General features: G+C 38.2%; 6 protein-coding genes, 2 non-coding genes and 1 pseudogene across 12 annotated transcripts; 6 read left to right on the top strand and 3 right to left on the bottom strand.

The window, feature by feature from the left end:
- Window positions 1-1,113: 1,113 nt before the first annotated feature.
- DFB (DHFS-FPGS homolog B) lies at window positions 1,114-15,319 on the bottom strand. 2 transcript variants are annotated; one of them, XM_077382782.1, is made up of 16 exons: window positions 15,160-15,319; window positions 14,664-14,785; window positions 14,473-14,538; window positions 13,963-14,072; window positions 11,693-11,753; window positions 9,885-9,968; window positions 8,453-8,509; window positions 8,195-8,255; window positions 5,880-5,926; window positions 5,686-5,763; window positions 5,345-5,509; window positions 4,958-5,257; window positions 4,391-4,469; window positions 2,599-2,754; window positions 1,871-1,995; window positions 1,114-1,430 (listed from the first exon to the last, which is right to left on the bottom strand). In XM_077382782.1, the coding sequence occupies exons 1-16, from the start codon at window positions 15,167-15,169 to the stop codon at window positions 1,371-1,373; spliced, it is 1,581 nt and encodes a 526-aa protein (XP_077238897.1). In that variant the 5' UTR covers window positions 15,170-15,319; the 3' UTR covers window positions 1,114-1,370. The 2 variants fall into 2 exon arrangements, with proteins under 2 accessions (XP_077238897.1, XP_077238898.1); XM_077382783.1 differs by lacking the exons at window positions 14,664-14,785; window positions 15,160-15,319 and having other exon boundaries at window positions 13,963-14,080; window positions 14,473-14,526.
- Window positions 15,320-18,754: 3,435 nt separating this feature from the next.
- On the top strand, window positions 18,755-19,989 carry LOC143878465 (putative glycosyltransferase At5g03795). Its single transcript, XM_077380752.1, has one exon. The coding sequence runs from the start codon at window positions 18,831-18,833 to the stop codon at window positions 19,890-19,892; it is 1,062 nt and encodes a 353-aa protein (XP_077236867.1). The 5' UTR covers window positions 18,755-18,830; the 3' UTR covers window positions 19,893-19,989.
- A 7,038-nt stretch (window positions 19,990-27,027) lies between these two features.
- Window positions 27,028-27,101, top strand: TRNAV-CAC (transfer RNA valine (anticodon CAC)). Its single transcript has one exon. It is a non-coding gene; the product is annotated as a tRNA-Val (tRNA).
- Window positions 27,102-27,265: 164 nt separating this feature from the next.
- LOC143880025 (PRA1 family protein A1-like) lies at window positions 27,266-53,131 on the top strand. Of its 2 annotated transcripts, none has more exons than XM_077382785.1 (8): window positions 27,266-27,634; window positions 28,783-28,823; window positions 28,957-29,035; window positions 43,175-43,261; window positions 43,364-43,452; window positions 43,579-43,650; window positions 43,757-43,893; window positions 52,674-53,131. In XM_077382785.1, exons 1-7 carry the CDS (start codon window positions 27,477-27,479, stop codon window positions 43,858-43,860), a joined length of 630 nt encoding a protein of 209 aa, XP_077238900.1. In that variant the 5' UTR covers window positions 27,266-27,476; the 3' UTR covers window positions 43,861-43,893; window positions 52,674-53,131. The 2 variants fall into 2 exon arrangements, with proteins under 2 accessions (XP_077238900.1, XP_077238899.1); XM_077382784.1 differs by having other exon boundaries at window positions 27,267-27,634; window positions 52,700-53,131.
- Window positions 53,132-56,228: 3,097 nt separating this feature from the next.
- On the top strand, window positions 56,229-87,121 carry LOC143880026 (uncharacterized). 2 transcript variants are annotated; one of them, XM_077382787.1, is made up of 6 exons: window positions 56,229-56,529; window positions 66,667-66,706; window positions 67,292-67,369; window positions 81,877-82,039; window positions 86,196-86,475; window positions 86,647-87,121. In XM_077382787.1, the coding sequence occupies exons 1-6, from the start codon at window positions 56,476-56,478 to the stop codon at window positions 86,836-86,838; spliced, it is 807 nt and encodes a 268-aa protein (XP_077238902.1). In that variant the 5' UTR covers window positions 56,229-56,475; the 3' UTR covers window positions 86,839-87,121. The 2 variants fall into 2 exon arrangements, with proteins under 2 accessions (XP_077238902.1, XP_077238901.1); XM_077382786.1 differs by having other exon boundaries at window positions 56,232-56,529; window positions 67,286-67,369.
- Window positions 87,122-94,369: 7,248 nt separating this feature from the next.
- Window positions 94,370-126,204, top strand: LOC143880027 (delta-1-pyrroline-5-carboxylate synthase-like). The gene is made up of 20 exons (XM_077382788.1): window positions 94,370-94,633; window positions 97,966-98,037; window positions 98,156-98,259; window positions 99,186-99,288; window positions 99,359-99,520; window positions 106,281-106,558; window positions 106,924-107,074; window positions 107,302-107,466; window positions 107,716-107,793; window positions 108,001-108,090; window positions 112,228-112,314; window positions 112,403-112,489; window positions 112,569-112,665; window positions 113,093-113,196; window positions 113,356-113,431; window positions 119,134-119,284; window positions 119,639-119,707; window positions 120,989-121,055; window positions 121,154-121,224; window positions 125,920-126,204. Exons 1-20 carry the CDS (start codon window positions 94,583-94,585, stop codon window positions 125,999-126,001), a joined length of 2,145 nt encoding a protein of 714 aa, XP_077238903.1. The 5' UTR covers window positions 94,370-94,582; the 3' UTR covers window positions 126,002-126,204.
- On the top strand, window positions 96,488-96,573 carry LOC143880531 (small nucleolar RNA snoR109). Its single transcript, XR_013251751.1, has one exon. It is a non-coding gene; the product is annotated as a small nucleolar RNA snoR109 (small nucleolar RNA).
- Window positions 126,205-127,176: 972 nt separating the features above from the next.
- LOC143878466 (NADPH-dependent aldo-keto reductase, chloroplastic-like) lies at window positions 127,177-133,006 on the bottom strand. Of its 2 annotated transcripts, none has more exons than XM_077380753.1 (8): window positions 132,955-133,006; window positions 132,722-132,867; window positions 131,968-132,018; window positions 130,074-130,150; window positions 129,517-129,604; window positions 128,973-129,248; window positions 128,364-128,609; window positions 127,177-127,671 (listed from the first exon to the last, which is right to left on the bottom strand). In XM_077380753.1, the coding sequence occupies exons 2-8, from the start codon at window positions 132,857-132,859 to the stop codon at window positions 127,585-127,587; spliced, it is 963 nt and encodes a 320-aa protein (XP_077236868.1). In that variant the 5' UTR covers window positions 132,860-132,867; window positions 132,955-133,006; the 3' UTR covers window positions 127,177-127,584. The 2 variants fall into 2 exon arrangements, with proteins under 2 accessions (XP_077236868.1, XP_077236869.1); XM_077380754.1 differs by having other exon boundaries at window positions 132,722-132,859; window positions 132,955-132,996.
- Window positions 133,007-135,114: 2,108 nt separating this feature from the next.
- On the bottom strand, window positions 135,115-141,416 carry LOC143878467 (uncharacterized protein At2g39795, mitochondrial-like; annotated as a pseudogene).
- Window positions 141,417-144,179: the final 2,763 nt, after the last annotated feature.

A 144,179-nucleotide genomic window follows, 5' to 3' on the forward strand; every position in this document is an offset into this window, starting at 1 on the left:
ACAAGAGTGGGATTAAAAAAATTCACCACACAAGTAATTATTCCAAGAGTGGGATTAAAAAATTCTAGTGCTAAAAAGCAACCAAACATGGGATGGGACGAAAATTTTACTAAAACTTCCTAGGACCAAAGGACCAAAATTTTACTGGCAACCAAACAGAGAAGGGACGTTGAATTCTATTATTTTTGTAGAAAAACTCAACCACATACCACATAGTTTTATATCTTAAATGGAGGGCTGAATATAAATTTCGTGGCTTTTGGGGAACCGTTGATTTGGTAGGCCTATATTTAACCGTGCTAGATCTCTTTGATCAAACGGTTAGGATCATCCAATTGCCACGATTTTTTGAGATAGAACAAACATGTAGATGTAGTGAGCCACAAGATCAAAGGCACATTAAGCACTGTAAACCGAAGAAGTATTGTCTTCTGCTTCGGTAATGGTCAAAGAACTTTATTTATACCCTCGATTTCGTGTCTTCGAGGTCGGCCGCAGAGTTGGACAGAAGAGGGTGCATAGAATAATTACTAGCATTTGTGACCCATGCTGTGTAAAATAGTAGGCTTTATAAAAATGAGGTTTTAAATGATAGGCTCCACCCTATGCATGATTTGGGTGTAGATTGTGGGTCCCACCCACCCACCCAATCAAAACAAAATGTGTAAAAGGTGGGACCCTCTAGCATGAGTTTGGGTAAAAATGGTGGATCAACCATAGGTGTAAATTGATGTGCCCCCCACAATCAAAATACGAAAATATCCCTCTAAATTAACCGTAATCATATAATTTCCCACGAAATCATGGAAAGGAAAAAAAAATCCACCAGAAATGTTTTTCTTGCAAACCAAACACGGCCTAAAAGTCAGCCTAATATGATTAACAGGAAAAGTTCCTCAAAAGCCTTATCAACCTTGGGAGTCCCTTGTTGGCACACCCATCTTGGCCAACGGCCCTATTTAGAAGGCCCCCAGGATCCAAGTTCCAATTTCCACATGGAGATGATAATCCACCCCCACATTTACTAGGGACACCCCTTCAATTGTTTTATAACTTGAGAAAATAATCATTGAAACACTACATTGGGGAGGCCATGGTTACAAAGAGGGTAGATTTATCAACACCCTTCCCATATTTATCAAAAGAAGAAATAAATTAACCTTTGCCCATGTCATCTATATCACAACTGAATGGGGAAGGATATTCACTTCTATGAAACTCAAGATTTCAAAGGAATGTTCAGCAATTAGCAGAAAGCAATATAAAATTTAATTACCAAAAAAATATGATTGTACAGTGATATGAGTGGTGCCACAGGATTTCGATAGACGGAATCTGCCCAAGGAAAAGCTTCCCAATTGGTTCAAGAATCACTTTTTAATTAATCTCAACACGTCCCCCACGAGGTGTAACGAACCAGTTACGAGGACCTAGTAAACCAGAGAATAGCTAGATTATGTACAAAACCTCAAATCAGTGGAAGAGAAAACCAATTGATATCTAAAAAATCTAAACAAGCAAGTAGCAAAAGATTTCTAGAGTTCATAGATTTATGTATACACAGTAGGAAAGCAAAGTTGCAACATTCGCTTAGGAAACGAAGGCCTTTTAACATAAAATTACCATAAGCAACTATTAATATATCAGAACACTGCCATCTCATTAAAGAAAATCCAAACTTGTGCTGCCTGTAGTGGTTTGAAATTTTGTAAAAATTTTCAGAAGTGTCAAATTTTAGAAGATGATTTAGATCATGAAATAAAAAGAATGTTTTACTTATCTATTTAATTGATCAGTTTCTAAAAAAGAAAACAAATTCCACGGCAGAAAAAAAATTGACTTTCACTTTTATTTGAAAGCTGGCACGTACCTGAAAGCGAACTGATCGATTCTGTTGAACATTATCCCTGAGCCATTTAATAGCTAGTGGCAGGGAAGGAAACACTGAACTGCTCTCACAACTTGTGATATCGGAAGGTTCTGTGCCTTTTCCACCTTCACAGAGACAAAACACAGGGTTAGTGTCCATGCCTCCCATGAAGTGAATGTAACCAACAAAGTATATAAGACAAGCTAAATAATATGGCCGTATTGTAAATAACAATCACTCCAGCATGATAAAAGGACAAGAGGCCAGAATTTTACATAATAAGAACAATCGTGCCCAAATATCTGAAATCTTTTGAAAGCTTTGGTGCTATGTCAATGTCAAATACATGAGGGCTCAACTTCTTACATAGAAAATGACCCAAAATTGCCAAGATATAGCTTGGGTTTAATGAATTAATGACAGCATCCCCAGTTACAATGAGATGAACCAAAAATAGTTTGGGATTTAGTAAAAAACAGGAAGATTTTTGTATCATTGCATATGTTATAGATCATCCATGAATAAAAGAGAATGGTTGTATTCCTGTCAAACTGTGCAACGAACAGCGAAAACTAGAAATTGTAGTTGATGTAATAATAACATTCAAGAAATTTGATCATTCCTGGACAAAAGATTCAATGTCCATTATCATAGCACATAAAAGTAAACGGCATCTCTATTTATGCTCCATGAGCTAGAAAACATGCGCATATTGCATATGGTACTACCTTTTTCACCATGGATGAGGCTTTCCCACACTCTTTGAAGTGTCAACTGCCAGGATACGTCAGCCTGAGGAGGATCAGTTGATGGTAAAGCATGAGATCCAACCTTGTTAAACAACGACTGGTTTGGAACAAAAAGGGCCTCGTGGAAGTAGACTCCTGAAATATCAAATTAACCTTGAATTAATCCCGTGGACATGGCTACCATAACATGCAGCTCACATTGTAATCTCAAAACATCAAAAGAACAAATATTAACACAGATTTTTCATCATTACCACCTATAATGTACCTATAATGTATTGGTGCAATCAACTACATATTGATCACTACTTTCTAACATGGTTGAGAATTGCACATCACTAACTAGTCATGAGAGTTCCATTAGTCTCATTAAAAACTGACATTTCCTATAATGGAAACTGTCTTAGTCCCAGATTATCTAATTAAATAAGACAGGGATTTTTTTTCGAAAATGATTTATCAAAAATTAGGGCAATGCTCAATGACTGAGGTGGTTAAAAACAGCCCAAACCTAAAAAAGTAGGAAAAAGGTTACATTAAAGGTGCCAAATGCTAGCCTATCCACTCCCAAACGGACCAAATGATTGGTGTCACTTTTAGCCGAAACCCGGGCATGCTGAAAAGACAGAGTGCCCCTCGACCCTGTTCAAAACTTTCCCAATTTCATCGGAAAAACTCCACAGATAACTCGCCCGTTTTCATCCAACGAATCACATTAAGCAAGTCTCTTTCCACAGTACGAGAATCAAGGATGAGTGATTAAAAAACCAAACACCGGCCAACAAGGCCTGGACGTCCGCTTCATTAGCTTCCGTCTAACCAATAGGGCCAGAGAAGACCCACCAAACCTCACTCTCAGAACTGCGGAGAAGGCCCCAATACTTACTGGACCAGAATTCCTCGCACTGGAACCATCGAAGTTCAGCTAAAAGAACCCAAGAGGGAGAGGAGACCACATAGGCGAAGGTTTATCCACCACAATCCTACTCACTGGGACCTGGCCACAAGATCTCCAGATAGAAGACTATGAAAAACCCAGAAAATCAGGAAAAGCAGCTGCCCAGTGCATGATAGGGGATAAAGCGTTCCTCGAAGATCTTTTGCAGACTCTTATTTCTATCCTTCAAGATAAGACAAGGATGTTCTCATGGACGTGGCATTTGGTTACTATGGAGTTTTCATTACCATGCCAGGAAGTCATGTATCTCTAAATGAGAGGCATGCATATAATTTTGGGCACATGCATCACACACATTCTGTATAGAAAGTCTCAACTGCAAAAAATTACAAAATGTACTATAAGAATTGCAGAAGAGACTATAAAATGCAAATAAATCTGGGAGTTCCAATTTATCTGAGTTCCCACAACTAACTCACATAAACTCATGTCAAACCAGTAGCATGAGCCAAGAAACCATATGTTTCTGAAGTTTATGATATTTTCAGAGTCCCATAGTGGTCTTTGGATTATCCTGCCAACTCTGGCACACTGTTCATTCAAGTTGCACTAAAATCAAACCAAATTTTTTGTATGCAAAAAAATTACAAGCACAAGCTATACATTTCTGCAACTTCTAGAAATCTACACACAAGGCATTGATCTTCCATCACATGAGTAAATTCAGGAAAACCACAATTGTATCCTGTGGCTAAATGTATTGTGCCAGATAATGACCGGTTTCTACTAGCATAACTCAACTCGAACAAAAAAATTAAATGACAAGATGATATCTGTAAATAATAATAGGGATTAATTCTTCCGAGAAATTACCATGATTAGCACAAGTATTTAATAGGCGTGGAAGAAGTAGCTGAGGGTCTCGCACTGACATGCAATTGAACAACAGTATCTGCAGTATATGTTCAAATACTCTCAGTATGACCTTCTATTAGAGTAATAATGCATGAAACAAACAATCTCATTAAATACTGATGAAAGAAAGTAATAATTTCATTAACTATTGATGGAAGAAAGTTAATATGAAGTGTTAGTTGATAACTGTGTCACAAATATGTCTGATATTTTCAAAATATAGCGTTTTTTCATCACAACATTTTGATAAAACAATAAAATCCTGAAAGAATCCCGAGATTTTAAAGATATTTCATTTTTATCGTAAAATATCATGATATTATCCTGACATTTTTACGATATTTTTATTTCATATTTTTTTCTGGAATTTTAATTTTTATATATTTTTAAAATAATTTTATTTTTATCGTTTTTTCCCCATATAAGCCCGAAAAAAATAATAATAATATATCCCGAGATTTTCCCTCACCGAGAAATTCCCGAGAATGATATTTGTGACATAGGTTGATAGAACTGTCCTCATACCTGTTTGGACTTTCCTCCAGAGGAGTCTGATTGCATCAAACTATGTTTAGGGCTTTTATTGTTATGTTGTTCCTCCAAGGAATTCTGCTGTTGGATATCTTGTTTGACAGCATGAGAAAACCATCTTGCACACATATCCAAGCTTTCAGGACTATGAGCTCCATCCAAAAAGAAGACAAGCCCACCAAAATTAGGATTGCACTGGTTTTGCATGTTAAAATGCAGATCAGGGACAACCTGTGCTCTTCCTTGCAAATTGGCAGTTGCAAGCCCTTTCACAAACTGCACGGGTAAAGTGTTCTACATTTTGTGCACAAAGAAATGATTTATTTGGAATTATTTCACACAAAGGAATGGAAATAAACCTCCCCAAAACATAGAACTTACAGTCTGGTCCAGGTACATGCCTTCACTATGTCCCGTCCTTTGAAGCCAAGTATTACACAAGGCAATTGCCAGTCCTGCATTTAGATATTGATGCTCACCATCAAGTCCAAGTTCCAAAGCATTCAGCGAACTAACATCCAAAGGGGGTGCCACTTGGAGAGGTATCTGTAACAAATATAAAATATATTGGTTTGTCTAAGAGCTCTAAAATACACTGTTATAGATTTTGTCACTCATAAAGAGGGGACTACACTTTGTTTTTAACAGAACACGATCTACGCTTTAATTATACAAATCCACCCTTAACCCAAGAAAAATTTGGTATTTGACACCCAACTTACACCTAACTGAGAAGCCTTGTTTTCGAGCACAGCCATTGCTTCTTCTGGTTGAGGAACAGTGAAGGCCGGAACCTCATGCTGTATCAATCAATAGAAAAATAACAAAATGGAAATGGACGGATTGAGATAAAAAGTAAAAGTATTAATAGTAAGAAATCAATTTTTCACGGAGGTAAAATTGTAGCAGTAAACACCTTGAAGATACCAGCCTTCTCTCCAGCAATTTCTCCAAGGGTATTTCCTGTTTAGAGCGCTCAACCATGAATAAAACATGTATCCTAATTAGACATCCTTCATAAAGGCATCAAGATATGCAGATTAAAATTTCATACCTTGAATTTTTGCAATTATAATTAGAATTCTAAATTCCAAAGGATTGAATGCGAACTTCAGAAGCAATGCAAAAAGCTCCATAGTTGAACATTCTAGATCAAATGAACAGGGATCATTCTGTAATATTTTTTCAGATCAAATGTGTTATGACTCAATGTTAGGCTTTGTTTTACAGCCTTAAGCCCGCATAATTCATATTCTGCTCAAGTGCAAATATTGCACCATACGAATTTAACATTTGTATATTTTGCAGTGCAGTGTGATATTCATGATGTCCATACGATAGTGCAAATATTGCACCATGACATAATCGACACAGATGTGGAGAAGTAAGATTCTCTCATGGAATAAGATGAAGAGAAATGAAAAGATGTACCTCAAAAACATTAATTTGTTTAGAAACTAACAAATGTCATACTGTAACATGAGTCATTTACTTCGAGACAAATGACATTCAACACAAAGATATTAGTTAATATCATAATAAGAGTGAATTTAACATTTGTATACCTTGCAGTGCAGATTGCTATGCATAATGCCCATAGGATAATTTACAGACAACATATTTATTTTGAAAAGAAATTTAAATATTACGTAATATTCATCTATGGTTTAACAAGATTCACATAATTATAACTATGTTCGATCAAATTTTAGTCTCCGTAATATATAGCTATGTCAAATAATATAGTCTCATATAAAGTTTTTGTTTGATAGCTTTCAAAATACAGCACTGGATTATAATCATATCAATGTAATTTCATTTAAATATATAATTTAATAAAAATAAATAAACTATGTCGATTTAATAACATCGTATCAGTATATTGTAGCAAAAATTATTGTATGCCTGGATCATATCCTATGATACCTGGATACTACAAAAATGGTGCCTAATCTGTCAACTACACATGTTTGATACTTCAATATTAAGTGCAAAAGTTGTAGTGATGGTGTAGCAATATATCATGTGTCGTCTGTTATACAATACATAAACATTTTAAAATATTTCTCAATTTTGCTAAGTTTATCCGTAGCAAGGCCAAATCATGAGCAAAATGATGCAAGTAATTTTATTTTTCCAGCAATAAACTTTATCCTGGAATCAAATTGCCCCTTTCTCTAGTAACTTCCCCTGCTCAAACCCCAATGGAAAAAATCATCAGAAAATTGAAACAAAAATAACAGAAAATTACAGCGGATGAGGAGAAATAGTCAAAAATGAATCTCAGGCATTAGTTCCCAAAAATAACTCTCGAGAAGCAAATCAGCATCTAAATCTTATAATAAAATAATCAATCTCCTTATGCTTAATCAAGTAACAAATTGGTATTCAGGAATATAAATGATGATGATTGTGAACAGCATCTTGTTCACCTTTGTGAAATCACTTCACAATAGTGATCTCTTCTTATTTTATTTGGGTTTTGAGGTAAGGTAGGTATGTCCTCCTCCTGTATTTTGATCATATACTATAATAATATTTAGAGGTCCTGCCTGGGTCCATAGTCAAGTTCTGGTTTAAAAAAAACAGACTGCCTATACTCAATCTTTGTGAAAACTTGGTTTTGAGTGGATCTAAGGCTAGCCTGTGGAATTAAGCCAGATTGGATCAGAATTATACCAATTTGATGCAGAAATTTTTATTTCTCCAGCAACATAACTTCACCACTAAGATCCTCAACCAAGATTGACATGTTTTAAGCCAAGAATGCATATAAAATTTCACCGATTAGATGGTAGAGAAGCAAATGGGTCAATGATATAGACAGTTGTAACTTGATTCCACTTAACTTCGATAGGGAAAATCCAAGTCATCAGTCCAAATATCATCATGTGAAAAACAACAGCAAGTAGACCATCATTCTAACCCAGAAAAGTTCATTGGAACATTTTGAGTCTCTAAACTTTGATCCCAAAAAACCAATTCAGAAGTACAAATCCCATCTTGAGTGAAACAAAATCAAATGGAAGGAAATTCTAGCTCAATAAAGCACATTGGTACTTTTATATCCAACAAGAGATCATTTATTAAAACAAATAGAAAATAGAATATGTTGATGTCAATCTGAAATCTAACTAGAACTCACTAAGATTTAGAAGACCGAGGAATCGAGCTGCAATTATATGTCAGCAATATATGTAGAGACAAAATATCTAGGAGGGAGAAACTAACCAAGAATTTCCATGTGGTCATACCCTAGGGAAGATATTCCACACACAATAGGTGCCTGCACCTGAAAAGTAGTGGGCAGATCAGGAGTCATGTCTGGCTTGTTCCGATATGACAAACTTGCTCATTTAATTGATGTGAATCACGTTCATATACTTTTTATCTCGAGGAATCATCGCCATCTTGCACACCTCATTAATTATAAATTTATAATAATTCCAAATGTCAATGTATGGGAATTTCAAAATACTGTATATATACCACATTTGTTGCATCAAACTTCCCTCCTAAACCAACCTCCAAAATTGCAACATCAACCTGCTTAAGAAAAAATATATCATTAGTATGGATGTAATGGCGTTCATTCCAACTGCAGCTGTAATTTAATGAGATCCATGAATGAAGATTACAGAACTCGACATTAACAAAAATGAAGTTTCATTACCAGTGTGATCATAACTCAGTTCATTTATAATTATAAGAAAATCTTTAGTGAATTCATAAAACAGTTTCTGTGGAAAGTGAACACTTGCACAAGAAAGTATGAGGGATCCACAAGTGTGACACTATTGAATGATATATTCTGGTAATCTGAATTCTGAAGTTCTTTAGTCTAGAATTTTTGGTTCACATTACGGTTGCAACACCACTAAAAATAAACTGTCACTAAAATTCGGCAGTAAAACATACATAACCAAAGACCATTGTAGTATTCAATTGAAGGAAATAGTTTAGAAAAAAAATCAGATTCAAATGCCATATGCTGAAGCTGCATGATGATGGAAGGAGGACAATCATTTATACCATCAGGAAACAACTTAGAAACAAAATATAGCACTTCAACTATTAAGTTGATACCATATGACACGGTCCACTGTACCAAATGTCACGTGAGAAAGTAGGAACAGCAAAAATGCATAAAAAGACCCAAAATAGGACCTGATTGATGATTTAATAATGATGTCATCATGAAAAATGATGGCATTAGCAGTGCGTGGGTGTGGCGGTGGCAGTGGTGGTGTTATAACAAAAGAATTCTCAATATTCTTTTACTAAATATTGGCATTTTTATTGTAATTTAGGCACTATTTTGCATGTGGTTTAGAAAGTCCTAGTTTATTTCTATTTTTATTTATTTTTTATTATTTATTTATTGGGTTTTTGTTTTTTTTGTTGTTGGGGGGGGGGGGGGGGGGGGGGGCTGGTTAGAGATTTCGGTGCCTTCTAATTTGTATTGGTAGACTTTAACGAGTTCATAGAATTTTAGTAGTTATAATTAAGGGCTGAGATCAGCTTGAATGAAGGTTTAATGTCAACAGATTGAGTAAGATTGGCTCTCTTTCTATATATATTGACAAGTTTCTCCGTTTGAGCAAGCACCTATTGATGTCTTTTCTTCTTCATTTGAGCAATCACCTTTTGATGTCATTTCTTCTATGTTCAAATTTTGGAATTTGATTGCATTAAACTTTGAAGTAAGAAATAGATATAACTCATGAAGCAACTAAAAAAAAACTCATGAAGCAACTAGTATTTTTTGCATCTAATATCTCAAGGATAAAGTTGTTACTTCTATGTAACAAGGCACCATAAAATGAATTACAAAAACTAACACAGAATTAACAAAGGTGTTTGAAATGTAAAGACCATGCTAAATGGATAGGAAAATGAAAGAAAAAGGCCATAAATCTACCTGCTCTGCTGAGAAAATCTTGAACGCAAGCAAAGCGAGGAAGCGGAAGTAGGTAGGCATCGGCACATCTTCATTAGTTTTTTCCTGCAAACCAACAAAAAAAATTACAGGAAACTAACCCATCAGGGAGCCATTGTTACCAAAAATATGATAAGTATTAAGAAAAGATGATCAAATATCAATAGCTTCAAATTTCAAACTTACAAAGCACAGCCAAAAAATATGCAGCTAACAATAGGAATCTCGGAAGAGGGAAACATCCAAAATATATAGAAATAATTGGATTTTACTGGGAATTTGGCCAAATCACTATTCATACTACCTACGGAAAAGAAATAGACTATTCATCCTAACATCCGTAAGACTTCCTAACATTAAAATACAAAGCCAGTCAGTGTGTGTGTAGAGAGCTTTCAAGGAGGGTGTAGTGTGTAATTATGATTGATTGGGGATCTGGGTGGTGTCAGTTTTTGGCAGTGCCAGCTCCCATGGGGGTGGAGTCCGGCCGGCCAGGGCATCCGTCCGCTCAGACTCCCCTTGAGGTTTTGCTCTGGTAATTTCGAGGGTTTCAGAAGTGGTTTTTAGTTCCTGGAAAGGCTTGTTTCAGGAGTATTTCAGAGATCAGGTTGTGGCTTTGGTTCGAGAAGCTCAGGTTCATCATCGAAGTGCTCGATTGCATTCGGTTGTAGTCTGAACAAAATGAGGTGTCTACAAATTGCTCTCGCAATAATATTGGAAGTTTTAGAAGTACCTTCCATATGCCACTTGCATTTCTCATTCCAAATCTCCGAGCCGATAAAGGATTGATAATCTTTAGTAAGAAGTCGGTCGTTGATTTTTTTTTCTCATTTTTAATAGCTCAAACCATTGAAGGAGCCTTGCAATGATTGGTTGATTTTGAATAAGAGGGACATCTAACATATTAGCAAAATGATTCCATACATCTCTTGCTAAATCACTCTCAACGAACAAATGATCAAAGCCTTCTTCATACACCTCACAATAATTATATTTGGCCGTAATAAGAATAAGCAAATCTTTAATCCTACTATCCATAGGAATTGCACTTACAAAGATTCTCCAGTGAAAGCAATTTACGTCCGTTGGCAAGTCCTTCCATATAAAGTACAGCCAGATTTGTGTGACAGCTCACTACAAACCACATTACTACGAACCACATGCTTCTTTCATAGAAATAATAAATATATATTCTCAATGAAACCTACCCCTAACATCTCATGTGACGAGCCAGGGCTTTCCAACCATTTGCTCTATTTATCTTGACATAAAGCACTGTATACCTTCAATTTCATGTTCTTACCAATCTGGACATATCGTCTCCAAGGTTACTTGACAAACCCTTTCTGAAAATTGCCCCATTTGATGGCCAGAATTTGGAATCCCCATCAAATATAAGTGTGCGAAGTCTGTATCCCACAAAATGCACCACATGCACACAGCCATTTGCATAGAGCATGCAGAAATGTATATCCATGCGCCATATGTATATAAGAATGCATTGTAAGTCAGCACGTAGATACCTATGTCTGAAAGCATCTATGTGCTAATATGAACATGTACAATTGTAACTGCCATGAGTTTTTGCATTTATGTCTGAAAGAATGAGATTCTTCTTTCTCAGGAATAGTCGACAATCTACATTGATTACATTTTTCTTGTGTGTGAAAATTACTAATAAACAGATTGTGACAATGGATGTTTAATCAACAACTAGAATAACAAAATAAATGCAATAACTTCGCATTGATGGATCGAGAACAGATATGTTAGCTTTTAAATGCATATACCTTCAGTCTATTCCAACACCACCAGAAGTATGCCAAAAACTTCTCTTCGCATATTTCCACTCTACAACAGCCAACGAGAAAATTAAAAAATGATTGGCCAGTCTAAAATAAGATGCATGCGAAAATAAAATATATATCCTAAGATAAACTACACACAAGTATTTTATGTGAAGCTGATTTATGATTAACAGGGCAGTATAGCATGTCCTGGATAGTATAATGTTGACTCATAGTGAGAGATCTCTATTTCTGAATCTCACAATTGAATCCTATTGTCAAAGCAATTGAATCCTATATGGCATGTTTGGTTGCAAAAAGAATGGAAGACGGCTGGGCTTTTGAGGTATTCCGAAATGCCGGAAGATGTTTGGTTGCCAAATTTGGGCTCAAATTCCATTTGACTACCAACATCAAGGGGACATCATTATTACTCTTTTGCTTAGGTGGCGCTGATGTGGCGGGAATTGTCCCCTCCACTAAAATTCAAATTGCAAACCTCCTTTTTAGAGTTTTATATGAGAAAAAGAGTGGAAGTTGTTTGTCTTTTATAATCATTGCTTTTTTCCTTCCTTTCTCTCTCTTCCCTTTCTCTCTCTTCCACCTAATGACACCCCAAATATTCCCACACATATTCTAGCAACCAAACGCCTTTACCGTTTTTTTCCTTTTGACTACCACTCTTCTCCCCAAGACAAGCCTACAAAACTTCCATGCTTGTCACCTCCCCCTTTGACTTCTTCTTCCATTAAAATCCCATAAACCAAACAGGGCATTAGGCAAAGGCATTGAGTAAGCCTCTCAGCCTGATCTTAGGACCTGACTCACCCCCCCGTGGATGAACCTTGTGGAGGAACCCTTAGGTTTCCATCCTCATGCAATCTCAGAGCGTGACATACAATAAGAATCAGAGGAGAAATACATGAACAACTGCTGCCCATCATATGAATAGTTGCTACCTTGATTTGGAAAACTATGGAGAAGACAAACAAAACATAAGTAGTGAATTCTAACTTGACTCATCAGATAGGCAATTGGAAGAAAGACATTTGTTGGAAGTCTTTCACCCTGCCTATAGATCAATTTTCTACTGCACTTAATAGTATATGGCTAAACGCAACATGGCTTCGCAATTACCAAGCAAAATTACCAATAGGGATGGAAGTGCTGGATTACAAAGAAGGCCAATAACACCACACGAAGATCAAGAGGCTTCTATGAAAGAACGAATAGTGGATACCCAATTTCTAATAATAGTTCTTAAAATTGATTTCTAATACTATATTTAAACCAGAATCAGTTATTGGTAATTAATGCAGGCACAAAGTACTTGTCATTGGCTCCCACAAAAACCATCAAGGTTCAATGGTCTGGTGATCAGTGGTCTGGACCATTCACCTGGAGGGATTCACCATGGATGAATGCCATAGACTAAAAACTTCACCAATCAGTCAGTGACCTGCACATGGACTGTTATACAGAATATTGGTAACGGTACCTACCAAAAAAAAAGAATATTGGTAACGGTCCATATCAAAAAAGAAAATTCCAGTACCAGGATGGCTAGGATTTCTCTCGTGTAACCTTTTACCATGTTGCAATCATGGTGGGTTCAACAAGATGACCTGTAATACCAGACTGTTTTGACATGTGACCGATTTTTTTTAGGCCACTTTTTTGGGGTGGCAGAAGATGGTAAGCAGTATGTGTGCTCAGTCCATGCATTAGATTACAATCAGATGATTCTGAACGATGTAATAAATGTTCGGCATTTTTACCTATAAACCCCGAATCTGTAAAATATATAACGATTAGTTATCAAGAATCATGATATAGCCAAAAAGTTTTTTAACTTCCAAAAAATATTTACAGTTAGTACCTAAATGCTACTTATGTTAACAGATATTAGAAACTACTTTTTTGACAAAAATGTCCTTCCACTGACAAAAAATAAGTGCCTCTTTTTTCCAAAAAGCTTTTTCAGATCCCTCTGAAACTGGAATAATTTTTACTACAAGAAACACTGCATGATTTTAGAAGTGATTGAAGGGATTTTTGGTCAAAAAAGTTTCATGTAGTATTTAGGGACCTTTTGAAAGATATTTCGAGAAGTTAAACTTTTTGGCCATTTCATAATTTTCATTGACTAATTGGGAATAATTTGGAGAATAGAAATGTATATGTAAAAATTCCTAAATTTTAAATATGAAACCTAATTGAAAGATATCACCAGAACAATAGGAGCAAACTACATAGTGATTATGAAACCTCACCCATCTAATCGAAACCTTTCCCGGACATCAATTAAGTGAGGAGAAGTGAACAGCCCAGTGTGGAATCCACAGTTGCGTAGGATAGATTCCGAAAATGTGCATGTCGATCCCTGCAACACTAGCATAAGATTTTGACTAAACATATTGAACTTCGACTTACTTTCAGACTATTAAAAGAAACCAAGCTACTGATAGAAGTTGGACTTCCACCATTATTTACACAAAAAGCTTGCTAATTGTGAAACAACCAATTACTCCAAAAGCTTAAGCTGTTAGAGTTGGTGTCAATCATTTATACTTCAAGACGTGTGGCCCATTCTTTTTTTGGTTGGCCGTACGCATGGATTTCTAATATCAAGGAGTTCTTGGGTTTTGAATCCAATACCTGCCGTGAGGCAATAGCTCTGATACCATGTGAAACAACCAATTACTCCAAAAGCTTAAGCTTTTATAGTTCTTGTTATTACACTAATCACATGTCTTCTCAAAAGCAGAAGTAGAAAAGAGTACCTTCCCTTTAGTGCCGGCGACATGGATAACCTTCATTTCAGAAACAGGAACATCCAATTCCAGTATCTATGACACCAATTCAACACAATGCACCCAAAATTTACAAAATAACCATTTCAATTCAGCAAACAATAATTGAATTGAGAGAAAACAAAAACAAGCATTCTATTACAAAAAACTACAAAATTTACCTTCAAATAATCAAACATGAGATCAAACTGATCCCCCTTGTTATTGCCATCTGCCCTAGTACGTCGTGCAATCAACGACGATAGTGTATCTAATGCCTCTTCATATGGCGATCCGACGTCATCTAGTAGGCAATAAAAGAAGAACATGATAATTTTTGGATTTTCCATTAATCTTGAGTGAATTACAATGAGCCTAATGAGTGTTTAATATCATGGTTTTAAATTTCGACCCAAACCCGAAATTTCAGATTTCGGTGGGACCGAAACCGAAATTTGGCGAAATTTCAAGAAAATGCCATTTTTAGGTAAGGCGAGATTTGTGGGAAAATAAATAAATTAAAAGTGAAAACAGATCTGGCCAAATCGAGCTCTGATAGAAACATGATTGAATCGATTTCGTGAATTCAATAAGAAGATGATTATTAGTATAAGAAAGTGTCTAGGGTTTCGATTTGAATGTTCTGGAAATTTTTGTTAATAGGGCGTAAGAGAATACCTGAAGTCATGTCGCTGAGAAGGCTGGAGAATGATCTCAAACAAAAGGAGGAAGAAAATGAGTGGAAAGTAGATAGAGAAAATGAGAAAAAAAAATGGCGGCTAAGATGCGCAGCGTGCGTACTTTAGATAGGGTCGTTTGTATATGTGTGAATGAAAAAGAGAGATTTGTGTGAACGACAGAATGTTGTGTGCCAACCGCACACACTGATGGGGTGGGACCGTTATAGTACGATAAAGATCTTAACACTTCCGTGGTGCGTACCTGTTCATCGTTACAAAATCAGTGCGTGGGCGTACGGTAGCAGATACTCATAATGAGAGATTTTATAGCCAATAATGGCCAATAGTCCAGTATTTTTCAAGTAGTAATGTAAGGCTTACACCTTAAGATGATCCAAACCGTACATTTGATGGGCCACAATGTAAAAAGGTTGTGGATGATCCTAGCCCTTGTCAAAGTATTAAAGAATAAATAACACCTACTCCAACAACTTAAGCTTTCGGAATAAACGGTCGTTTCACATGCTATTAGAGCAAGACCTACTTGATGTCAAAAATCCACATGCAATGGTCAACCCAAAAAATACGGCCACATGTGTCACGTGTAAGCCAACCCAAAGAAAGAAGGGCCACACGTTAGGGGCAGTGTTAAAATATTAAAGAATAAATAATGCCTTCTCCAACAGCTTAAGCTTTTGGAGTAATTGGTCATTTTGCAGCCCTCCATAGGTGGACGTACAAGCAAGTTTTGTTTTTTGTTTTTTTAAACATTGTGTGTCCCGCATTTTTATATTACCCAAACAATTTATTTGGTGGGCCTTGACTTATATAAGTTGTGCCCCAAAAATTATCTCCATATATAGGATGATTCTAACCCTCCAATCTAGGGGTTATTTTTATTTTTTTTGAAATGTTTGTGGGTTATTAATGTGTCATCCCTTTATTTTAGACTTGGTGTATTTAAGTCGGGACACAACAAACGAATTGCTTGGATCATCAAATAATGTGAGCCCTACTATATTTTTAAAGGGAATTGATATATTCGTTGGTGCACCCCAAAATATCAAGATCAAACAAAACTAAGAAAGAACAAATAACAAGAAGAACTCGTACGAAATCTCAAATATGCCGTGAAGATAAACATTTATTCAATCTCAGAATCTCTCACAACTCCAATCGTCCATCTCTTTTATTACATTTCTAAAAGATGTCCAAAATCTAAAAATTAGCTAGAAATGATATTGGCACATCTATCTAAAATATTAAAGTTTTCTTAGCTAAAAACTAGATACAAATAAGAAAAGTAACTAGAGCCTATTAAATCTAGTAAATAGCTAAATTAGAAAATGATAACATTCTTAGGAAACAAAATACTTCAGAGAATGGGACATTATATTTTTCAAATCTTGAAAGTTGTTAAATCTCAAAGCTTATAATCTTGCAAGCTTTCCAAGAATATAAGTTTCCCATATCTTAAAATCATATAAGCTTAGCAAGTTTCCATTCCGCCAAAACACTTTCTTATTTACGAAAACTTTTCGCATTTTCCACTTGTGAATCTTCTTAAAATAGCCATCCTTAAAATTTATTGCTAATTTTTTGATTGCAATAGTCACCCCCTATTGAGAAGAATTCGCCCTCGAATTCGATACAACGTCCTTCGACGAATCATCCTTGCTTCCTCGTTTCAACCATACAAGCTTGTAGGGCTTTGAATAGTTTGTTATGTTGATCTGCAACTTGGACACAAGAGACTTTGATAGGGTGCTCTCATAGCTCCAACTATCAACAACAAACGAGCTAATTTTTCTGGACACTGTACATGTAGAATGAAAAATATTGTTTCTAAAGTAGTCGACAAAATTGTCTTGAAGTGAAATAATTTCTTTTCGAATGACCGAGACTTCCCCAACAACACCTTGTAATTCTACTATTTCATCCGCGTCCTCATACACATCATAAATGGGTTGTAGTTCCACTATTTCATCTTCATCCCCGTACTCATCATAGAATGATCTCAAACAAGAGGAGGAAGAAAATGAGTGGAAAGTAGATAGAAAAAATGGGGGCTAAGTTGCAATTTTTTTTTATTTTTTTTTGATGACATAGGATATCCAATCTTATGTTTATTGAATAATACATTGGCTATAAAAAAGCACATCAAATAAAATTTGTTGCCGTGAATGCCCTTTGTAATCTATTACAGTAGATTGGCATCACTAACATGGAATGTTTCTAAAGCCCTATTTGTTTTGGATTTTGAGATCCGCTTGTGAGTCCAAAACTGATTATTGGACTCAATTTAAACGTAAATTTGAGTCCAATAATAAGTTTGAGACTGACAACCAGTTCTCAAAATCCAAAACATACTAATTTGTAACTGTTAGTTATAGTATTGTTTAAAATCTTAACAATTGATTTTGGATGTTGAGGATCTAGGCAGAGAAAAAAAAGATAGAGGATTGGAGTATGTGGTCAAAAGGGAAATGATACCAGCACTTCAATGTTTTGATATCCACGCCCTCCTTGCTTGTCTTTTAGTATTTAATGGGCTTGTGAGAGCTTTTTGGGAACTGTAATAACCTGTTGACAGCCTTTTAAATACTAAAAGACAAGCTAGTAGAGCGTGATATCAAAACATTGGAGTGTTGATATCATTTCTCAAAAAAAAAAAATACTCTCATTTGATTTTTATTGGTTCCTTGTTGCATAAAGCCCTCTTTATATATTAAATATGTTGTTTTACCTCTGTCGCGACTAAGTGAGTCTTCTTAAAATCACCCTTTCACTGTTTCTCAGCCCTTCCCCTCAAAAAAAAAAAAAAAACACTCTGAAAGAAAGGCTGATTCTCATTGTATATCTTTGTCATTGTAATTGGATGAGAAAAATCTTACGGGCAAGCATAAAAGAAGAGGTTAATTAGTAAAATGCATTTTTGCCGTTGTGCTGGCCTGCATTTAAAAACGACAAAAGAACAAGTTATTTATTAATAAATTGCTAAAATGACGGATTATCCTTAGCCATTTTTCCATTAAGCCTTGGCCTTTTTCCATTGACTCCACCTTGATCGGATTATCCTTAGCCACTTATCCATTAAGCCTTGTTCCCCATAAAAGATGAACCATTGATTTCCATGAGCCAGTATCTTACGTTTGAAATTTCAATTGGGGTCACCTTGATGGTCTACAAGATCAAGATCAACAATTTCAATTACATCCCCATGTGGGACCCAATCCAAAGTTGGGCCCACATTTGTAGGATTCCATCAACCAAAAGCAGCAACGAAGCCCTTCTTACAATGTGATGCCTCTCTCTCTCTCTCTCTCTCTCTGTCAAAGCTTGTTTGGTTGCACAATAAGCCATAGCCAAATAAAAACTACACTCTAACAGTCTAACCCACCCATATACATCATAAGAAACTAGAAAATGCACATAACACTCTTCTAGTCTTCTTCTTCTATATTGGTAAGTTGGTAACGACACCCCCTACGACTTCTCTACGAGGCTGGCAACCAAACACTACTTATATCAATATTCTACGAGATAGAGTCTAGGTAAATCAAATGTTTGTCTCCTCCCCATTAACTACTTATTCACTGATCTACAAGCTTAACTACCTACAGCCAAACAAAGACTTAGATTTTCAGATTATGGTGCTGAAGTTTTTCCATGGCAACCTTTCTCCCCCCTCTCTTCCTCTTCCTCCTCCTCTCTTCATTCTCTCACTCAAAACCCCTCCCCAATCTCACCTCTCCTTACCTCTCTCCCTTAACATTCCTCCCTAACTACCACCAAATGCTCACAACCTTCAAAATCTTCATCTATTCACCTCCCTCAAACCTCTCCTTCCAAACCCCTACTGAATCCCTCTTCCATTCCTCTCTTCTCAAATCCCCTTTCCTAACCTCAAACCCTAACCTCGCTCACCTCTTCTACCTCTCTCTCCCTTCCCAAAACCCTCGCTCCATCTCTCGATCCATTCGCGATCTCAGATCTCAATTCCCTTTCTGGAACCAAACCCTAGGCGCCGATCACTTCTACCTCTCCTCCACCGGAATCTCCTTCGAATCCGATCGGAATCTCGTCGAATTGAAAAAAAATTCCATCCAAATCTCTTGTTTTCCGACCTCCGAAGGAAAATTCATTCCTCATAAAGACCTAACCCTACCTCCTCTCTCTAGAAATCTCCATTCTCCTCTTTTTTCCGAGAAAAAAAAATTTCTCGGATTTTTCCATGGCGGAGAGAAGGAGAGTAAAGTCTTGGATAAGTTGCGTGGAGATCGGGATTTTGTGATTGAATCTGGACCGTTGGATTCTGTGTCTTATGTGGAGAATCTATCTTCGAGTAGGTTTTGTTTGTTTTTGTATGGGATTGAAGGAGATCTTTCTTTTGGAGAGGCTTTGAGATTCGGTTGTGTTCCGGTAGTGATTACTGACCGTCCGATTATTGATCTTCCGTTTAATGACGTGTTGAGATGGGCGGAGATTGCGGTGTTTGTCGGAGGGAGGGAGGTGAAGAGCGTGTTGGAGCGCACGTGCGGGGAGAGATACGAGAAAATGAGAGATTTGGGAATAATCGCGAGCCGACATTTTGCGTGGAATTTAGATTTAGATTTCAATTTCTCGCAGGAGTACGAATACGATGCGTTCCATACGGTGCTGTATCAGCTTTGGAAGAGACGACATACGATCAGATACGCACGAAGGGACAGTGTTCTGGCCTCCGGGTAGAATTGGCGCACGTTAGAGAAGATCCTTGTATTTCTAAATACTCATTCCTTTTGTTCTCTTCTTGAGGAAATGATATCACCACACCCTCTTTTTTCTCGATGGCACTCTATTATTTATTTATTTGCAATATTAAAAGGCTAATGATATGATATTGGCACGACCATGGGCAAACTAACCGGCCAATTATAAATTGTTAAACAAGGTGAGTTTTGTCCATTATCAAAATACAGTAGCGTATTTAAATTTGCTGTCGTGAGTATTTTGGGAAGGAAAGTGATATATCTGCCCCTTTTCTTTACTTGGGACAGCCACCTCTACTGTAGCTACGACTGTAGAGGGGCTGATCTACTTACTTCATGGGAGATTCAACGGGCCTGATTGCCAAGTACATTGCATGTGGCTGTCCTCTGTTAAAAAAAGGGGGCGAATTTATCATTTGCCTTTTGGGAATTGTATCAACCTTTATGCTTTGTTTGGTTGCCTTTCATTAAGAAAAATAGCAAGGAATGTAATTCTACTGATTCGTTGAAGGGTGTTTGATAGGAAATTTAGCAAAATTGGGGAGTCTGACCACCGGGGATGTCGGGCGCTTGTCGGTGACGTGAAATCCTCAAAATTCGCTTGATGAATTTCTCCAAATCGAAGAAATTCTCGGACAAATCTTATCTTTTGAGTTTTGTTAGGAAGTGGCAAGTCTTTGGAAAATCTTGGCCAAACCAAACAACATCTTTCTAGATTTGCTCTCAATCTCCCCGTTTACTGATTTCCTTTTGATTTGCTTTTATGACTTCTTCTTCTCCAAATCCTCCCAACATCTATCAGCATCTAAACAGAGCATTAAGAGAGCTTATTGTTAAATTAATATTACTTAAACTGATCCCTTGGATCTTGGGCATTCGAATCAAAGAAAAACTTTATTTCTTACTATGGGTTAGGAATACTTTGCGCCATTGCTGATTCTCCCAATCTTCAAATCTGACGAAGTGCCTACGCCTTTCTAAGCACCGACTCGACTCAGAAATGCCCCTTGTTCTTCTCTTCCTTCTCCTCTCTATTTGGATCAATGGAAACCTTCCTTTTGATGTGATTTCACTATCACAAGAGATGAAAAGCAAAAGAGATCGAGAGGAAGTGGAGCCAAAGGCCTTATTTATATTGAAGAAAAGGGTCCCACAAGTGGATGTCACTTTTCTTCAATCTAAATGAAGGGCCTTCAGCTTTCACCAAGCATGGCTACATTGCATACACATACTACAAATGAAAACACTCTCATTTACCACACTATAGATACAATACCACAATACAAGAAGTAGATGACAGATGGGCGATCTCACTCTAATCTCCTCGATAGCAATTCATTCACATACAAAAAGAGGGGACATTACATAGAGGGATGTTGTGGAGAAAATGTGGGAAGAAAAAAAAATGATAGTTGTTGGATCCAAGGATACACTACTCTTAGAATTGATGGTGGATTGAGGCAGAGGATGCTCACCTCATCTTCTTCCAAGAGTTGGATGGATGGAAGGGTGCCTAATGTAGGAGATGGACTATCTCACTACCATGGTCGGCTACATTAGCCAAGTTCACTTCAATACATAGAGATAACAAGCAAGCATAATGCCCTTTCCTTACCTATCCAACCTACTTATAACCAAAACAAGGTGTCCATATCAAATCAATGCCCAAGCAGAAATGTCCAAGAGAGTGCACACACAAGGGGTTCCCCTATCATTTCAGTGGTACTGTAAAACAATCAAAAGTGTCATATCATATCCTCTTTGAATGTTATATGGCCCTCGGCCCCACACCCTATAGAGGGACTCCAACTCCATTTGCCTCACAAGTAGGCTACCTCCACATGATCCGACCCCATGAACGATGTCCAATCACACAAGAGATGCCCCACACAGCCTAATCCTTGAATTTCCATCCGATCCATGATACTCTATCAATGTTCTGAAAACAGAACATTACATAATCGACTTTCTTCACCTAAAGTGCATATTCCACCGATCATTGTTTGCCTATGTTCGTGTTGGTGCGATAGAACACGTGCCAATTATTGTTTTTCTTGTATTTATGGATGTAATGCTCGATCGAGTTTGTGCTCATTATGTTCATTTCCAAGTAATTTGGGTTATTTCCGTGCATCATGAACCTAATAGAACTATTTAAATCCAACAATTTGATGATCAAGTTTTGTAGTATCATTGGTAACCGTCATGGCACAATTAGCATGACGCTAATTAAATAATATATCTTGATACTAATTCAACAACATTGCAACCAGGTTGATTTATGGGAGATTCAAAGTTCCAATTCAAGTGTTTGCAAAACTTCTATGGTGGAGCCATCAATACTGAGTATTTGGCATTGGTGAACAGTAGGACTGCCTGGTTTTTTCTATACGCAAACAAAGAAAAACAAGGGTTCTTTGCAAAAGAAGTCCTACACTACTACTGTGCTTTATTTGCAAAAAAAACATTCGAGTTTGACCATTTGGAAAGGGCAATGATATTTTCACTCCCTGCAGTATGCATGCATCCCACTTTTTACCTGGTTTGACGTCAAAAAGCATTAAAGTTACCCACTGTTCATGTCAAACACTTTATAAGAGTGGGCGCATACGTAGGGGGTGAAAATATCATCGCTCTTTGTGAATTTTGCAAATCAGGCCATGCCGCTCGTGATAGATTTTTGGAAAAATTGCCAATGGGGAAACCAAATACAGAATTGTGAACTGGGGACACCCTTTTCAAAAATTGTTAGAGAGGGTTGATAACCCCCTTTTGAGAGTTTGATAACCCCTTTTTAGAGACTTGATAGCCCATGTTTCGTCCCTCTCTAACAATTTTTCAAAAGTGTGTCCCCCGTTCGCAATTCTTGTAATTTGGTGTCCCCCATTGGCAATATTTCCTAGATTTTATTTGCTCCTAAAAGACCAACTCCTTATCTGTGAAAATATGAAAATTACCTCGTAAGAAAACCAAAATACCCTTGAAGCTCAGTGATGTTTTTTTATAGGGTGGCCGGGTCCCACCAGCTTACTTCAAACCAATGCATTAGGTGACCTTTGATGGGGTAGGTCCCACGATTTCAACCCGAACCCATGTATATGGTGCGCACAATTTTACACATCATATTTTATTTTGATGGAGTGGGCCCATTTTTTTACACTATTGCATAAGAATGCTATTATATATAGAAATGGGCCTATTTTTTACACTCATGCATAAGAATGCTAGTATACATGTATAGAAATGATATTCCCACACACCTGATTCAGAAATCATCTTTGACTTTCATGGGTATTTTAATCTTTTTACAAAGTAATCTTTCTTTTTGCGTGTAAGGATATTTTGGTCTTTTTCTACAAGTAAAAAATAAAAAATAAAAATCTACCATGGGTATGAGTAAGAGATTGATGGGATTTGCAAAATTCATTCAAACAATATGACTCTATTTGCAAATTCCAAAAGTATACTCCTTTTGGAAATAAAGCTTTCTTTTGCAAGACCCACTAAAAAACAACCAAAACCCAAACGAAAAAAGCATTGCCATAAGCTAATCGGAAAAGTAGCCAGAAGAGAAGAGAAAAATTAAAGAATCCAAGTCAACCTGAGCATCCTTTCCAAGGGAGGATGAGGGAGAGATAAACAAACAACATTGCCATAAACCAATCCCAAAAGTAGCCAAAAAAGAGAACATTAACAGAGATCAATCAACCTGAGCATCCTCTCTGAGAAAGAACAAGGGAGAGATAAACAAAAGGCATTTCCACAGGAGAATCCCAAAACTAGCCAAAAAGAGAAACATTAACAGAGCTCAATCAACCCGATCGAGCATCCTTTCGAGCGAGGATGAGGTTGTTGCATGTGAGAGCAGCCACCTCAGGTGAATTAAATGAATAAGACAAAATCTGAGGATGTGTCGCTGCTCTCACATGCAACAGTCCATCCGCGAAATGCCTTATGCTATAGTCCCTAGAATCCCCCCTAGTAGATCTCTGTAAATCTTCCTAATCTTAAATACAAGTCTGTAATATCCTTTTTTTAATAATGATATGGTAACTGAGAGTGGAACCCAACAAATAACATTTTCCCACTTTAGAAATCTTCTCCATTTCTTTTCCCTCCTATATTATATGTGGAGTTTAAATAAACTGCATGGTATAGAAACCTCCACATATCATAGAGTTGATCATCCCATGGAAAATACAAATATGAAAAGATTTATGTTTGATCAAAAGATATGGTCCATCACACATCTCTAAAATATGTGCAACACTTTGCACATTATAAAATATTATCCAACAGCTCGTAGAACAAAGCGAATTTAAAAACCCAACATGGATCTTCCTACTTCCGAAAGAGAGGGTGGCAACACTATTGAAAAGGAAGATTCATGATATCTTCCTCAAAAGTAAACCAAAGTTCACAAAATCACTTTTTATGGATCTCAAACAATGGTACGATCCTATTAGAAATGATCATATTCATCTATCAATAATATGAGACATCTAAATATATACTTTTTTAGCCTGAATTTTTGCAGTAAGGAACCATGACGGGATGATTTTATCAGACAGATTCAAAGGAGAAGGCCCAAACAAGCTTACAAGAAAATGAGGACATGTACTGTACAAAGCGTACACAAAAGCAAGAAACACATCTCATAGCTCCTTTTGCCTCTTTAGAGAGGCCAAGATCATAATTTGATTGCCCTCTTGATATACATGAGAGATTGTGTGAGTGAGTAACGCAGGAGACGAATAGCGGATTGCTTTTCCAAATGGCTTGGTCAGCAATGGAGGGACTTCGGTGGCACAACAGCAGGTGGCTATCGCTCTTCTCAACAAGCAACTATTTCCGAGGGACAATCTCGAGGGGCCAAAATAAATTTTATTCATAAAACGTGAAGAAAAGTTACAAGTTGCCTGTATTTATAGGCTTGTATGGACGTTCCTACTTCTACTATAAATTCTCTACAATTCGTCCACCCATAAAATTCCTATAAAAGTCGTCTACACAAATTTCTGAAAGATATAATAATCCACTTTCCTAATTTACTGGCTCAATAAATAAGATTCCTAATAAAACTCAACTCCCTAAAAACTCTCTCTCTCTCTCTACTTTTCCTAAAATTTCTCAACTCAAAGTTAATTGAACGACCATTGGAATTCGTCCAAGATTCCTAATAAAGCAAAATTCTAAGATAAAAATAAAAATAAAAAACTCTATTTAATCCTTTGAGCAACGAGGGCTGTTGATCTTGTGATACAGCGAGATGCACCTCATCAGTGAGCTCTTGCATAAAGGCAGGAAATATCCGACAAGTAGTATTGGATGAAACAAGGAGATCTCGATTTATTTAGGATTATGTCTACTATATATAAAGATCTTCACAAATTGAAATATTTTCTTATAATAAAAACTCATTTATATATAGATGTTTATTTGTTCATAACTCATTTAATTATATGGTCCGTTATATGTGGTTTTATTGCTAAGTTAAAGGACCCATAAAGTCCTTTAACTGAAAGATATGCATAGAGTCCACATAACTAAAGGAATGTAGCCTTTGACCACCAATACATGGTTGGAATTGATCTCTAGTGCCACCTAGTGATCCTATCCTATTGAACAATAGATTTTTTTACTCATTGAATGTGAAACAATGGCAACCTCATTTCAATTGCCTGCATTGTGTGCCACTGAACACATGGTTAAGAGCCTGAGAGCCTCTTTGGATACCTTCAAAAGTTATCTATCTCTAATTTTATATGCAAATGGTTTTGAACTTAAATATTTGACCAGCAAGATGAGCATATCTTGCCATTCAGAAAAAAAGAAGATGATCTCATCTTGATGATCAGGAATCATGATTTGATGGACCATCATAGGATGATCCAATGTGTATAGGCATGTCTCGGGGTTCCACACAAAAGCAAAAGATCTCACATCAGTAAAGTGAGTTGATGAGGATGGGCTTATAAGGGAATGGGCACCCTCCCCTTAACGGCTAGCTTTGAAGGTTGAGTTCTACCCATGTCCCAACTGCTTGATGCTGAAACAAGATCTCATTCATGCAAAATCAATGATCGGATAGGCCAAATTTGACATCTGAGATGGTGAACAATATTAATGGACCCTATCACCATAACATCGTAGTGGATTCATGGGTCTACTATGATCGTTTTACCTACAAAAAATGATGCTTGTTGTTAATGCTCTGTTTGGTTGCTTGTAGATGGGTGGGAGATCTAGAGAAGAAGAAGTCAGAGAGGAAATTAAAAGCAAATAAGTCAACAGACGTTCTTTGGTTGCGTAGGGAGATGTGAAGGAGGTTGTTGGTAAAAGGCAAAAGAATTTGCCCCGAGAATTTCTCCCATTTTTTCTTCGTTTTGGAGAAATTTATTGAAGGGGTTTAGAGGGTTCCACGTCAGCAAACAAGGGCTCGACAACTCCGGTGGTCAAACTCCCTATTTTAGCTAAATTCCAAACCAAACAACCTTAAGCAACTCAGTAGAATTACATTCTTTGGTATTTTTCTCAAAAAAAGGTAACCAAACAGAGCATAAATGTTCTCCTCGATTACTTACAAATAATAGTTATACTAATTTCAGGGAAATGATATTAGCACAACCATATTTTAATAATAGCACCAACTAATCTTGTCCTTTATTCTACAAAAAGATGTCAAAGGTTATTACAGTCCCCAAAAAGCTCTTACAACCCAATTAAAAAAGAAAGACAAGCTTAGTTAGTGCAGTTATTAAAACATGGTTATGCTGATAAAATTTCCCTAATTTTATGTAGGGTAATGCTAAATTGGCACCCCCTATATGATAATTCGAACCCCTTTAGCGTGAATTGATTTGAAAGACTTTATGTTTTCTTACAGTAAAGGGGTGTGAATTTATCATTTCCCTTTTATATATATAAATGATACAGTCAATGGCTTCTGGAGAGGCCTTAATGTTCAATTTGCGAATGAGAATAACTTCAAATAAATTTTTTTACAAACAAGGACTGATTCTTGTGGCATCCAATATCAGTCTATGTCTTTCCGAGGAATTAGGTATGATCGTAATATAGTCAATATATATAAATTTGAGAATCCGTCCAGCAAGGTCTGGGTGGTGTAGTTGGTTATCACGCTAGTCTCACACACTAGAGGTCCCCGGTTCGAACCCGGGCTCAGACATATTGTACCGAAAACTTTTCTTTTTCTTAATCTAGATTCAAGAGGGGTATTTGCGTAATTATCCCTTCAAGGACGCATAAAAACTAACTGGAGATGGTATTTTCACCCCCTTCATTACGTGCACACCCCCCTTTAACCTGATTTGACGTGAAAAGTGGGCAACTTTATGTCTCTTCCTCTCTTTCGCTTCCGTAAGAAAGTCATCTTCCTCTCTCTTCTCCTTTCTTCTCGTCCTTTCTCTTCTCTATCTCTCTTCTTCGACCCTACATAAATAAATAATAATCACAGAATCGGAAATCACTTTCTGTGATTACGTTTTCTAGGCCATCATTTCTCCTTTTTTTTGTTTGCTAGGGTTTTGCAGATACTGATAGAATGGATTGGGGAAACGTAACAGCCGAAGATCTGATCGACGCCCTTAGAGAGGTGGATTGGTCTTCTCCTCCTCGTCCTCTCACCGAATTCTTCTCCAGATTCACGATCCCAAGATCCTCCTCTAAATGGAATAGCCGCCTCAAATGCAATCTCTACTAGTAAGTTTTTTATTTTTTTTATTTATAGCTTTGGTTGACGATTCGAAACCCTAATTCTCAGGTTTTAATGGTTGATCTTCTCTGTTTCTTTTTGGTTCGTTTTAGGTTTTTGAAAAAAATTGTAGCATTTGTGTGAGATGGTCATTTTCTAGTTTTGTTTGACGATTAGAAACCCTAATTCTCTCGTTTTAATTGTTGATCTTCTCTGTCTTTTTTGGTTCGTTTTAGGTTTTTGAAAAAAATTGTAGCATTTGTGTGAGATGGTCATTTTCTAGTTTTGTTTGACGATTAGAAACCCTAATTCTCTCGTTTTAATTGTTGATCTTCTCTGTCTTTTTTGGTTCGTTTTAGGTTTTTGAAAAAAATTGTAGCATTTGTGTGAGATGGTCATTTTCTAGTTTTGTTTGACGATTAGAAACCCTAATTCTCTCGTTTTAATTGTTGATCTTCTCTGTCTTTTTTGGTTCGTTTTAGGTTTTTGAAAAAAATTGTAGCATTTGTGTGAGATGGTCATTTTCTAGTTTTGTTTGACGATTAGAAACCCTAATTCTCTCGTTTTAATTGTTGATCTTCTCTGTCTTTTTTGGGTTCGTTTTAGGTTTTTGAAAAAAATTGTAGCATTTGTGTGAGATGGTCATTTTCTAGGTTTTTTGACGATTAGAAACCCTAATTCTCGCGTTTTAATTGTTGATCTTTTTTTTTTTTTTTTTTTTTGTTTTGGGTTCGTTTTAGTTTTTTGAAAAGAATTTTAAGCATTTGTGTGAGATGGTCATTTTCTAGGTTTGTTTGACGATTAGAAACCCTCATTGGCACGTTTTAGTTGTTGATCTTCGCCTTTTTTTGGGGCTTGTTTTAGGTTTTTTGAAAAGAATTTTAAGCATTTGTGTGAGATGGTCATTTTCTAGGTTTGTTTGATGATTAGAAACCCTAATTCTCACGTTTTAATCCTTTATCTTTTCTCTCTTTTTGGTTCGTTTTAGGGTTTTCGAAAAGAATTGTAGCATCTGTGTGAAATTTTGATGAGTTTTGTTGGATTTTCCCTTCTCGATTTCGTCTAGATTGGTTTCACTTGTCCTATCTTTTTGTTTGTTGGGGTTTTAATTTCCATATGTTGATTTTAATTTCTCTGCTTCGTTGTGTGTTTGCAGCTATCGGACGAATTATTTCATCATGATTGTCTTTATTCTCGGTAAGTGCTCAAAGAGGCTGTTGTTTCTTCTTCCTCTCTCTCTCTCTCTCTCTGGTTCCTTCCGTTTTGTTTAGCAAATGTTATCTAGATGGATTGGGAATCTCACTTTTTTGTTGGGTTTTCTGTACTGTAGGAATGGTATTTCTTCGGAAGCCACTTGCTATTGTGGCTGCTCTTCTAACAGCTCTGAGTATTGCTTTCCTCAACGATAGGTAAACCGTCTTATCCTTTATAGATGGGTCTCTTTGTGAAATTATTTTTGACTGAAGAAACCATAGGGATGTGTTGTATTGTTAGTTGAATTAGTCCCTAATGCATCGGACAAAGTTATATCTTCTCTGGTCTATATATTATAATTGGATGCTTCTTATTAAAAAGGAAATGTTCAGTTCAAATCAAATTTTGTGTCAATTTGAGTTATTTATCATTTTATGATCCATGTAGACAAACCCAACTAGTGTCAGGATTCGACTTAGTCAATTTGAACGGAGTAGATCCTTTCTCCTTCTTCATGAAATTTTTCTAAAGGATTCATTAGCCGACCCCAACGAGTTTGGGACAAAGGCTTAGTTGAGTTGAGTTGAGTATCATTTTATGATCCTCCGAGAAGAAGCATTATCAGTCAACATTGGTTAATGAGAATTAATGGATGATGATATTGATTATTTCTGAAAGAAACTGTTTCTTTTGAAATCGAGTATCAAAATGTAACTAGTTGTCTACGATATGCCCCACATTGAAAAATCAGAATGAAAAAATCCAACAGTTTCTCAATTTTGCATTATTTAATTTCCTTTCTATACTTTTGTATGTCACATTAATGCCTGAGAGCGAGAGTAACTGGGAAAGGAAATGGGGGCAAGGCCGTATCGTTTCTACTGGTGGGCACGAGGTGATAGAGTGAAGAGTTGGATTGAAGCGATTGTGGTTATTGGAACTATCGGTGGAGATAGTTTTGTGGTTTCTGCAGACCTCATATTAAAGATGATGGAAGAGACAAACAGTAGTGGAAGGAAGGAAGCCAGAAATGTATTGATTGTGGCTACATGAACTTCAGGTGGAGAAGGTTTCGCGGAAGGTGCAGACCCCATATGGAAGAGGAGTATAAACGAGATGAAGGAAGCAAAGAAGATATGCCATAGACAGAGTGGGGGTTTGAAGGCTTCACTATCAACCGAAGTAAGAAGAGGCGGAACATGGTTCGTGGGGGTATTATGAATGATAGGAGGCAAAAGGGTCAAGAATGGAGATGTAGCTCCTTCAATATTTGAAGTTTTGAACTTCAAATGGAGAAGGTTCTATAGCAAAGATTTTCCATAAAAAAAAAGAGTATGATAGACAGATAGAGCAATCACCCTTTAGGAAATGTCCCACAGAGAAGAAAGGGAATACATGAAGAGGGAAGGGTAGATGAAAGGGGAAGCAAAACGAACCCAAGATTACATCTGGTTACCTCTGGAGATGGAGATCATCACCCTACTTTTTCTCATGTGACGACCAACCGAATAAAGTGGCCTAGTAGGAGCAAGCGTTTGATTGGGAAAAGGAAGGAGGAGGTCAGGAGGGAAAGAATCATTATGATGATAAGAGCCAATGGGTTACTAGAGATTAAAGAGTATGATGAAGATCTATACTCTTTAGTACAAAAGGGAGGCAATGAATGCTCTCTAACAAAAGGAGGGAGGTGGTTATGGGTTATTCTGGGGCCTGATAAGATGGGGTTAAAATTTTTAGGATATGAAGGAAGAAGATTGGGCGAAATTAAAAAAAAAAATAAAAATAAAAATCCACTACATGCGTGGGGGATAGAAACTTTTACGCCATTGGGACACCTCCTAAGGGATGTGATGGAAGTTGATTGCAAAACGGAGGAGGAAGGTTCGAAAGGGTGAAGGTAAGAATCAACAAAGACCAAGAGGTAACGTGGTTCCTAGAGTTGGTGGTTGAGGATATGTTCTTTGAAGTAGAAGTGGAGATGGGAAAAGTGAAGAAAATAGTTGAAGGTGATGGACGGCGTCGCAAGACAGTGATAACCACCGTCGTCGAGAGAATTACAGAAGTTAAGGATCGACTTAAATTTTTCGAAAGAAGCGGCCGTGACGGGAGACTCGGTGGTCACGTCGAGAAGAACTCCTAGTGGTAGGAGGGGGAAGCGAGCAGCAATATCCAGTGGGTGATGAAAATCCTTTCATGGAATGTTAATGGCCTGAATCATCAGGAGAAGCGACGTCACGTGAAGGCGTTGGTTCGAAAGATAAAACCAGATCTAATTTGCTTACAAGAAACTAAAATGGAGGTTGTAAATAGAAGTGTCGTGCTAGGCTTCGGAGTACAAGAGGGCTGGGATTTTTCTTTTGTGGGCTCTTCTGGCGCCTCGGGTGGGATTCTAGTAACATGGAATGAAAATGTCTGGCGACTCCAGGATGTATGGAGGGGTAGGTTCTCTCTGTCGGTGGTTTTAAAAAAGGAGGATAATTCAATGTGGTTGTTCTCAGGGGTTTATGGTCCGGTGCGTAGAGTTGAAAAAGTCAATTTTGGGGGGAATTGGAAAAGGTCAGGGAGTTTTGGTCCATTCCTTGGTGTATTGGGGGGGACTTCAATGAGGTGAAAGAAGTGGGTGAAAGATTGGGTTGTGAGAGGTCTACTGTCAATATAAAAGCTTTTGTTGAGTTCATTGCAAAATTTGAGCTTATTGATATATCTATGTTGGGAGCCTTTTTTACTTGGTCCAGGGGTCCCCGAAAAAGTAGGCTGGATCGATTCCTTGTCAGTGCTGAGTGGCTGGCTTTGGTCCCTGAGAGTTTTTCTCGAGCATTAGTGCATTCGGTCTCAGATCACTGCCCTCTTCTTCTTGACCCTCGTCTAGAGTCTTGGGGTTATCCTCCCTTCAGGTTTGAAATGGCTTGGCTTCAATTCCCAAACATGGAGGATCTGTTGGGAAATTGGTGGTCTTCGTGTCATGTGGAGGGTCCGGCAGATGTGGTGATTGGAAAAAAACTTAGATTTGTTAAGCAAAATCTGAAAGTTTGGTCTAATAATCAAAATCATCTGAACCAAGCTAGGAAGTTTTGGTTGGAAAACCGTCTTAAAGAACTGTCAGCTCTGGAGGAATGTGGACTTAGTTCTGAGGTCGAATGGGAAGAGTTGGGAAAAGTCAAGGAGGAACACAAAGGGCTGCTGCTGCGGGAAGAAATTTCTTGGAGACAAAAATCTAGAGTGAAATGGCTGAAGGAAGGCGATAAAAATTCGGCTTACTTCCATGCGATGGCCAGCGCTAGAAGAAGATCGAATAAAATTGAGTCTATATCAGTCAATGGAATTATGTTGAATTCTAAGGAAGAGGTTTCCTCGGCTATTGTTGATTTTTATACCAATTTATATGCTTCAGAAGGAAGTTTATGTCCTATTCCTGAGGGAGTGGATTTCTCCAGCTTAAACCTGGCCGAAAGTGCAAGTTTGGAACGGCCGTTTGCGGAAGAGGAGGTGGGGAAAGGGCTGTTTGCGCTTCCCAAAGACAAAGCTCCAGGTCCGGATGGTTTTTGCTTAGCTTTTTTCCAATCTTGTTGGCCGGTTGTCAAAGGTGATATCCTTCGGTTCTTCAAGGAGTTCTTTGATGGAATGAGTCTTGATAAAAGTACAGGGGCCACCTTTATCACCTTGATCCCCAAAGTAAAAGGGGCATCCAGGGTGTCTGAATTTCGGCCAATCAGTCTGGTTGGATGCTTGTACAAGGTGTTGGCCAAGGTGTTAGCAGACAGGCTTAAAGTAGTACTCCCATTACTAATTCCAGATAGTCAGAGTACTTTTGTGAGTAGGAGACAAATATTGGACTGTTCTTTAATTGCGAATGAAGTCATTGAATCATATTCCAGAAGTGGATCCGGGGGAGTATTATGCAAGCTCGATATGGAGAAGGCCTATGACAGAGTGGACTGGGAGTGTTTGGACTATCTTCTCGGGAGGATGGGTTTCGGCAACCGCTGGAGGGGGTGGATGAAGCAATGCATTTCATCGGCATGGTTTTCGATTCTGGTAAATGGATCGCCAAAAGGTTTCTTTCAGTCATCCAGAGGGTTAAGGCAAGGTGATCCACTTTCTCCCTTTCTGTTTGTAATTATAGTAGAGACCCTTAACCGGTTGATGGTAAGAGGAAGCAGTAGGGGGCTGTTGCAGGGCTTTAGCATCGGTCGAAACAAAGTTGAAGTGTCGCTTTTGCAATTTGCTGACGATACCCTTTTGTTCTGTACCTCTGATAGGGTCAAGATTTTAAATCTGAAGGCTGTGCTAAGATGCTATGAGTTGATCACCGGTCAACCATCAAATTTTCAGAAATCCAGTTTGTTTGCTATAAATACTCCTTTAGCAGAAGCTATCGATTTTGCAGATGTGATGGGATGCAGGCTGGAGTCTTTACCGTCATCGTATCTTGGGCTCCCTTTGGGAGTTGGAAATCCGAGAAAAGAGCTATGGAATCCTATTGTAGAGAGAATCAAAAGAAGGTTGGAAACATGGAAGAGAAAACTTCTGTCGAAAGGTGGAAGGTTGGTGTTAGTCAAGGCAGTTTTGGCTAACATTCCGGTATATTACCTATCCCTATTTACCTGCCCGGTGAGTGTCATCTTGAAAATTGAAAGGATTCAAAGAAGATTCTTGTGGGGTGGGTCAAATTCGAAAGGCGGAATTCCTTTAGTAAAGTGGGAAAAGGTTTGTGTTCCTTTAAAAAATGGAGGGCTGGGGATAAGGAGGTTGAAAACTTTCAATCGTGCTCTTTTGGGAAAATGGTTATGGCGTTTTGGTGTAGAACAATCCTCGCTATGGGTCAAAGTTATAGGGAGCAAGTATGGGTTCTTACAAGGTAATTGGTGTTCGGATGATAAGTATGGTAAAAAAGGAGGATCAATTTGGCGCAATATTTTGAGACTCAAGCAAAATTTTGAGGCGGGCATTCGGTTTAAAGTCTACATAGGAGATCGTATCAAATTTTGGTTGGACCCTTGGTGTGCCGCTGAAACTTTGGCGGTGCTTTTTCCGGGGCTGTTTTCAGTGGCCTCGGTCAAAGAAGTGACGGTTTCTGATTGCTTCCAGAGAATTCACAATCAGGTGGTTTGGACTCCTTGCTTCCGACGGAACTTTTTTGACCGAGAATTACCGGAAATCTCTCACCTGCTTACTTTTATTGAGGGGTGTTATATAAAAAGGAGTGGGGTGGACAAACGGATCTGGAGTTGGACTGCTTCTGGAATTTTTTCAGTGAAATCCTTTTATCATCATCTTCTACCTGGGACTGGATCCCCTAGCTGTGCTGGTATTTGGAAGTTTCTGGGCCCCCCATCGGTCTCCTTTTTCAGTTGGGCAGTGTGCAATGGGAGGATTCAGACCATTGATTTTCTTAGAAAACGGGGCTTGTGCCTGGTGGATCATTGTTCGCTCTGTATGGAGGATGGGGAATCGATTGATCACCTTTTTATTTACTGTAAGTTTTCAAGGGCGATTTGGGCCCTCATTCTGGTTAGATTTGGCATTTGTTGGGTTTTCCCCAAGTCGCTCGCAGATTTATTTTTGAGTTGGGATCTTGTGCCCTGGAGGAAAAAAGGTAAGGTGCTCTGTAGGTTATGTTTGATAGCATTGTGGTGGGTAATTTGGAAGGAACGAAACTCGAGAGTATTCGAAGGGGTGGCAAAGTCAGCTTATTGGTTATATACTAAAATTATAGCGTTAGTTATTTTCTGGGTCCAAATTATCCCTTTGTTTAAGTTTGTCTCAGCCTTCGATCTTTGGGAGGGGTGGCACATTGTGTGCTTTGAAGGTCTGCAAAGAGAGAAGCCAAGCCTAAAGTGGGAAGCCCCTCCTGATGGTCATATTAAATTGAATTTTGATGGGTCCTGTCTTGGAAATCCGGGTCCAGCGGGGGTCGGAGGCCTTTGTAGGGACTCCCGAGGGGTAGTGTCGTGGGCTTTCGCAGGACCAATTGGAATATCTGATTTGACTGAAGCGGAAGTAAGGGCAGCATATCAGGGGATTAAGAGTCTCAGTTTGGATTCTTATGATAGGACAATTGTGGAAGGAGACTCTTCAAATGTCATCGGTTGGTTATCGGGGCAAGTGGTTCCTCCGTGGCGATTTTTAAACTACTTTGAGGAAATTCACGATCTTATTGAGGAATCCTCCATTGTTTGTAAGCATGTTCGTCGCAAAGCAAATGGGGAAGCGGACTCCCTCGCTCAATCTGGAGTTTTTAAGGAAGGGTTGGAGTGGTTCGATTTCCTTCCTCCGTGAGAAGTGTGCGATTTGTTGATGCATTTTTGCTGTTTTGTTTTATTATTTCTTGAATCTCTGTTTATCTCGTGTGGTCCATCTCGGCCCCTTTTAATATATTATCATTTAAAAAAAAAAAAAAAAAAACCACCGTCGTCGAGAGGTTGAAGACGACCCTTGGGCCCACAAGAAGAGGAGTTGACGTGCAGGGCAAAGACAATCAAGTGATGGACCACCTCATTAATGGTGATTTTAGTGGAAGACAAGCAAGATGGGCTCGGTCAGAAGAGATAAGGGATGCTAGGTAGTCGTCAAATCAAGGTGGTAACCAAGGAAGAGTGGACTTGCAAGGGTTTGACAAAAGATAGACAGTCGTCGGTCGAGTGGGAAAAAACATGTGATGATGTCGGGCACAACCATGATTTTAAATTTCCACCGAAATTGATATGAAACGACTGAAATGTTTCTGTTTCTATCCCCACAGAAACTACTGAAATGCACAAACCAAAATCTCAACTGTAATATCGGTATACTATATTAGTATGTATTACATAATTTTATTTACACGAATTGTATGCAAAATGTGGTGTATGTATTATGTATAAATATTTATATGAATTGCATGTGAAATTTGGTATGTACTAAATTATCAAACATGTGCGAAAGTGCATGTTAGTAGGTGTTCGGTATTTTTAAACAATTATGGATGATTTTCTTGCTTATGTGATAGTTTTTTGAGTATGTATTTGTGCGTATTCTAGCATTTCCTGAAGTTTTATCTTTATATTCTATCATTTGCACACATTTCAATATGTTTTCCCGATTTTAAGATTTCCACCGAAATTTCCTATCGAAACCGCAACACTTCCATTTCTGTGGCGATCGAAAACGAAACAAAAATCAAAATTAAAAACCTGTGGCACAACTAACAAGGGAGTAAATTTGAACAGCGTTGGATTTACCGTCAGCTGGTAACTAGTTGCCAAGGAAGACATTGTTGGGTGAAATTTTTGAAATGAAAAAGATAGGTGGATTACTGCATTGCTTCCCAGAAATTGGGGAAGCGCATTTCTGAAACGTGCGTGAAGCACGTTTCCTCAGTTTGGTGAGCGTGTTTCCGAACTGCGGGAATCATGTTTCCCCAATTTGCTTTGTTTTTTTGCTCTTGTATGATTCTGTGCCTCTTGTTTGATTCTTGCTCAAAATATCTGAACTTTGGAAGACACTAAAGCCATGTTTGGCAACCATTCTTAGAATGGGTTTTTGCTATTTTCTACTTAAAAGATCTGAAAAAATAAAAAAAATGCTGTTCGGTATACCCGAGAAAAAATGAGTTTGTTTATTATTGGGCTTTTAAACTGCGATTCTCTGTAGCGACAATTTATCCCTTTGAAAAATCTACTTAATGAGTTTTTCGAGGTGAAGTCTCTCCCTCCTCGCCTCACCTCTCCTTCCAACCCTCCTACCTACTGACTGCATAAGACTCTGAACGATTCAAAAATAGGTGTCATCTCCCTCCCTCCCTCTTTCTCTCTCTCCCCCTCTCTCTATTCGATTTGAATCAGAGGGAAGCAGAGATTTGAAAGGGGGAGGATTGATCAGAGATGATGTATTTCTTGGAGAAGAAAGCAGGAGAACCCTAAAAAGTAAGGGAAATTTGGGGCTCGATTGATCGGAGATGATATGCAATCCCTTACCAGTTCTTCTCAATCCCTCTCTCACTCTCCTCTTCCTCGCCAACACGAGGACAGCAATATAGTGCTTAACAGAAATTCCTCAACCAACCTGAACAATCTCTGTGGATCTTTCCGGCTTATTCGATCCTGCTGTTACTCCATTCCCCTCGCCCCCACCCTAAAAAAATCCAGAATCATTTTGTTTTGCCACGCCCGAACGTCATTCCGCCACAAAAAATAAAAAAAATGATTCTTACACCTAAGTTTGCCGAACGGGATTTTATTGCCAGAAGTAACCAAAATAATGTATTCTGATTCTTCATCATAGAATGAGAATAAGGAGAATGGTTGTCGAACGCAGCCTAAGTTTTCCAAGTGATGAGAAAGGGGTAGAAATAGTGGGAGAATGAGAGAGTTAAGAGGGCAGGAGTGAGGAGATGATGCTAATTAGCTGAAAATAGGTAGACAAAAAACTATATTCAAAATTGATTTTTTTATTTTCCCTATTTTCGGCTATCTGCCCCCCCTCTCCTCAGTCCTCGCTCACGCCTTCTCAATTCTCTCCCTCTCCCATCCTCCTTGCCCTTCTCCCAAGACTGGATAAACTAATATTTTATGGAAATTTTTTTATGTCTGCCAAACATGGTCTAACTGTATTCTTGGATTTGCATGTAATTTATGATTGGTGGATTCAAATTGCTTATGTTGGCTGGAAACTGGAATTTTCTTGTTTTTAAATTTTGTCATTTTTTCTAATTATTTCACTCTTCGCATTGATTCAATTATTTCACTATTCCCCGTCGCTTCCTCTCATGTTTCCCCATCGCTTCCCTTCAAGCTTCTCTGGCGCTTCCCACCTTCCCGAGGGCCTTTGCTTCCCACATTGGCCACTATGTTCAAAAGGTGCTGGATGAAGACAGAGAAAGCGAAGAAATAGGAAAAGAGACAGCGATGGACACCGACAACTCCTACTCACACTTGCCCAACTCGACGTAAGGTAACTCACCCAAATCCGATTCTCCGATTCTCTTAGTCCATTACCTCAAGGCTGCAATATTAAGAAATGTAGACATACTGATTAGAAGTAGCAAAGTGGGCATAAAGTGAGGAAGGCGATAAGAAAATGGTGGATGGTTGGTTTACAAAGAGAGACAATGAGGTAATTGAGGGGAAATTCTTTGATGAGGAGAAGGACGACCACGGACAAGACCTGACCTCAAGCACGAATTACTCAGTTGAGGATTTAATGAAGTCTTTAAAATTGGAAGGAAGATAGGTGTTGAGATTGAAGAGAGTAAAAGCTCTGGAAACGATCAATAAATGAGAGAGGCATGATAAGGCGTGGGAAAGGAAAGCTAAGTCAAAATCTAAGTTAGCAAGGGAGGTGAAGAGGCTTTGTTCATCTGTGAACTATGATACGAAAGGTTGTAGGAAACCGGGGGAGGAATGGGGGGATGGAGCAAATGTGGTTTAATGATGAACATAATTAGGTGGAATATTACCATTAAAAAAAAAAATTAACTGGAATATAAAGGGTATGGGGGCTGAAAAAAGTAAGAATGTGATTATGGAAATAATAGGCTGCTGAAAATGTTTACATGATGAACACAATTAGTTGGAATATAAGCGGGCCGGGGGATGAATACAAGAAGAATGTGATTTGGGAAATAGTAGGCTGCAATGGTATCTTGATGATTAAGGAAACAGAGATGGAAGATGTAAATAGGAGAGTAGTTTGTCAGTTATGGGGAAATGGAAATGTTAAATAGGCTTTTAAGAAATAAGAATAAGTTTGAAGGGATACTCATAATTTGAGATAATGAAATTTACAGATTAGACGATCGCAAGGTAAAAAATTACATTGTATCAGTTAAAATCTCTTTTAGAGGTATCGGCTTCAAATGGACAGTGCCAGTGGCCTATGGACCTAATAATACTAGGCTGAGGAAGGATTAATGAGGAGATGATCGAGGTGGGGAGTTGGACTGCTGGGTTGTGGTGCATAGGCGGGGATTTCAATACCATCACATTCACCAATGAGAAAATAGGAAGAAGGAAAGATACTACAGGCATGAGAAAATTTAGTGAGGTTATAAACATGTTGAATCTAGTTGATTTGCCATTGGATAGGTTGAATTATACTTGGACAAATAGAAGTCGTGAAAGTATAATGGCTTGATTCAAAGGGTTGTGAGAGGACCCATTTAAGATCATGTACGTCCGAGTCTATTCTGGCATGATGAAAGAACGGAAGCTCCCACCCTTTTAGATTCGGTAATGTGTAGCCAAGAGTTCTGAGGTTTGTGGAGAAACTAAAGTCTTCCTAGGAAGAGGCAAAGATAAAAGGTTGGGAAGATTTCAGGTTCACCAAAAAACTACAGATTGTAAATAAAAGAAAAATTAAGGAATGGAGGATAAACAACTTCGGTTCTATTGATGCAAGGAAGGTAGATATTGTAAGGCGGGTGGAAATATTTGATAAGGAGTCAAAAGAGGTAAGACGAAATGTTGAATATGAAACCCAAAGAGAATTTGTGCCAAGAATATGCTTCTCCTATGGGAAGAGATGGAGGCAAGGTCTAAAGACTTATGGCTCCAGAATTTAAGAGGAAATTATCTGCAACAAGTAGGAGAGAGAGTGTCCAAAAATTGAAGGAATTGTCTTCAGACAAATGTCAAGAGAATCTAAAGTCTAGTTGGAGGCTAAATTTGAGGAAGCAGAGGCAAGACCAGCAGTGTGTGCCTTGGCCCCGAGGGTGGGTGGGGTGGTGGTGTGATAAAGCCCTGAGCCCATATGGTTTTACACTTTCTTTTTACTAGAGGATGTAAGGAGACCTTTTGAAAGCTAGATGAGTTTTACGAGAGGTACACTCTCAATTCGAGCATATGGGCTACATTTATCACCTGTGTTGCACGGATACTTAGGCCACCCCCCCCCCCCCCCCCCTCTCCACACCCACCCACCACCACCACGCACTGCCGAATCCGTGTCGACACGTTTTGACACCCGAATTGGACATGGTTTTGTATGGGACACATCTAGATTCTTTTTTTTAGCCTTGTCCCGCACGAATCCTGTTTCTCAGCCGAATCTGACATTGTTATCTAACTATTAACATGCGAGTCCTATATATTTTCACTTTAAATACATTTTCTGCTTAACTTTTTTTTAAAAAAATTAAAAGCACAGCCCGTACTTAATAAAAACCCTAGCGCCACCACCCTTGAAAATCGACCCTCTTCCCACTTCTTTGAATCTCTTAATAAAACTCCTAACGTCTCAACCCTCCACCCTCAAATTTTCCATGAATACAGACACACACATGCACACACACACACACACACACACGCGCGCGCGCGCACACACACACACTCACATATATTAATTTAATTTAATTTATTTAATAAAAATTACGGAATCCACGAATCCTACTTTTTTGGGTTTGCGAATTTGACACCTCGAATCCGTGCCGGATCCCAACACACTAATCTGAATCCATGCAACACACTTTATCATGTTGACTCCTAAAATGGAGGTACAAAGAGAGGTAAAGGGCTGTAGACCAATCAGTTTAGCGGGGAATGTTTATAAGATGATTGCAAAAATCTTAGCACGCAGATTTAGGAAGATAATGGTGAAGATCATATATCTATTCGAAGGAGCATGTGGAAGGCTGGCAGATCTTATATGGAGTTTTAGTAGTCAGTGGTTAAAGCTGTAGACCAATCAGTTTAGTGGGTAATGTTTATAAGATAATTGCAAAAACCTTAGCACGAAGATTTAGGAAGGTAACGGTGGAGGTCATATCTCTATTCCAAGGAGCGTGTGGCACGCAGGCAGATCTTAGATGGAGTTGTAGTAGTCAATGAGTGCCTAGAGACGTGGAAGAAAGAAAAATACATAGAATTTCATAGGACGGGGTTCCAAAGTAGTAGCGATCGAAGGAATTGTTGGCCCCTCACGTTTAATGGTATGAATCGTTGTAGAATGGATCGTGGTGTAGTCTTATTGGCACATACAACGGTGGGGTGAAGTTGTAACAAGGTAGCCGTAGGGGAACCTGTGGCTGGATTGAATCCTTCGCGATGGAAATGGCCTCTTCCATGGACCTATTGAAGGAGTAGTACACAAAACTGACGTGGAAAAGGCCTATGATCACCTCAATTGGGAGTTAGTTGATTATGTTCGATGGAAGATGGGTTTGGAGAAAAGTGGAGAGGATGAATGAGAGCTCTATCCTCAATCATTATCAACACGTCGCCTAAAGTCTTTTGCCCTAGTCCGAGAGGGTTACAACCGGGATATCCACTTTCTCCGTTCATTTTTCACAATTGTTGGAGAAGCTCCCGATAGAATGATTTCTTTGACAGATGCTAGGGGTGTGATTGTGGGGGTTAGAATCAGAAATGTTGGATCAGTTGGTCATCTACAATTCACAGATGATACGCTCATCTTTGTAAGTGCATCACTTGTGCATGTGATGTAAGGAAGCTAAAAGTCATCCCCGGCGCGCGGGGGTGGGGGGGGGGGGGGGTTGGGGGCGCTCAAGCTACAATAAGACTGAAAATTAATTTGCATAAAAGTGTGGTGGTAGGGAGTAATGTGGAAGAAAGGAAAATGGAGCAGTTGGGAGGAGATTTTGGATGTTATGTTGGAGATTTTGGATGCATGGTTGGAAACTATCTGATGTCTTACTTAGGATTCCCTTTTGGCATTCCACGGGGGCTCTATGGTCTCCGGTCATAGAAAGAGTGGAGAAAAATCATTCGGGGTGGGAAAAAAACCTACTCTCTCTAGATGGCCACATCATTCTCATTAAGCAAGCACTCAAATGTCAAATCTTTTGATTTACTACATATTTGTATTTAAGATGCCTCTTGGTGTAGCAAAGAAAATAGAAAATTCAAAGGAACTTTTCATGGAAATGAAAAGAAAAGGGAAGAGGCTACTAGCATTTACTCAATTTGGAAGAGGTCCAAAAAAGAAGAAGGGTGGAGGTTTGGTGATGGGAAATCTAATCAATAAGAATAAAGTAGTATTTGGAAAGTGGCATTGGAGGTTTGGAGAGGATAATGAAGCTCTTAAGTGAAAGTCATAGTGGGAGCGTGCACACAATATGCAAGGTTTTAAATTTTGAATTTAATCCTCCTAGAGGTTCTATTTGAGTAGGAGAATATTCTGGAAGAGTCCCAATCGAAAGTAAACACTCCAGAGGCAGTTTAGGTGCCTTTTTACCACATTGTACCCTGTTTTACCCGGTTCAGCTTGTTAGAGTGTCAAATGACTAGTTTTACTGCCTATCTACGTAAGAGTTTGTCGATCGACCAGTTCTACCACTTATCGAAGTAAAACCCCGTCGAAATTTTTTTTTTCTACCAAATAATCAGTTTTACTACTGAACAACGAAAAGCCCTGTCAAAGGGCATAAAACCCTGTGAAAATGTCAATTTCACCCGTAATAAGCCAGATTTTGTTTTAAGCTCGGCCTTTTTGCAATTGTATGAAACCACACCCGAGTGGGATTTACATCATTTAAAAAGGTTTGATGGTATTTTTAAATGATGGATTTCTTCTTCTTTTTTATGACAAAATGATGGGATATCTTTTGCTTCAACTTATATGTTAAGTAAAACATCCTTTATCTCTCAAGTTATTTTCCATATTTTTGAAAACAGGCAGAGTTTTGAAAATGATAAAACTGCTTCGGAACATTCAAGAGAGAAAAACTAATTATAATTGGAACACACAACCTGGGGGTGCTTAATGTCATGTTAAACATGATCATAGTGTGCTGTCTACACCTGTGTTATTTTATTTTTTTTGGTTTTGTTTGAATTACTGCCCTTTCTTCCTGTGTCAACTGTCTTTATCCTTGCACAGACTAATATCTTGTAATAATGTTTCTTCAATATTATCATATAATTGTACAGATGTGTTGACCTTTCGTTCTTTTTATAGGTTTTCCATGTCCGACGTATTGTCTGTCTATGGTACATAAATTGTCATTGGTAAACATAAAAATATAATAGGAACACACTTTCTCTTTCCGTTTCCTGCATGTCACAATTTTATGATGCTTTCCTATTTTATTTTTTTTGAAATGGTTGCTTTCCTATTTTTCTTTTCATCAGTATTGGTAGTACCGAGCTTTAACCTTTCTTTCTCTCTACCTTCTTTTTGTTGTTGCTTGAGTCTGAGTGACTTAAATCTATAAATCTACTTTCTAGCAGCCATTGGTTGTTTTGGCATTAAATATCATTTCTGAGTATTTGAGTTACAGCTTTGCAGTTGCTTTTAACTCCAGAATGTGTTTTATCTTTGTTGTTGCTTGAGACTGAGTGACTTAATTCTGTAAGTCTACTTTCTAGCAGCCATTGGTTGTTTTTGCATTATATATCATTTCTGAGTATTTGTTACAGCTTTGCAGTTGCTTTTAACGAGAAGATAACACGGACTGTAAGACAGTTTTCTCCACATTTAGCTGCGAAGATGCGTGCCCCTATAACGTAAGAGCTCTTACCTCTCCTTGTATTGTGTTTGTCCAGCACTTATCATTGTTGCACTGTTGTATTATTAGCAGAAGTTGATCAGAGTGTCATTACTTGCAGGCCTGTTATTCGTGGGCGTCCATCGGTGAAACGAGCAATTTATATATGTGGGCAGCCTCGCTGGATGTTTGTCTTGATATTCTCAGCAGGTATCAGGAGTTCTTTGAAGATGCTGTTTTCATAATCGAAATTAGGTTAAAGTTTCAATATATCTGGGCAGAAAAATGTAGATTGGTCATTAGTGTCTGATATCGGTTTTTTCTTTCTTTTTATAGCCAGTTGTATCCTGTGGTTCACCTCTTGTAATCTCCTCACCGTCCTATGGGCATTTGTCATTGGTCTTCTAGGTAAATACCATACCCATCTTATTTTGCAGTTCTGCTGACCTTTTTTGAGCTAATTATTCTACTACTTGTTCTCCTTGACTATTGTGATGTGTTCATGTGTATGCAGCTACTATTCTTCATGCGAGCTTTAGAACACCTAACCTGAAAGCTCGTCTGAACACATTCCGTGAGGAGTTCCGTGCAGTGTGGCGCAATTATAGTGAGCTGTGATGTAGTCATATATTCCTGTCGAGTTTATAGGATGTAAGTAGATGTAGATCGTCTCATTATCTTTTTTTTTGTTTAGAAACTTTTGTTTCACTTTTTCGATAAATGTTCGTTTTCTTTATCTAGTGTTCATCTTGTATTGATTACATAAGATGCTCTCTCGTTTTGTTTTAGGAAGTCAATTTTTATATTAGTTTCTTATAATTGATGTATTATAAAATGTTGATTCTAAACTTTGCTTTGCCAATTGAGTTGTTGATGCCCATTCTAAAGAACAAATTTATGAAACAATGTAGGTTCCCTGGATATCTATGACCTGTATTTGTTCACATACTCAGTGCCATTTTGCCAAGGTTTGATAAGATGGTGCTCGTGTTAACTGTGAACTTGAGGAAGTCACTACCCGGTGGTGCCTATGATTTGAAAGGAATTTCAGGAAAATAGACTCCACTACTCAGGGATGTGTTCTTTTATTTGTTCACAGTTTCTACCAAGGTTTGAGAACCAGGATGGTTCTTGAGTCAGTTGTGGACTTCAGCTTCTTGAGTCAGTTGTGGACTTCTGCGAGTCAATTACTGGTCAGTGATGCCTACAAAATTAATCTCGAAAAGAAATAATAAAAATGTAACAAAAGCTTTAGTAAGCTTCTAACGGATTTAGTAAACGAGCTGTGCTATCAATTTCCTGGTCAAAGAATTTCCTTCTAAACCTGATTTTCCGTTAAGCTCGCCCCTCCCATTGAAAACACTATTAACGGATGCCTCCTTATCTAAAGCCCCTGCAAATCAATCAAGGAAAGCCGAAGCCAGCACTAACCCCTCACACCATTTTTCATGCCATAATTTTATCATGTACCCTTTATAAACGTGGACCTGATGCCCTCGTCAAACATCTGCTTTATCTTCAGAATATCCCTCCACACTGCCAAGTGCCAACCCATCACTCCAATATCGGTCATCTGAAAACCACCACCTATGAGGATGGTAACCGTACTTCCTCTCAATAACCCTAGTCCACAGGTAAGACTGCTCTTCTCCATAGCCATTTCCGTGATAGGGCATTGTTTTTTTTTAATGATAATAGGGCATTGTTCATCTTTATAGATAAGAGTATGGGAAGCCCAATGAACCTTTTTTTAAAGCATCTTGGTCTTAGAAAACGGTTCCCAATCAACACCTAGTGTATAAATTGGGCTTCCCATCAACACCTAGGAAAACTTGCCGGAAATTTATAAACTAGGTGTTGATTGGGAACCTCGTTCTGCTTTATCTTCAGGAACCTTATATATATATATATATATATATATATATATATATATATATATATATATATATATGAGAAAACGGTTCCTACACATATGTGTAGAGAGTTCTCTACACACTTGCTTAAAATACAGTGGGGGCCCACATTGTTTGGGTGACCCAAGCCATCCATTTTAAAGGCCCTCACATAGATAGGGTGTCTACAAAAAATCAGATCCATAGGATCATCCCAACCCTACGATTTGTGGAGGTAAAATGGATGTCTTTACACCTTCACAAATTAGTCCATTTTTTGCCTCCATAGTTCGAATGGTTAGGATGATCCTATGGATCAGATTTTTTATGGACACCCTATCTATGTGAGGGCCTTAAAAATGAATGGTTTGGATCACCCAAATAATGTGGCCCCCACTGTATTTTAAGCTAGTGTGTAGATAACTTATCTACACATATGTGTAGGAACCGTTTTATCTATATATATATATATATATATATATATATATATATAATTAAACAAACTAATAACTATTAGAATTAATCAACTATAATCTAAAACTAATATGACATACTCAAATAATAACACATTCATCAATTTAATCTACTTCTCTTCCGTCCCCAATATACAATGAGAAGACCATTTATGATACAATGAACATAGTATTGAAACAAGAGTTTGTTTCGGGTTTAGGTTTATGAGGGGATATAGCAGCAAGTATTAGTTAAAGAAAACCTAAAAGAAGAGTTTATAATAAAAGAAGACTTAATAAATTTTTTTTTTTGAATGGTAGCAATTCATTAAAAGAAGGGAAGACCTAGACAGTCAAGCCCAAAGAACAAGAGCGAAAAAGAGAGAAAAAAAATACAATGGAAAAATACAATTACGGAGGGAGGAAATCAAACAACTCCAAACTAAGCCTATCCACCCCATCTCGAGCTAATCTATCTGCCTATTGGTTTGTTTATCTTCTAATATGATTGAAAACTAAGGCAAAATCACCTATCCGATCCTCTATTTCATCAAACAAGGATGCAAACCTCCAAGGCGGTACTCGCACACCTCTTAGCCATCTAATTACATTCATTGAGTCACCTTCCACAATTAACGAGCTCAAAATTTCACTTGGAATATACTTAATGCCTTGATGAGCAACTTTTACTTCCCCCTCACTAGAATCCGCCGTCCCAATGGGACCAGAGAAAGACCATAACACCTCACCCAAAGAATTCCTCATTACTCCACCAATCCCCGACGGACCTGGATTGCCCAAGCTAGAACCATCAAAGTTTAGCTTGAACATACCTGCCGGAGGAGCCTCCCAGTTTTGATCTGTGATGGGCCGCGACTCATTACTATTGCATATTATCCTCCATCTCTCCCATAAGTCATGAGCCGATACGAATAAAAACATAGGGGTAGTTCTCACCCAAGATATGACCATGGCTATTGCTTGAATGTATAGTTTGGATTCGCCCTCTGACGGCTGCCCAACCAAAGAAGCTCACCCTTGGTGGAGCCTGGATTTTCCACACTTTTGCTCCAGTGGGGGAAACAGAGAGAGGCAAAAGCTGATAATAGAAAGATTTTACAGAGAAAATACCAGACGAATCCCAGATCCATATCCTTTTGTCCCCACCCTATCGCTTAATATAGCAGCCTTCCAAAATTTCCATAAATTTAGCAACATAATCCAATTCTCTATCAAAGAAGTGCCTTCTGAACCTTGGAAACCATCTTAACTCGTTTCCCATCTCTTTCAAAACAGTCCTTCACAAAAGCATTCTTTTGACTAGCCACTTCAAAGAAGGAAGGGAACAGAACATTCAAAGGGACATGAGAGTACCAAGCATCACCCCAGAAGCTAATACGATCTCCAGAATACACTCTGAATCTCGTACCCAAATTGAACCGAAATCTGATTTTGAGTATGTCACGCCAAACTGTAACTCTTTTTTTGCCAAAAATGTTATCAGATTCCCAAAGACCCGATTTTATACCTTATTTACTTTTACTGACTTTAGTCCATAATTGTGAATGTTCTTTGCCAAATCTCCATCACCATTTTCCCAAGAGAGCCATGTTAGTCTCCTTGACTCTTCTAATTCCCAGCCCACCACTTTTTAGAGGCCTGCAAACAGTCTCCCACTTTACTAGCGAAATACCTTTCTTCTCGTCGGACCCCCCCCCCCCCCCCCTCTCCTAAAAATCTATCCGTTGATGACGCTCATGGGGCATTTGAAAATAGATAACTGATAAATAAGGATGTTTGCCAAGACTGCCTTGATGAGAGTTAATCTGCCACCTTTAGAAACTAACTTCCTCTTCCATGGATCTGACCTTTTTTCAATTCTTTCCACAATGGGTTCCAATGAGAGCTTGCTAGGTCGTCCCTTCCCAAGAGGTAGGCCAAGGTAGGTGGTTGGAAGATGATCCAATTTACAACCCATATTGCCGGCAAGATTCATCGCCACTTGATGGTCAATGTTTATTGTAAAAAATCTGGATTTTGAGAAGTTTGTTCTTTGGCCTGAGATCAACTCATAACATCTTAAAGTTGCCCTTAAATTTAGGATTTGCAGTGCTTGAGGAGTGCCAAATAACAAGGTGTCATCCGCAAATTGAAGGTGCGATACCTCTGATTCAGATTGGCCGATCTTGAACCCCCCTATCAAACCCTCTCTTCTCCCTTTATCTATCAGCCGGCTTAGAGTTTCTACAACGATAACAAAGAGAAAAGGAGATAGTGGATCTCCTTGACGAAGCCTTCTTGATGATTTGAAGAAACCTTTTGGGGAGCCATTTATGATAACAGAGAACCCTGCTGAAGATAAACCGCTCCAAATCCTGCCCCTCCATCTATCTCCAAAGCCCATTCTCCCAAACATATAGTCAAGGCAATATAACCTTGTCTTACGTTTTCTCCATGTCTAATTTGTAAATCACCCCGCCCATGCTAGTTTTGTATGCCTAGTCCACTAATTCATTGGCTATCAAGGAGCAATCCAAGATTTGTCTCTAGCAAACAAAAGCACTTTGATTTTCTAATATAATGGCTGGGAGAACATGCTTAAGTCTTTCGGCTAACATTTTTGCAAGAATCTTATATAAGCACCCTACAAGGCTGATAGGGCGAAATTGTGAAACTTTTGATGCGCCATTGACCTTTGAAATGAGGGCTATAAAAGTAGCTCCTCTACTGCGGTCTAGATCCATCCCCTCAAAAAATTCATGAATTTTTTTTATAATGTCCCCTTTAACATACTCCCAACAGCTTTGGAAAAAAGCAAGACAAAAACCATCGGGGCCCTATCCCTAGCCATAGAGAAGACCCTTTTTTCGATTTCCTTTTCTTCAAATGGCTTTTCCAGAGCATCACTATCCCTTTCCTCCAAGATACTGAACTCCACATCAGCAGGCTCAGGGTGGAAACATCTCTCAGATGAATAAAGAGAAACATAGAAACCAACTATCTCGCGGATGATGTGGTCTTTGCAAGTGGATAAAGCTCCATCCACTTCTAAAGACTCAATTCGGTTCCTTCTTCTTCTAGCACTAGCAATGACATGAAAATAAGCTGTATTCTTATCGCCCTCTTTCAACCATCTTGCCCTCGACTTTTGCCGCCAAGAAATTTCTTCTTGTAGTAATTGTCTTTTGTGTTCTTCCTTTAGTCTTACCCATTTCCTCCCTTTCCTCATCCCCCGCCGAATTATTTTCCTCTGAAGAAGTTATATTTTCAACTCTGGTTTCCAACCATATTTTCCTCATTACACAATTTCGCTCTGTCCTCATTCCATTCTTCCAGCTGTTACTTAATAAACTGAAGTTTTTCCCCGATTACTACATCCACTGGACCTTCAACTTTATTGGAGACCCACCACCCTCTCATCTTCTCTTCCATCTTCGGGATTTCCAACCAAGCAGTCTCAAATTTAAAAGGTGAGGGACCCCATAATTCCAGTCTTGGATAAAGGAGAATCGGGCAACGATCTGACACAGAATGGGTAAGAGCTTTCTATTAGACGTCAAGTACCGAGGCTAGCCAGTGCGGGCAGATAAGAAATCTATCTAGCCTGCTGCGGCTAGAACCCCTATACCAAGTGAACGAGGATCCAGATAGAGCCAAATCCACCAATTCATTGGTGGCAATGAAATCTGAAAAATCGATGATACCCTTGGAAATCCTGTTGCATCCTAGCCTTTCTTCAATAGATCTAACTTCATTGAAATCTCCTCCAATACACCATGGAAAATTCCACATTTGATTGACCGCCATCAGTTCGGCCCAAAATAGGCTCTTTTTCGCTCTACGAACTGGCCCATACACTCTTGTGAAGGTTCTCCAAGATTTATTACCATTACTCCGAGTGACAACTGGCAATGAAAATCTGCCTTGCCAGGATTGTTGCATTTCCCATTTTGAACACAATATTCAATAATAAAACCGAATGTCACGCTTGACACAATACAAAAACGTGTCCGCACGCCCACATTTAGTCTAACACTTCTAGCAATACCTTTATAAGTGTCCAAAGGAGTGTCGACACGTGTGGACACGGGTGTCATGTCGGATACGGAAGGACACATGTGTCGGCAATAAATTCAAAGTGTCTGCTAAATCATAGTTGCCCGGTGTTGCTGGAATTAAAAGGCTTCGACTGGAAACGAAACCCTTTAAAATGGACCTGCCTTTATATGAGATTCTAGGTTTCGACAAGAAGGTTAAAGATTGGTGGAATGAAAGTATGGAGTCAGTGTGGAAAGGCTTTGTTTTATACAGGATGCTAAAGCTCTATAATAAAAGATCAAGGCTTGGCAGAAAGAATATGAGAAAGAGGAGATTTAGAGAAGAGGTGATTCAAAAAGCTATCATTTTCAAAAAAAGAAGAAGAAAGAAAGAAAAGAGGTGATTCTTCTAGCAATAGTCCCTTGACATGAAGGGGCTGGTAAATTATGGGAGGAGGAAAGGCAAGAGAAGATGGCACTAGAGCTTCCAAAGGCGACCCTCTCGAGTTTCCGGCTCTTTCCTAGATTGAAGTAGCCTTTCGTCGCCAGATGCCCCTATTAGTCAGGGAGGCATCCTTTCCTTGTTTGTTGGGTTGGTTCACGCGCGCGCAAACGAGCACCGGCCGCAACAGCAGGGAACTATGACCAATAGAGTCAGACACTTAGCTACATCCGCACGCTATGATTTGGCCGACACTTTGAATTTACTTCTGACACACGTGTCCTACCGTGTCTAACACGACACGCGGGTCCACCCGTGTCGATACTCCTTTGGACACTTTTAAATGTACTGCTATAAGTGTTGGACTTAATGTGGGTTTGTGGACACGTTTTTGTGTCGTTTCAAGTGTGACATTCTGTTTTATTACTCCATATCGCATTTACGTCTTTTATTATTAACTATTCTTTGATTATAAACTCTTTTCTAGCTTTTCTTTAAATAATATTTGTTGTTGTATCATATATATCATTTCTATTTTAGCCATGTCCCTGTTTCTAAATTTTGGACGTTTGCCGTGTCCGACACTTTGTGTCCGTGTCCACAAATCATAGCATTAAAGGCAGAACACAAGGAAATATTGGGAAGGGAGGAAATTAGGTGGAGATTAAAATCCTTGCTATTTCGCTGGGTATGTTTGGTTGCACAAACGCTCATCATTCATTGGAATTTTAAATGCCAATGAATGCCGATTCCTTGTCTGGTTGCCAGCATTGCATTGAAGTTCCATTTGACTCTCCAACATGTTCCAGACATCATTATTGCTTTTTTGCACATGTGGCACCCATGTGGCACTAATGTCCCCTCTACTCACCTTCCAACCAAATTCTACCAAAATGTTTAATTTTTGGTAGAAGAATAGTGGAAAAGGCCTTGTCTTTTCTCTCCCCTTCTCTCTCTCTCCTCACTGTCCCTCTCTCTTCACTATTTTTTTTTGTAATAACACTCCTACTTTTTCCACTACTCTCCGAGAGAACTGCTGTGCAACCAAACACTACGTACCACTATTCTTCTAGACAAATCAAATACTTGTGTCCTCCCATTTGACTTCTTATTCTACTACTCTCAGGGCCACCCCCGCACAACCAAACATAGCCTAATAGAGGGAGATGAGTACTCAAAATTTTTCCATCAGATGGCTAATGCTATTAGGATAAATGCTTTTAATTTTTTTGATGAAGAAATAAACGCTATTAATTGCCTGGTAGAAGGGGAGTAATTGATAGAGGACAGGGAGTCAATCAAAAGTATCATTGTAGTATTGTACAATACTCCTCAAAGCTATACGGTAAGGAGTATAAGTGAATGTCAAAGTTGGAAGTTCTAATATTCTACGAGATCACTCCAAACCAAAAGAGGGGATTGGAGAGGGATTTCTCAGAGGAGGAAGTAAGAGACGCTCTCTTGTATATCAACAAAGATAAAGCACGTGGTCTAGATGGTTTCTCTATGGCTTTTTGCCAGAATATTGCTAGGTTATAAAGGAGGAGGTCATGGCGAGTTTCATAAGTGGAGCAGGTTGAGCAAGGAGTCAAATACTACCTTTATCACTCATACCAAGAAAGAAGGGGCAACAGAGCTAAAGGACATTAAGCTAATAAGCCTACTGCATGGTCTTTACAAGGTAGATATTGGCCAAATCTCATCCTCATCTGAATATAGTCCATAAAGTTCTAGTCCATGTGATCATCCACCACCTCCAAATCTATCTTGCCAATGAGTCCTTTCTCTCCCATTTTTCTCCTGATATCTATGACTTCATTGGCAATAAGGGTGTCATCCAATATCTGTCGACCTTTCACTAATGCCCCTTTAATTACTACGAGTCAATGCCCATCAGTATTTCTTTTACTCTTCTAGGTAAGGGATTTGCTAGAATCTTGTAAACACAGTCAACCGAGCTGGTCGGCCTAAAATCTTTAAGTTTCGTCACTCCTTTCTTTTGAACGAGGGTGATGAACGTGATATTCATTATTTTTCCCAGCTTGCCTCTCCTACGAAACTCAGAAACGCATGCCATGAGATCCTTCTTAGTCACCTCCCAATAACTTTGATAGAACGACATAGAAAAACCATCCGGCCTAGGAGCTTTATCTTTCTTCTTGCCAAAGATTGTGTTTCTGATTTCTTCCTCCTAGTAGTCTCTTTCTAGCCTCTGAACTTAGGCCTCCAATTATGTTCCTTCGTATACTGCTTTGAAAAGTAGTGCACTAATGGGTTCTTGATGCTATCTCTATCTTCTATTACCTCATCCCCTTCCACTAGACTGTTCATCTCGTATTAGTCCTTGCATTCGTCATTCAATGGAAGAACGTAAAGAGTTCTTGTCTCTCCCTCTTTTAGCCAAATGCACACCATTTTTTTAGTCCAACCGACCTCCACCCGTGGTTCATTTACACTGAAATTGGCTATACACTAGATCTCAATCAGCCCTCTCATGTTTATGAATTATGATCCCTAGTACTGCTCCATTATTGGACATGAAATCTAGCGTGCGCACTTTCACATGACCAAAAAATGATGAGATTCGGCTGGCTATTCTCATTATTAGTTTCTTGTCTTTCCGTTTTTGTGCAGGGGGTGACTACTGTCATCAAGCCAATGTGTTCTTCCTTCTGCTGGTCTGAGCTGTGTTGTGTCCTATAAGCTAAGGACCCTTTAATCAAAAGGCTGCTACTCTGTACAGAGACTCTGCTGTAAATTGTTTAACAGTTACTCTAATTGCTGTAAGACTTTGTGGTCAAGTATCCCATTTGTGAAGCATTTTGCAGTGAGCTAAAACCCTTCAATTATCAGGCCGGCTGCCTCGGACGAACTACTTCATCTTCCTTTGCTCACTGTCAAGAGGTATTCTTCAATCCCTGGAAGTTATTTTACTCAGCCATCAATCCATGACTACATCTTGTAATAAGATCATATCCACTGGGTGTCGACAGTTACTTTCTCTTTGAGCAAACAATGCGACTCAACTTTCAAATACTAGTAATGTGATTTTATATGTTGTGTGCGCGTGAGGTCTATTTTTGTAAGAAATTGCACTGGGGCCCACTTCATAGGTTGATCCAAACCGTTAATTTGATGAGCCACAACGTAAATAGGCTGTACTCCGTGAATCATCTCCATAGGGATGATCCTAACTGTCTGATTTATAAAGGTTTCTGTAGTGTGCAGTCCTCTACAGAAAGTACAGTGGGGCCCACACTTTCGAGGATGATCCAAACAGTTCATTTGATGAACCACAATGTAAATAGGCTGTAATCCGTAAATCGTCTCCATGATCTCAACTTTCTGATCTATAAAGGTTTCTATAATGTGTAGTCCTCTACAGATTGGATGGATATGATCATCATGTGGAGATGATTTACAGGGTACGGTCTATTCACGGTTGGGATCATCCTATGAAGTGGGCCCCTCTGTACTTTCTGAAAGGCATTGGATAATAATGCTGAACTCTACATCCTAAGGCAGTGGTAGGGGTGGAACTGGTTTGGGTCCAACCCAAAAACCTGGACCGAACTAGCCTATTTGGTTTGGTTCTGAAAATGTGGTTCGTTTCTGGAACCAAGATTTTGGAAGTGTTGGTTTTCGGTTCTGGGTTTGGGGTCCGTCATGCAAGTGATGACAGCCACGTCATATGGGATTTGCTAGCCTCCTTCGTGCTCCATCCTTTGCAAGTGGTGACAGCCATGTTAGATGAATTAAATGAATAGAGCAACAGTCAAAATATGCTGCTGTCATCACTTGCAAAGGATGGAGCACGAAGGTGCTTCTGCGAAGGAGGCTAGCAATTCCCATACCAAATTTTAGATTTTCGAACCTAAGCAAATATGGGCCATTGGATGGAGCGAGGCTGGAAGGGAGTGTTAAAACTAAAGTCTTTTTTTATTTTCATTAGAAATAAGAGAACAAGGGGGCTGAATTTTGAAGAAAGAGGGGCTGAAAAAAAAAAAAAAGTTGGGTAAACTTGGAACCAAACCAAACCAAACCAACCCGATAGGGATCGGTTCTGGTTTAATTCGAGTTCGGTTCTGGTTTAATTCGAGTCCAGGTTTCCATGATTTGGTTCTGGTTCCCAATATTGGTAACTGATAGGGATTAGTTCGGTTCTAGGTTTACCCTAGAACCGAACCAGCCCGAGCCATATCCACCCCTAGGCAGAGCGCAAAGTTGATCCAATAACCAAAAGCACTCTTTAACACTTGTTGCAATAGGGAGGCCAGCCAATGCTCCCGAAAGCAAATGAATGGGTCAAATACATTTGAAGATTTTTTAACTGTATCAGAACATCTCTGCTTGTTTTGAAACCCTAGGAGGTATTTCAACCAGACACCATTCCCCCATATGATCATATCTTCTGTCTTCTACCAAAAGCTTTTATACCGAGTAACAAAGTTAGCAATGCGGAAGCTTAGGTATGAGAGGTAAGGTTAAGGTAGGATAAGGGTAAGGTATTGAAAGAATTAGAGGGAAATCAGAAGGAAAATGGGCTGTTGAAAGGGTTGGAAAGTGGCGTTGAAAGGGATGAGAAGGGCAGTTGAAAATGTTGAAATGGCACCTAAAAGGTTATGAAACTAATGAAAATCCTTCTTGAAATTAAAATGGGTGTGCAGGGAATCATGAGGGTGAGTTATTGAGGTTTAATTAAGGTGGAATGGTTGAAGGTGGCTAGTGGTTAGGAAAATGGGCATTGGCTGATCGGTTGAAGGAAATAAGGGGTTTGCAAATTGTGGAAGGTTATGGAGGTTAAGGGGAAGGCAATGGTTATTGGCTAACACCAACAATCATGCATATAAAAATGATATAATTATGGTTAATTTGGATGGATCCTCACTATTGCCAACAACTAGTGTACCCTCACTAACTATGGACATACTCATAAGGACTTAACTACTAACCAAGGCCCTGTTTGGATTCCAAGAAAATCATTTCCGACGGAAAAAATTTATCAAGAAATTTTTTCTTTCCATGATTTTGAGGTAAATGATATGATTATGGTTAATTTGGAGGGGATGTTATAATAAATTGAAGGTCCCACTATTAAAAGTTGCATACTGTTGGTTCAAGTGCTCATTTTGTGTGTGTAATAACTCAAACTCGAGGAGTCTAGTTTCTAAAGAAACAAACCCTAATAACTTGAACAGCTGTGCATGCATGTGCAGCCCAAAAACAGTAGGGCCGACATTAATTGGGTGATCGAAACCATTCATTTGTTTGGCCCAGACGTAGATGGGTGCGCCCAGAAAATCATCTTCATAGGATAATCCTAACCCTCCGATATTTGGTTGTTTAAAATGGATGGCACAGGGAGAAGATTTTCACACACCAAATCTATGCCACGGCCCAACAAATGAATGTTTGGATCAACCAAATAATATGGGGGGCAGGCACGACCCTATAAATTCTCTTACATGGTGCATACCCCGTGAAGTCCAGTATTTAAAAAAAAAAAAAGTACAGTGGGGCCCACTTCATAAGATGATCCGAACCATTCATTTTTTGTGTCACAACAGGAATAGGATGTGCCTGAAAATCATTTTCTTAAGATGAACTTAACCCTCTGATCTGTAGAGGCAAAATATGGGAGGGTTAGGATCATCCCATGGAGAAGATTTACAGGTTCAGCCTATTTACATTCTACCCCAACAAATAAACAGTTTGGATCATCTTATAAAGTGGGCCCCAATTGATTTATATTTTACATGGTGTAAGCCCTTATAATCCCGTATTTTTCAGATTGTACTGTATGGACCACATCATAGGATGATCTAAACCGTTCATGTGATGGAACACAACTTAAATAGGTTGTACCCCAAAAATCATTTCCTTAGGATGATCCTAGCCCTCCGATCTATAGAGGTTTCTACTATGCGATTCCTACATAGATCAGAGGGTTAGGATCATCCTATGGAAATAATATTTTTGGGCTCAATCTATTTACGTTATTGCCCATCACATTGACGGTTTGGATCATCCTATTATAGTGTGGGAAAAACACAGCATAGTAAAATGAAAGAAAAAAAAACGGGTGACCCGTGGGTCGACCTGGCCCGTACGGGTGGGGTCCGGGTCCACGATTAGTGACGCCTAGATTTTAGGGGTCATTTTTGACCCGGACCACCCGTTTGCCAGGTCTACGGCCTACGCATTGATCGTGAAAGAGAATTCGTTGTAGCGACGATCAAAGATTGCTTAGTCGCAACGTAAAAACGTCCTCTAAAACAATCAGCTGACCAGACTCACCTCACAATTATTCCAAAGTCTCGAGTTTGGTGCTCCAAAATCAGAAATCACAACGATAAATGAATTTTTCTACTCTCTGTTCATCCAAGATTACTCTCTGTTGATCTTTCGCCATGGACGATTCTTACACCAGTCTACCTACCAGTCATTTGCTCGGTTCTGTTCCCGTAAGTCTCTCTCTCTCTCTCTCTCTCTCTCTCTCTCTCTCTATATATATATATATATATATATATATATATATATCTTTTTATTTTGCCCTAGGAATTGAACTTTCTTTTTCACCTTAATGCTTGTGTTTTTCTCTATTTTCTTTATACGAATTTTAGGTATCTATACATCTGATTAGTCTACCAATCGATTTCTTTTTGTGAAATTTCCACCGACTCTCAGAGGCCAAGACTCTATGTCTATAATTCCCCTTTTTTAATTTTTTGTGTTGTTGTTGTTGTTGTTTCAGTGGCATTTCATAGTTAGGGTTTTCTTCATTCGTTTTCTTGATGTTCTAATTCTCGCGATGCAGGACTTGCCAGAATCTATTCCATTTTTGGAATTTCTTACTCGTTTTCTTGATGTTCTAATTTTCTTCATTTGTTGTTGTTGTTGTATAACTTTTTGAAGGTGATAATGCATGGATTCATCATTTATTTTCTGGATTGGTTTGCTCATCTTGCCTACTTGCATATGGAAAGCAGATTTTCCATGTTTCGGTTTCATTATGATTTTTACATGCTGATTAGCATATAATTAAAATGTTGATTTTGTTAGTATATCTTGGAGCCAACTTAAAAAATAAAAAAAAGATTCTTGGAAAAATATCTCTTGGGGTCACTTGGATCAAATCCCATCATGTGGCAGTGTGTGAGTTACTCTCATATAATAGATGGAAAACGAACCTGATACACGCGTAGTTTATGAGTAGTAAAATGTAACGTCATTGTGTAGTGAATCCCAGCTCATACATAATATAAGCATGTTTGTGATTTATAACTTCAAAAATGTCCATAAATGGTACTGAGGTATACTGTGCATGCTCTCAAAACGCGGATGCGGGTCAAAACGTGGTCGGAGTTAATCCTGGTCAAGTTGGCATGACATGGTCGAGCACTCGGTTGACGTAGTCATAACTCGGCAAAGCAGTTTTTATTGACTTTGTAAGGCAAAACGCAGAACGTAGCCATAGCAAAATGCGGAATGCGGCAAAGGCTAAAGGGAGTTGACTCAGGGGAGTCCACTATGACGTGGGGGAGTTTGAAACTTTGCTCCTATGACACATCAATGAAGATCCTTACAATGTGGTTATACATAATGCTCACACCGTGATAACACGACACGGACCACATTCATAGAGTCATGTTTTGATGGTTTTAATTGTTGCTCGAGTCTTAACTTAATGCCTTGGCTTCCTTCTTTGAGTCATTTTTTCCAATCTACCAACACCTTAAGCCTCCTCTACATCACTGACAGTGAGCTTGGATAGGGTGCCAAAAATGACTGGCAAGATTAAATAAAAATGGCATTGTAAGTTGTAGACTTGGATCCAAGAAGTGGGGATCACTACCAGAACAAACTATTAAATTGTTGGAGGGCATAAGGATGATTACCAAGAGGTGCATGAAAGAGATAATCTGGTATTTGACCAAACCTTGGGGTGATTCTGCAGATGCAATTGGTGGACCATGTTATCCCTTTTGGCGGGTCATTGTCAACTGTTGCTTCATATGGTGCGCCATGCCGAGTCGATAGACTGCCTGTTGATCCACTATTCGACTGCTAGTGGGAGATTGCTTTGGACTTTGGAGCCTTTGTGTCCCTGCCATCTTATGGATGTCGTGGAAGGAAAGGGACATGAGGGTCTTTGGCAGGAAGGTCAAATCCGTAGCAGCTCTTATAGGTATTATGTTCAATCTTATTATTCAATGGCTAGTGACTTCCAAGCTCTTTGCTGGACCCTTTTGCTTCGAGCTAAGAAGTTTGTGGGACTATTGGAGGTTTATCTGTGTGGTTAGAGATAAACTGGCCCCCAACTGGGGTCGCCCTCCTATGGATTCTATCAAGTTGATTTTGACAGTTTTAGCATCGATAACTCTGGGTCGGCTGGAGTTGGATGCATTTTTAGCGTTTGGGGGGGGGGGGGGGGGGGGGTTGTCAAATTCACCTCCTTTGCCTCGATTGGTATATAGGACTCCAATGAGGCGAATGTCTTGGGCCTTCAGTGAGGCACCGGCTTTTGGGCTCTGCTTCTTTGGGACCCATTGATTATTGAGGGAGATTCCAGTAACTTAATCGAGTGGATCCAATCCAAGGATGGCTTCCCTTTTGTGTTTTGCAGAATGCAGAATACTTCAAAGAGATTATTTGACCAGTTGGAAGGGCACAGTGTGATGCTTCAACATAATCGCCGGTACTTTAGGTTTCTATCTTTTTTTCTGATGTCTTTCTTATTGTATTGGAGCATTAGCGTTGTTGGTGTTTGTTTATTTGCTAGTGACCAGCCTGGCCTATGAATTTGTGTTTTTGCTTCCTTTTCTAATAAAGTCTTTATCATTAAAAAAGATTATATATAGATGCAATTCCTAAGCTTTTTTTGAAAGGCAATGCAATTCCTAAGTTAGCTATGATTTTGTAACCACATGTAGTTCTGGTCACCTTGCGTACTCAAAGTGGATTAGTTGGGGTCCTTGAGGATGGTAATTTTGATGGCTCAGTTCATGAGGCTGTTGTCTCTGCTAAGAACTTTAGCTAACAGAGAAGCTGGTCAAGTTGGGCGAACAAGAGGCATATGAGAGTGTGGTCCTCCTTCCTTATGGGGTATTAAAAAGCATCATACAAACTGGATAGTTGGTTCAGGAGTAAATTGAACACTGTAACTCACTTAAAGCAATGCATTTGCATAGGATTTCCTTGTGCATTCTAGGGGCTGGACAACATTGTCCCGTAGTTTCCAGAAGTGGCATAAATCAGGAGCTAGAGCGGCTATGAGAAGTAAGAATAACGCATTTTATGAGCCAAACCATCCCCGGATCTCTAGATTCATGAGAGTACCCAACAAGGAATTTCGCTACCTTAGGACCGTTATAGTTACGGCCGCCGTTCACTGGGGCTTCGGTCGTCGGCTCCCCCTTACATAATAGGGCATCAGGTCACCAACTTCCTTGACCTTCCGGTAGATCTATTTATTTCCCATTTCGAGAGGAAAACCAAGAGGATATGATAGGGAAAGCCCGGATCACCCGGGACTGGAGTACGGAAAGGCAGGCTTTGCCCCCGAGTCTCAATGAGAATCTAAGTTTAGGTATCTGGAGGTTCTAGGGAAAGCATGATATGGTTGTTTGGTCCAAATGTATTCAATCTCCTTGCTACAACGATGTGTTTGATTGGCCCATTTGAAGACTTTTATTTTGGTAAATATCATTTCGGTTAACAGAATGGATGTTGCTGACTGTACGACACTACAAACCATCCATTCAAAACTTATTTATTTATTCCCTTGCTTCCTTTTTTTCTATGTTTTCATCTACTTGGTAAGAGAGCAAATATACCAAATTTCCAGTTATCCTTCATTCCTCTCAACGATCAAATACCAGATCTGGATTAAGCAAATCAAGATCTACAAGATAGGATGTTAATTGCAAGGTTAGATCAAGAATGTGTTATACAACCACATGATTAACATCATCAGTTATAAGATAAGATCACATTGACGGGTCTCTGGGCACATAATCTAATGAAGCATAATTTTTAGAGGTTTTTTATATTTTTACCATTTTTGGAAAGATCTAAATAGAGTTCAAAAGTTTTCTCATTTAAAATTAAAGACATTCACTTCTAAATGATCTTGTTGGGCAGATGTTTACCATTATTTTTTTTGGTAGGGATTGGATTGAGGGGATGTGGCATTTTTTTTAGAAGTGATCCGAAGCAATTTCGCGAAGATTTGATGAAGTTGTGCTATTTTCCTCTGCATATTGTGATTACTCCTTTTGATATTTGCTATTCTCCAATGGAAATATTTAAAAATTTTATTATTAGTGCTGATTTTGAACTTTTTTTTTTGAATGATCTCCAATTTTATTGCAAAGGAGATCGAGATGGTCAAAGTACAGAGTAGAGAGCTACAAAAGACCAGGAAAAAAAAACAGTAACTACAACTTACGGGGGAAGAGAATCAAGCAAAGCCAAAGATTCCTACGACACCCCTTCTCTTGACAAACTATCGGCCACCTTGTTTGCCGACTGCCGAACATGCTTAAACCTATCGAATCTCCAAGGATGTTTTTGTACCTATTTTAGCCACTTAATAATATTAACCCACTAAGGGAGTGGTGATTTTGAACTTTTGGCATTATATATGACACGAGCTTTAAGGGGATGAATCCATCCATAAGAAGTAGTTATGTCAGTTGACAATCCTGGGATGAGGGTCACCGTCATCAAGTCAAATGGAACTAATTACCTTGAGTGGAGTTAGTTTCTCAAAATGTTTATCATTTGAAGATCAAAGAAGGGAATAATCAAGGGACAGATAGTGATCTGAACTATGATATTGGATGATCAAATATTATGAGTGATTTTTTGTGATGTTTCATGTTGGTTTTTGTTGGCATCTAAATTCTCCTATGGGGTCTAGTGGGAGTTTTTACTTCTTATTTGTAAAAGTTGGGTGCACTATATTCTCATCCATTTTTTATCCTAAATACTCCCTCACCCCATCCATTTAGCATAATGGCCTCATGTTAGAGAAGGGAGGATAAGTGGTATATGCATGGTGGGAAATTGGGAATATTCATTGTTATCATGACCAATGTTCCATTTGCATTGTCACTTGCAGGTATTATTTAATAAGTGTAATCATTACATTTACAAAAGTGCCACTGTTACATTATACGAGATGAGGGGTATAAAAGTAAACTCCTATTCTTTTGTTTTTGGTAGGTAAGCTGGGATCGAACCTGCGACCTCAAGGTTGAGATACAAAGCCTCATCATTGAGCTACAGGCCCAATCCCGTAAACTGCTATTTTATTGCATACATTTAAGAAATGTATAACTTTAATGCACACCATGTGACTTATATACACCCTGTCTCAAATTGATGCATTGGGTCATAAAGCAGTAATTTACGAACTAAAAAATATGTTTGGCTCAAGTCATTGCTTTCGTAAAAATATCAGCAAGCTGATTTGTTGAAGATACTTATGATAATGTGATGCAGATTTTAGGCCTAAATAAGAGGCATATTTGCCCTTTAGATTTTCTAGGAATTTATTTTCCATGTTATTTAGTTTTTAGGATTTTATTTTCCATTTTAGGCAGTATATTCTGTTTAGAGTTCTTATTTTCGTAGGCTTCTTTAAGAGTTCATGTTTTAGTAGGATTCTAGTTCTTAAGTTGTTTATTTGCCTATATATAGGCCTCTTTACAGCTTATTTTGTAGCTTTTGATGATTATTGATATTGAATAAAGATTCTTTTCCCTCTAATTCTGGTTTTCTTCTTCTCTCTTCTGATTTCTTCTCTTCTTTCCCTAAATTCGTCTATTCTTCTGCTTATTTTCATCTCTTCTTCAGGTTATTTTCGTCTCTTTGTCCCTTATTCTTCTAATTCTATCCCCTTTCGTCTATTTCTCTCCCCTTTCCTCAATTTTTCTTCACGGTGCTGCATCAATTTGCTATCAGAGCGAAAGATCCAAGCACCGTTGAACGATCCGAGTCCCTGATTGAGCCCTGAATCGCCCCTGAATTTAGGTTCGTTCATCATCTTCAAGACCCTAACAACCATCCTAGCAGCCCACAAACCCTGCTTATTCTCCATCCAAACCAGCCGGCAAAACACTTATTCCCTAGCCGATAACCTTGTTTATAGCCCTTTCAAAATTTGCAGAAACCCTAAATTTAGTCCCTTCAAACCCTCTTCCATCACCAACCCTTCCATCTATATTTGGTCCTAATTACCCTCCCCTATCTGCTTTATTTTCCACCTTAGAAACAGCATAAAATCTTCACCCGAACAACCCCTAGAAACCCATCTTAACATCAGTCCAACCCATGTTTCCTTCACCCAAACCATTTCCATCTTCAGTCAACTGAAACAAATCAGCAGCTTGGAAGGACAACCTGCAGTCGGATCCCTCGATTTTCAGATAGTAGCATCAACATCTTGCCGTGTTAACTCCAACCATGTTTCCAAATTTTTTTTCCAGTAATTTTCCAGTGTTGTCTTTTCTCCGGCCAGCACCTGCCATAAGGAAGAAGGTAACCTTGGCAAGCTTTCGTGAGGTGGGAGAAAACTCCTAGTTTCCTTTTTTTTTGTACTGTGACTGATAAGGTAAGTTACCTTGGCACCCAATCTCCTCACGTTTCTGGCTTAGGAATATGAGATAACTTGCAAAGCAAGTTTCCTACTTTAGGTTATCCGGTGAAAGTGTAAGAAAGGCTTTCCTCTTTCTACCTAAAACCTGCAGTGTCACTTTATACCTAAAAGCTGCAGTGGCAAGTCAGGAATATTTAAAGTTTACCTTTTTTTTTCTCTTATTGATAACCTGGAGTAGCAGGTAAAGTTTAATTTTCCAACTCCTTTGGCTTAAGTGGGTGATGTGACCACTAGTTATTAAGAGAAATCTTCTCTGTTACCTATCTAATGTGAAAGAAAGAAATTTACCTTTATGGAAAAGTAACTTTTGTAGACAAAAAAGTTACTTTCTCTTAAAAATAGTTATTCAACCCCCTCTTTCTTTACCTTGGGCACCCCCACTCATTTTCTCACCTCACTTTGACCCCACTTTTTTTTCCCTAGGATACCCCCCTTAGTAATTTAATTTGCAAAACAGATTCCCTCGAATTTGTTACGCACGAGGGTTGTTGCCGTAAATTAAAAAAAAAAGACAAGAAAGAAAGAGAAAAATAATAGAGGCTTTCTCTCTCTAGACTCTCTCTCCTCTTTCCATCTTAGTTTTCTCTCTCTTCATTCGGGCTACTTCTGCTCAAAATTGGATTTCGCCATCAACACAAAAGTTGTTCGTGACAACTTTTAGAGCGCATCCAGCCTATTTTCAGCACCAGACAACATCACAGTTTCAGGAGCCATCTCAGCCGTTGATCGCGCCCCTTCTTCTGATCATCAGCTTTCACTCATTCGATTTCAGATCCGCGACAGACGTTGTGCTTCTTTCGACATGCCAGACAGATTAGACAGTTGATTTCAGTTTTCGACATCGATACCTATGCCTCCACCATTTATTTCATATTTTGATGGGTATGACGAAAACTATTGGAATGGACACACTCCCTTTAGCTATTATGAGGATGCATGTTTACGGTGGATTGATGCTCTAGATGCATATCATGAGTACGATGGCCATGATCACCAATAGGGGTGTAAACGAGCCGAGCCGAGCCGAGCCGAGCTTGGCCAGGCTCGGCTCGGCTCGGCTCGGCTCGTTAAGCTCAAAGGTTAGGCTCGGGCTCGGCTCGGGCTCGAACTAGGCTCGGCTCGGCTTGGCTCGGTCAGGCTCGGCTTGGCTCGCGAGCCTTATCGAGCTTCGCTGGTTGGTTGGGTTATATTAGAAATTTGCTAGCAAACTTCTCCTACGTGACTTCTCGGGCATGTAAACATCATTTTTGCAGAGATTCGCGCACATGCAAAGGCCAGCTAAGGCCGCTAGCAAAAGCAAAAAAAACAAAAAAAAGTAATCATTACGAAAAAAAGTGAAATAGCTTAATGTGTATAGTTTTAAATGAAAATTACTGATTGATGTTAGAAAGTTATTACAATTACAAAATATTTACCAACAGAAGTTACGAAGTTATGACAATTACAGAAATTACGGAAAAAAGTTATGACTTATGATAATTACGCCTCCAGCTGTTTCTACTTTATCATATTTATATTATATTTATTACTATTATTTTATACGGGTTTTATTAACGAGCTTTAACGAGCCGAGCCGAGCCGAGCCTGGCCTAAATCGGGCTCGGCTCGTTAAGCTTAACGAGCCTGGCAAGCCGGCTCGGCTCGGCTCGTTAAGGATTCGAGCCGAGCTCGAGCCGAGCTTTTTTCGAGCCGAGCTCGAGCGAGCTTCCGAGCCCGAGCCAAAATTGACACCCTTAATCACCAAGCGACTATCTACTGGGCTAAAGAAACTGTGCGACGACAAGCCCGATACTCATGGGACCACATGGAAACGTACCATCGTAGAAGAAGCGAGCCTCCAATCTGTCGTTGGAAGGTTGTTCGTGATTTTTTTATGACTCTTTATACACTCCACTATCTACGGAGATTGAAGCGTGAAGAAGTCACTCGACGAGAAGAAACAGCTCGCCGTGAACAAGAAGCAGCAGCTCGTCGTGCACGCGAAGCTAAAATTGAAGCTGAGAATTTAGAGCGTCGCATGCGTGAGTCAGATTTGCAGAGTCGATCCACTACTTCATCCATCTTAGGCGTCGCTGATATTTTTACGGGTCCAGATGCTAGTATTGATGAGATCATTGATGTTGAGCCTTTGATTCCATCAGATTTAGACTCTGAGATGAACGATCAAGAGTTAGAGACTCAATTGATTGCTGATATCGACATCGTAGTGTATGATACTTCTGAGATTTCTGCGCACCGATTGCCGATCATCTAGAGAGTGAGCTTCACTCTTCCAAGGCAGATATTGTGGCCGATCCATGTGTCCGAGCCGAGTGACCAGATCGTTGAGGCATTACTGGAGCATACACAGCACGAGTTGATCATTGAGGATGCCGATTCCATATCATTACATGAGCACATCGATAGCATTGCTTCTCCAGTGGATGCCCCGATCGAGATGATTATGGAGGTCGAGCTCGCCGATTTCAGTGCACATGATGACCATCTTGATACTGATCATGGATTGATACTGTCCATAGCTGTTTTGCCAATCCAGGAGGAGTACATTGCGATCTTCCCAACTAGTTTACTTCTCCAGCGCAGATTCTGTTCGCATGAGTCTACATGGGCACTTTCTTCCCTCCTCTTCTGCCGACCTTGCAGATGCTTCTCCCGATTGTCTCGCGCGTTAGACATCATGATTGCTTCCGCCGGATTACGCATTCTACTACTTCAGTAGATTGTTTACATCTTTGACCCAAGTGGATTAGAACTCGAGGGCGAGTTCTTTTTCAACCGGGGGAGAATGATGCAGATTTTAGGCATATATAAGAGGCATATTTGCCCTTTTGATTTTCTAGGAATTTATTTTCCATGTTATTTAGTTTTTAGGATTTTATTTTCCATTTTAGGCAGTTTTTTCTGTTTAGAGTTCTTATTTTAGTAGGCTTCTTTAAGAGTTCATGTTTTAGTAGGATTCTAGTTCTTAGGTTGTTTATTTGCCTATATATAGGCCTATTTACAGCTTATTTTGTAACTTTTGATGATTATTGATATTGAATAAAGATTCATCTCCCTCTAATTCTGGTTTTTTTCTTCTCTCTTATGATTTCTTCTCTTCTCTCCCTAAATTCGTCTATTCTTCTGGTTATTTTCGTCTCTTCTTCCCCTATTCTTCTAATTCTATCCCCTTTCGTCTATTTCTCTCCCCTTTCCTCAATTTTTCTTCACGGTGCTGCATCACAATATATTCCATCCTTTGTCATTGCACTGATGGATATAGTTCAATCCACCTCAATATGCTTCGTGCACTCATGAAAAACAAGATTAGTTGCGATCTGAATTGCATTCTTATTATGTCCATAATGATGTATGGATGGGGGCAAGTGAGTTACCGAAGTCCGAGATAAGATCTCAAAGCCATGCAATCTCGCTGGTTGTTGATGACATGGAGAGTATTCTGCTTCAACTAATGGTTTGGAAACAAATGGCACGACTAGTTTGTCATGTTTATGATCTTTCCATGACAGTTTAAGGTAGATGAAGATCTTAGAAAACTTCTCAAATGGAACTGATAACCACCCTGCTTGCATGTTGACTTTCTGAGCAATTGAAGCAAGTTTATGGTCATTTGTGTATGATTCAGCATGCTGGGAAATGATGTTAACAGAAACTAGTTGCCAAGTTTTAATTATGTGATGTTTCTATACCATGGTATGTGCTATTTTTTTTGTAACTAATCCGCTGAATGAAAATTTAGGCATGCTTTTCAACTGCAAATTCATCTTAGGAATATGAGGTCTTCATGCCTGTACGCATCTTGCAAGTATTAGAAGCTAGAAAATGTCCTTTATTTAAGCATATTCTTTTTTCTCTACTGCTTGGTGTTAACTCTGGTTCTCTCGTTAATTATGAAGCTCTTGATTTGTTTCCTTGATCCTTTGCAACTTGTGCTCAGGCTGCAGTTTCTGAAGATAAGAAAGCTACTATATACGAAGGTACGAAGGTTTATATATATATATATATATATATATGAGAAAACGGTTCCTACACATATGTGTAGCGAGTTCTCTACACACTAGCTTAAAATACAGTGGGGGCCCACATTGTTTGGGTGATCCAAGCCATCCATTTTAAAGGCCCTCACATAGATAGGGTGTCTACAAAAAATCAGATCCATAGGATCATCCCAACCCTACGATTTGTGGAGGTAAAATGGATGTCTTTAAACCTTAAAAATGAATGGTTTGGATCACCCAAATAATGTGGCCCCCACTGTATTTTAAGCTAGTTGTAGATAACTTATCTACACATATGTGTAGGAACTGTTTTCTCTCTCTCTCTCTCTCTCTATATATATATATATATATATGTGTGTGTGTGTGTGTGTGTGTGTGTGTGTGTGCGCGTGTGTGTGTGTTAGAATATCTTCTTCTGCTTCAATGATGTTCGTATTCAAGTTCTGGGATAAGCATATGCTTTGCACATTCTCATTTCTGTCTCAGTTCTTGTGTGAAAATTGACTTCTGTATTTAATCACTCAATTTCTTTGACCCGTTTGGTTATTTTTTGTATAGTTCCAGAGGCAAACTTGCAAATATTTCCACCAACTAGTGGAGGGGATGGAGGGTGGGGATATCAAGCTCCAGGAAGTTCATCGGGTATGCCTTTTTTATAAATTTTCTATGTTATCGTCATTTTGATATTGATCAGAAATACATGCTTTTTTGAAGATTGATGTACTGAAACATTGTTGCAAAGGATATGTTTGGAAATCGTAGGGTGCATTTGGCTATGATACTGTTTCTGTGTCTTGATTTTGATTCTAATTCAATTCTTGACTCTGCTTTTTATTCGGATTTTAATTCTTTAGAATCAGAATCATATTTGGTAACTGACATAAAAATATTAATGTTTCATCTTTTGGAACAAAATTACGTTTGTCTGATAGAATTGTTTATGAACTATAAGCAGTAGAGAATCAAGAGTAATACATGCCTTAAGAGTATGATGTATCACATGAAGTTGGACCAAGTGCTTTTAGGTCACTTTCTATGAGAATGGTATTTTGGTTATTTTCATTGAGGTAGGTTATTTTCATGAGATAAGGTCATTTTGATCATTCCCTATTAGATAGGGATACTTTGGTCATTTTCAATTAGATATGGATATTTTTGTTATTTCCTATGAAATAAGGAGTGTACTAGGATTTTTTCTCTTTTTGTATGATTTTTTAATTTTATTTAAATTTCTTTTTTATTTCTCATTTTTCCATTTTTAAATGTACTATGAATACAAAAACATTGTGTACGAGTATGATGGTTGTTTTCTCAGTTCCACCTTTATCAGTCCCATTTAAGTTTATTCCAATTAGAACCTTGTAGCTTTAACATCTCCAAAGTTGATAACTTATTTGTGTTATACACTGCTCCATGCTTCTTGAATCAGTGTAGGTTTTTTTAATTATTCATACAGAATATGAGATTACAATTTTAAGGCAAATGAGTAAAACACGCCTACCTTCTCCACATATCCTTGGAATTTCATTTAAGCAGTCCCTTCTATAATCACAAATTGTCCTTTAAACAAATATCATTTTGATGTGCTGTAAAGTTAAAATAAATAAACATTTTCATGAGATATTGCAATCAACTATGGAAAGGAATATTACACTTTAAAAGAGAAACTACATTTGCTCTACATTTCGGTTTCAATATGCATTTCGGAGGGGGTGGAAACAGAAACATTTCGCTCGTTTCTTGTCAATTTTGGTGGAAATTTAAAATCTTAGCTTCGACATCAAATGAAATTGGAAAATGTGAATCTATATTGGGAATGAGACTTCAAAATTGGGAATTTGAGATGTAGGCATAAAGAGCTTCTCACGAAATGCCTAGTGGTACATCATTGTTGGAAAGTATGGCGTAGGGGTTGAAGAGTTTTTGTGCAGGGCATTGTCTAGTGGTAAATGCTTAGGTGCTTACATGCTTATTTTATTTGTGATATTAGAGTTGAGTTACATTGGGAAATTAGGTTTTGGGGGTGGGTGGGTGAGGAAGGGTATTAGTTTTTATGGTGGGGTGTCGAACCCTTGTGCCAAATATTGGCTTTTGGTCAATGTTCAACAAGAGGGCAATTATTAAAGATTATGCGAAGAGTGGGGAAGAAGGAAATTTGGGGTTTTGGGGTGTTTGCATAGGACATTGGCTAGTAGTATAGGATCGGGATGTTGTTTATTTGTGGTGTAAGAGTTGAGTTATATTGGGGCATTAGGCTTTGGCGTGGGGGTGGATGAGGGAGTGTTGGGTTTTGGGAGACTTTTGGTGGGACATCAAGCATTCAAGCTCTTGTGCCAAACACACCTAGGCTTATATATGCTTGTGGTCAATGTTCAACAATGTGGCAATTACTAGAGATTATGTTGAGAATGTGGGGAGGAAGGTGGTTTGGGGCTTGTTTTTTCGAAGAAATTCTAAGGATGTTGAATTCAGCAGACTTAAAATCTTTGGAGGAGGTCCAAGCTAGCTGAGTGTTCTTTAGAATGCTTTTGATGAGAAGTGGACGCTCTCCACATTTAGCTAGGGTGTTGGCACTTCTAGTCTCATTCGAGTGGTTGGTTTTTGTTGGATGGTGTTTGCAAACAAGATCAATATTTTTAAAAGAAAAGAATCCATTTACCAAGCATGCGCTTTTTGTTCAAAGAAGTGAAAGAATCAACATACATATTTACATCCAATTGAATGGGCAATCATATGCATTCTATTTTAAAATGGTTCAAAATGAGGCTGTGGTTTCCTTATCGTTTTTTTTTCCTTTTGAAGTGAGTGGATGATTGGGGCCCTGGGGATAAATAGAAAATCTTGTGGGAAAGGGAAGTGATATATCCGCCCCTTTTAATCACTTGGGACACCCAGCAGCAGAGTATCAATGACTGCAGAGGGGCTGATGTACTTCACGTCAGTAGAATTCGATGGGGCTGATTGCCGCGTACACTGCTCCTGGGTGTCCCAAGTAATCAAAAGGGGCGGATATATCACTTCCCGTGGGAACTCGTCCCTTTTTTTATTTTTGAAAGGTAATGTATGAAATAGAGGATCATTGATGCCCTTTTTAAGAAGTTAGTTCAAGAGATTAAGAGATCACATTATCAATTGGGCTGTTGTTAGAAAGGAAATTTGGGGTTTAATGGTTAGAGACCCCTATAGCAAGTGGAAAGGGATTGTCTATAGCTGGCCTAGATTGCATACAATTATTTGATCGAGTGGTGAAGATGTTCTTGGGGCTAATTGTCATTGAAGATGCCAATGAATCTGGAGTGAGGACAGCCCTTACGAGACTTAAAGTTATTATATTAGTAGCATAGGAAGAAGACTTTAGGTTTACGATGACTCTTTAAGTGTTATTTATTGGGCCATTTCATATAGCCTTGGTCCAAGAAGACTTGCCCCACTATTGATGTGATTTGGGATTTATGTGGAGATCCTGGTTTTTCATCTTTTAATATTTTGAGGGGTACCAATTATATGGCTCTCTCTAGTAATAGAGGATGTTGTTAGGTGGCAAATAAGCAATCTATGCCCCTAATATTTCTTTTTTTCTTTGGGTGTTGATATCTGTACACCTATTTCTTTACGAATTTGATCCTGTTTATTATTACCATTCAAAAAAAGGGATTTGCTAGGGACCATCAAATAAGGCATTTCGCGGGCTGATTGTTGCATGAGAGAGCAGCCACATAGGCGCACTTTTCAACAGATTTTGTCTTATTATTTAATTCATCTGAGGTGGCTTCTCTCTGACGCAATGCCAGCCTGCAAAATGCCTTCTGCGATGGTCCCTTGAAAATCCCTCAAAAAATATTGAATTTGGTGCTCTGCAGAAACAAAATTCAGATAAAAAGTTTCGTACTTAAATTCACCAAAACTAAGCAAGCACATACAACAACAAAAGTCAAGAACTCAAGATGGAGAGTAGGATATGCTCTTGCTTCCAAGAGGAGCAGAGAAAAGGCAAAACTACTTGCGCGAACTTCAATTTTTGTAAATCTTATAAGACCAGTTTAAATATCCCTTGTGTAAACCATATTGATGTAGGACTGGTTCGGGAATATTGACTTTCAAACTGCTGGTTTTAGTTACAGCAGTACGGCTAAGGCGTAGAGAGGCTAAGGTTTTGGACAAGTTGCGAGGTTAGGGTGTACAGGAATGATGGACAGGTTTCTAAAGGGCTGGGGTTATCGGTTAAATGGACTGTTGGGACTGATTGGATAGGATTGTTGGGACTGAGAGGACTGTTGGTCGATAGGATGGGAAGGGGGTTTACGGCGGTAAATTGGATGGGAGGGGGTTTTTATGGCTTGGGAATGTTAAGAGGGTTTTTATGACTCTCACGTCTCTCTCTTTCTCTCTGGTTCTCGTTCTCCTTTCTTTCTATCTATCTACTTCTTCCCTTTGGTTTTCCTAACCGAACTCTAACGGCTTTCCACCCGACCACCTTCCACGCCACTCTCAGCCACAGACCACGGCACTGGTTTTTGTGTTTGCTTGCAGAGAGTTGTAGAAACCAAACTGGTTTTTAGTGCCTGCTAACCATCATCTTCTCAAGCTTGTCAAGTGCAACTGTGCAAGCAAACTGCAACAATCTGATCGACGAAATTGATCCCCTGCATCTTTTTCTATTGCACCAGCCAACACTAATGCTGAGATTCACTCTTCTTGTCCAGAAGATCCAGGGCAAACCGCAAGACAAATCAGCCACGGGCAACCTCTAGTTTCTTGGTTCGTTTTGCTGCAAACATCTCTAACCAAGTGATGATTTCCAGTCCATGATGCTAAAACCAGTCCAAGCTTCGCACATATCAGTCGCTTTAAGCTTTCCTCTATCCTCGTCACCAATGTTTAAAAACGCGGATTTGACGCGGAACGCGGCCAAGAAAAATCCTTGTCGACTCGGCACGAACGCGGCCAAAAACATGGTTGACGTGGTCATAACTCGGGAGAGTCAAAGGAGTTTATTGACTCTGTAGGGCAAAATGCAGAATGCGGATGTGGTGCAATGCGGAATGCGGCTGAGGTAAAAAGGAGTCGACTCTGGCGAGTTCCTTGTCGAGTCAAGAAGTTTTTAAACACTGGTCGTCACCAAAGTTCAGAATTGCTGAACTTATTTCAGCAAGAATACGTGAGCCAAGTCCTAAAATCTCTTGCTATTTAACCAAAGGCCCCACCTTCTTCACCACCACAAGTTTTCCCTATTCGCAGCCTACGACCACAGCATACATCCCCGCCTTTCCCTTACTCTTCCATCTCACCAGTCCCTTCAAAGCTCTCCTTGATGCCAAACTGAAACCCTCACCCTCACCATCGCAACCAACCACCTTTGAGAGGATAGCCGCCGCCGCCCTCCGAGAAGGCAACTGTCTGACTGCACGCCACCAACCAACGTTGCCGTTCATGATACTTGCCATGTTCGCAAAATGACCCAGAAATCTTTACGAAGTTCAAAAGAGTTACAGATCGTTAGAGAGCTCGCAAGAAGGCCCAAAGAACTTCTTCGACCATCAGTAGGTTGCTCAAGTTCAACCATCGTTCTTACCATGTTTAGATTAGGAGAATGCCCAAAGAACTTCTTTGACCGTCAGTAGGTTGCTCAAGTTCAACCATCATTCTTACAATGTTTTTTTTTTTGTGAATGCTGCAATTTGGCGGTGCATACATCTATTTTGAGACTTCAGGCACTAGCTAAAGTCTGGATCGCACGCTGGGATTCCGACCACAGAACCCACATCGTAGCCAATAACGAAATCGACCACAAAACTTTACCTTTTTTCCTCCATGGACTAGAAGCCCACCCTTCAAACAGATCCTTCACATTGGAAGGGAATACCCACTTGATACCGAATCTCGACAGTACCCTGCCCCAAACCTCTCGAGCCACTTTGCAATGAATAAATAAATGCTCCACAGATTCTCCCGCTTCTATACACATAGCGCAATGATTGACTATGATCATATTCCTGGCCCTCAAAAACTCTACCGTTTGAATACGGCCTTGAATCACCGTCCAACCAAAGAAACAAATTCTTAGGGGAACCTTCATCTTCCACACTTTTGCAACAGGAAGATTTTCCACACACGGATTCAGTCTTTTGTAGAAAGATTTTACCGAAAAATAACCCGAAGAATCCCACACCCAGATCCTTTTATCCGCCCCTGAAGAACTGATGTAGTTACCTTCCAAGACCTGAAGTCCGAGACCAACGAGAGCAATTCCCTGTCAAATAAATTTCTGTGGAACAGCGGCATCCAGATCACCTTATTGTCCCGAACCTCGAAGCAATCTTTAACTAAACCTTGCTTTTCAACGGCCGCAACATATAGATCGGGGAACTAATCTTTTAAAGGAATGACGGAACACCATACCATATTCCAAAAAGAAATTCTAGCCCCCGAGTAAACTCTATATCTTATTCTGCGGTTGAACCATGGCCACAAACGCAAAATATCCCTCCACAGAGTCACCCCTGATTTGTTGAATCGATTTAGGGATCTCCAATTACCCACATCTACGCCATATTTGCCACAAATGACTGTCGCCCACAACTGTGACTGTTCTTCGCCGAACCTCCACAGCCATTTCCCCAAGAGAGCAGCATTTACCTGTTTGATCTTTCGGATCCCCAAACCTCCGCCAAGTACCGGCTTGCATACATCCTCCCAAGAGACCAAAGAGAAGCTCCTCTTTTCCTTCGATCCTCCCCACAAAAACCTCCTCTGAATCAATTCGATCCGCTTTGCAATAGAAATAGGGCACTTGAATAAAGATAATTGGTAAATAGGAATATTAGACAACACTGCTTTAATCAAAGTCAATCTTCCCCCTTTTGATACCAAATTCCTTTTCCATGTATCTAGTCTCCTTTCGATTCTTTCCACAATGGGCGCCCACGAACCTATTTTTGGTCTGCCGCCTCCCAAAGGGAGCCCAAGATAAGAAGAAGGGAACCTATCCAAAAGGCATCCCAATAGATTGGCCAAAATCTTTGCTTCCTCCTCCCCCACATTCACAGCATACATACGAGACTTTGAAAAATTCGATCTTTGACCAGTGATGATTTCGTAGCACCTCAGCACTAGATTCAAAATTTTAGAAATCTGGGGGGAACTAAATAATAGAGTATTATCTGCAAATTGCAGATGAGACACTTCAACTCCGTGCTGGCCACATTGGATCCCCTTAACTAGTCCCACGGATTTGCCTTTCTCCATTAAGAGACTCAAAGCTTTAGCGACGATAACGAATAGGAAAGGAGATAACGGATCCCCTTGCCTCAAGCCTCGTGTCGATCTAAAAAATCCTTTTGGAGAACCATTTATAAGGATGGAAAACCAAGCCGACGATAAGCAACTTTTTATCCACCCCCGCCTACGATTCCCAAACCCCATTTTCCCGAGGAAATGATCCAAACAATGCCATTCTACTCTATCATACACTTTTTCCATGTCAAGTTTGCACACAACCCCCGCTGAACCCGACTTGACCATCTAATCCACCGTTTCATTGGCCACCAACGAGCAATCCAAAATCTGCCTCTGGGTCACAAAAGCACACTGATTCAACGAAATAATCGTAGGAAGAGCCGGGTAGATTCCTATCACCTTTTTCATGAAAATTTTCTAAAGGATTCATTTAGCCGACCCCAACTAGTTTGGGACAAAGGCTTTGTTGAGTTGCGTTGAGTTGAGAAAGATATTTGTATCTAGATCCCTCTCCTTTTAATCCTATTGGGCAATAAATTACTATAAGACCCATATTCGAAAACTATGTATTTCAAATTGATTGAATTCCATTTGACCTTATAAGCCTTGGTTAAATTTTCTAGAATAATTATATATAGAGGAAACAGTTCCTGCGCTTATCTGAGCTTGAGCACATGAACTGTTTACTCATATATATATATATATAACACACACACACATGCGATGCACAGGGCGAGAAAAATATAAATGGTTAATCACTTTCCCATTTGATGCGGTGGAGTATTTCACACTCATGCTTTGACAGGTGGGTCTCATGCACCATCTATAGCCAAACCCATGCATTCGAGTGGGACCCAGAATATTTTGAAAGGTGGCTGAAATCCGTAGTATTATGTACTAAATGAACACGTTCTGTATTAAAAAATAATCGGGTTCGTCAATATTTTGAAAGGCGTCTTGAATCCGTAGTATTATGTAATATGTTCACAAAAATCTGTAGTATCATGTAACATATATACCCAATCCGTAATTTTGCAAAGAAAAAACGTCACTATGTTGACTTTGTCTACTTGTTTTATTAAAAAAACATAAAGGAGGGGGGTAGGATTGAAATTATGTAGCTTTAATGGGTGCCTTTGTTAAAAAGCATAAAGGAGGGGGTAGGATTGGGGGGTTGAATGGGTGCCTTTGTTAAAAAATGTCAAAAAAAATGATGTGTAATTCTATTAGAATTTTGGGAGAAATTAAAATAATTCTCTCATTTTCTCTTCTACTATATATATATATATATATATATATATATATATATATAGAGAGAGAGAGAGAGAGAGAGAGAGAGAGAGAGAGGAAAGTGTTCCTAAGCTATAACTTATCTAAGCTATAGCTCAAAAACACATGTGGCCCCACATTTTTTGGGGGATCCAAAGCATTTATTTGGAAGGCCCTTCCATGGATAGGTTGTGTACCAAAAATCAGCCCTATAAGATCATCCTAACCTAATCAAAGGTGGAGTGGAAAATGGACAGACACTGTGTCTGTCCATTTTGAGGGAAAAAATGGGCAGAAACATGGACACACAGTGTCTGTCCATTGTCCACTCCACCTTTGATTAGGTTAGGATGATCCTATAGGGCTGATTTTTGGTACAAACCCTATCCATGGAAGGGCCTTCCAAATGAATGCTTTGGATCCCCAAAAAATGTGGGGCCACGTGTATTTTTGAGCTATAGCTTAGATAAGCTTATCTAAGCTATAGCTTAGGAACACTTTCCTCATATATATATATATAGAGGAAACTGTTGGTGCACTTAAGCTCACCAAACTTATGGTGAGCTTAAGCGCCCAATCACATGGGGGCCCACTATGTTAGGATAATCCAAAGCATTCATTTTAAAGTCCCTTACATAGATAGGGGGTGTACTAAAAATCAGCTCCATAGGATCATCCTAACCCCTCCATTTGTGGAGGACAAAAATGGACAGACACAAATCTGCCCATTTTTTGTCCTCCACAAATGGAGGGGTTAGGATGATCCTATGGAGCTGATTTTTGGTACACCCTCTATCTATCATAAGGCCTTGCAAATGAATGGTTTGGATCACCACATGTGATTGGGGAGCTTAAGAGCACCATAGGTTTGGTGCACTTAAGCTCACCAACAGTTTCCTCTATATATATATATATATATATATATATATATATATATATATATATATATATATGGAAATATGTTTTTTAGACAATAGACAACGGGCCCACCTTTACATGTCAAATAAATTATGAATATTAGTTCATTAACCAATTAACCAACCTCTTGGCTGCCTTGTTGGTAAAAGGTCTTGTTTAGACCTTTAGGTTGTGGTTTCGAGGATTGGTACCAACAGAAAGAATCTACAACCAATTAAGGGGAATAGGGGATCTCGTGTCATTAATTTATGCTCAACACATGTCATTAATTTGCATAGAGGTGGAGAAACTGTGGGCCATATGCTAGGAAGCACGGGTACTCTCCTGGGGCTCCCGCACTTGTACCCGACACGTATGGGGTGCGGGTACGTCCATTTAAGTAAATGTATTTACTATTTTATTGTCCATTTACTTAAGATTTACATGTAAATAATGGAATACCCCCCATTTGGATTTATTAAAAATAGTTTCAAGACCCAAATCTAAAAGGAAAAAAAGTCAACTCTCCTGTTCTTTAGTACAAAATTCAAATAAAAAGGGTCGGGTCAAAATTTTAACTTTCTTAACTTCCAAACGGTGGGGTATTTTTCAAATTTTAAAAATTCATAAAATCTATCGTGTCCAAACATTATTAAATCCCAAAAGTCTGGTAAAAAAAATCTCATAATTTGGTCTCTAAAAATTATTCATCTTGTCAGGCACTGGTCAACACACTGGTGACTGACTTTTTTTTCTAATGAATGATGTATTTTTATTTATTTTTGAATGGTAACTGAATATATTAAAAGGGAAAGACTGAAAAAAGGCCTCCCGCACCCCTACTAGGCCAAGATTTCACACAGGATGAAAGGAAAAAAGGAAAAGCAAAACAAAAATAAATTAAGGAGGAAGAAAGTCGAAAAGCTCCAGAGACTGCTTGACCACACTCTAATGAATGATGTATTGATGCCTTATGTTATGAAATATGGAACTTAATCACTTATGAAATGAAGAGTAATATTAGAATTTTCCATTTTGGTGATGTTATTGTTATTTGATTGCTCTACAATTATTTTTAAATTTTTTATAAATATATAATAAAATATTAAAATATATTATTATATTCGGCATACCCGAACGTACCCGCACCCGGTTTTTTTGGCAAATCACGTACCCACATACCCGTGTCGTGTCGTTCCCGCACCCCGTACCCGTACCTATGCTTCATAGGCCATATGTACCTTCATTGAAGGTTTGCCAGAGATGCTTGGTATCACATTCTTAGATGTTTTGGGGTGTCTTCATTGTTTCCTGCACGGATGATTGACCTTATGGATTGCTGGTCCTTTGTGCCCTGGACGAGGAAAGGGAGGATCCTATGGAAAGTTGTGTTGTTGGCCATGATATGGGTCTTCTAGAATGAGAGAACTAGTTGTATCTTCAAATGTTCTATCAAAGGCCCTAACTTCATCTTCAGGACCGTAGTCGTACTCGCAATTTCTTGGGTGGATTCTTTACCATGCTTCAACTTTACTTCTGGTTCAGACCTCAGACGGCCCTGGATGGAGATTTGTGCTAGTAAGGACAAGGTTGAGAATGTAGTTCCCATGTGGACTCCCCCAGATCCTGAGTGGGTGAAGCTAAACTTTGATGGGTCGAGCATCGGAAACCCCGGTCAGGCCGAAGCTGGGGTGCTTCTGAGAGATGAGGCTCGTCATACGATGTGAGCTTTTTCATGATGTGGACTTTCTCCGGGCCCATTCAAGGACTCCAATGAGGCGAAAGTGAGAGCCCTCTTGTTGGACATCACGACTGTGGAGAGTAGATACTAAGGTAGATTGGTAGTGGAAGGAAACTCTCTTGATGTTACTAGGTGAATGGATGGGACCTGCTCTCATCTGTGGAGGTTTGTGGACATTATCAAAGAAATTCGGGGGCGTCTTGAGGGGTTTCCAGCTATATTTTAGCATGTCAGGAGATTGGCTAATAGTAATGCGGACTGGATAGCCTGTTCTGTAGTTGATAGGGCTGAGTCGGCTGACCTTGAGATTTACTTGCTTCCTTAGGTTGCGTTCGACAACCATTCACGGAATGGCTTATTCCGAAAGATTCGGCAACTAAATCCCCCGCACGAGAGCACCTTGGGCTGCTAGCGGGATCCCTCTTTGCTTTCTTTGAAGCGTGCATTGGTCACATAGATGACTTCGTTAAGGTTACAAAGTCAAAGTGCTCATCTCTTCGCTTTATAGTTCCTTTCCTCCCTCTCTTTGCCTGTACCGACCATCGCTGTCATGCCCCTCTCTTTTCTTATCCTATTAATAAAATGCTTCATCATTGAAAAAAATTCATTAACTTAAATGTGCACCCAAAAGCACCTTGGTTTTTCCCTCGTTAGGATCACACTTTCAGTGAATCAATATAAATATTTAGGGTTAAGAAAAGAATACATTAATCTCTCAAGTCCAAGGACTGATATAATCTTCGATAATGTGATCAAACCCTAAACCGTTGTAGTGCAATTCGAGTTTCTTCTCAATGCGACTATCAATGTGTGCATGTACCACATTCATATGTGGATAGGGAGTCCCACTCGTGTCATCGAGAACCATACAACTGTCCCACATACGATGACCACGTGAGTCGTCCCGACTCACCTCTAGCTGCGATACTTATTTGATCTAAAAATAACTGGAGAATCGGTTCTCAGAATGTCACTACTCCTCTGTTGTGTTCTCAAATGACACAATTTCTATTCAATAAGGAGAGCAATTGCAACCTCACCTTTCGAAGCGAGAGATTGACTATCTTTGATCCCATTGAAAGTGGTCAAGTGATCCCAATATCCTTAAGGAGAGATCCCACACTCAATGATCTCAATCCTACAAGGAGAGATCACTATTATGTAAATGAATTTCAGTAGAATATCATACATGCATAAGCAATCAATCATATGAGTAAATGTGAAAGGGAAATAAGCAATCAATCATATGGGTAAATGTGAAAAGGAAAGTCAAACTATTTGCTTTACAAGGGAACATTTTCCTAACATGGAGTTTTTATTTTATGAACGTGGAAAAAATTGGAGTTTGAAATAAGCTTGGAAAGATTGGTTTGGCAGCCAAGATAAAAGTTGGTCCATTACCATTCGAAAAAAAAGAGATAAAAGTTGGACTAGCCATCATATTCATTGTAGAAATCATGTTGCATATGGGTAGTATATTGTGCTGTGAAAAAATATTAAATAGACTATCTAACATTGTTATTCACTCTACCTTTCTTATGAAGATTAAAAGATTTTCTCATGTGGAGATTTGGTTCAGTTAGTTTTATGTGGAAGGGGTAACCATTTCTGCATGAAATTAGCAAATATTGCCTTTAAGAAGTTGTTTATCTTTTGTGAGAATGAATGAATGAATATTCTTTTTAAGGATTAGTCACTTTTTATGCGAGCCTTGGCGCAACAGTAATGTTGCTCCATTGTGACTTGGTGGTCACGAGTTTGAGTCACAGAAATAGCCTCTCTGCAAAGCAGAGGTAAGGCTGCGTACATCTAGCCCTCCTCAGACCCCGCAATGGCGGGAGCCTCGTGCACTGGACCGCCCTTTTTAGTCACTTACAAAAGCACTCGTAATGTGTTTTTGTAGGCTACATCAGTTTTAGAATGTGCATATATGTTTGTCAGATACCATATATATATATGAGAAAAGGGTTGCTGCGCTCGAGCACAGAAACAGGGGGTGGGGCCATTGGGGGGCTGATTCTAAGCATTCATTTGGAAGGCCCCATCATGGATGGGGGGCCTACCAAAAATCAGCTCCATTGGATCACCAATGGCCGTCCATTGGTGGGGCCAAAAATTGACAGATATTGTTTGTCCACAAATCTGTCCATTTTTGGCCCCACAAATGGACACCCTAAGGTGATCCAATAGAGCTGATTTTTGGTGGACACCCTACCCATGAAAGGGCCCATCAAATGAATGCTTTGGATCCCACCCAAAATGTGGCCCCACGCTGTTTCTGTGCTCGAGCGCAGCAAATGCATGCTCTATATATATATATATATATATATATATATATATATATATATATATATATATATATATATATATAGAGAGAGAGAGAGAGAGAGAGAGAGAGAGAGAGAGAGAGAAAAGTGTTGAGAGTCTGCCGACTAGAGATCATTATCTAGTCCGGCGACCAAAATCACTTGGGTCCCACATTTTTTGTGGTGATCTAAAGCATTCATTTGAAAGGCCCCATCATAGATAGGGTGTCCACAAAAAATCAGCTTCATAGGATCATCTTAACCTTTCCATCCTATGTAACTGATTTTTTGTGGACACTCTCTCTATATCAGGGCCCATCAAATGAATGCTTTGCATCACCCAAATAAGGTGGGACGTCCCATGTTTTTTGGTTGCCGGACTAGAGAATGATCTCTAGTCGGCAGACTAGAAACACTTATATATATATATATATATATATATATATATATATATATATGAGAAAAGTGTTCCTGTGCAGCTGCTCATATAGCTTATCTGAGCAGCTGCTTCAAAAACTCATGTGGCCCCACATTTTTGTGGTGATCCAAAGCATTCATTTGGAAGGCCCTTCCATGGATAGGGTGTGTACCAAAAATGAGCCCTTTAGGATCATCCTAACCTTGCCATTTGTTGAGGGAAAAAATGGTCAGAAACAGTGTCTGTTCATTTTCCCCTCCACCTTTGATTGGGTTAGGATGATCCTATAGGGCTGATTTTTGGTACACACCCTATCCATGGAAGGGCCTTTCAAATGAATGCTTTGGATCACCCCAAAAATGTGGGCCACATGAGTTTTTGAAGCAGCTGCTCAGATAAGCTATCTGAGCAGCTGAGCAGGAACACTATTCTCTCTCTCTCTCTCTCTCTATATATATATATATATATATATATATATATATATATATATATGAGGAAACTGTTGGTGCGCTTAAGCTCACCAAACTTATGGTGAGCTTAAGCGCCCAATCACATGGGGGCCCACTTTGTTAGGAACTTAGGATGATCCAAAGCATTCATTTGAAAGTCCCTTACATAGATGGGGGGTGTACCAAAAATCAGCTCCATAGGATCATCCTAACCCCTCCATTTGTGAAGGACAAAAATGGACAGACACAAATCTGCCCATTTTTTGTCCTCCACAAATGGAGGGGTTAGGATGATCCTATGGAGCTGATTTTTGGTACAGCCCCTATCTATCATAAGGCCTTGCAAATGAATGGTTTGGATCACCACAGAAAAGTGGGCCCCCCATGTGATTGGGGAGCTTAAGCGCACCATACTCACCAACAGTTTCCTCTATATATATATATGTGTGTGTGTGTGTGTGTGTCATGTTTCATCTTATTATTTTTTTAGGTTTGAAAATCTTTCACCTCATAGGACCATATAGATATTGTGTTCAGTTTGTGTATTTTGAGTTTGATTACATCTCTTGATATGTCCAGTGAGTTTTATTCAATGGCAAGTTCTTGAATATTCTTAACCCGAAGACATCATGATTTTAGAATCTTTAGCTCCATCTTTCATTCCCCAAGAGTATTATTCTATTTTTCATTTTTTGTTATGTCACTATCCTTTGCAAAATTGTGGCAGTATTAGGTGAAGTGACGCCATTTGTTCTTGAATGTGTTCTTTGAAGCTGCTAGTATTGTTGTCCATTGGTTCTTCCCTTAATTTTTCTGGTCTCCATTTTATGCAGGAGGAGATGAACAGGTCGCAACCCGTTGGAAGGGAGTGTTTAGCATCTCATCATACACTCCATATTTCGATGTGGATACTGATGTTGTCCTCGATAGAATTAAGAGTTCATTGAATCCCATCGGTAGAGATTTTTTTAGAAAGATTCATGATAATCCTGATCTGTGAGTTTTTTCTTTAACTAATATCTCAAAAAGCATGGCATATATTTTGGTTAAAATTCAATGCTTTAAATTAAATTTAATTAAAATTCAGTGTCTCAGAAAAACACCGCTTTCCCTTTATTACATATCCCCGTATGTATATATTTTACTTTAAATCTGAGCAGTCAGTTTTAGATATTAAACTCAGATCTTACTTCTAATAGTGAGAAATTATTTCAATGGTTATTACAATGATTGATTTTATGCATACGTGTGAGATATGAAATGAGCTATGCTATATTTTAAGAGGGAGAAAAGGGTTAAATTAGAAAATTTTAAAGTTAGGTTACCTATCCTTATATATATATATATATATATATATATATATAGAGAGAGAGAGAGAGAGAGAGAGAGAGAGAGAGAATAGTGTTTCTGATCTAGAGCTCAGATAGCTTATCTGAGCTAGAGCGTCAAAAACTCATGTGGGCCCATGTTTTTGGGGGGATCCAAAGCATTCATTTAAAAGGCCCTATAATGGATAGGGTGTGTACCAAAAATCAGGTCCATAGGATCATCCTAACCCTTCCATTTGTGGAGGGGAAAATGGACAGATACTGTTTCTCCACAAATCTGCCCATTTTCCCTCCACAAATGGAAGGGTTAGGATGATCCAATGGAGCTGATTTTTCGTGGACACCCTATCCATGTAGGGGCTTCCAAATGAATGCTTTGGATCTCCCAACAATGTGGGCCCACACCTGTTTCTGAGTTCTAGCTCAGAAACACTATTTATATATATATATATATATATATATATATATATATATATATATATATATATAGAGAGAGAGAGAGAGAGAGAGAGAGAGAGAGAGAAAGAACGGTTTCTACACACAAGTGTAGATAAGTTCTCTACACACGAGCTTAAAATACAGTGGAGGGCATATTGTTTGGGTGATCCAAACCATTCATTTGATTGGCCCTCACATAGAATAGGGTGTCCACAAAAAATCAGCTTAATCATCCCAACCCTACGATTTGTGGAGGTAAAATGGACGTGTATAAACCTTCACAAATCTGTCCACTTTTTGCTTCTACGGTTTGAAGGGTTAGGATGATCCTATGAAACTGATTTTTTGGGCACACCCAATCGATGTGAGGGCCCAACAAATGAATGCTTTGGATCACCCAAACAATGTGGGCTCCCACTGTATTTTAGGCTAGTGTGTAGAACTGCAGATAACTTATCTACACTTGTGTGTAGAAACCGTTTTCTCATATATATATATATATATATATATATATATATATATATATATATATATATATATATATATATCGGAAAAGTGACCGTACTCGGTCAAGTAGATAAGCTTATCTACTCGGTCGAGCTAAAAACAGTGGGGGCCCACATTTTTTGGGTGATCCAAACCATTCATTTGAAAGGCCCATGCCTACATAGGTTGTCCACAAAAAATCAAATCCATAGGATCATCTTAACCCATCCAAATGTGGAGGGAAAAACGGGGGAAAATGGACAGACACGGTTTGTCCACAAATCTGCCCATTTTTCCTCCACAGTTGGATGGGTTAGGATGATCCTATGGGGCTGATTTTTTGTGGACACTCTATCTATGTAAGGACCTTTCAAATGAATGGTTTGGATCACCCAAAAAATGTGGGCCCCCACTGTTTTTAGCCGACCGAGTAGATAAGCTTATCTACTCGACTGAGCACGCTCACTTTTCCCTCTCTCTCTCTCTCTCTGCACACACACACACACACACACACACACACACACACACATATATATATATATAAACAGTTCCTGCACTCGAGCTCAGATAGCTTATCTGCGCTCGAGTGCCGGAAACAAGGGTGGGCTGTGGGCCCACATTTTTTGGGTGATCCTGAGCATTCATTTGAAAGGCCTCATCATGTATGGGGTGTGTACCAAATCTTAGCTCCATTGGATCATCTTAGGGTGTTCATTTGTGGGTGAGAAAATGGACAAATACTGTTTGTCCACAAATCTGCCCATTTTTTCACCCCATAAATGGAAGGGTTAGGTTGATCCAATGGAGCTGATTTTTGGTACACACCCCATACATGATGGGGCCTTTCAAATGAATGCTTAGGATCACCCAAAAAATGTGGACCCACCACCCACCATGTTTCCCGCACTCGAGTGCAGATAAGCTTATCTCTGCTCAAGCACAGGAACTGTTCTCTCTCTCTCTCTCTCTCTCTCTCTCTCTATATATATATATATATATATATATATATATATATATATATATATATATATATATATATATATATATATATATATATATATATATTGGGGTTTTGGGGTTGGTTTCGGGGGTGGGGTTCTTTTTCTTTTAGGTTAACTGTCTTGTGATTGAATCTTAATTTGTATGAATCTTATGATTTTCGAATGAGTCTTTCGATTCATGCTAGTTATCCTACTTAAAAAAATAGGGACCCCATTTCCCTTCTGTGTTAGATATAGCCTTCGAAAACTCTCGTGTGAAAGAAGAACAGTGGAAACGGAGAAGTTTGAACAAATCGAGCCAGTTTAAACCAGGCTAGCACAATGCATGTGATTAAGGGCATTACTTCAATGAGAGCGATGACTATAATGAGGGCAACATCGACAATTTACCAATCTTTTATAGTCGATATTTGTCACTTAATGTTTGGGACTTTGAGAATTGATATTATTTTTAAGATTACTATACAATATGCATGGGTCTGGATGGAAAATAGATTATTAGTATGTGACAGATTTGTTAACAAACAAATCTTATTATAATTGAGAATTAATATGATCGTGTGTTTTTTTTTTTAAGAGATGGATGCTAAACTCACAGGAGGCCTTGTATAAACCGTCTACAAGGGCTGCACTATTGGATCCACGTCATCCTGGGTGCATTTATAATACACTGATAACGGTAGAGCAAATGACGTGGATCCAATAGTGCAGCCCTTGTAGACGGTTTCTACAAGGGCTCCTGTGAGTTCAGAATCCCTCTTTTTAAGATTACTATACAATATGCATGAGTCTGCATGGAAAATAGATGATTAGTATGTGACAAATTTGTTGGCAAACGGATCTAATTATAGTTAATTAACTAATCATGATAGTTTCTATTTAAATTAGGGCCCGTTTGGATACCTCTCATTTTGTATTTGTATTTGGAATTGAGTTTTGAATACAAAATGAATAGATCCGGCTGCTCATGTTGAGCGAGAGAGAGAGAGAGAGAGGGGGGGGGGGGGGGGAGGGAAGGGTACTTCCTAGTGGAGGGGAGAGGTTGAGGAGCAAAGAGGGTGAAGGAAACTGCCAGATCTGTGGATTTCCAATTTCTTATTTCCACAGCAAATTTAGAAATCTGATTTTTTTCACTGTCAGCTGCTGAATTAGAAATCCAAGAATTTGATCCGATCCAAATTACAATGCAAAAAGGGCTGCAAATGTGAGAAATCCAAATCAAAATCTTCTTGGCATCCAAACGGGCCCTTAATGAATTTGTATGAAAATGAGCACAATTGATTCTCGATTTGTTTAAGATTTTTATATGTTTCAATATGTGTGTGTGTGTGTGTGTATCTTTCAATTTACGATACGATTTACAATCCAATTTGATTCGACCCCTGTTACGAATTACGATTTGATTCTGGTTTTCAAAACATTGGTTTAAACAATACCTTAATCAATTTAGACTCCTAAATTCTAAGTCTACACTTAGAGCCAACTTATTAATGAAATTTGAAAAAAAAAATCTTCTAAGACCTTCTTTTTTGAAGTTAGTGTTCTGTTGAAAAGACATGTAGGTATATTTGCAGGAACCTTATGACTGAATCAGTCCAATGATAAGTTTCACGCCAAAGTTGTTAGATTTGGTATCTTATGGTGGCTTGTGTTAGATTTGGTATCTCTTGCTGACCATTCGGAACATTATATCCTTGCAAACCAGTGAGGGTTCAAAAATGATTCATGATTACCTGAACATGCATGCATGCACGAACACCATTGGATTTGGAGCACACAATCTTTAAGGCACTTCATTTCAATTCGGAAATTAATTTTCTCTGGCCATGTGAGATGTCCCTTAGTTTTTCTATTCCTCACACTGTTATGGTTTATTGATGCAAACATTGGTATTTTTAGGTATGGACCGGTTTGGATCTCCAGTACATTGGTCTTCATGCTTGCTGCCCTCGGAAACTGTGCCACTTACCTGATGGACAAACGGACCAACGTGAAAACAGACTGGAGCTTTGATGTCAACTATGTAAACTGGGCAGCTTGCACTGTTTATGGTTATCTTCTCTTGGTACCCGCTGCATTTTACTTCTTGCTTCAATATCTTGGATCGAATTCAAATCCAAGCTTGATACGCCTTTGGTGTATGTGGGGTTACTCTCTCTTCATAATAATGCTCAGCTCTGTGAGTACCCAACCAGATATCTTCTTTTGATTGAGTTTCTTCTTAACATAATTAATTTTTCATTAATTATCTGTAATTTTTTTGATGTCTTAATATCCCTCAAGCACGGATTTTTCCCCTATTTCACCTCATGTTTTGACCTTGCAATTGATTCAACTGAGCGATTTGCAGATTCTGTTGGTTATCCCGGCTGAATTTTTCCGGTGGATTGTGATAATCCTTGCCGGTTCAGCATCAGCTTGCTTTGTTGCTCTGAATATAAGGACCTACTTGGAGGAGAATGATCTAACCTTGCTGGTCATTAGCTCCTTGGTGTTGCAATTTGCTTTGGCAATTTTCATCAAGTTCTACTTCTTCGCGTAAAGTTGGATGAACACGGTTTCTCTATGTGCCTGATAAACACTTCATAGGCCTGGAAATGCAAAGGTGAGACTCTGATTGCCATAATTTTCTGTGTTCTTGTGGTGGTTCCCTCACATGGACGGATGTGTATATTTTTTGTAAATTGCTGTTGTGGTTGTGGACTCTGGTTTCTTGCTCACATGTTCTTTTCAATGCGTAGACAAGATCATATAAACAATGGACGGCAGAGCCGCCATCTTTCCGGTGTCGTTCTTGATATACCAAATTGGGTCTTTCTCTTTCACTCTGAATATAAGTAGCGCCTTTCAAGATTGCTTTTAGCTTTAATGATGATGGATGCATGATCATATATTCTGGAAAAATTCTTTGAGGAGATTGTGAATAAAAAAAAGCTCTTTTCTAATTTTTTACCAATTTTTCTTGTAGAAGCTGTAACTATGGGTATCTATAAATGCTGGGTCATTTTATTTCTAACTGTTCGTTTGCAGGCCATTAATTGAAGATGGTTAGGATCATTCTATCAAAGTGACTTTTGGGGCCAAAGCCCATTCAAGTATATTGTGTTCAGATGTTCCCCCTGTGATCATACCTCATCATAAATTAGGGTTGGAATCTTGGACGCCTGGTTTGGTTACTTTCATTTGTTTTCAGTTGAAGTGTTTTGAGTTATATCACCCCCTCAAGTATGTGTTTTCTTAGAAAATAAACCAAGGTCATGTTTGGGAACCATGAAATTTTTTTCATGGAATATTAGCTTACCGAGTGTTAGTGTTGAGAGAGGGGTGTGGAGAGAGAGAGGGGGAGAATTGAGATGGCATGAATGAGTACATGGAGCTAAGTGACTGAAAAATAGGGATAACGAGAACTTCATTTTGAATAGAGTATTTCTTTTCCCTGTTTTTCACCTACCTCACACCCTCCCTTCATTCATGCCCACTCTTCTTTTCCCTGTTTTTCACCCACTTCTCACCATTTCTACATTCATGCCTTCTCTTCTTTTCCCTGTTTTTCATCTACTTCTCACCCTCTCTTCATTCATGCCCTCTCAATTCTCATCCTCTACCACTTTGGTTGCCCCTTAACCAGCCCTTGATAAACTAATATTCCATGGAGAAAAATGTCCTGTCAAACATGGCTACAATATGTTGACTTGCCTACATATACAAATGCATTCATCAAGTTCTAAGTTCCAAAAATTAAAATTTGCTTTCTACTAATCTATTAATTTCATACTAATTATACGTGCCTGGTTTCAACCACTTATGGGTGTGTTTGGATTGCCGAAATCGGGATCTGATTCAAATCTTCCTAATTCCAGCATTCAAAGAAAAAAAGAAAAAAGAAAAAAGAAGGGAATCAAGGGGTGAAATTGACACCGGGGCGGGGGGAATGCCGGAATCTGTTTCCCCTCCCAAGAGGTGGTATTCTAATTCTGCCCCGATTGGAATGAAATTTTTATTAGATTTTTTTAATTAAGATTTTAATTTTAATTTCTTCTTGTTCCATTTAAGGGAGAATCTGAATATGATGTCGATTCCGATTCCTTATTCTGGCAATCCAAATGCAGCCTACAATAATAACCTCCATAAGTGCATCAAAAAGTTTAATATCATGTCCATGTATGATTAGCCCCTGTTTATTTTGGATTTTGAAAACTGTTTATTTTGCTAAAATTTATTTTTAATCTTCCAATAATCAGTTTTATAGTAACAATCGGTTCCCAAAATCCAAAACAAACCGGGTCTCAGCAGTGTCACTCTACCATGTGAGACACAATACATTAGTCTTTGTAGACTAGGCAACACAATCTCCAATTTGCATCACATATTGCACCTTTCTGCTCTTTTGGGGGGTGCACTTTAGGGTTTTTTTAATTTACTCTTCCTACATATAAGAAGTGATATATTTGCCTCATTTTCTTTCTTGGGACAGCCCCCTCTAGTGTATTTTATGACTTTTCTTTACACTAGAGGGGGCTATCTCTAGTCATAAGAAGGGGCGTATGTATCATTTCCCCCCTACATAATTATGTCAATAAAATAATTATTATTTCCTCCCTACACATTTCAAAGAATTATAAAATTAAGATTTGTGTCAATAAAATAAGGCAAATGATACATGCACAACCATGTTTTGAAAATATACACAGTTTTGATAATAGGCACGTACTCAACTTGTCGCATATGCTTTAACAATCTGTCAAAGGCTGCTGACAACCTTTTGGGTGTTAAAGTATAAAAGATTATATAACGCCTTGGGTTATTTCACATGGTATCAAAGCAATCGGCCTGCGCTTAGAACTCTTTGATATTAAAAATCTACATGTAATGGCCAACCCAAATGTGGGGCCACATGTGCCATGTGTATGTGTAGGCCAACCCTAAAAAAAAGGGGCCACTCTTGAAGGGTGTGTTAAAGTATAAAAGATGAAGGGTGTGTTAAAGTATAAAGATTAAATAACAACTTCTCCAGGCTTTTGGAGTAATTGGTTGTTTCACATTGGGAATTGTAACAGCTAGCTGGTTAAGCATGTCGGACATGGTGAGTTCATGCATGTTATCAAAACATGGTTGTGCTGATATCATTTCCCTAAAATTATTATGATATTATTATTATTTTTGTTCAATAAAATTTTCAAAGAATTACACAATTAAGAAAGCGAAGAAGAAAAAAATCAATAGAAAATTACGAAATTGGTTTCATAAAATATGAAAATAGGTGTGAAAGATAAGGAACAATTTTTTGAAAAGGGATTTGCTAGGGACTATCGCAGAAAGGCATTTCGTGGCTGGCTGTTGCATGTGAGAGCAGCCAGCTCAGATGAATTAAATGAATAACTCGGAATCTGCTGAAAAGTGAGCCTGTGTGGCTACTCTCACATGCAACAGCCAGCTGCGAAAATGCCTTCATGCGATTGTCCCTAGCAAACCCCTTTTGAAAAATAGGACATGATTTTATGAAATTTTGGAAATGAGTTTCTTTAGAATTATTAGGAAAGACATCTCAATTAGCTTCGGTTTGGTTGCACTAGAAATCCTATTTCTATTGGAAAATTAAATGACATATTTTGTTTTTCCTAGCATTGTTTGATTGCCATTTACTATTCATGCGGCAATGGCTGAAATTTTCTAAAATTTACAAGGGATTTGCTAGTGTCCATTGCAGAAGGCATTTTGCGGATGGTCTGTTGCATCGGAGGGCTCACATTTCAACAGATTTTGTCATTTCCCTAAAGATAAAATAAAAAGAACCTTCTCATAAGGTTGGTATACAATTATGGTCAGACAAACATTTAAAATGATTTACAAAGAATGCCTAAATAAACCCTCAAGATCTTGCAACTATTGGCGCAAGGGTGTTCTAAACACTTATAATATAGTTCAAAGTTAAGCTCAAGTGTTGTTCATCGTGTCTAGGGACCCTAAGGGTCGTATTTATATAGTTCTGAAGAGAAATTGCCGTTATAACATCTCAAACAGTCAGAAGGGACAAGCCAGAGACAGTTGAACTAGCCATTATTGGGAACTGACCATTGCAGGATTTCCCTAGACGGTTGGTCGTACACCTCACGGTCCACTGTGAGCAGAACTGCACGGTTTGAATCAGGCTTTAGACTATCTTCCTTCCAACTTATTTATAGTGACTTTTATGTTCATTATTAGATTAATTATCATCCCTAAGTGTCATATACTTGTAAGAAACATGAGGGATTTGTTTACAAACTAAACTGGACACATGAGACTTTAATATTCAAGCTCTTCAATCTTGATTCGTCATGCTTCATTAATGTATCCTCGATCCATGCTTCAATATACTAATATATCGTATTGTGTTTGTTATCATCAAAACACGACTTAAGAGAGTGACCAAGGTTGAACCCTCGGGCTAACAACCCCCTTCCTTTTATGATAACAAACACAGTATGGTTTCCCATATAAGCTCCCCTGAGTGATTATTTTAAACAAAATTCACTCCCCTTTAAGTCGACCTATTGAAGTCAAGGTGTGTGATTACTTCCTTGGCCCAAACCGGTCCGACGTGGGGGCATGTGTTGGGGGTAAAAACTGGCACCCAATTAGGAGAGGACACGTGGCAAACGCGGACCCCAATACAACAGGGACAAATGGGTAATTTTGCAACTCTTGTAAAAGATCTAGAAACCCCAAAGCCACAGCCCAGCTTCACAACCACCAATGATAATATGGAAAACCAAAATTCCAGGAACACCGGCAAATCCAGAGAGTTCTAGAGAGGCAACTTTCCTGATTGGCGAGGGACTCTTACTCTATATGAAGGGCGAGGGACTCTTACTCTCTGAGGACACCTTTTGTCTTTCTTTTGTGCTTGCAGGTTGTAGCTCTTCACCTTAGGAGCCATCTCAGCACCATTCGTCATTTGAGAGCCTCAATTCATATTTGAATGGCAACAACAATCATAGATCGGGCGAAATGCCATTGAGCCCAGGCACCTGATCCATCAACTTCATTTATGGTACACAACCAAGACTACGTGGGACACCCCATGATGTTCTACATGGTCAATTGTTTTAATTTCGCACACTCTCTTATGCCTCTTTCAGGACCAAAACGTGCCCTTTATGATGTGTCTTGGCCAAGGTATAACATCGGGTTTGGCAACATCATGTTCTATTGGAGATGATTGTTAGTGATTTTGGATTTTCAAAATCATGTATTTTACATGTTTTAGTGTTTTTGGAAAATGTTTTTATCAAAAGCGTTTGGGAAAAAGAAAATGTTTTCTTGGAAAGATTTGCTTTTACAAAAGGATGTAGAAGTGTAGTTGAAGAGATAGTCCCGTACCGAATGAGAAAAAGGAAAGAGAAGGGCTTATAAAGCCTTACCCTTCTCTACTATTTGTTTGGTTGCACATTGGGTTGAACTCATAGGTGGACCCGCGGGACGGTGCAAAACACTGTTTGCACACGCACGCGCGGCGTGGGCAATGGGCTATAAGGTGCATAGTGGCGCTTTTTTAGGCGCAATTTGCACTTCGCACGTTCTATCATTTGAGGACAAAAACGAATTGGCAATTCCCCTGTGCAATTCTGACAAACTTTAACACACTCTTCTACATTCTTTCAAAATCTCCAAGTATTTCTACATACTGTTTTTTTCTTTTATTTACTGTTCTAGATACTGTTCTTCTGCAGAAACAGTATCTGAAAATTTCTCTAAGGCTTGAAATTTCTAAAGGGCATTTCAGGTTTGATTCCGCTAATGCGAGGCGTCATCAAACATTAGTAGGGCGTCCCTACTAGGCTTCATTGTATCTTTGAGGCAATTCGCGGATCCCCTTTGCACACTACTGGTGGGGGCGAATCTTGTCTTAAGGAAAGCGATATCACGCTTTCAGCAACACATTTCTGTTCTCTCATCACCTCATCACCAACGGTAACCCTCAAATCTACACCAATGATTACATGGTCTGTATGACAGTATCTGGGTTGAAGTCCTCATAAGCTAACTTTTTTCAATATTGCACCGAAGTGTAGAGACAAGAAATAGATAGGTGAAAGTTGAGACTTTATGCCATTTGTCTCTAATGTTGCTTCTAAAAGGTCTTAAATACGCCTAACTTTTCAGAGAGAATTTATCCTTCGTTTATGACCTCAAAATGGAGTAATGAATTAGTTACAACTGGAATGGAATGGGATTCATTCCAATCTCCTCCAATTTCTTGGGATTCATGAGAAATTATATGGTGCCCGCCCGTGAAGTCCCGTGTGGGTGGTAAGACAAAAGTACCTCCCTTGATGTTTGATCCAAATGCGGCCTCTTAAAAAATGGGCTGCTGTTGGATCAAATATCAAGGGCGGTACTGCCCAAGTGGGACTTCACTCTCCGGCACCATATAAAAACTGTGGGATTCATATTCCATTTGAAGTCTACTACCTATAATAACCATACAGTAAAGACCTCTCCTTCTCTTTGTTCCCTCTACCTTGGGGACACATAGAATTTGGTGCATTTTGGGATGTTTCGATGCTACCATTTTGTCTGTATCTTGGGGTTAGGCCACATCATTTCTATTTTTTGGCCATTTGATATGTTGTGTCGTGTTTCACCATGGTAATCATTTGTGATGAAGGATTACACCTTCACACAATGTAAACATGATTTATTTTTATTTTTTTAATGGTAAAAATGAGCGAGAAGTAACTTTTCTTCTAAAAGTGTCTTTCTACTTGGTCGTTCTCAATTTTACGAAATTAAGTAAAGTAATTATATGATATTATCACTTTCCTTTTCTGATTATAGTTTTTTTTTTGTTACTTTTATATAGAAAACGGTTTTCTACACACTAGTGTAGATAAGTTATCTACACACTACGTTAAAATACAGTAGAGGGCATATTGTTTGGGTGATCCAAATCATTCATTTGATTGGCCCTCACATAGATAGGGTGCTCACAAAAATTCAGCTCCATAAGATCATCCCAGCCCTACGATTTGTGGAGGTAAAATGGACATGTATAAACCTTCACAAATCTGTCCATTTTTTGCCTCCACGGTTCGAAGGGTTGGGATGATACTATGAAGCTGATTTTTTGGGCAGATTTTGTGGAGAAACCGTGTTTGTCCATTTTTTTCATTCTACTGTTGGATGTGTTAGGATGATCCTATGAGTCTGATTTTTTGTGGACACCCTATCTAAGTAAGGGACTTTCAAATGAATGGTTTGGATCACCCAAACAATGTGGGTCCCCACTGTATTTAACCCGATCGAGTAGATAAGCTTAGCTACAAGACCGAGTAGCAACACTTTTATATATATATATATATATATATATATATATATATATATATATATATATATATAAGGTTCCTGCAAACTTGTGCAGGTAAGTTACTTGCACACGAGTGCAGAAATAGGGTGGGGCCACATTTTTGTGGGGATCAAAACCATTCATCTGGAAGGCCCTTCCATGGATAAGGTGTGGCCCAAAAATTAGTCCCATTGGATTGTCCTAACCTAATCAAAGGTGGGAGGGAAAATGGATACATTTTCCCCCTCCACAAATGGCAGAGTTAGGATGATCCAATGGGGCTGATTTTTAGGCCACACCCTATCCATGGAAGGGCCTTCCAAGTGAATGCTTTGGATCCCCAAAAAAGTGGGCCCCCACCATATTTTTGCACTCGTGTGCAGGAACCCTTTATATATATGGAGGGAAGTGTTCCTAAGCTAAGCTATAGCTCAAAACACATGTGGCCCCACATTTTTTAGGATCCAAAATCATTCATTTGGAAGGCCCTTCAATGGATATGGTGTGTACCAAAAATCAGCCCTATAGGATCATCCTAACCCTGCCATCTGTTGAGGGAAAAAATGGGCAGAAACATGGACACACATTGTTTGTCTATTTTCCACTCTCTTTCGCCACATGTGATCCCAATTTTTCTTGTAGGGTAGTCCATTATGGCAGGCAGAAATATCAAATGCGCGATGGTCTCTATCATCTTCCCTTCAAAATTAATTGTAATTTCTCGTACACGAGAAACTGCCGAGGACAACCAACTTATGAGAAGTAGGGTTTCTGACCAGATTCAGAGAACCAAATCGTGTGATAAGCTGGATGTTTCAAACGGACGTGCTATAAATACCTAAACAACGCTTGAGAGAAGCAACGCAGTTCCTTTCTCTCCATTCCCCTGATCTCGACATCCAGAGAGAGAGAGAGAGAGAGAGAGAGAGAGAGGCGGAGGAGCGAACTTGACTCTTCAATGGATCCCACTCGAGCTTTCGTCAAAGACGTGAAGCGTTTAATCATCAAGGTAACTTTTCTCCAATTTGAACTGTAAATGCTTGTTTTGTTTCAGAAATAGCGAGAGATTTGAGTTACTTTTCTCGGTTATAGTGGTAGAATGTTAGATTTGTATAATTTTGACACTAAACTGATTTTTGATCTTCTTTCCGTTTGATGTTATGCTTTGTTGGTAGTAGATTAGTATTATTTTGATCTATTAAGAGTTTAATGAGTTTCTCCTCTATTTGGTAGCAGATTTCTATTATCTTTTGCTTAATTAGGTTTTAATTGCTTTTTTACTGATTTATAGCTATTTTAGTAATCTAGTTTTCAGTAGTGAAATATATTCCTCTTGGAATGCAGTGATATTCTACTTCAAATTTGATGTTATGCATTGTTAGTAGTTGATCAGTGCTCGTTTGATATTTACCAGATCCAATTTGGCATTCCGTGAGTTTTTTTTTTTTTTTTTTTAATAGATTTTGAACTTGAATTCATAAAAATATCTTTTTTTTTCTGTAGAATTTGTTGAGTTTTCTCCAAAAAATTAGGTTTTAGTAGTAGAATACTAGAATATGTAATGTACTACGTGTTTTCAGTAGTACAATATTGGAAGCATATGTTTTCCACAATGTAGTGATGCTGTTCTTCTCGGTTTTATATTTTTTTATTTTAGAGGAAGATCGCAAGTAGTTTTGCGCTCTGATTTGGATTCTTGACTTGTTTTTGTTGGATTTTGTACTCACTACTCAAATCTTTTAAAATGCGACTACCTTGAAGAGTTCTTCTGAGTTTTTCTAAGTGCTAACAGGTCTTAGTTTCTGATACATATTTCTATTTCCTTTGCTAATATCCATTTAGAGCTTTAATTTTTCTCTGATGTAATTTGCATGCGTACCACATTTTGACTCAGGATTGCTGGATAGACTTCTGTTCAAAGTATTTCTTGACACATTAGTTTTTCAATAAAACATGCACGGTGAACCTCCTTGCAGACCAACATGCACACTCCTTACTCTAGAAAATGCTTTTGATCATATAAACTAATTATTAAGCATATAATATAGAATAATCTCAAACAGAATTGCTCATACATTAATGAACAGTACATAATTATGCATGCACCAATATTGTGGGCTACACATGGGAGTTGTTCAAGAGGAAGAGAAGGATGGCCGGAGAAACCATGTTTAATCAGGTCTCAGCTACAATATTTGACCCTTTCATACTTTTTTATCCACCATAGGTATTGTGAAAGTATAAAAGTTTAAATAACGCCTTCTTCAACAGCTTAAGCTTTTGGAGCAATTGGTTGTTTCACATGGTATCAGAGCAAAGGTCTCGGTTCCTTGGTAGTAAAAATCCACATCCAATGGCCAAAACCAAAAAAAGAGGGGCCACATGTGCCAAAAGAGGGGCCACACATGAGGGGGAGTGGAAAGTTTATAACGCCTTCTCCAACAGCTTAAGCTTTTGGAGCAATTGGTTGTTTCACAGGTCTTGTCCCACAGATTGAGGCAGCATCCACATAATAAATAACCGACTGCATATCTTTGCCAGCCACCAACTAGCTACTTTGAGTTCTAAGTATTATCAGTTACCTTGGATGAGGACTGTTATGACTAGCAGGCTATGGGGTTGAAGATGAACAGGATAACATGTTAAGTTCAGTTGCACCTCAGATTCTTTTTAAAGTTCTGATCTACTTTATATTTAAACACTTAATTCTGTAGGATTGTTAGAATATACCTTAGAGCTTATTGTCACACATATTCTGACATCATTGAGGATCTGGTGGGATCATTCGAGAGAAACTGCTTGGCTACATGTACCAAGATATGGGCGTATCTATTCAGTTGCCCATTTCTTGAATTTGCCAATGTGGCTGTAGCTAAATCAATCAGAGATAAAACTGGTCGGTTGTTGTTTATTTCAGTCGATAAACCGCTTACCGAACTTCTGATATTTATTCTTATAGTAAGTACTTTAAAAAAAAAAATTCGAGAGAAACTGTTGTTCATTTTTTTCACTCCATTAGGGGTGCCAATCACTACTATTCAGCTGTAATAAGAACTTTAATCTCCATGACGTGTTATATGGTTCTTCCATAAATGCTTAATGTAAATTGTAAGTTTGAAACCTAGTTAGTGGTCATGCTCATGAGCACGGTTTTAAATTTCCACCGAAACTGACACAAAACGACTCAAATCTTTCCATTTCCATCCCCATCGAAACACATACTGAAACTAAAACCGTTTGTGTATTAGTGTTAGACTATACCCGCATGTATTACACAATTATATTTATATGAAATGCATGTGAAATGTGATGTATGTATCATGTTTAAATATTTATTTGAATTACTTGAGAATCAAAAAATGTGATATGTATTGAATTATCAGACATACGTGATAGTGCATATCACTAGGTGTTTGATATTATTAATGATTTTTTTACATATATGATGATTTGTAGTGTATATTTGTGCTTATTGTAGCATGTCCTGAAGTTTTCTTTTAAATGTTTATCATTTGCATATGTTTCCATACATTTCCATAATTTTACAGGATTTCAATCAAAATTTTCATTCGAAACCCACCATTTCTGTCATGATCGAAATACATATCGATACCAAAACCTTAAACCTTACTCATGAGTCAAATTGCCATCTTATACTCAGTTTTTTGTGCTATAACATTCAAAATCTGTTTGAACCGTTTTGATTTTTCTAAGTTTGAAGGTTTCATTCTCAGCCACCTCCATGCATGTGCGTCGCTCCACCAATGAGGTGGTGGATAGCCTTGCTAAATTTGGAGTTTACTTGGAGTCTTTGGCTCTTTATGACTCTCTTCTCCTGATTATTCCTTGTCTGTATTTGTTTTTTTGTTTGTTGTGGCTATCTTTGTATGGACCACCTCGGTCTCTGTTCTTAATAAAATTGGCTACCACTTAAAAAAATACTTTATGACCTAATTTGATGTTAAAATTTGTTGTTACTTCCATAAGCAATATTATCTGGTCACTCCATTTTGATATTCTTTGATTTAATTATGAAAGTGGTGCACGCTGAATGAAATCTCAACTGCGTTGCTTAAAAGTAAAATAACTGCTTAATCATCCCATTTTGGCAGAAATAGTTCTGCTTTGGAAAATTTTGAAGTACCTTTTAGTTGTGATCATGCAATATGATCTTTATTATTATTATTGTTATTATTTTGAATCATCATAAGAAAGAGATATTGATTTCATGCTATTAGATATTTATTGCATTATACAAGTTTTCTTGGACCTTGTTTGTGTCAACCCATTTAAGAAGTTGATTACTTGACCTGATGCTTTGGCCATTTCTTGACTACAAAGGTTGGGACGGCTGTTGTTACCAGAACAGATGGAAGATTAGCACTAGGCAGACTCGGAGCACTTTGTGAGCAGGTGGACTAGAAATGCCACTCCGGCATCGAATAGAACTATTGAGGATGTTTTTCTAGTCACAGTCACTGCTGCATATTTTTGAGTTTACCATCTTATATTCTCAATGAAACATCTGCAGGTTAAAGAATTGAATTCTCGAGGCTTTGAAGTCATTTTGGTCACTTCAGGTGCTGTTGGTGTGGGGCGTCAACGACTTAGATACAGGAAATTAGTCAACAGCAGGTGTTTTTTTTTTTTTTTTAACTCATGCTAGAATGCCGCAACGATCTAGAGCTTTTTCCATAGAGAAAAATCAGCACATTCTTCCTGCAAAATCTTAAGGCACTATTAGCTATATCTTGGGTTCTAGGTGTTAGACATGGTGGCCTTGAGAAAACTATAACACCAACCTATATCACAAATGTCATTCTCGGGAATTTCTCGGCAAGGGAAAATCTCGGGATATGTTAATTTTTATTAATTTTTTCGGGTTTATATCGGGAAACAAACGGTAACATTAAAATTATTTAAAAAATATATAAATATTTTAAATTTAAGAAAAAAATATATAAAATAAAAATATAGTAAAAATATCGGGATAATATCGCAATATTATCGGTATATTTTATGATAAAAATGAAAATATTGCTATATTTTTAAAATCTCGGGATTAGTTCGGGATTTTGTCGTTTTATCAAAATCTCGCGATAAAAACGCTATATTTTGAAAATATCGGAGATATTTGTGACATAGACACCAACATCTCTGTCTATAAAAGAATATTTCAGGATAAAATATGAGTAGATCCATTTCAAAAAAATATGAGTAGATAAAATATAGCAGAAGAGTATTCGTGAATGTTTTAGTAATAAAAAAAGACAATAATGATGGTAATGAAGGTTCTCTTACCCACTTGGAGCACAAGTGTGGAATGCAATAGCAACTCATGGAGCCTAGAAAAAGGAAAATGATTGGCATGCCAATGTTTTATTTCCATTTTTGCAGTTCCCTATCTTTGATACGAGCCCTTTCAAGTTTTGAATTGTTATACAGTTGTTACGCATTTTGTGTTGTAACGCTTCCTTTTTTGCCGTAAATTTCTTACTACTTATTTCACATTCGAGGTTAATTGCATGAATCGATTTGGTTATGTTGGTTTTTCTTTGCAGCTTTGCTGATCTCCAAAAGCCTCAAGTTGAACTCGATGGGAAGGCTTGTGCAGGTGTTGGACAGGGTGGCCTCATGGCTCTATATGATGCGTTATTTAGTCAGGTGAAAATCAATTTTTTTACTTAATGGATTCCTTCACAAAGATTTATGTGGTCCCACATTTGTTATGCAGTTGGACGTGACATCATCTCAGCTTCTTGTGACTGATAATGATTTTAAGGATCCGGACTTCAGGAAGCAACTTTCTGAAACTGTGAATACACTGTTAGCTCTAAGGGTTATTCCTGTTTTCAATGAAAATGATGCAGTCAGTACCAGGAAAGCTCCATATGAGGTGTGATCCTCTTCAATTATTTCTTTTTAGCTTGAGCATGTAGACTGTTACGTTTTCTTATTTCGAGCAACAGAGCTTGTGTACAAATATATTAAGAACGAAATTATGGTGAAACATTTCTTTTAAGCTGGTAAATTTTTATAGTTTGTTCTTATAAAATTGTGCTTGATTTGGATTTCAAAAAATTCACATTTAACTGGGGAAATTCATGATTCTTTTTTTGGTAACAAATACACAAATTTTGAATTATTCATGATTTTTTAAAGTGTCAACTGAGAAGTAAAAAAAAAAAGGTATTTTTCAATTATTTGGCAATTTTATATTATGTCCGAGGTGTGTTCGAATTCCTGAGCATGACTTCACAAGGTCATGATTTTCGTTGAATCATAGATAAGACTTGGTCCAACTTCAAGATCCATTACATTGCATAAATCATAGATGTGTGTGTGTGCGTGCGCTCGTGCGCGCGTGTGTGCGTGTGTGTGTGTGTATTTTACTATAACATTTAACTCCTATACTTACAGGACTATATAGTATATACTAGGTTTCTATAATATTTACTCAATTTTTTACATAATGAATTTTAGTTATGTAAATAAAATGATTACGTACCATCGAATGAATACAAAATTACAGCTATTATAGCTATCATAAACCCTTGAGTAACAAAAGACCAAATACTCTTAATGAAGGGTAAACATAATGGTTTAGAGAGAAATGCCAGATTTGTGATCTTCTCTATTTTCTTTATTTTTACTGTTTGCGTTTTTTATGACCCCTAGCCTCTTATTCTTTTAAATTTTTTTTTTTATTGAAGCACTTGTTCCAAAAAGAGTGAACATATACTTCTAATACTTCCCTGAAGTTGATGTGTTCCTTGCTAAGTTGTCCATCGTACACACAGTTTATTTCATATAGAATGGATTAAGTGTTTAATTCTGTTTCGAAAAATGCGACAAAAGCACAAGTGAATCATTCCTCTCTGAACTCAGTTGTGATCCTGTCTTTTTTTTTCGAAAAGATAAACAAACAATATTAAAATTAAGAAAACATTACAAGGGGGGATGCCTCTCACATAAGGCCTCTCTATGAACACCCGATATATTTAAATTGTCCTGCAAATCATTTGCGCATCTAGGAACACAACTAAAGTGAATATGACTATTTTTTCATGCCCCTAACTTCATAAGTGTATTTAGCCAACACCCACATTCACCCAATAGATGACGTCGGATGATTCTCCTTCAATGTATAAGACTCCTTGCATTTCTCTAGTGAAGATCCTCAGCCCGGCGATCCATTGTGTTGATTTTCATAGGGATCGCAGTCCATGAGAAGCATTGGATACGAGGAGGAACCTGCACCTTACATAGATTTTGCCATCAAACCTTAGGCGCACCCTTTTGCTGTAACAAACTTGAACATAGATCTAAAGCATTAATGATTTGTCATTTTTTTTCTGATTTGTGAAGGATGGTCCCCCCATCAGACTATTTTCTCAAGACAAAACAATTGAAGTGTTTATTGACTTAGATTCTGATTGGTTGGAAATCCTGACACGCAAGTCAGTTACAAGGTCTTTGAAGTCAATCAATGATTGCTTTATTTAATAGAGTAGAAAGTAATAGAAGTGATGTAGGTTGAGGAGAGAAATAGAAGAAGAAGAAGAAGAAAGAAGTGAAGAAGAAGAGAATAGAATGTGAAGAATAGAAGAAGAGTAGGGGAAGAAGAGAATAGAGGAACAGTAGAAGAAGAAGAAATTAGGGGAGAAGAGAAGAGGAGTAGGGGAAGGAGAAGAAAGCTGTAGAGGGGATAAGCCAATCAATCTTTATTCATCCAAACTTAAAATCCCTAATACATGAGCCTATTTATAGGCAATTGAAATAAAATTCCATGGAAAATAAACTCCTAAAACTAAAACATGGAAATATAAATCCTAGAAACTAAATAACATGGAAATAAATCCTAAGGGGCAAATATGCCTCTTATTTTGCCTATTATCCGCATCATTCTGCCCCGCTTGAAAAGAACTCGCCCTCGAGTTCTAGTCCGCCTGGATCATCGAGTTCTAGTCCGCTTGGATCAAATACGTAGACGACCCACTCAAGTAGTAGTAGTCGTAATCCGTAGGAGGCACTCCTGATATCTAAGACTCGTGATAACTGTGAAAGTGATATGAAATGCTGGCCGAGTGATATGGAAGAAATCGCCCATGTAGAATCATAAATACGCTACCCTCTCCTGAAAATCAATGAAGCTGGGAAAAATGGCAACGTACTCCTCTTGGACTGCCATGAGAGCTACAGTAAGTATCAATCCCTGCTCTAGAAGGTCAATCTCTAGCAAGCCTCGGTAAAACGTTTCAAGAATATTCGGCCCAGTAGTCTCATCTGGACCAGTCGAACCAATCGCTGAAAATGATAAAGCCCCCTGATCAATCTGCGTAACAAGCGCCTCTATCTTAGCACAAATGTCGACAATCTGCTCAACCGGCTCAAAGATAGGGCAATCCTCCATAATATACTCTTCATCAGCCGTCTCAGATATCGGCTCAAAAATCAGGTCACTCGCCTGTGGCTCATGATGGTGCTCGGTCGATTCTATCAAAGGATCAGCCTCACATGGCTCAGTCACAATATCTGCCTCTACTATGGAAGTGTTAAGATCTCTCTCTAGATGCTCGGCAATCGGCCTTGTGGAAATCTCTAAATCGTCATGCTCATCGTCGTCAGCCTCATCAGCCACTGTACTCTGTGGCGTTGTATCTAACATAATCATAGGCTCAACAACTATAATGGTCTCATCCACAATGTCAGCTGGATCATCATGCGGCTCCGCAGTAGTGGTAGCAAATTCCTTATCATGCATGTAACGCTCTTGATATCTGTTTTCTGCTTCAATTTCGGCTTCTCGTGCACGTCGGGCTGCGAATTTTCGTTCACGATGAGCAGCTTCTTCACGCATCAATTGTTTTTCATACCGACATGCCATTAAGGCATAAATACCCATAAACTCATCACAGACCTCCTTCCATTGACGGAATGGAGGCTCGCCTACGTGACGACGGTCCGTGACTCGACGTATCCATAACCTCTAGGCTTGTCGTCGCAGAGTTTCGCTGGCTCGTTAGATGGTCTCTCGGTGATCATAGCCGTAGTACTCATAATATGCATCAAGAGCATAGATCCACCGTAGACATGCATCATCATAATAACTATAGTGAGTGCGGCTTTTGAAATATTGATCGCCGTACCCATCAAAATATCGAACAAATGGCCACCATTTGGACCGGTGTCAAAAACTGAAATCAACCGTATGATTTGTCTGTCATGTTGAAAGGAACACAATGCTTGCCGCAAATCTCAAATCAAATTGTCTTATGGCTCGGATCTGCTATCGAACCAAAACCGACGGACGGTGGAAGTTGGTCGTTGTAGTGCTTGCACTCGTTGTTGACTGCTGAAAGCATGGTTTTAAATTTCGGCCGAAATGAAATATTTCGGTTTCGGCCGCGACCTAAACGAAATTTACAAGAAGTCATTTCTTTACAGGATTTCGGAGAAATTTCACCGAAATTCCGAAATTTAGGTTGAAATTTCGTTTTTAGCCTTTTTTACAAAATTTCCACCGAAAAAATAGATCCACCGAAATTTTAGAAAAGTCCACCGAAATGTTATAAATCCCATTGAAATTTATGAAATATTCACCAAAATAGCCAAAATTTCCACTGAAATCGCTGAAATTTACACCAAAATTTTAGACATTTCGGTTGAAATAAAATAAAAAACGAAATCATAATCATATTTGTACATGATTTCGGCCCGAAACGTTTCGGTTTCGGTGGTGACTGAAACCGACACCGAAACCGAAATTTAAAGGCTGAAAGTAGGCTGGATATACTCGAAAAGTTGTCACGAACAACTTTCGTGTTGATGGCGAAATCAAATTTTGAGCGGAAATGGCTCGGGTGAGGAGTGCGAAAATGAGATGGGGGAAGAGAGAGAAAGCAGAGAGGGGATTTTTTCTTTCCTTTCTTTTTTTAAATTTTTTTCTGATTTTTTTCTGGGGTGTCTAAAGGTAAAATAAGGGGGTCAAATTGGGTTGAAAGTAAAAGAGGGGGTGGCCAAGGGAGGAAGGGGGTAGGTGGGTAGGTAGCTTTGATACCAAATTTGATGTAGGACCGGGAAGTGAAATAGAAGACAAGGGAGAAAAAGATAAGATGTAGAAAAGAGAGGAGTAGAATAGAAGAGATAGGGGAGAAGTAGAAGAGGAAGAATAGGAGGAGAAGAGAGGAGAAGGGGCGAGGATGGAAGCGACGGTGGCAATAACAGGGTTCTTGTATGGGCTGGAAAAAAAAAGGACTGCAGTAATAGGGTTTGGGATGGAAGGTTGGACACTTGAAAGGGTGTTGAAAAGCTTAGAGGAGTGTGAGGCTGGGTATTAAGGTTAGAAGATGGTGATGTTAAGGAGGCTTTTTGGGAGGTGATGGGGCAGTTTAGTAAGGAATTAATTGAGTGGATTAAAGGAAGGAGGTTAGTTTGGTAAATCAAGAAAGGTTGCTGGTCGAATATATCAAGGGGGTCTGTTCCTGTTGATAATGGCCGAAGGTTTAGCATGTAAAGAAAGAGGGATAATGGAAAGGGAATAGATGGATAGGGTGCTGGATTTACAAGCTTCTGGGCAGTCGTAGGGTTAAGGGTAGCAATCAAAAGATGGAACCAATATGGGTTGAGAATGAATGTTACCTTGCGGTCAAACAGGTGAATATGGGGCGCTGTTCGGCAAGATCAACGGCTCCGTTGGCGAATTTTGACAGCTTCTTAACTCTTGGAACTTTGGCTCTGATACCAAATTTGATGTAGGCTGAGGAGAGAAATAGAAGAAGAAGAAGAAAGAAGTGAAGAAGAAGAGAATAGAATGAGAAGAATAGAAGAAGAGTAGGGGAAGAAGAGAATAGAGGAACAATAGAAGAAGAAGAAATTAGGGGAGAAGAGGAGGAATAGGGGAAGGAGAAGAAACTTATAGAGGGGAGATGCCAATCAATCTTTATTCATCCAAACTTAAAATCCCTAATACATGAGCCTATTTATAGGCAATTGAAATAAAATTCCATGAAAAATAAAATCCTAAAACTAAAACATGGTAATATAAATCCTAATGGGCAAATATGCCTCTTATTTGGCCTATTATCTGCATCAAGAAGACAATGATTAGGTCAAGCACAAAAGCTGAGTAGAAAGCCATGGACACAACAATGACTCTTGCATGGATAAAACACCTTTAGGAGCTCTACCTCGAATTCCAAGTGTTTTTTGTGTTATTATTTATTTAGCGTAGGGTTTCACAAAGTGTTTTCTATCACGGTTGGGTTGTTTCTAGTAGTTTGTTTGACTCACAAGTTGTATAGTGAGAATGAGAGTGCCATCAGTTTCTCACAAAATCCATCTTTCATGTCATTCAAAACAAAAACAAAAAATGAAAAGAAAAAAAATCTTTCATGTCAGGAACAGGCATGTTGAAATTAGTTAGTGAAAATTTTGTGGACAAACAAGTCTTTCCATGTTATGTTACAAGTCAAGAACAAATTAAAGATGTCTTCACCAAAAGGCTCACAACCGGCCACCATCATTATCTAGTACACAAGCTTAACATGTCCCAGAGAACAAGCTAGGTTGGGGGAGTATTAGAAGTAGACTGTTATGACCCCGATTCGGTTCGTAACGGATTTGATCTTCTTAGAGGGAAGGTCAGCCTCTTGATCTGCTTCGAGGGAAGGATCCATCCTCCTTTGTGCACAAAACACAATTTCTGGAATAAATTTCTGCGTACACATTTTATTCATAAGCAACATTAAATACAAGTAAACATCCATGTTTCATCTCCCTATTAGTTCTCCCCTAATACCTATCTCTAAGTCAACTTTGAAGATTCACCCAAGATAACTCTTATCATAACTAACATCAAGACACGTTTCACATTATTAGATAACAACAAAAGACCCCTACCAAATCAAACTCCACACAAATCTAACTAATTTATTCAACCCAAGTAGGCCATCTAGTTACGTAACATAGACATTTTTCATGTTGAAGGTATTTGGTCATTTTTACCAAACCTTAAAAAATTCATTACTTTCATTATTATAAAATGAACTGAGTTTTTACTCTATTCAAAATCTTTCCTCTCATTCTTATCTATTTCTTTGAGTTCATTATATTCGATCTAGTTTTTACAGTTTTGTAATGTCTCGTTCGAAATATACAAAAACGACTCGGTTTCAGCCCATCCCTAACATTAATGCGAACATAATTTTTAAATCCTTGGATTCTTCATCTTGATTATTTATCTCCATCACTTTTGTATCCAAAGAAGTTCTAATGCTTCCATGGCAATGAACCTTACACTTTGACTCATTTCAACCAAGGAAAAGAAAATTAAAAAGGCAAAGCTTGAGATTATGTGGTCATTGAGTATGGAGAAATTTTCACCGAATGTACACAGGTACAAACACCACTTCTCAGGGGTTCCTATTTCGGTGGTATTATTAGCAAGACATAGTGCGTTGTAACATAAGCTTATTGCAATTGAACCCATGTACTTTTCCTACTTTCTAGTGTCATGTCTGGAATTCATAAGGGTTCTGAAGTGTTGCTTTAAATGCTTCTTTATTTCTTGTTTCCAATTTATCAGCATATCCATTTGTTAAGGTGTCCCTTATTTTTGTTCTGATGATTTCTCTGATGATGAACAATATGTGCAGGATTCTTCTGGTATCTTCTGGGATAATGATAGTTTAGCAGCACTGTTAGCCTTGGAGTTACAAGCTGACCTCCTTGTTTTGTTAAGTGATGTGGAGGGCCTATATAGTGGCCCTCCTAGTGACCCACGTTCAAAGCTTATACATACGTACATAAAAGAAAAACATCATGGAGAGATCACTTTTGGAGACAAATCTAGGGTGGGAAGAGGGGGTATGACTGCTAAAGTCAAAGCTGCTGTTTATGCAGCTTCTGCAGGTACTCCTGTTGTTATTACCAGGTATTTTTCTACTTTTGATTGATGTTTTAGTTCAATATAGGCATCATCTTTTGGATGCAAATCTCAGTTTTAACCTGTCATATTTCTTTCATTAAACTACGTTTTGACAATACATGAACCTTCTAGATATGATTAATATAAAAGTACAAAACACTGTACTTAGTTTAATTATTGAGCAAACTTATCTGCTCAATTATGGTATATACTCAGCAAAATGTTCGGAACTTGGGATTGCCTCTTCCATTTTAAAGGTTAATTTATAAATGTTTCAATTTGTTTTAATCAGTAAGAACCTGCCGAAAACCGATGTCACCTACCCTGCTATTTACCTTATTGATCTCTAATTTATTTCCTTTTTATTGAAGTGGGTTTGCTACTGATAGCATCATAAAAGTACTGCAAGGAGAACGTGTCGGCACTCTCTTTCATCCGGATGCAAGTTTATGGGCCCCACTCAAAGAAGTTGGTGCACGTAAGATGGCAGTTGCAGCAAGGGAATGTTCTAGGCGACTTCAGGTAAGATCACCTTATGTGATCGCAAGGTTCTGTATTCCGTTTTACTGTGACAATTTGTTCTATATTTTTTTTCAATTGTTACATTTTATCTCTTTAAAGTTCGAACACATCCTTACTTTGTTAACTTCTTGAAGTATGATTGCATCTTCTTTGTTGTTTTCAGATGGAAAGTGATTCTGATTGGTTGAATATAAACTCTAAATGAATTTGAAATATTTTCACTGTAGGCCCTATCTTCACAAGATCGAGGGAAAATTTTGCTGGACATCGCTGATGCCCTGGAAGCAAATGAGAACTTAATCAAAGTTGAGAATGAAGCTGATGTTATTGCTGCACAGGAGGCTGGATATGAAAAATCATTGATATCTCGATTGATGTTGAAGCCAGGGAAGGCAAGGCATTCCAGAATTATTGAAGTTTGATTGTGATATTTATATTGAGTTTGTAATTTGGAGCCATATACTCTTTCTACTTTTTTCTTTGTGCTGAAAATTTAAGTCCACTTCCAAAGTTTCAATGTTTATTTTGCATAGCCATTCTCCTTGAATGGGTAGCATTTTCTCTGTTTCTTAAAAAAACATTTCCATCTCAGCTGGTTTTTCTAAAGAAAGTGTTTGTTGACCTCTGTCTGTTTCTTTCAGATCTCTAGTCTGTCAAAATCTATTCGTGTACTTGCCGACATGGAAGAACCAATTGGTCGTGTTTTGAAGAGAACTGAGGTAATAGGAGGGTCATGTGAGGACATCTCCTGGTTTAAACCTTTTTATGTTTTGCAATTGGTGTCATTCATTTTTTTTTTAAAGTTTTGCACCTGTGGCTAGAAAGGGTTTACTTGATGTAGCTTTCATTAGATTGGCTTTCTTAGACATTAATTATTATAGTTAGGTACAAATCTAAGTAATTCTGAGGTAAAATTTTTGTTTCAGCTTGCAGACGGGCTCATTTTAGAGAAGACATCATGTCCCTTGGGTGTTCTTCTGATTGTTTTTGAGTCTCGACCTGAAGCACTAGTTCAGGTAAACTGTTGCATATGGACCTCATTTTCATCATTCACATTTCAGTGAGGTTCTTGTTCTCTTTTTGTTGGGATTTAAATATTAGTTTTTTGATACGATTCATTATTTATCTGGTCTTCCCTGATTATGTTGAAAAGACTACCTGGTTTGGTGAATAAGTGCTTACATATATAGGGAAATGATATTTCCACATCCTCCGCATTACTTTTTCCATGTCTTTACTGTAATGACAAAAGTACCCTCTTTTTAGTTTTTTCATGGTTCCTCTCTCTGTCTCTCCTCTCCTTTTATTTTTGTTAGGGGGTTTTCAGTGATGACGGGCATGTTCATAAATCCATCATTGATCAAGAGAAAGATTTCATTTTTTATCCACTCGATTGACCACGATATTTAGAGTGAAAATCATGACTTCGTTCTCTAGCAGAAAACCCACATTTCGTTGGGGGTTTTTTTGTTGCCAATTTGAGCATCAAACGCAGGCACTATTCTTAGGTTCTCAGCCACTAGACATCGATTGGACCTTGAGCTGGCAGTGTAGCTTGTGGATGACCAAGCCTAGGTAGGTTCGAGCTGGGTCTGCTGGATCTAAATCTGGCGTTCGGAAGCCCCTGATCAGCCATTGCTGGACAACCACCGGACCTAGTGGCACTTCTCTTATCTGCTATGCTTCACTGGTGCAAATCGCAAATCCTCAACCTCTACCTCTCTCTCTCTCTCTCTCTCTCTCTCTCTCTCTCTCTCTCTCTCTCTCTCTCTCTCTCTCTCTCTCTTCCCGTTCAAAATTCTTGTCATAACAGGGAAATGGTGTATGACCAAATCAACTAAATCAGATTCTGAACCAGCAAAGTGATCCTATCAATAACCCTCACCCCATCCTTGAAATGAAAGAAGCGACTAACATCTTGAACAAGGACCTTAGATTCTTGTTAATCTTGATGGTTTCACCAATCTGAAGGTAACACTAATTTCTCGTTGTGTTTCAAAACAATTTTTTTTCTTCTCTTCCCCATCGAGCTCATAGATCACAACTTTGATGTTAGGAATATAACCCGTTTCAGTCATCTATGTCGTTGACCGTACTAATGAAGCATGTAGGTGTTCAAACTTCAAATTGTGGGTTCAATTCATGATAAAAAAAACAAATGAATAGAGTTTTTTCCACTTTGATCCAACTGCAACTGAGTACCTTCCCCAGCCCTCATACCTTCTAATTGCCCCCTTTCCTCCTCCTCGCCCCCAACGATAGAATGCAGGAAAAGGGGTAAGAGAAGAGGGGGAGGTAAGGGCGGGGAAAGGAGAGTGTGGTGTGGTTGTTTGTTAGTGCAGTAGTAGGGCATTGTCATGGTGTTGCTGGTGAGTCCAGACGGGTGGAGAGATGCGGTCAAAGAGGTATGTTTAGAGGGCGGAGAGAGGAATTAAGGTAGAATGGACACACGAGAGGGGGGGGGGGGGGGGGGGGGGGGGGGTTGGGGTGCGCAACACACACATGCAGAAAATAGTAGTGGGGTAATTTGTCGCCCTACGTTCTTTTGGAGGACTTTCTCTGCTGACCATTATGCTCTGATTTAGCTTTTGTCATTGGTTGTCTTTGTATTAAAATGGATGCCTAGTTGGGTAAATAAGAGCTTACATGCATGTTGTAAATAAATGGTTTCAGGGTCTTTGATTTTTTGTTACAAACAAAATGGCTCATGGGTCTTGAATACTTGTTATCTTAGAAAAACCACCCTATTGACTATTATGTTCTTAACTGCATTGAGATACAACCAATGATATCATATCTTCCATTGCTATTATATTGTCACACCAAATTGCGATTTGCTAGAACCTTGAGGTCCTCTTTGGACGCCTCTAAAAATTGTTTGCATATTTAAAGTAATATGGAAAGAGGCAAACCATGGCGAAGACCATCCAAGTCGTGGAGAAGGAAACAAGAACATAGAAGGAAAGGAAGGCGATGAAGGAAGAGAGAGAGAGAGAGAGAGAGAGGAGGGGGGGGGGGGGGGGGGGGGAGGGGTTGAATTCCAACCCCACGCTCCACATGATATATTTATATAAATTCACTCACCAATAGTTACAAGAATTCCATTAGGGCTCCACCCATGACCCCCATCATAACTAAACATGAGAAATAAAGGAAATACATATTTACACAAGTAATATAATGTAAATACTACTTAATTCTTTTTTTTTTAAATGGTAAACACTACGTAATTCTTAATGTGTATATACTTGTCTGCGAATGAGTTTGAAGTTAAATATGGTTATTTGCAAAGAAGGGTTATAATAGTTATAGAAATGATGTAGTGGCTTCTAACTAACATGAGAAATAAAAGAAATAAATATTTAACTAAAAATAACCTTTTTTTTTCAAATAAGGACTGATTTTGGTGGCTCCAAAGAGGCCTGGAGAGAGAGAGAGAGAGAGAGAGAGAGAGAGAGAGAGAGAGAGAGAGAGAGAGAGAGTTCGTGAGGTTTAAATTCCAACTCCACTCCCCACATGATATATTGATATATTTATATAAATCCTCTCACCAATAGTTACAAGAATTCCATTAGGGCCCCACCCATGAGCCCCATCCTAACTAAACATGAGAAATAAAAGAAATAAATATTTACACAAGTAATATAATGTAAATACTACTTAATTCTTTTTTTTTTGGGAATTGTAACACTATGTAATTCTTTTTTTTTTTTTGAATGGCACTACTAAATTTTTTTTACTCAACCTACTAAAAATTTTAATATATTATTTATTACAATTAAAATTTCAGAATTAATTAAAATATTTAGGCGAATCCACACATCTTTCTTTTTGAGGTTTGCCGAATCCGACACTCTATACCCGTGTCGAATTCCGACACTCGTACCCGTACTGATGCAACTTAGGTGTGGATGTATAAACTTTCCACTGTTATACTTCAGGGACCACTAATCTGTAGCTCAGTGCTAAGGATTTCAACCCAACTGCAGGAAGAATGAGGGAGATTTTCAGTGTATAGCAGACTGCTAACATTGTATTCAATCTGCTGTCTTCTAAGTGGGCTACCTTTGGGGACAAGTTGAAGAAACTACAGAAAAATGCTTCTTCGGGAAGGAGGAATCAGGAAGAATATAAGTAGAGGAATCTTGGAACATAAGAAGTACTCAGAATAAAGAGATTGAAAGAGAGGAATGCTTCTTTTGGGAAGAAGGGATCGACATGAATATAAGCAGAGGAATCTTGCACCCTCAAAGCTATCTTGCATTACATTTCAAGATGAAATTTGTTTAGGATTGAATTCTCCCAGTTGATGCACATAAAATGCTTTATTGTAGTTATTTTGATAGGAAACACTAAAGTGTACTATATCATATTAAAACTTAAAAGGTTCCGCACAAAAAATATATATATATATTGTGCATGTCTGTGCACAATAATTTGTTTATTAGCCTTTTGAAGTTAAACTTGAAGTCCTGAATCATTCTAATGATCTAATTTATGGTGGCTTGGAAGGTTGTGGATGGTAATGATTGGGTTTTGGCTTCAGATGAGTACAAGCCATCACATTTTATGAAAGATCTGGAAGGAAAGAGTTGCAGATTTAGGCATATGCTTGACTATCTTTATATGTGTGTATTATTTTCTGTAACTTTATCCGTACCCGTGCCCATCTCTATATACATTTTCATAACACTCTTGTATGAATACAAATAACATATGGACATAGATCATTGCTTGGACTTTGAATCTTTTCTCTCATACTGTTTGGTTTTAAGTTTATATTCTAATGCATCTTTCAAAAAAAAAAGGTTTATATTCTACTGGAGTAAACTGCTTGGAAGAGAAACATAATTTTTTAGTTGCCATTGATTTCAGCTAGCCCTTGATTTTAACTTGGCATGGGGACTAGTTGAGTAGAATACCTATGTCAAAAGATATGCCTTTTGTTTTAAGTATAAAAGATTGAATGACACTATCTCCAATAAATAGGCGTATATACATGTTTCAGATGGTAGTTGATTTTAACTATAGACATGGAGATTGGTTAAGTGATCATCCATATCAAGAAATATACAGCTGTAGCATTTCTATGTGCTGTTCTCTCAATTATCTGACCTTCATCTGAACTTATAGTTTTTGATGTGATGGAACAGATAGCTTCTTTAGCAGTTCGGAGTGGGAATGGGCTTCTCTTGAAAGGAGGGAAAGAAGCCATGCGGTCTAATGCAATCTTGAACAAGGTTCATTTTGTTGAAATCAAGTGTCTGATCTGTAGGATCAATATGAACTTCAATTTTAGTGTTTCTTATTCTTCCCTATGGCATATAGGTTATCACTGCAGCCATCCCCGATACTGTGGGCAAAAAGCTTATTGGACTCGTGACTTCAAGAGATGAGATTCCTGATCTACTGAAAGTGAGTTATCAAATTGTATGAAGCTGATAGTTATTCTGGTTAACATGTTTATTTTCTTATTATTTACAATGTTCTGTAGCTTGATGATGTGATAGATCTCGTGATCCCAAGAGGTAGTAATAAACTTGTTACTCAAATTAAGGAGTCAACCAAAATTCCTGTTCTTGGTCATGCTGGTAAGATAGATTATTCCTGCCTCACTTCTGTTGGAATCTATGTCACAAATATTGTTCTTGGGAATTTCTCGGCAAGGGAAAATCTCGGGATATATTAATTTTTTTTATAATTTTTCGTTTTTATATCGAGAAAAAACGATAAAATAAAATAATTTAAAAATATATAAAAATATAAAATATCGCAAAATATCACAAAAATATCGTGATATTATCCCGATAAATGAAAAAATCACTATATTTTTTAAATTCTCAGGATTATATCGGGATTTTGTCATTTTATCAAATTATCGCTATAAAATCACTATATTTTGGAAATATCAGAGATATTTGTGACATAGGTTAGAATGTTGCATCTGCATGACAAAGCTCATTTGTATGGGCTTATGTAATAGGATGTTGAAGTATAACTGAAATGTCTGCTTCCCAGATGGAATTTGCCATGTTTTTGTTGATAAGACGGCTAACATGGATATGGCAAAGCGCATTGTTTTGGATGCAAAGATAGATTATCCTGCAGCCTGTAACTCTATGGTAATTCCTGCTTGTGTTCTTCAAGACTTACTGTGTTCTATAGGATTGTCAATATTACAAATTTACAATCTAACTTTGTATTATCACAAACAAGTACTATTAAGCTAAACAAATTTGGACATGCCATAGCTGTTGAGTGTTTTTCGCCTTTACGCTCAGGAAACACTTCTTGTGCATGAGAATTTGTTGAAGACTGGAGGTATTGATCAGCTCATAGTAGAGCTCACGAGGGAAGGTATGCCTTTTTTTTTGGAAACTTTACTATACAGTCCTGAGACTATGAGTATGCTTTATGCAATCTTTTTTTTTTTTTTTGAATGGTAACAGAATTCATTAAAAAACGAAGACTAAGAAGGTCCCCCCTCAAGTACAAATACACAAATACAAACCAAGAAAAATAGAGACAACACCGCGCTATAAATTTAGGGCGGTAAAAAATCAAAAACCTCTAAAACCTGCTTAGAAACTCCATCTTTTGCCAACTTATCTGCAATATCATTAGCAGATCTTCTCGCATGCTGATATAAGATCGAAAGCCCTACCGATATGTCTTTTATCTCATCAAAGAAACGAAGAAATCTCCACGGAGGAACCAAGGAGCCCCTGAGCCACCTTATGACATTAAGCGAATCACCCTCTACAATGGAACTGCTCAACCTATTCCTTTCCACACACAGAAAGCCTTGATAAACTGCTCTTACCGCAGCTTCACTCGAATCGGCTGTCCCAATCGGACCCGAATAATCCTTAATGACCTCTCCAGCAGAGTCTCTCAGGACACCCCCTATCCCGACTGGGCCAGGATTACCCAGACTAGAACCATCGAAATTTAACTTTAAGAGCCCATCAGGGGGAGGACGCCAGGCCTGAAGAATAACATCAACATTTTCCTTACTATTACAAACTACTCTCCAACCCTCCCAAAGTTCGAAAGCCGAAACAAATTGGAAAAGCAGAAGAGCCCTAGCCCAAGAGATAGTAAAAGCAACGGCCTTGACAAACAGAAAATAAGAAGATTTATCTTTACCCTCAAAAACTCTATTATTCCTTTCGATCCACAAAACCCACATTGTGGCCACCAATGAAAGCGACCATAACACCTTTCCTTTTTTCCTCCAAGGATTACAGGTCCAACCTTCAAATAAATCTTTAAGATTGGAAGGAAAAACCCAATCAATTCCAAACCTTGATAATATCCTGCCCCATACCTCACGAGCGACTTTGCAGTGAATGAAAATGTGATCCACCGACTCCCCTGAGTCTATACACAAAGCACAATGATCAACAATTAGCATATTCCTCTTTCTCAGAAAGTTCACCGTTTGGATCCGACCGCATATCGCAAACCAGCCAAAGAAACAAACTCTTGGAGGAGCCTTTATCTTCTACACCCTTGCTGCCATTGGATTTTCCTGATAAGGAACCAGGCCCTTATAAAAATACTTGACCGAAAAGAAATCAGAAGATTCTAAAACCCAAAGCCTTTTATCAACCCCTGATAAGCTGATGTACGTCTCTTCAAGAACCTGGAAGAATCTGAGCACCGAAGGCAATTCTCTATCAAAGAAATTCCTCCGAAAAGTAGGTTTCCAAATAACTTTACCATTTACTCTCTCAAAACAGTCTTTCACTAACGCTAACTTATCAACAGCAACTAAGAAAAGATCAGGGAATAAATCTTTTAAGGGAGAAAGAGAGCACCAACGCATGGTCCAGAAGGAAATCCTGTCTCCAAAATACACTATATCTGACACCACGATCGAAACTGGAACTCAAACATAGAATATCCCTCCAGATAAGCACTTAAAACTTCTGACTAAATCTTTCTGATACACTGGCTAAAAGAATTCCCATAATGCTGTTGTTGAAACTTGATCCCATTCTATTGCCTGATCGTCAAAAATGGTTTTCTTTGTTACAAGGTCTTTTTTGTTTAAATCTCGACTAAAACTTAACTACGGTATATTGCTGATTACTCAATTTATCAAGGCTACTAATGTTGGCTTTACCATGTTTTTATAATTGCACTAGTTACTAACTCATCTTATCTTTTTGTTATTCAAATACTTGTCTAAGGTTATGACAGTTCCCAAAAAGCTCTCAGAAGCCAAACAACAAAGACAAGACAATATGAGTTTGTGCAATTATTAAAACATGGTAGTGCTGATATCAATAGACTTTATTAATTTTAATAACGTTAAATGTGTTCATGGTTAAATTTCCATTTTCATTGTGATATATCATCAGGGGATACATTTTTATCTTTCTTCACTGAGGTACTTTAAGATTTCAGCCCACACTGACCTGATTGCTTGGGCTGGAACTATATTGCTTATATCACTGGTGCATGTTGGAGAGACCCATGGGTCAAAGGTTCCCAATAATTAGAAAATGAATGATACCCGGACTTTTCAGATTTGCAGTTGAACATTGTGGTAGTTCAAACAATAAACTGTATATTCATAGATCGGTAATGTATGTACATGAATTAGCCATATAAAAGATAAATTCTATCCAGGGTCTTTTTTTTTCTTTGATAAACTGAAAACAAAATTATTCCAGGATATATAGTAATTAGAAAAATGACTGACCCTGCTGTTCTAACTGGGTGGCTATGATAGGTTGTACCTTTCTATTCCATATGTCCAAATTACTTGAACAATCACTTCAAATGATGCTGATAACGTGATAAATAAACCACTGACAATAACCAACTGAAACTTGTACCAATTGGATGGTCGTATTCATATCCCATTACCCCGAACACCTCTGTATTTATTCTAGAGGATTTTCTTGAGCCTGCGGAAAACGGACATATCTTGATTCTTTGAGATACCGGAATTTTGATCTCTGAAGATTCCCATTTCTTAGTAGTTAATGTTAGCAGATAAATGGACTCGTCATATTTGTCTACTCTGATTCATGAGACCGTTCTTAAAGAAATTTGAGATAAGGCACATGCCAAGCTTCAACTCCATCCATGGGTGGGACCTTGGGTGCTAGCGGACATTATCGCGGAAATCCGAGATCTAGTGGTGACAATTACCCCGAAGTTTCGGCATATGCGTCAATCAATGAATGAAGATGATGATAAACTAGCAAAAGAAGGTGCTGACAGGGAAGGAATGGCAATAATCTCTGCCGAGTAGGGATCTTGCTTGGCAGGTGATGTGTTGGCAATGAGAGCGCTATTCATGAATTATGCTTGGGAGAGCACCAGTCAAGTGACTGCAACTAATCAGTTATTGACTGTAATTGCGCATGTTTCAGCAAGTTACTGTAATTGCTCGTGTCTATTAAAGTGCCGCAGTTATTAATGAGTTAGGCAAGACTATATATATCAGTTCTGGATGAGGGCATTCTGTAATATTGTGGGACATCTTGTCCCTGCCTTCTGCACTTGCGTTTGGTTCTTTCTCAATCAACGTTGCCTTTCAAAAAAAAAAGAAAAAAAGAAGCAAAACAAAAAAAAAAAACTCCAACCATGGTCCAACTCAGGGATTGTCTTCACAAAGTGTCAGATGATTCCATGTTGTCACTTCCATGGTTTTTAATATCATTTAATATGATATGTACAAGTTCACTATTTTCATATCCTTTAAGCTACTTTTTTTTATTGGAGATAGGGTTATGTGACCATTTATTGGTGATATCTACTCAAATCAAACATAAAACACACATGAAAGCATGAATTAACGGATCAAAGGCAGATTGTCTGATTTGAGGATTCTTCCATCCAAGATAAATGATCTATATTCTTCCTTTGTCTCATTAGGAATTAGTTGTTTGCTCAGCACCAACATGTATGTTTTGGCGACATTTGGTCGCTGTTTATATATATATATATATATATGTTTGGGAGAGAGAGAGAGAGAGAGAGAGAGAGAGAGAGCTCATATAAGCTTATGTGAGCTAGAGCTCACAAACATATATATATATATATATATATATATATGAGGAAAGTATCTCTAGTCTCTCCCCTAGATAAGCTTATCTACTCCTCCCTTTAAAAAAACACAGTGGGCCCACGCTGTTTGGATGATCCAAAGCATTCATTTGATAGGTCCTAACATAGATAGGGTGTGCCCAAAAAATCAGCACCAAAGGGTCATCATAGAACTTCGTTTTGTGGTGCCTTGTGGTACCCAGAATGGACACATATAAATGTCCACGTTTATATGCGTCCATTTTGGACACGGTGTGCCCAACAAAATGAAGTTCTAGGATGACCCTTTGGTGCTGATTTTTTGGGCACACCCTATCTATGTTAGGACCTATCAAATGAATGCTTTGGATCATCCAAACAGCGTGGGCCCACTGTGCTTTTTTAAAGGGAGGAGTAGATAAGCTTATCTACGGGAGAGACTAGAGACACTTTCCTCTATATATATATATATATATATATATATATATATATATATATATATGAGAGAACATTTCCTACACACTTGTGTAGGTAAGTTACCTACGCACTACCTTAAAATACAGTGGGGGCCCACATTGTTTGGGTGATCCAAACAATTCATTTGAATGGTCCTCACATAGATAGGGTGTCCACAAAAAATCAGATCCATAGGATCATCCTAACCATTCAAACTATGGAGGCAAAAAATGGACTAATTTGTGAAGGTTTATACACGTCCATTTTACCTCCACAAATCGTAGGGTCTGATTTTTTGTGGACACCCTATCTATGTGAGGAACATTCAAATGAATTGTTTGGATCACCCAAACAATGTGGGCCCCCACTGTATTTTAAGGTAGTGCGTAGGTAACTTACCTACACAAGTGTGTAGGAAATGTTCTCTCTCTCTCTCTCTCTCTCTCTATATATATATATATATATATATATATATATATATATATAGAGAGAGAGAGAGAGAGAGAGAGAGAGAGAGAGAGAGAGAGAGAGGGGCACATTGTTTGGATGATCCAAAGCAGTCAAATGATAGGCCCTCATATAGACAGGGTGTGCCCAAAAAATCAGCTTCATAGGATCATCCTAACCCTTATATGAGCTCTAGCTCACAAACATTTTCCCCTATATATATATATATATATATATATATATATATATATATATATATATATATATATATGAGGAAAATGATTGTGAGCTTGAAGCTCATATAGCTTATATGAGCTTGAGGGCCCAAACACATGGGTCCCACATTTTTTGTGGTGATCCAAACCATTCATATGCAAGGCCCCATCATAGATAGTGTGTACCATAAATCAGCTCCATTGGATCATCCTAACCCCTCCAAAAGCGGAGGGCAAAAATGGGCAGATTTGTGGCAAACAGTGTCTGTCCATTTTGCCCTCCACTTTTGGATGGGTTAGGATGATCCTATGGAGCTGATTTTTTGTACACACTCTATCTATGTAAGGGCCTTTCAAATGAATGCTTTGGATCATCCTAACAATGTGGGCCCACATGTGTTTGGGCCCTCAAGCTCATATAAGCTATATGAGCTTCAAGCTCACAATCATTTTCCTATATATATATATAATTTCTAAAAACCTGAAATTTATCTAGGAACAGTGCTGGTACCTTAATTTTTTTTTGATATTAAACAAAAAATAAACAAAAACATAGAAGAGGATATGTATTTAGACCAAATATTAGGAATTTCCTAATACACCACACATTAAAGCCCCCTTTGCAAGATTAGGGAGATCTTTCCATTCCCAAAATACTTGATTACATTTCGTATCACTAGCAGCATTGAATTGTAATGTACGTTATCATGATTCCTTCAGCAACAATGAGTTTTACGCCGCTTCGATTCAGCTTCCAGCATGCAATATTCAATAGATTGTGATGCCTGATTATGTTACTGGGGTTGTGAATATGTTCTAGGACATTGTATGGAATTCAGCATCATACCTTAAGAAATAAAAAGATTGTTTTGCTAAGTTGTGCATCCATTGCAGGTGTTACACTATATGGTGGACCAAGAGCAAGTGCTGTATTAGATATTCCAGCGGCCCACTCATTTCACCATGAGTACAATTCATTGGCTTGCACTGTGGAAATTGTGGATGATGTTCTTGCTGCAGTTAACCATATACATCGTCATGGAAGGCATGTTGTACCGTCTCATTAAAACCAAGGTTTTAAATTTCGGTTTCAATTTCGGTTTCGGACGTAGCTGAAACTGAAATTTTGGCTGAAATTCGGTAAAAGAAAAACGCAAATTTCATTATTGTAACGAAATTTTGGCCAAAATTTCCGAAATTTCGGTTTCAGTCTTGACCAAAATCCAAAATTTCGGATTATATTTTGGTCGAAATTTAAAACCTTGATTAAAACCTAGGTCCGCAACCATGAATATGTTCAACTGCTATTTTGAAGACACTGCACAGTGAAGAAGCTTCCCTTCCTTTATTATGCTGTTGAAACTAATAAAATTTGCAATCAAACCGTATGCTTTTTCAGCGCACACACTGATTGCATAATTGCTGAAGACCACGTTGTTGCAGAAATCTTCCTCCGTCAGGTTGACAGGTGGGCATGTGCTTCTACAATTACTACAACTTTTTTTTTTGAATGGTTACAATTACTACATATTCCATACATCAATTATGAGGTATTGATTACCCTTATGTACTCTCTTCAACACTTTTGCTTGTACCGTTTCCTCTCATATGGTCTATTCATTTTATTGTCAAAATCAAATAAACCTGCAAACAGCAATACCTAACTTTCTCTATCATATTATTAGTTCTGTGCTGACCATCAAGGAATCTCATGTCTGCACAGTTCAATTATTACCCTCGTCCTAATCTGTTAATTTCTGTGTACTCTGTTCACCTGTTATTATGTCTTGCCTTGATTATGTTAGATCAACGTCTTCCTTCCAAGAATGGACAACTGTTGAACTGATCCATTCACAACTTTAAAATATTTTACATCCAGGAAATACATATTTAAACCAGTAGTTGTAGAGAACTACTGTAGATTCAAAGCAACATCCTCATCAGCAGTGGGGAAACAGGATTAGGAGTTCGGGTTCTTTTTGAGCCCCTGTATATGTTGTAGGTTAGCTACATATATATTACCATGTAGATAATATTCAAACTCAGTTTATTCCCTTAATCTGCTGTGGAGTTTACCATGTTCTAATGCCTTATGCTCTGTTTGGTTGCTTGTTTTGGGGGGATTGTAGGAGTTTCAAATGCATGAGATCTCCCAGAGATCTCCCCAAAGCATGTTTGGTTGACATTTACACCTTTGACCACTAGACAACTTCTAGACATCATTATTGGTTTTTATCCTAGGTGGCGCCTACGTGGCGGAGATGTTCCCCCCCCATAATCTTCTCCCCTTTTTTCACCAAAATGGAGAAATTTGTTGGGGGAATTAGGAGAAATTCTTGTCTTATTCTTTTTTTCTCTCTCTCTCTTACTTTTCTCTCTCTTCCACCTATATTTTGATCATGACACCCTACATCTTCCGCTAATTTGCTCGCGCAACCAAACACTACTCGCAAATCTCCCTCCTAATATTCTCCCCATCTTCCATTCTCTTCCATTCTTGTCTAATTCTCTTTGACTTATATTTCTCCTATTCTCCCAGCCATCTACAAGCAACCAAACAGAGCATTAGAGAACCACGGATTTGGTGAATTACTATTCTTATTTTCAAAATGATACATAGTCTATTTGTGCTAGTTTTAATGGTATTTTTTTTTTTGGAATGATTCCAGTTTTAATGGTGTTCTCCCTAAACTTTGTTGTGGTTAAATATGGAGATAACCATATTTTGGTTTGCTATTTACCCTCGCAGTGCTGCTGTCTTTCACAATGCAAGCCCACGTTTTTGTGACGGAGCTCGTTTTGGACTCGGCGCAGAGGTTTGATTTGTTTGAAGCTCCAATGTTGAGCATGTCTTTGTATGTGGTTGATTTACTGACTCTTTAAAGATTATTTTTTCTGTTTAATGGCATAACAGGTCGGAATAAGTACAAGTAGGATTCATGCTCGAGGTCCAGTTGGAGTTGAAGGACTTCTAACAACACGTTGGTATGTCACATGCTGAAACATCTTCCCTTCTTCTGATTGTCCATGTATTTACAATTTGGAATTGGGCCTATTCTTTGCGATGAATGGAGATATTTTGTGATTCTTTGAAATTACTGATGATACATACGTTAATTTTTCTAATGACATCAGCAGACCTTAGCTGAAAATTTGTCTTGATTTTTTTAACATACTTAAATATTTGTTTCTACCTCAAATGAATTACATTTCCACATTTTCCTTTATATGCAATTAATGCAGTATTATTTTTTTATTGGTTTTGGTTATTACTTATTAGGCAAATTACACCAAACAATGATAACTGTCCATTTTCATTAGAAGATCAATTTTAATGTATATGATATTTTCTCTTCAATAGAACACCAAAATACATGAAATTGAGTATGGGTGATCAAATGAATTCTGCAATTTGAAGGCCGGTTAATCTCCTGAACTGGGTGTGCTGTATTTTATGAAAAACAGGGACACTGAAGTGACATATTTATTCTGAAGGGAATACCCAGCCATTTATGAAGTTTCAGGTCATTCCTATTCGTACCAGTACTAATGCAGCATAGGTAGAATATAAAATGTATGGTTAAAAATAAGCGAAAATATCCAATGTCAGGCACATTTTCTTCTTGGTATCCAACACTGTAATTTGGCTGGTGAGCCCCATCATGGATGGTTCATAACCCAAAGAGAATACTGAATGAGTAATCCTAGCCTACCAAAAATGGACTTTTACCCATGGAATGACGAGATCAACTTCTTCTTCTTCTTCTCTCTCTCTCTCTCTCTCTCTCTCTCTCTCTCTCTCTCTCTCTCTCTCTCTCTCTACTGTTCTTTTGCAGCCCTCATATGTGAGGTTTCAGGTTTCAGTTTCAGTATGCATTCTGGTCGTGACGGAAATGAAAACATATCGGTTTCTAATGAAAATTTTAATGGAAATCATGTAAAATCATGGAAACTTGTGAAAACATACGTAAATGAAAGACATTTAATATGAAACTTCATGAAGTGCTAAAATAAGTGAACAAAACCATTGGATAAGTAAAAAAAACCATCGGATGAGTAAAAAAAACCACCCATAATGGTTTAACAATGTGATTTTGTGGCTACAATCCATAGTGAGGAGCTCCAGATGAAAAGTCCAGATCACTTCCACAAGCACCACATGTGTCATGTTGGGGTGCTTGATATCGAAAAGTAAAAAAAAAGGTTTCTAACACTAGATCCATAAAATAGATATATCAGATTTATTTCGTTCGTTTTATTTGCGTTCCCTTTTCAAGGTACTTCCATCCCTGCACACCTACAAATTAAGTGCATATTAATTGTAATATTCATTCTGTTATGTGTCTTAGATCTATCATACCAGTCCACTATTACCCATAATCCCCTATTTTTAAAATTGTTTAATATGTTCTCTTAATCCATACCTAATTCTAATGTCTGGTTAACGACAACCTGAACCTAATAACTGAAGATATTCCATTTCCATGAATGTCCTGCATCAATTTGGTATTAGAGCTACAATACCTAGTGTCTTCCTTTTCCGTCCTGCATCATCAATACCAGCGACTCCTTTACGGGCTGTTTGGATGCATAGATTTTATAATCCGAGATTTGTAAACTCCTGGATTTTGTAAGATGAAACCTGGTTTTTGTTAGTTCCAAGTTTTAGCTTAGAAAAACCAGGTTTTAGCTTATAAAATTCATGTTTTAATTAGCTTGTAAAATCCAGTACAGTCCAAGATTTTACAATCCTTGGTTATAAATCTGGGTTAGCTGATGCAGCTGCTATGATATGTAGTTGGGTAAAATTATGTGTTCATTACAGTGTCAAGTGATTAGGCTCTAACTTGAACAAATTCAGTTCAGTCTTCATTGAAACCTACTTGTTTTCAATTTCTAACAGTGTCTAAAATGGTCATTTCTTGGGGATTTGATCAATATCTGGGCAGAAGTTTCTGCACTGCTCTGAGAAATTCCTAGGAATGCTCCATTGGGTTTGTCCATAATTGCTAATGCTGTTGTAGATGCCCTAACTAAGTTAAACATATCATCCCAAATTTTCACAGTTAGGCCCTGTTTGGTTGGAATTATAAATAATTGACTGTTCAGAAGAACCGATTATTCTTAAAAGAGTGTTCTGTTAACTTATATAAAAATCTCTTATAAATCAAAATCCGATTATGCGATTGTAATGAAATACGCATACCGGTAGAGTCACCAAAAATGGTAATTATAAACTGATTGGGCGCGTTTGTGATGTGAAGACTTCCCAAATTCCGAATCGTTTTCCAATAATATCCTCAAATAATTTCCAAAATGATATTATTACCCAGATCTAAATATTCCCTTTATCGAGAAACACTCTCCACTACCCCTTGCGAACCAGAGAAAGAGGATATGCCCGAGAAACCCTAACACCAGTACTTTCGAAACCCTACCTGTAAAACCATAACTCCATTACTTTCTCTCGGCATAGACCTTGTGAAACCCTAACCAGAGAAAGAGATTGGTGCTAGAAACCCTAGAACTTTTGAAAAATCCTACATTCAGCACTCTCCCATACTTGCAAAATCCTAACCCCTACGCCTTGCGAACCAGAGAAAGAGGATAAACGCAAGAAACCCTAACTCTAGTACTTTCGAAACCCGACCTGCAAAACCATAACTCCATTACTTTCTCTCGGCAAAGACCTTGTGAAACCCTAACCAGAGAAAGATATTGGCGATAGAAACCCTAGAACTTGTGAAAAATCCTACATTCAATACTCTCCCATACCTGCGAAATCGTAACTCCATTACTTTCTCTCGAAAAAAACCTTGTGAAACCCTAAACAAAAAAAGAGGGGCGCAAGAAAAAGAAGATCAACTTTGGAAGCTGCTGGAACATGCTTCAATTTCTAAGTTTTTTGTGATAATCTCTCCCCTATTTCATTTTCTGTAAGTGGTTCTACAACTTGTGAATCTGGAATGGAATTTTTGTGGATGTGCATGAAATTTTTCTATTTGGAGCTGCAATTTTTTTGAGTGTCGAGTTGGAATGGCAAAACCTAAGGGAACAAGATCAGAAACTCGTCCAGAGATTGTTCCCAAGGTGTTTTTTTTTTAACAAATTAATTTTCGAGTGCAGATCTGAACTTTTCCTCATCTAAAACGATTTCTCTGATATTTCCAATTGATTTTTGCATCAATTTCACCACTGGTCTAAGGATTGGTAAGGATGTGTATTTTCTAAATGCCGGGCACCATACCACCCTGTTATCTGTACGTCTAAAACAATCTTTTACCATTACCTCCTTGTCCGAAGCTAGATCGAACAAATGTGGAAAATACTCTTTCAACGGTATATCTGTGCACCACTTGTCCCACCAAAATATAACGCTGTCCCCATCATTTACCCTGAGTTTCACCCCTTCTGAAAACTTCGCCTTCAAACACAACACATCCCGCCATATAGTTTTTCCTGGCTTTCTAAATTTATCCTCCGTTTCCCAGTGTCCTTTGCCGGAACCTTATTTGACTTCAATCACTTGCGCCTACAAGCTATGTCCCCTCCTACCCAAATCTCCATAACCACTTCCCTATAAGCGCTGGGTTTGTTTCCTTTATGCGTCTGATTCCTAGACCGCCAGCCTTGGTGGGTTTACGTACTTCTTCCCAACTTACCAACGGGATTCCTTTTTTATCATTCGCCCCTCCCCATGCTTCCTCCCAGCCTGGTAAGGATGTGTAATTAATCACTTAAATGTTGCAGCAGAACATAATTATATCATAATGGATTGTATTAGTAATTGGCGATGGTCACAATCGGTTGCTATAATTGCAATCGGCTGCTGCATAATCCCAAACGAACAGGGCCTTGGTATTAAACATTTCCTCCATTGATTAGTTAGTCTGATTGCAGATGATATAGCTGGAATGATTAGATTGAGAGGTGATCCTTAGTTGTCCTTCTCTAGGGTACCTTCTTTGCGGTGGCTTTTTTCATTTCCTTGAGTATGTCTGTTTCCCCTTCTTTGGCCTACCAGCCAAAGAATTATTTAAATGTTTAGGGGCCGTTTGGATATGCGGATATTAGAATCTTGGGTTTCCTCAAAATCATAGATGGGAGATGAGGGACGAAGGAGACCAGCCGTCGTTTTCTGATTTCTCGCCCTTCTTTCTGTGAGCAAGAGAATAGGAATCATCCCATGTTTCCAGGCTTTAGAAAACCTGGATTTCTTACTTAAAATCGTAGATTCTAAAGAGAAGCGAAACGTACGGTCTCCTTCTCTTGTCTCCCATCTAGGATTTTGAGGAAATCCAGGATTCTAAAATCCCCATATCCAAACGGCCCCATAAGCTTTTTGACAGTTCCCATATGTATCATTCTCTCTTTGCTGGAAGTACAGACAGCTGCAAGTACATGGAATTACAGTGAATCTTTGTGTGGTTTTCCGAAGCGCTATAGTAAAAATCAAAAGTAACTCTATTTCTCTAGTGTTATTGGCGGGTCGTAGTAAAATGTCCATTTTTATTACACTTCTTATTTTAGACAATGTAAATCTCATATAATTTCTCTGGTATTGTTTGAATCATTTCACATAGGTGAAAATCCTTTTTTTTTTTAAATGGTACACAGGTGGAAATCTTTAGTCATGTTTTCTTTACAACTGCTGATTTATGCTGCTGTCATGAAATGTAGGCTTCTGAGAGGGAGTGGGCAAGTGGTGGATGGTGATAAAGGTGTTGTCTACACCCACAAGGACCTTTCTCTGCAATCATAAATGGCAGGAACAGTCAAATAGTAAGCCTTAGGCATCTCATTTCATTTAATTTAATCTGTTTTTGTTGTACTGATCCTGTTTTTTTTCTTTAATTACCTTTAGTAATTTTAATATGTATCAGCAATTAACGGGATATATTGTGAAGTGTCAAAATCCTCCCTCATTTTTTATCAAAGAATAAAATGGCATCTCCTCTTTTTAGACATGATTTCCTTGAAAACTTGTCAAATACTGCCAAGTAGGTCTAAAAGGATGTATTGGTAGTCTGAAAATCCACTAAAGGGGTGGGTTTTTCCTTTGTGATCTTGGCCAGAACAAAAATGGTGTTTTTGCCTGAGCCAGCAACGTTATAGGTAGGACACATTATTTTCTGATCTAAGGAACTCATCTAGTAGGCCCAGAACGGCGATCCCTGCTCCAAAAATATTCCCACCTTGATAGGTAGTGAGATAATTATTCCTTTCAAATAATTGAAGAGGAACCCGTGCAAAATACCTTCTTCTTTCTCCTTACCCTGTTAGCTAACCCCTTACACAGCAATATTGTATAGGATTTAAATCTGTACCCCCAATATGTCCCACCATGGATGCTCCACAGCCCCAAATTCACTTTTTGCTTGCCCAAGCAAACACAACAACATTTTCCATGTGTGCCAGTGCAGGAAAGTCACACAATTTAATTCGTCTAGACTAAAATTCTGATCTAGGACTGAAGAAACTGGCCGTGTACTTACTGGCAAGGTTTTAAATTTCAGTTTCGGTTTTGGTCGGTGTGGAAACAGCAATGCTATAGTTTTGCTTGAAAATTTTAGTAAAATCACGAGAAATGTATCGAAACATATACAAATGATGGACATTTAAGATGGAACTTAAGGTAGAATAAGCACAAATACACACTAAAAGTATCACATAAGAAAAAAAAATGAAAAACTAAATATAATGATTTAACAAGATTAAATGGTAATTCAACCCATACCACATTTCATATGTAATTTATATAACTATTTACATGTAGTACGTACACTTCATTTTACATGCAATTCATATAAATATAATTGAATAACACATTCTAATATACATGGTTTTGGTTTCATTATGCTTTTGAATTTCAGTATCGTTTCGATGAGAATAGAAATGAAAACATTTTGTTTGGCTGTTTCGTCTCAGCTTTGGTTTAAATTTTAAGCCATGCTCTTTCTATTCAATCTTTCTTTAGTGACCAATATTACATTCCTACAAGCATCAAAAGCAGCAACCAGAAATAATGCAGACTGACTGAGTAATTGTCTTCGCTTGCCTTCTTTCTATTCAATCTTTCTTTAGTGCTGATTACGAAAGTAGGTAGCCTAGGAGGGACATTAGAGACAGGGTATGCCGCCGTCCTTGAAATTGAACCTTTGTTATCGTGATTTGATCCGAGCCGACTCAGCAGGGTCAAGAAGCTGCTTTCACTTTGAATCAGATAGAAGAATGGGACGAGCCATCTATCTATCTCAATGGTTTTGGCTGTGTTTTGAAGAATAGGTCGAGCCATCTATCTATCTCAATGAGCAGCAGGATTTGAAATTTTGAATCAGAAATATTTTATATTTCACCGTCCCAAAGTTCTTCTAAGCTTTTGTAAGGACTGCATGTTTCATGTACCGCAAATTCACCACGAAGGAGCCTTGTCTGCACCATTCCAATTAAACACCGTAAGAAAGTTTATCTACTACATATAAAAACTTACTATTAGGATAATAAATCTCGGGAAATGTTATCAGCACTACTGTATTTTGATGAGGGCGCTCCTCACTCTATTAAAAGTACGGTATGGCCCGCACCATAGGAAGATCCTAAATTGGTTGTGCCTCAAAAATCATTTCCATAGGTTGATCCTATCCCTCCAATCTGAATGTTAGAAGGTTGATCCTAACCCACTAAAGATCGGAGTGTTAGGAACAACCTATGGAAATATTTTTTTTGTGGCACAACCTAGTTAGGCTGTGGCCCATCTAATGGACGGTTTGGATCATCTTATGGTGCGGGCCATACCGTACTTTTAATAAAGTGGGGAGTGCTCTCATCAAAATACAGTAGTGCTGATAACGTTTCCCTAAATCTAAAAAAACATGTGGTAATTATACATGAACAGTAATATTTACAAAAAAAATAGATTAGAGAGAAGTAGAAGTGTCATTCTAGAAAGAAAATCTTTTTAAGTGTCAATGAATCGTAGAGTATTGGAATCAGACAAGTGTCCTAACATAGGTTTTGTTATTGGCCGGTTCAAATTCAAACTTAAACAACAATTTATGCCACATTATTCACTAATGCATACTAATTATCCAATCATCTTCCCATATCCAGATATGAGATTTTACCTGGGGAATTTCGGAGAATTTTGAGAATAGATCTTGAGGGATGCACCAATCAAATAAATCAAGGTTTTCTTGGATTCGGTATTCATTTGTGCTCTTTGGAAGAACGCCATGGCCACTCTGAAGACCCCATCGTAGGGCTACTTGTGCGGGCGTTTTCTTAAGTTTCTTTGCAATTTCTATTAGGGTTGGCTCCTTCAGGGTCTGACCCTTGACCCAAGACCCTGGAGATCCTAGAGGAGAATAAGCCTGTAAAATTAACATGAATTAAGGATAAATTATGCTCTAAAATGTAATATAGGGAGAAATCCTGTTGCAAACTTGAAATCTCATGGACATTTTGCCATGTTTGACCACCAGGAAAAAATATTCCGTGGAATTTTTCCAGAGCCAGTTGTGAACATAGTTAGCAAAACGCCGTTTAAAAAAAAATGATGTTTTAAATGTCATTTAACAAAAAAAAACATGTTTTGTTGGTGTTCCCCCTCCTCGCCTCCTCTTAGGCTCTTACACACTTGGGCTCATGAATATTCCATGGAATAGTTTTTCACGGTTGCCAAACATGGACTCGAGGAATAAATGGTAGGCATGAATTGCAAAAATTTTCAATACCGAGAGGTGGATGCCGGTAGACTGGCAGAAGTTGTGGAGTCCTGGCTGCTGCCAGCCGGGGTGGCACTCCACCTGGTTCACGGCCGGTGGCACCTTTGCGAATGCCAGCATTTCCTGCAGCTTCTTTGTCGAGAAGTTGCTCACTCCAATGGCGCGTGCCTGTCCTGAAGCATACAATCCTTCCATAGCACTCCATGTCTCCGGAAGACACAGAGGAAGCATAGACTCAGGCTCGAACCCACGCGTACCCGGTTTGGTCCGGAATGGCCAATGAATCTGCACACATTGTGGATGAGGTCAATCAGTTCTAACAGTTATATAACGGGTCGTATATGGGGCTTATTTTATCCTTGGCTAGACTTGACATCCTCTGTTCACATCGACCTTTGTTCTTGGATAATAAGAACAAAATTGATGAACAGCGGACACGATAATTTCAAGATAAACTTATCCAAGCAGGATCGCCAGTCCCAATAACAGCTTATCGAAGAATTTCTATCTCCAAAGATAAACTTAGCAATGTAGACTTGGGAAAATGGCATACAAGATATAGGTCAATGTAGTCGAGTTGGAGGTCCTCCAATGTTTTGCTCAGTGCCTTTGAGACGTCCTGCGGCGAATGGTCGCTACACCTGGAAATGAAAGTTAAAACTCTAATCAATTACTACAAGATTAGAGGATATTACCAATGTTTTTCTAAGCTTATATTGACTATTATAAGTTACTAAAAACCTAGTAATCTTGACCGACAAAAAATCACAACAGATTTCTAAGGAAATATAATCCTGTTCTTTCTAAAATTCTGCCTGTAAATCTCTTATATATCCTCTTTTGTTTGTGCGGATGGATAGTATGTGAACTGATAAATTTTAGTGAATTGACATCACAACAGTCTGATTCTAATCTGACGGTTATCAGAGGAGTGGGCCACCACCTAACAGCTGATCAGATGCGGGCCCATCAACCTAGTAGGTCATTTATGCACCTGGCTACCGTTTGATCCAGATTCTGCTATTTTTAACCACATATGTCGAGATTTCTGTGTGTTGTTTGGAAGTTAGAGATGACCAGAAATGAAGAGAGCATGAAAAGGAGATATACCAAAGCTTAGATGTGATCCAGATTTCATCACGCTTCACTACACCATTGGAAAATAGTTGTTTCAAAGCCGACCCAATCTGCATCACACCAAAATTAACATCATCTTTTGATAACTAACTGACATGGGTTTCCTATTAGCAAAAGAAAATTTAAATTTAGTTAGACATTGAAAATAGAAATCCTCTCTCTGTTTCTCAAACATGGTTTTAGATTTTCCAAATGAAATTAGCTAGTTTGGTTGTGTACTTAAAACCTTCTCGGCGGCACTTCTGTGCTTTTTTTCATGGCAGAGATTGAAAACGTTGAAACAAAAAATGGAGAATAGAGTTCGTCAACCCTTGGCTGGTTCTGCTCGTTTTTCCAAATCCTTAATTCAAGCTGATCGCTGAATTCAGGAAGTGAAGTGGAGTCGCTCTAAGTGATTCTCTTCCACACATTTTAGCCTTGTTCAAGAAGCGTTGGAATTCACTCCCAATTCTAGAAAAATCCCAAGAATATTGTTAGGTACCTATCCAATACGTCAAAAGCCTAAGACAGATGGAACGTGTTAGGCCAAGCCCTTTAAACCTAGGGCTGCAACTCGAGCCGGGTTTTACCCGACCCGCATCGACCCGACCCGAAAATAGCCTGGGTTGGGTTCAGGTTTCATGGGTTTCGGGTCGAGCCAGGTTGAGCATTCAAAAGCCCGCATGAATCTCGGGTCGAGCCGGGTTTGAAGGGGCCCGACCCGACCCGACCCGACCCGACCCGACCCGAGTTACATAGGTTATAGTATGTACATTTTTTTCTATTGTTAGTTAAAAGTTAAAAGTGAAAACCCACGCACCCACTGTTATTGTATGTGAGTGTAATTTCTGCATCTATGAATTGAGTTGATTCAAGTGTTTGATTCAGCATTGTTTGATTGTAATTACAACATTGTTTGATTGTAATTACAACATTGTTTGATTACAACATTGTTTGATTCAAGTGTAATGTGAGTGTAATTACATCATTGTTTGATTCAAGTGTAATATGAGTGTAATTTTTGCTTTTATGAGTTGAGTTGCCTTGTCAAATAAGAATTTTCCTAAAAAAATTGCGTCAACGTGAAAAAACCTGACCCGACCCGAACCGACCCGAGATTTATCATGGGTAGGGCCGGGTTTGGGAATCGTGGGTTTTCTGAAAAAAAAACCCGACCCGACTCGAGATATTTGGGTAGGGTTGGGTTCTCCAAAACCCGACCCGCCCTACTCGAGTTGCAGCCCTATTTAAACCTGCCATACCAGGTTGGGTATCACCTGGTCCTACACCTAGGCAGGCGCCGCAATTACGACCACTTGAGACAATGACATTCTAGCTTTCATTCTGGTCTTTTTTCCATGCAGCCCTTTTCACGGGCCACCTCTTCCACTACAGCTTACTCTGGTAGCTTTCACTTTGGCCTTTTATTTTACCATGTAGCTCTTTCCAAGTAGTCACTTCCACATGTCGCCCATTTAAAGACTCAAACACGTGATATGGTGGCTACTCTGATACCAAATGTTAAGTACTTAGCCAATTCGTCAAAAGCTCTAACGTTGAAGAAATGTGTTAGGCTAGGCCTTTTCAACCTATCCCATACCTAGGCAGGCCTCCACTTAAGGCCGTAACAAATGTAGCAATTTCCTGTGCCATTTATCGATTTTACTATGTGTATAAATCATGTTAAATTTTATTGAAAATTTAGCGAAAAAAAGTTTTGTTTTTGTAGGAATTTTATAATTATTAGCGTCTTCAAGGCCCTCTTTTTCGTTAGGAATCATATTATCAGACGTGTAAAACATCAGTTGCCTTGTTGAAACTGAACTACTATTTTACATCTTCATGGAAGAAAAGAAACTGAATTTAGAAAAGTATGAAATTTTGTTACCTCTTTTTCATTGTCGTAGACCCGAGCACAATCAATATGCCTGTAACCACCCTGCACAACCAGAACTACGAAAATAAATTAAAAAATACTAGCAGTGCCAGCAGTAGAACTATAAAATAAAAAGGGGGGGATGCCGATATCAAATTTGTCGAGTATGAATGACAGTTCCCCTCATCAGATAGTTTTTTTTTTTAAAAACACTCCTAGTTAATTTACCATCTTCAGTCTGCACATTGGTATAGGAAAATCTATCCTCTTATATTGTTTTGTAGGCAAAAACAAGTAAAAGGGTGCCTCATTGGTACATCTCAACAAAGTTCATTTATAAGGGGCACTACTAGGGTGCCTCATTGGTACATCTCAACAAAGTTCATTTATAAGTTCATTTATAAGGGGCACTACTAGGGTGCCTCATTGGTACATCTCAACAAAGTACATTTATAAGGACATAGAAAAATATGAAAATAGAGAAGACATATATAAAATTAAAGAAGAGTGAATACACATTCTTGAGAAGGACCAATAGGAGTGCCATCTACCAATAGTAGCGCCCTTGTAGATGGATTTTTTGCAAGGGCACCCTTGAGTTTAACATTCCTCATGATTATTTGCAAATAATAATGCTAAAAAAGTGTTCAAATGGCATAATTAATGGCTTCTAAAGAGACCTTAATGTCCCATTTGCAAATAAAATCGAATTGAAACAATCTTGTTATTTACAATTTTAGATGACAAAGAGTGATAAAAAAAATACCTTCACGGCGGCAACGACAGCCTCCCCAACAGCCCCCACTGGGGCTTTCCAAGTCCCTAGTCCGACCGACGGCATTTTCGCGCCCGTATTTAGTTCAAAATACAATGGACCATACTCAGGTTTTCTTTCAAAATCCATCTATACACCTTGACAAAACACAAACAACATAGATCAAATATTTCCATAATTAATAATTAAACAAGACCCAAGAGTGATAATTGTTTCTAGTATACCTTTCCCTCTCACTTTTATCAATGAATTATTGAGGAATGCTTTGCTTTCTTAATAGGAAAGAGATAAATGGGTATAGAGCGATCCTTCTTAAGCACTATGGGCGATTTTTTGGCTTGAAAATCGGCATGTGACTTGTTCCTCTCCAAGTGTTTTTTATGTTTTTTTGACAATTTCCGACGATAAATCCGAGGAAAGGACCGCGTATCGGGAGTTTCGGAGGAGAGAGAAAGGACCTTCTGTCAAAACATGCAGAGCAAATTACCCCTCATTGAATACAAAATTACGAAAAGAGTAAATCGTTAACGGCAGAATTTTTTAAAATCTCGAGAGAAGTGCGCCCTGCAAGTGGAAAGTCTTAAAAGGTCCAAAATGCCCTTTAGGCCTTTATTATCTCGTGGTCCTCATTTTACTTTTTCTCACAAATGGACTGAAAATCACTGTTTAAAATGAGTTGCAATGGTGAAAATCCGATAAAAATGGTGAGAGTTGGGGTCTTCTCGGACTTTGTTAGGGTGGTTCTGCTAAAATAGGCACTCAACTTGTTAGAATGGAGGATTAACCATGTGAAATGGGGGCTCAACTCAGTAAAATTTGGTGTCCCTTCGGTAAATTAGTGGGTCAACTTGGTGTAATGGTGGGTCGACTAGGCAAAAGGAAGTGGGTCGTCTCCTTCGAGTTGGTGAGGTAGTCTCGGTAAAATATGGGGTCAAATCGGTCAAATTAAGGGTCAACTTGGTTAAACTAGGTCGTCCCTAATTTACGGGGTTAATCCCATATTAGACCGAGTTGAGCCACTATTCAACCGAGTTGGCCCACTATTTAACTGAGTTGAGCTACTGTTTGATCGAGTTGAGCCCTTATTTAACTGAGTTGAGCCACTATTTAACAAAGCTAACCCTTGATTTGACGGATTTGACTGTCTTTTTTTCGGCACCGATCCCATATTCGACAGAGATGACCCCATATGACCAAGTTTCATTTTTTCGGCGTCTTCTATTTTCTGTCACTGATTCTTCTTTTTCCTTCTTCCCCCTTATTTCTCCATCTGCCTCTTCTTCCTCCTCTTCCTATTCCTCTTCTAAGTTGCAGTGGACACCGGTGAAAACCCTCATTTGTTCGAAGAAGATGAAGAAGAAGAAATGAACTTGTTCAGTTATATATACGTACGAGGATAAAGGGGTCTTTTTCTTATCTGTACAGTGCCATCCGTATGTTAAAAACTAAATAAGGTACAAGCCATGTGTATAACACACCGTCCGTACCATTTTTCCCTTTGAATAAATTTGTGGCACTTTATTTTGAATGAATTTGCGTATTCTGGGAATGATAGATCAAATTCGAATTCAAAACAGTGGATACGTTGGATATCTTCTAATCCAGTAATTCCCATTCATTCCCCTCATTGAAATTAAACTCAAACTAAATTTGATAAATTTCGGGAGTTTCGGTTTCGGTCCTCACCGAAATCCGAAATTTCGTCGAAATTTAAAACCACGCATGCAACAGGCCATCCGTGAAATGCCTTCTGCATAGACGCTAGCAAATCCCAAGCAATATATAATTGGAAAATTTGAGTGGCCGCATGGTCATTTAAAACTTTAAAAATTGCCTTCCATTACATATTTGTTTGGTTAAATCAGCAAATGGCAATAAATCCACCCTTTCCAGTAATGTAGGTTAAATTGTGCCACCTCTTCAATCATATGTCCCACTTACAAGCTTTGAGTTCTTAAGGAAAAAAAGGGGCCCAAACATGTCCATTTTCCGTACTATGTAAGGTAAGGTATTAGCTGAAAGCATCTGAATTTGAAAAGATTGAAGCCACTGTATCAGCTCAGCCATATACATTGAATAGATTTCAACATGCAGTTATGTAATTTAAGGAAGAATCAAACACAGATATAGCACAACTGGGGTGAGCTCAAAAGAATCATCACCTGAGTATTTTCAGTTCATTACAATACCATACTTGTTTAACCCACTCAACTGGGAACCCCAAAGTTCTTCCGCAAGTTCTTTGAGATCCTAAATGATACTCAATCTTATTCCTAAATGACATGAAAATATAATGCCCCAACAGCCCAAAGCAAAAAGGGCCTAAAACAACAATTCTTATATCCCATACTTAACTAGAAAAATTCATGAACTTGTATGAGGATTTACTGGACGATGAATTTCCTCATGTTCTTCAGCCACACCATGTACTCCCTGCCATCTTTGTCGATCATGTATTCATGCAGGAAGTTTGTGGTGCTGGGTTCAATGCCTCTCACTTCCAGGTACTCGTGAAAAGCTTTCTGCATGTTCTCATCCAAATCCCTTCAAGAAAAATAAACAAAAGGAAATTGAGAACAGACAAACATGGTCAAGAAACAACATTAGTTCTTAAGAAGTAACAATGGCTTACATAAAGTCAGCTCCATCATAATCATCCTCATCTTTGGAAGCTTCCTCACACTTAACCAACACACTCTCAATTTGAATTTCATCTGCGTAAGCAGTACACTCAAGCTCGAAACAAGGCCCATTTCCTTTAGAAATGGAGACGTCAAGTGCAATGGTAGTCTCGTCACTGTCTTTACGACAACCATCTTCTTCATCATCAGTAACAAGATCAGGCATATGAACTTTGACTTTGATCGTCTCTCCAAGATACTCTCTTTTTAGAGATATGAATTGCTCTCCAGGATTATCTTGGATTTCAAAAGGAAACCAATCTGGAATCTCATATTCCTATCAAGAAAGAGGAGGGAATGTACAAAAATGCATCAGTTTTTTTTCCTGGAGAAGTGACCTATCACCACAATCCTTTAATTTATAAGCATAAATAGTAAGAGCACACAGTTGCTGAATTTCATGGAACAACGAAAACAGTACTCCTTAAAAACATGATATAAAAACAAGTGCTTATATTGCAAAAATGTGCAATGCCAGTAATATGTAAAATATTGAAGATTTCCACTAATCTTTGCTTATCTTACAATCAAGCCTAATGAGTGTTTATATAGAACACTCAAGAGGATAAACATAAAAACTAGTATCACAAGATTTATGGAAATAGATTTGACAAGATATGAGAAGATAATCTCAATACCTAATCTAGCCTGCCTGCATAATCTTCCCCAATTAATCCAAATCAAATCTTGGAAGATGTGATTTTATTCTACCTAATCAAACCATAGTTGCATAATCTAACCTATTGGTGAGATCTCACATATTCTAACATGCCCCCTCAAACGTGTATGGATTGAAAATCAATATACGTTTGATTATAATGAATATCCCCTGAATGGGCGAGTCATTAGGCCGATTAGAATATCGAACCTTCTGAAAATGGGTCACAATAGACCAATGCCGGAATGTGCAAGAAATGCATCACAAAGGACGAATGCCGTAATGGGCAAGAAATGGCCTCTATGGGCAAAAGAAAGCCTCAATGGGCAGACTTCACGGGTCAACTTGAGATACCGATCCTTATGAAAGAGAGAAATTGCTCTCTCAGGCACGAACCTCAAGGAGTGAGGCCCCTCAACTGAGTAGAGCTCCTATTTCGGGCATGCACCACAAAGAGGTACCTCAACCGAAATAGGCAAAAGACAAAAATAGAAGGAAAGAGAGGAAAGAAATAAAAGAGAAAGCGACAATTAGCGGCTAGGAATGATGGCAACAATTATTGACGAAAAATTAGACATTGGGAAAAAGTGTGCAAATATCAAATACGTGTTCTGAAAATGCAAATCTCCTTCTTCTTTTTTTGTGAAGGTGTTGACAGCAAAATAAGGAGACTGTGTAATTGGCACAAGATGATGAGAGGGGTGCATTCAAGAAGATGAGGGGTTATTGAAGGCAACCACAAAAGTCTTGAAAATTAGATGAGAAAAGAATACAAGGAGATTGAACAAGAATGCTAAGGAATTATGCTGAGGATGCAAGGAGATTGAAACTAATGAAGCTGGTAATGAAGGCAGTACTAGTGGTGTTAATTTGACAAAGAAAATGTGGGAGCGATGGTGGCCGGGTGGACGGCTGGATCGGCTGTCCTTCGGAGAGAGCAGCTATTTGTCTTGTGGTCACTCCAAGATCGGTGGCTCTGATACCATGTAAAATATTGAAGATTTTCACTAAACTTTGCTTATCTTACAATCAAGCCTGATGAGTGTTTATATAGAACACTCAAGAGGATAAACATAGAAACTAGTATCACAAGATTTATGGAAAGAGATTTGACAAGATATGAGAAGATAATCTCAATATCTAATCTAGCCTGCCTGCATAATCTTCCCCAATTAATCCAAATCAAATCTTGGAATATGTAATTTTATTCTACCTGATCAAACCATAGTTGCCTAATCTAACCTATTGGTGAGATCTCACATATTCTAACATAATAAACATGCATGAGAAGAGGAGAGGCATGTAAGAGAATATAAGGATTTTAAGAAACGACATGCGAGGGAAGAGGAAAAGCATGTAAGAGAATATAAGGATTTTAAGATATACAATGTCTGGTGATTTAAAAGAAAATTTTGAAGCACATAAAAAAATAAAATGTTGGCACGGTGAATAGTAAAAATATGCATAAAAAAGGGATAATTTCTGACAGATATGTTAAATATCAGAATATCCACAAAAACAGTTTTTCACTTCTATGGAGTTCCTTTTTTAATGGCAATAACCCAAAACTATTCATTTAGTTAAACTACAATCTACAGAAATGTAAATTTGCTATACATCACATTATTCTTCTAGTGCTTCATTGACATATGCATTTTGTCTTCTCGTTTTTTTTATCTTTAGTCTTATTTCATGAGAAAGGACCCAACCACACCATACAATAAATCCCAAATTTCAAATATACATGGACCTGGACAAACATTATAGAATAGAACCCTTCGTTGAGAGATATGAGCAAGAGGCTTCGAGTTCAAGAAAACTAGTGTTTCATGAATTATATGACGCATGTAAGTGCAAATCTTTTTTGGGTATTTTCTCAACCCGAGGTCTGCTTCTACTACCAACCAAGATTTTAAATTTCGGCTGAAATCCAAAATTTTGAATTTCGGTTAGGATTGAAACCGAAACGTTTCGAAACCAAAATTGTCGAAATATACAAAATTTCGGTCGAAATTTCAGCAATTTCGGCTAAATTTTTTATAAAATATTAATTTTTTTTTCTTTCTTTACAGAATTTCGGCCGAAATTTCAGCCCAAAATTCCGACATTTCGAGCGTATCTACCGAATTTCGGGATTTCGACTAAAATTTCGGTTTCGGTAAGGACAGAAACTACCACCGAAATCGAAATTTAAAACCTTGCTACCAACCACACAGATACATAATACATAAGAAAGATGTGAAAATCTAGAAGAAGAGCACATGCCTCCACTTCAATAGAACCTTGAATGCCTAATAGACTCGAGAAAAGCTACTCTCTTAGGCTCTGTTCACTTGCGTTCCCGGGAAAGCAAATCCCTCGAAACAGCCTCCTTTTTTCTTGACAAGACATAATTCTGGTGGTCACTTGCTTTCCTGAGAAAGTAACAAGCCTGGGTGGAATATGTCAAATAATGACATGGGAATTGCCAAAAAATGATGTGGAAATGTCTCTTTTCTCACTAGTGTGGGAAACCAAATCCCACTATTTTGGTCGGATTTGCTTTCCCGGGAAAACTAGTGATAAAAGGTGGGCAAACAGTTTCTCGGGAAACATTTTCCTGCACAAATCCTGCGCACGTGAACAGGCGCGGGAAACCTTTTCCTACACAATTTCCCTGGATTTCTTTTCCTAATGCCACGTCAGAATCCCGGGAAACCTTTTCTTTTCCTATCCCGGGAAACCTTTTCTTTTCCTTTCCCGGGAAAACAAGTGAACAGAGCCTTATCGTAAATGGTTCTGAACCAACCCACCTATGCTACTAGGACCCAGGTTTCTGTTAGAAATTCAATCAAAATTAAGCTTGACATTCCGTTCGATCAGGTTCTTCCCATGTAAGTTCGGGTTCTATCAATTCCGCTATTGTCTTTTAAGACTGCTTTCCAATTGTTAACACAAACTTCGCTCACTCACATCTCTAAACTCCTTTCAAGCCAATACCCAATGAATTCTCATGACTTTAACTTTAAACATTCCAAGTTTGTGTTAATTAATATTAATGATATTTTTCTTAATTTATATTTTTTTTAAATAATTTTATTTTATTGTTTTTTTCTCGATATAAACCTGAAAAAATAAATAAAAAAATAATATATCCTTAGATTTTCCCTTGTTTAGAAATTCTCGAGAACAATATTTGTGACATAGGCTGGTCAAGAGCTCAATATATCTTCAACAATCTCCACAATGACATTCAGAAAATGTTGGGTCAGGCTACACAAACATTTTTAAGATAATGATCAAAGACAGAAATAAATAGCAATCTGATATTCTATTTGATAACCATTTAAAGTTCTTGATCAATATTCACAGTTTCAGCATAAATTCCTATAAAAACAGCAAAGATCAGAGTTACAATTTAAGGATCATAATCTCGAGGTAATGGGTTTGAACCAATCTTATCAGCCAAAAAAAGCATACAAAGATAACCGGTCAATAAACCTATCAAGGTCTAGGGAACTATTAACATTTTTTCCTACTCATACCTTTGTTAGGTAGATTATAGCAAATAGAATCTAAGAATAAATGCATACAAAAATAAGATAAGGCTCATTATTCTCCAAGATTTTATATCCCACTCAAGGTTTTAAATTTCAGTTTCGGTACCAATTTCGGACCCCACCGAAATCCGAAATTTGGTATTTTGGCTCGAAATTTCGGACCGAATTTCTGAAATTTCGAAATTTTGGCCGAAATTTTGTAACATTTTTTAAAAAAATAAAAAAATGGCATTTTCTCTACCGAAATTTGGAATTTCACGAAATTTAAATTTCCAATTTCGGGAAATTTCGGTTTCGGTCCCCACCGAAATCCTAAATTTCGGATTTCGGTCGAAATTTAAAACCATGATCCCGCTACCCTTTTTAGCTTATACTAGAAAACCCTTTTTTTCAATGGTCTTACACTTTTTACCTTTATAATTTTGCTCATGGGTTTCTAGTGCTTATGGGTTTTCTTACATTAGAAACCCCATACAAAATTTTAAGAAAAATGAATTGATATAGTGGGGTGAGAAATTATATGATGGGCGGCCGTGCAAACACGTGAAGTTTGAAAAGTATGGTACACGTGAAGTTTGAAAAGTATGGTACGGCCCACTCCATACGATGATCCAAACCGTCCATTTGTTGGGACACAACGTAAATAGGTTGTGCCCGAAAAATCATTTTCATAGGATCATCCTAACCCTCTGATCTATAGAAGATTCCGTAAATGATTTTTGGAGAAGTACCTCTATAGATCGGAGGGTTAGGATGATCCTATGGAAATGATTTTTCGGAAACAACCTATTTACGTTGCGTCCCAACTCCCAACAAATGGACAGTTTGGATCATCGTATGGAGTGGGCCGTACCATACTTTTCACACTTCACGTGTTTGCCCATCATATAATTTCTGGTATTCGGAATATTTCATGCTGCTGTTTAAGGGTTTCAAATATACCTTGGCTCGGTTTCTTTCTAGGTAAAACTGGACGTAGAATTTGTTTTATGTTCATTACGAGATTTTATATGGTGTAAGCCCTTATAGTCTCTTATTTTTCAAAAAGTACTGTACGGACCACATCATAGGATGATCCAAACCGTCCATAAGATGGAACACAACGTAAATAGGTTGTTCCCCAAAAATCATTTCCATAGGGTGATCCCAACCCTCCAATCTCTAGATGAACTGCATATTATCGAAACCTCTTTAGATCGGAGGGCTAGGATTATCCTATGATGTGGTCAGTACAGTACTTTTTGAAAAATAAGGAACTATAAGGGCTTACACCATATAAAATCTCGTACGACATAAAAAAAATTTTACGTCCATTTTTACATGGAAAGAAACGGAGCCCTAAAAAAAAAACTCAGAAATTACCACCTGAAGTTTTAAAAAAACAAAATAAAAGGAACCCAGAATTATTCTACAGCCTTAACTACTCTGCAACTAAGAAGAATAAAACCCGGAAATTTTAAAATAAAAAGAGAGAAAAATGGCAGTTCTATATATATATATATATATATATATATATATATATATATATATATATATATATAAATGGTTGATTCACCAAATCGTGATCTTCCGTTTCCCTCTTGGCGAGTTTGATCTCTGAATCGATGGCTCTCATGAGTTTGAGATCGGCGCTTGACTTCTTAGCAAATGAAGAGAAACTAAGTGCTAAAATAGAACTTTTTTTGCAAAGCTCTTGAGAGAACCTTCTCTCTGTGAAGAGGATGGAATTGTAATTTCTCAGATGCATGAATAGACAGAGGCACCACCATAGAGGGAATGGTTCTACGAAGAATGCTAGAGAAAGCCATTTGCAGAATGCAGATACACTATATATGTTTTTCGTACAAAGGGAGTTGAGGAGGGAGGGGTTTTTATAGGGTTTTAGGCGTCACGTTTAAAATTTAATGCCGATTTTGGGGGCATTTGGTTTTATGGAGGGGAGGGAGGAATTATATGAGGGGTTTTTATTTGGTATGTGGGTCCTATATTGTATGGGAAATGATATATTTGTCCTTTTTCCCTGGACCACCCCCTTGTAGTGTCATAAATACACTAGAGGCCTAGAAGGAGTGGCCCATGGAATAAAAGGGCGTAAATATATATATTACTTTCACTAAACACTAGGGTACGTTTGGATGCCGGGAGTTGAAAGGAAGGGAATCGGAAAAATTTTCGATTTTGATTTCAAGTATTGTTCGGCGGATATGGAATGTAAAGGTAAAGAATCAAGCCGTTGCGGTGAGGCGGCGGACAAAAAACCTACCATTTTTTGACGATTTTGCAGATTTTATTGGATTTTCTATGATTTTGCAATTATGCGGCAAGATTTTTGAAGATTTTGAAAAACTCCGACGAGATTTTTCGAAGATATACATTCCGACGAGAATTTATTGTATTTTTTAGTTATATTTCAATGAGATATTATAGGATTTTTTAGTCTAATTATCGATGAATTTGCCAAACCAAGCCCCTGCTTTTACAAATTTTATTCGAGGCGGATTTTTCAAAATTTCATCACTCAACCATGCAATAAGCAAGATTCACTACAAGAAAACAAGGTTCTATCAGCGGTCAGACTGGCTATAAAAGTGACGTGACAAAAACGGTCGTTATAGCCTATATCATTGGTCATTAAACCGTCAATAATTGCACCGTCCCTAAAGCTTTTATTGATAGTTTATTTTGTCCGCCAATAAAAGTTAGTTTTTCCCCGCGGTCTAAATCGTCGCTATTTCAATTTTTGTCCATCGGTATAGTATTTTTTAGTTTTTTTTTATTTTTTATTTTTTCCTAAAAACAAAAAAGGTATTTACTGGCTACCGTTATTGCCAGTAAATACTTTTCAAAAAATATTTTTATTTTTCAAAATGGCTTTTATCAGCAGTCATTATCGATGTTAAAAAACTATTTATTTTTTTAAAAAAAAAATTTCAATTTAAAAAAAAAAATAGTGTAAACTCTTTGTATCAATTGAAGTAATCAACAACAATGAAACAGAAAATTAAAAAGAAAAAACCATAAATAAGGCATAAACCATAAACCAAAAAAATAGAAAAAACCATAGACCCCTCGGTATCAAATTGAAATAATCAGGAAATGAAATTCCAATAAACAACCCAAAAGGGGGGTGAATTGGGTGATTAGAAACTATTACCCTTGTTAATGGAAAGTTAAAACCAATGGCAAATTTAATACTATAAACCATAATGGACTAAGGACTATGATCCTATTTGTAATATGAGGGGAGGGGGACACCTTGTCCCAACCATATTATAATAAATTATCAATTTTCAAAAAAAAAAAAAACCAATGGCAAATTTAAACACTAAGCACAACGGAAGACAAAAATCAAATGCACAAGTAAGATAGAAAGAGAGAAGGAGGAGGGGACTGTGCACTGTAGATTTTTATAGTGGTTCGGTCCTTAGTGTTATATATTATATATTATATTATATTACTAATAATGTATTTAATATTATAAATTATATTATATTACAATAATATGTTTTGAAGGGAAAAAGTCATAGTTTTTTAGACTTGTGCAAGTTCTCTCCATTAATTTGAAGGAAAAAAAATCAAAATCTTGAAAGTTGTGTAAAGTTCCTTTCATCTTTTTCATTTGGAATCTTTTCAAATGCTTTGGTGGGAATTATTTGAAATTTGGTGAGTCCCACATGGAGATTTAGAATTCAAACTCCTTCGCTCCTTCATCTATAAATAGGAGATAGTTTCAGTTATCTCATTCAAGTTCTTTGGAGCTCTTTCTCTTTGAGAGAGCACCATGAAAGAACTTCAAATAATATATATATATATATATATATATATATATATATATATATATATATATAGAGAGAGAGAGAGAGAGAGAGAGAGAGAGAGACAAGGGAGCCCTTGCATAAAGAGCCAAAAAGGGCTCTGGATTTGGATCCACGTCATTTTCAGTTACAATTTAAATTGGTTGAAAAAGTAAAATTAGTTACATTTGATGACGTGGATCCAATCCAGAGCCCTTTTTTGGCTCTTTATGCAAGGGCTCCCTTGTATCTATCATTGCTCATACAGAAGAAGAAGAAGAAGAATAAAATGACGGTTAAGGCCTAACGGCTATAACTGTCATTTAAACAAAAGAGTTTAAATTTTATTTGCCGAAACAGTTTTCTGTTAAACAGCTATATTTGAAGAGTTGCGCCTCTTCTTTAGAAGGGTGCGAGTCTCTTCATGAGAGGGTGTCTTAGCACCAATTCATAGTCTATAAAAAGACTCGATTTAAGTTTGCTAATATTCTTCTTCTTCAATCGTTTTCTTCTCTCTTTCATATACGTTTAAAATTTTTTCTGGATGGGTTCTGATTCGTGAGAATACAGGAAGTGCAGTCCTGTTAAAATTCTCGGTGTTTGGCATTGTATCATGGAGATAGAATTTCAAGAGTCCATCTGCATCTATACGTGGGAAATTACTATCTTAAAGATAGCTTCCTGGAAGTGCCATGCTCAATTAATTCTTCTGTACTATTTTCTGCATTATGTTCTGTCTTATTTCCTACAACACTTAGATCGATACTAAGGCCTACT

The sequence above is a fragment of the Tasmannia lanceolata genome, unplaced genomic scaffold (genome assembly GCF_043159265.1).
Source record: "Tasmannia lanceolata isolate RefF3 unplaced genomic scaffold, GAP_Taslan_0.1 ptg000006l, whole genome shotgun sequence".
Taxonomy (NCBI): Eukaryota; Viridiplantae; Streptophyta; class Magnoliopsida; order Canellales; family Winteraceae; genus Tasmannia; species Tasmannia lanceolata.

Excerpts from the sequence above, each read along its gene's own strand:
- LOC143878465 (XM_077380752.1), top strand. The coding sequence starts at position 18,831 with ATGGCAACCTTTCTCCCCCCTCTCTTCCTCTTCCTCCTCCTCTCTTCA.
- LOC143880027 (XM_077382788.1), top strand. The coding sequence starts at position 94,583 with ATGGATCCCACTCGAGCTTTCGTCAAAGACGTGAAGCGTTTAATCATC. Across the intron at positions 99,289-99,358 it reads ATGATGCGTTATTTAGTCAG|TTGGACGTGACATCATCTCA; the intron begins GTGAAAATCAAT and ends TTTGTTATGCAG. Across the intron at positions 99,521-106,280 it reads CCAGGAAAGCTCCATATGAG|GATTCTTCTGGTATCTTCTG; the intron begins GTGTGATCCTCT and ends CAATATGTGCAG.
- LOC143880026 (XM_077382786.1), top strand. The coding sequence starts at position 56,476 with ATGGACGATTCTTACACCAGTCTACCTACCAGTCATTTGCTCGGTTCT. Across the intron at positions 82,040-86,195 it reads ATTCATGATAATCCTGATCT|GTATGGACCGGTTTGGATCT; the intron begins GTGAGTTTTTTC and ends TGGTATTTTTAG. Across the intron at positions 86,476-86,646 it reads TCATAATAATGCTCAGCTCT|ATTCTGTTGGTTATCCCGGC; the intron begins GTGAGTACCCAA and ends AGCGATTTGCAG.
- DFB (XM_077382782.1), bottom strand. Across the intron at positions 8,510-9,884 it reads AGATTTTCTCAGCAGAGCAG|GTTGATGTTGCAATTTTGGA; the intron begins GTAGATTTATGG and ends TTTCTTAAGCAG. Across the intron at positions 4,470-4,957 it reads CTGGAGGAAAGTCCAAACAG|ATACTGTTGTTCAATTGCAT; the intron begins GTATGAGGACAG and ends CATATACTGCAG.
- LOC143878466 (XM_077380753.1), bottom strand. The coding sequence starts at position 132,859 with ATGGATTTTGAAAGAAAACCTGAGTATGGTCCATTGTATTTTGAACTA. Across the intron at positions 130,151-131,967 it reads TCTACGACAATGAAAAAGAG|ATTGGGTCGGCTTTGAAACA; the intron begins GTAACAAAATTT and ends GGTGTGATGCAG. Across the intron at positions 129,249-129,516 it reads ACTACATTGACCTATATCTT|ATTCATTGGCCATTCCGGAC; the intron begins GTATGCCATTTT and ends CAATGTGTGCAG.
- LOC143880025 (XM_077382785.1), top strand. The coding sequence starts at position 27,477 with ATGGATTGGGGAAACGTAACAGCCGAAGATCTGATCGACGCCCTTAGA. Across the intron at positions 28,824-28,956 it reads CATGATTGTCTTTATTCTCG|GAATGGTATTTCTTCGGAAG; the intron begins GTAAGTGCTCAA and ends TCTGTACTGTAG. Across the intron at positions 29,036-43,174 it reads ATTGCTTTCCTCAACGATAG|CTTTGCAGTTGCTTTTAACG; the intron begins GTAAACCGTCTT and ends TATTTGTTACAG.